The sequence below is a fragment of the Phaethon aethereus genome (genome assembly GCF_964289735.1).
Source record: "Phaethon aethereus genome assembly, chromosome: 1".
In the NCBI taxonomy this organism is placed as follows: Eukaryota; Metazoa; Chordata; class Aves; order Phaethontiformes; family Phaethontidae; genus Phaethon; species Phaethon aethereus.
In genome coordinates this window covers 207,720,105-207,864,283 of record NC_138575.1, presented here as the reverse complement: position 1 = coordinate 207,864,283, position 144,179 = coordinate 207,720,105, and the positions used below count along the sequence as shown (strand labels likewise).

General features: G+C 41.1%; 1 protein-coding gene across 1 annotated transcript; it reads right to left on the bottom strand.

The window, feature by feature from the left end:
• Positions 1-31,854: 31,854 nt before the first annotated feature.
• Positions 31,855-142,507, bottom strand: TRPC6 (transient receptor potential cation channel subfamily C member 6; the record flags this gene model as incomplete). Its single annotated transcript, XM_082014106.1, has 12 exons — positions 142,264-142,507; positions 68,384-69,158; positions 60,417-60,602; positions 58,281-58,445; positions 53,414-53,627; positions 51,359-51,586; positions 47,305-47,569; positions 44,938-45,133; positions 43,083-43,286; positions 34,236-34,319; positions 33,696-33,771; positions 31,855-32,006 (listed from the first exon to the last, which is right to left on the bottom strand). The coding sequence occupies exons 1-12, from the start codon at positions 142,404-142,406 to the stop codon at positions 31,855-31,857; spliced, it is 2,688 nt and encodes an 895-aa protein (XP_081870232.1). The 5' UTR covers positions 142,407-142,507.
• Between the last annotated feature and the right edge of the window lie 1,672 nt (positions 142,508-144,179).

Sequence of the window (144,179 nt, the reverse complement as noted above, 5' to 3'; positions counted from 1 at the left end):
ATACATTTCTTATCAAACCATACTTTGTTAGTTTGTATTCCTCAAAAATTTTGTGATCCAGCCCTGTTCTGGAGGAATCCTGACTGATTTACCCTCACAGGCTAGAAGATCACAAGCTACAGTTTCACAGTGACTTAAATAAAATGTGTTGAAAGAGCAGAATTTCAGCTAGATTTCACTTTGATGAAATCATGTTTTTTTTATTATTCCAGTCAACACTTCAAAAGAAATATTGAAAGGGAAAAGACTGTTGTAATCTCCTCTGCATCAAAATCCGCTCGCTTGGTAATGTTATCTGAAGTCAAGACGATCCAGTGTCACAAAGACAGGCTCTGATCTGGAAAAGTGGAGATCAGATCACAGACTAGAAGGTGATCAAGAGCTAACTGAAGTGAAAACTTTATGGACTGGGCATCAAACAGAAATGCAAGATTAAGGAGGACTGAAGGAGAAATTCTTGAAGGAGCTGTTTTAGGATCTTTTTTATCAATGTCCTGAATGATTTGTCAAAATACAGGAGGGTAAATACATGAATTAGCACCTTAAGGACAGGAATAAAATTTACTAGAAGAAAAATGCAGAGCTGCGCATGAAAAGGTCAAGCACACAAAAATCTGCTGGGAACTGGAACCACATTGTTTGGAAGAGGAGGGACTTCAGAATATTACACAACCACAGTTTACTAATTCATTAATGTGCTTTGATGGCATAGAAAGCAAATGGTATTCTAGAGAATATGACAAAGTAGAAATTTTCAATATCAGTTGAAATGTGTGTGCCAGTGTACAAGGCACTACTGTTATCTGGGATGAAAACTGAATTTTCATCATGACTGGAAAGGATTATGAAGCTGATCTGGGGAATGGAGAGCCTTTTGTAGATCAGAAGCTAGAAAGGATTAATTTTTTTAATACAATTAAACACAGGCCAAGGGAACATATTATTGTTTTCATAAACAGAGTTTTGGGGGAAACCAAGCTAAATGGCAGTGTTGGCACAAGAATGCATAGGTATAAATTCACCAAAGAGAGCTATAGTCTTCAAACTAAAAGAATGCTTCTGATAATAAGACCAGTGAGGACCTGGAATAACCTGCCATTTGGAGTAGTGGAGACAAAAGAATACATACACCTAACCATTTTAATGCTAATTTAACAGATATTATCCTCTATCATCCTCAGTAAGTGAAAGTACCTTATCATCTAGAACGCTATACAGCTGCTTCTTCTCAGGACCAAAGCGAGATTTGTGTTCAGTTTTGGGCCCCTCACTACAAGAAGGATGCTGAGGTGCTGGAGCGTGTCCAGAGAAGGGCAACGAAGCTGGTGAGGAGGCTGGAGCACAAGTCTTATGAGGAGCAGCTGAGGGAACTGGGGTTGTTTAGTCTGGAGAAGTGGAGGCTGAGGGGAGACCTTATCGCTCTCTACAACTACCTGAAAGGGGGTTGTGGTGAGGTGGGTGCTGGTCTCTTCTCCCAACTAACTAGTGACAGAACGAGACAAAATGGCCTCAAGTTGCACCGGAGGAGGTTTAGGTTGGATATTAGGAAAAATTTCTTCACCAAGTGGTCAAGCATTGGAACAGGCTGCCCAGGGAGGTGGTGGAGTCACCATCACTGGAAGTGTTCAAAAATTGTGTAGACATGGCACTCTGGGACATGGTTTAGGGGTGGTGGTGAGTTAACAGTTGGACTTGATGATCTTGAAGGTCTTTTCCAACCTTAATAATTACTGAGTGTTCACAATTTTTTTTTTTTTGGCATTATTCATTATTGTCTTTTTCTGACAAACATTAACATTAGGATTTCCTCTATCCCTTGCACATTTAAAAAATGGACTTAGGTTGTACTCAGCACTGCCAGCACATTTTTCTACCTGATGTCTTTTTCCCCTTCATAATTTCTAATTTAGAATCATCACAACATTTATTGTGTCATTATATTTTATAGACTGGGTTCTCCTTTTACTTTGCACTTGGCTGAAAAAAGAATCCCCAAACCTCTGTTTTGCCAATCCAGTTTAGTTCCTAATAAAATAGACCAGTAAAACTCTAAAAGCGGGGCAAGTTGGGGAACAGAAGGAGGATCAAGCAGCCAGAGACTGGAGCTTCTTTTGCTAACAACCCTCTGCAGGTGGCACATTGTTGACACTATTTGTGGGTGCTGGTTGCTTTTACCATGAGTTTTCTCTGCTTCTGTGCCAGGGAGATGAATTAAGACAACAAACGGTCTCACCTTCAGCTGCCACTTCACAACAAATCGTAATGCCTGCCTGAGCACTCAGAAAATTAACATAATTCATCTTAAGCCAGAGTAACTGTTTCCAAACCGTAATTGGTGTGAAAGTCACTGCTTCTGTCTCAGGCCTGATGGAGACCTTGAGTGAATGCCTGTCTGTAGTTACAGGCTGTGATAACTGCTTAAGTACAAGTATTACCTCTCTCTACAAGCCTTGTCTGTCTTAAAACTGTGTCTGGGAGCCTTAAGAACTAGAAGGCGGCTAACAGGAGCGGAAATATATTTATGCGTGACTACGCAAAAAAACAGACAAGAAACAACACAACTAAATCAGCACTTAAATAAATCTCCACTGGCTAAAATAATTTGCTGGTTACCCCCCCTGCCCCGCTTCCCCAGCTCACAGCTGGCAATGCTCTGATCATATTTACCAGGTCCCTGCTGGTATCGCTTGCCCTTTACAGCAGCGTGCCTGCCTGTCTCCCTTCGCATGCCAACAACCCAAGCTACAAAGACAATTTCGAACCCATGCACAGTGCATGGGCTGAGGCTCCATAGCCTCAGGTTGGGTTCTGAAAAATACCTGTTATGAAGAACTGGAGGGATAGCAGCGATCCCACATATTTAATGTAAGTTGTCCCTGGTGCCACATTCACCCATGCCTTCTTCTCACTCACCCGTGCCTGTTTCACACCCGTAGGAATCTTTGCAAAACAAATTGGCTCAGTCACCCACATAAAGTGCGTATCTCTACTGCCAGCTTCAACATCTCCTTGGGGTTAGCTCTTTTAAAACGTTCAAGTTGTTCAGCCTGAGACCATCCAACTAGTTCAGTCATGCTAAGAAATTATTCTCCAAAACCCAGGAAACCTGAAATGCTGACCATGAAATAGAAGATCCCTTAAGAATTTCTGTTCAAGGAATCAGACATAACAAGAGGCTTTGTCCAGCGTCCAAGTGAAATGACTTGCCCTCACTGAAACAAGTAATGCGGTGTTGCTTACGTGACTGATTTGCCAGCAAAACCGTATTATTGTCTCTGCCTAGTGAGCCGTGTGACATCGATGTGGCGAGTCAAATGTGAGGGACCCCGCAAAAATGTAACTCCTTCTGTTGAATAAGCCGTGAAACTTTCCATTTCTTCATCTGTATCTCTGGCATACACTGCAGCTCTAACTTACAATCAATGACCTGTTTGAAGTGTTAAGCTGTACGTCCAGGTAACTCGCCATAGGGAAGAGATTACGCCACCGAGGCAGCATTCCAAGATGACAGATGATTAGGTTTTACTGTGTGAAATAGATATTGATCAAAGCAATCCCAGCAGCTCCTGGAGGGCAGCAGACTACGCTTCATCAAGGATTGCTCAAACCAGCACTGGCCAGTGTGCACCCTCAGCTGGGAGCACCGGGGTGACTCCCGCACTTTCAGCGGTACGGAAATGGGCAGCTGCACGCCGCGACAAAGCCGGGGTGCCCTGGTAAAATTTCCAGCCAATTCCAGTTTGTCAGAGACGTTATCTTTTTTTCCTTCCAGAGGAAGTGTTATTTGAAGGCTAAGAAAAATGCTAGAAATCATCGCATTCTATCACATTAGGCATAAGGAGAATGTGGAAATCAAACTAAATTCGTGGCTCATTAAATGCCGTTGACCTTAAAATGCACATTCTTCCCTCATTCTGTTTTTGCTGCCTGACTGTGCCTCTGTGCATCAGTCAGCCCGAGGATCTTTCTGAAGCATCCATAAGGCACCCACTTTGTTCACTTGGCAATAATTTCAGAGGTTATTTCCCAAAAATAATTCATAGTAGTCAAATACAATAAGCCAAGGAGCAATGAATGATATTTTTACAAGTTAGTTTTTCATTGTCACTTTGTGTTTCTGTGGCCTGTTATGCATTTTGCAAGGAAGCATTTAACCTTAAAAATGTTTGCCTCCTCCACCCACAGCAGGACAGAATGATAGGGTTTATGAACTCCTAAAAATGCTGCGCTGAAAGCTGCGAGGAACCTAAATTATCCTTATTTACACTCAACCTCATGTTTTTGCAGTAGTGTGATGGAGACCGGTGTTGAACCAAGACATGGTTTATCACAGTTTATCACGTTGAGGTACAGGTCACTTATTCAGCTGTGCTCTTTTTTGCCTTTTCCTGGTTGTTTTCTGCATGGAAATTATAAAACTACCTATGCTTTTTTTTACATCCTTATATTTGATTGTTTCATAAGAATTCAGAACATTTAAGTACTTTAACAATTTGATGAAATCTCAGGTTAAGGTGTGTTTTTGCTTTAGGTGGCTAAAAATGGGTCTTATTCTCTGGCTTCTGATTTGGTCTGTCTGGTTGCTATACCTCATCAGCCGTATGGCATATGTGTGGTGTTTTATGGGGTTTGTTTTTTTTTTTTTTAATTACAGTGTCATACCTGGGCCCAAGCCAGTCAGTTTGCAGAGCAGATTGCTTGTCTGTATTTCATTGAGGCCCTCTGAAGTGCTCCACAAGAGGTGAGGAACAAAACCGGTGCCATACCAACTTCCAGAGTTTTTTTTAGAATTTTTTCATGCTGAACCACTCATATCATTACAAGTCCTATAAAGTTAATTATTCTTGTTTGGGTGCCTGTTGCTCTGATGTCAAGAATCAAGTCACCCTGCCAGATCTTCATTTTGCCTTCATTTTCACATCTGTGAGGCACAAGTTCTGTCACGTTTATCTTTATCTAAAGATATTCTTAGTCTACAGCTCAAATTTTTGAATCCTGTATCGCCATTCTAAGGAAAGGGGATTGAATTTCTGAGCCTAATCCATGCAAAAACCCACTTTTGAGACTTTTTTAATTCATCAGCAAACAACAATTTTTTTCTTAGTGGTGTTTTTAAGCATTTCAAATTCCTAACTGAAGTTTGCAGTCATGACAAATGTAATGCGTCACCATCCACTTTTGAGATTTCAAATACCCTGCTGCTGTTTTTGTCAGTCTAACTTTCTTCTAAGAGCTTCCTAAGTATCTTTTATTGTAGCTGATCTGTATATATTTTTCTCCGATTTCCAGAAACCATGTCAAGCTGACCTAATCAAATATGAAACTGGATTCTTTGCAATAGCTCTATCTGTTCGGAGAGTGTGCTAGAATTTTCAGTAGTTATGGTTTCAACTTCTTTTGCCCTCAAATTAAAGTGCCTTTTAACATGTACACAGTGCCCTGCGCTGTTGGGGTAGATGGCTATATAACATCTGCCTCTCTGTCCACTTTTTTCTCCATTATTACAGTAACCGACCTCTTCACAAGCACCGAAGAATGCATTGTTCCTCAGAACACCCTGTGGCTTTGAAGGAGGAACTTTGTTATGTCTGTGGGGAATGAATGGACAAGACCAATTAAGGGCTAAACCCTAAAGGAGCTTAAGGCTTACAACACCGAGATGAACAGCATCTCGGGGCACTGAACCAGGGGTATTCTTGTCTCCAGGTCAGTCAGCCCGGGAGAGAATTAGGCAATCATGGAACTGATCCTGAGAAACTTCTGAAGCTACCAAAGATTTAATTTCAGAAGGAAGAGGTGGACCTTAAATGTCCCTGCAGGTTCCTGCTCTGGTGAGTGTCTACACTTGGTACAACAAAAATAATACAAATGGTTGGAAGGCACTAATCTCAAATAACTGAAAAGTTAGACTATACCTAAAATATAGGGGGGCGGAGGGCGTGGATTGAAATCACCTGAACTGAAAGCACCCAATCAGACAGAGCAGGGATCTAAACCAAGTTTCCTACGTACCACACACAGGTCTACCCTAGCTACAAGAAGACCTTTGCTCTTCCACAGTGCTTGCCTAGTTGTTCGACTTAGTAGGATTTTCAGTTAAGCATTTCTGAAATCCACAGTAGCTCATTGGCTATAGGATTGTATCAGTGCTTGTAGCACAGTAGCTTACAGTTTTAGATACGTGGGATGCTCAGAGACCTACGGGCTTAGAGGACAGTGCTTTCTCAGACCATCCATGGCACCTACCTGGACTGTGGCCTTTGTTGTATAAAAAGAGATAACACATGCCCCTTGTCAACAGGAACTGAACCGAGCCTTCTTAACGTGACCTGCCTTACCACTGAGCACATTTACCTAATTATCTGGGTAGTGGTCAATGGCTCAGTGTGCAGATAGAGATTGGTGACAAGCGGTGTCCCTCAGGGGTCCGTACTGGGACCAGTACTCTTTAATATCTTCATCAATGACACAGATCTAGTTGAAGATGTCCCTGCTCATTGCAAGGTGTTGGACTAGATGACCTTTAAAGGTCCCTTCCAACCCAAGCTATTCTATGATTCTAAGATCTGTGCCAGTAGAGATCTCCAGAAAAGGAGAATACAGTTTTCCTTGAATTTCTGATGATCTTTCTCGGTGTTAACTGGTGTGAACTGGTGGAGCCATGATTTCCAGTTGGTTGTTTCTTCAGTAAAATCTAGGACAGAAAGCTGAGAATAAGTTAACATATGTACATCTGTATAAGCCACCTTTTTCTACGTGCTCCATAGCCTTCGGCCAAAAATAGTTTCCCCTAATCATGAAAGAAGATGATTTTAGAGATTGTTTATTTTAAATAACCATTCATTTTCACCAATACCTTTGATACTATGAATTTTTTGCAAGTTTTTCACACTGCTTTTCATGGCACGTTTGCTGCTTTTCATTAGTCATAAGATGCTGTCCAAATCAAATTATTTTGTATCTCCTCTATGAAAGGATGACTTCCAAATCTGTTTTTGTTTCAGTAAACACTTCTAAATATATCATCATTGCCATGTCACATGTTTAAGCTACTGCGGCTAGAAAGTGCCCATTTCTTTTCAGTTTTCTCCTCCTGGTTAAAATATCTGTAGACTGCTGTACTGGAGAGAACCTGTTGATGTTAAGAAATCAGATTAAATTATCTGGAGCAGCACTGTGTAGAATCTACCATCCAGCTGGCCAAGAAGGAACAGTTAGAAGGGCTGAGACTGCAGTCAGCAAACGGATTCCCTAATGTCTTGCTAGCCTTCTGCCCTAGAGAAATCTGACGGTATGCTGCAAGATACTGCTAAACCAGTGCTCAGGGACCTTAAGCACCTAGAATGATGGTGGGAGGATCACTTGACTAGTATTTCTCCTTAATTGTTATTTTTTTATATAATCCCCTTCTTTCACAAGTTTCTTTATTATAATTTTCAACCGTTGAAAAACTATTGTTATTTAAAGAAAAAATCCTATGTTACATTTTCTAGTTGCCCTCTTTCTCAAAGGAGTGGATACAGTGGAAGATAGTATGACTGTATTGGGACTCTCAAGTTATTTTGTCCATCATCTATACCAAAGTATCCTTCTTTAGTAAAACAGGGACTGTGTAATTAATTTTTAGAAGTCATTTTTTGTTGATGACTGCATAACAGACCATAAGCTAATACGGCAGCTTACAAACTATCTTTTTCTTCTAGACAGCCAAGTAGTTTCTGTTGACGCTAAGAATATATTGGGGAAACAACCCCAAATCCAAGAGATGAAATTTTATAGCACGTTTGAACTTAGACTTAGGAGAACAGCCATAGAAAAGGATGCTTAATTCTGGAGTAGTGACCAAAGAGTGGAGGAGTAAACCAGTAAATCAAAAATTATAAACTGGGTGTATAGAAGCACTAGCTGGATGTTCACTATTTTCTAACATTTCGCAACGTACAGGTTATCGCTATGCCCACAGCAAGGAATGTTCCCTTTACAATACTACACACTTTACAACAGCCCTTTTTCTGAGATACATTATTGATGAAGCTGGCATAAAAATGCAAACGGGAAATGAGCATGGAGTGAGAGCAGGTTCTTTAGGAAAAAACTCTTACAATATTTGTGAGATCTAGAGAAATATCTACTAACATTGCTGGTTTTATTTGTTTTGGAGTTTTTTCTTTCCTTTAAAACAGAAAAGTGCCCAGGCTGAATGTATAATAAATCTAATGTCAAACTTAATAATTCATGAAGTTTTCATTAATCAGACAGCTACCTAAATTTGCTTCCTTAACATGCTCCACCTATAAGTTGAGGTTGATACATATAATTTCTCGAGGAAAAAAGCTATTCAAAAAGAGACCAAAACATGTGTTTGCGTTTACTCTGTTTACTCTGTCTACTTTGTGTGGCAATGGCCTTTTAAACAAGTCAGAAACAGCACCTGAAATAAACACTGTATATTCATTCCATGCATCCTCTGGAAAGGCATTTTTGCTGTTCAGACCTACAAGGTACATGTTATTGCAAATTAGCATTTCTATAGCAAATCCCAACAAGTCCTATATTCATTTGTTTGCCATGACTATGCCCACCCATGGTAAAGCGCAATGAGGAGCGATGAGATAACATTTCTGAATCAAAGAGAGCATTTAATATGTCTTACGCTCACTCTTATGAGAAAAGGCAGAATCCACCGGATGCGGAGGGATACATACAAATCCTTCAACTTCTTTCCCATCAAAACAGAACAGGTCTAATTTAGCCGCAGAAGCTAATTATGGTTTTCCTACATTGAAATATTCTCCAAGATGAAACATGTCCTGGAAGGATTTTGTCTTGGGAAAGGTACCTTTGTTTCCAAAGAACATAAGTGAAATAGCGTGACTACCAGGACGACAGCCAGGACCAACAAGTTGGTATCCCAGTGAAGACTGACATGACAAACATCTGACACACGGCTAGTAATGGAAGGCCTGTATGCAAAATTTCATGACCCCTCTTCAGTTGGAGGTTGGATAGCAGCTAGAGCTCTCCTATCTTCCGCAGGACATGTTTTTACATTAGCAGTAGCATATCCATCCACATACATGTTATTTCCAACCCCACAGGAATAAACTGTTTTCACTCCACGTCACAGGGAAGTTGTATCCTAAGAGTTCCCAGGAGAAGTTTTCTGAGGTGAGCCATCACGTGGTGAGGACACGTGTGGGGAGGAAGTATTTGCTAAAAGTAATGCAGCCGGTGCAGAAGGGGCATAAAGTTCAAGGAGCAGAGCATCTGAAAATCTGTACGTAACGGCTGGCACAAGTGATGGTGCCTAAATCGCCAGATCCTCTACATACTTACCTTCAGTTCCTTCTGACTTTGACGACAGTAAGTGAAGGATAAGAAAACAGTGATTTTCTGGACGTAGGTGGCAACTGCAGGGCAGGGCCAGGAGGCAGCATGGTGGATGGTTACGGACACAGGCCCCGACACAGAGGACAGGCTGATGCTCCAAGGAAGGTCCTGAAAAATGGAGTGATGGGAACAGCGGGTTCAATGCATGCAGGAGCAGAATAGGAAAGGGGGTGAACATTAAGAGAGGACAAGGAAAAAGAATTACGAATGACTGTTACAGCATTTAGAATATACAATTAAAAGCAGAAGTTTGAAGTCTTACCTTTGTCAGTAGTAACTGCGAGATATCCTGGCAAAAACCCCCTTCCTTAATTTGGCTCAGGTACCTTGTTATTCTCTGTCCTCGACTTAATGAGTTTCCATGTGCATATGTGCATACTGTTAAAACGTCTTGTGATACCAACTAGAAGATGATATATTGCCTGGAATTTGTTTTACTTTTTTACTCAAGGCTAACTTAAAATGCAAGAAACTTCAGGTTTGTCAATCACCTTTTGAGTACTTGATCCTACAGCTTTAAAATTCCTTTAACAGCAAGTTTAATGACTAAATAAGACAGTTGGAGCGGAGTATCCTGTTGTCCTCAGGGCATTTGTCCAGAACCCAAGCAACACCTCCACCCATCTCTCCAGGTGCTCTGGCACAGACACGAGCTGCTAGCAACAGTTCCAGAAACACAGAGGAATCCAGACACTCTCAAGGAAGCTACTAAATAAGCCTTGATCCTCGAGTCTCAGTGCATTTGGGTATGCTATTATTAAAGATCAAGCACAGTAAAACCTAATCATCTGCTGGTTCTAGTCCTGTCAGCAAAACACCATATCCATTCCTTGCAGAATTACACTTTCTTTGACTGCACGTGTCCAACAGTTTTTTTCTAGTCTCTCTGAAGTCGGATAAGGTATGAATGAGTGTAGAAACAGCCAGATAGTTGCGTCAGCTTTCCTCTTCTGAAAATTATACAGCTTTTACCTGAGAATAGACATTTACTCTGTATTCATGACATTTCACTCCCTGATAGTTCTCAGGTATGTTCCTGAGCAGTAAAGCATGGCAGTGTGACTCCCTCGCATTTCCCACACAACTCCAACATTGTACTTTTCCCATTCATTCCGTCCTCTATAGCCTCACCTGGCATCAGCCACAAACATTTTAGCTGACTGGTTTGTTTCTAAGAAAATTAAATTAGCCCCTGAACTCAAAGATCATTATCATGATTCACTGGAGGAAGCACTAATCAAGCCCCTTAAAGAAATAACTTATTAACAGTTAGGATGCGTTACAGCCACAACTTATTACTGGTAATAATTATGGAAAATTTGCTGAACATTTACCAAAGCGTTTGTCCTTTGCAAACAGGGAATCAGCTGAAGTTGAATTGCTTGTAATTCATAAAAATAAGTGGAGAAAAAATGTAGAACATGTAGTACTAACATCTAGCTAGCAGACACCACCACACGAAACCCACACCAAAAGCGACATACAAATCTCGTGAGGAACCCTGCCAAGCCAACCAACTAAAGCAGAAGGCCACAGAGGCCAGAGTCAGGCCTCCACACCGATAATATAGCCAGGTCCCATCACAATAAAAGATGAAAGTCCTAAAAGACTTCTGAGACACTGCTCTACATTACAGCTGGAAAAAGGGAAGTATTAAAGCAGCATAAATCTATTACGGAACATCTCTGCAACCAGGTAACAGAAACAGTGAACTATGAAAACTATTTTTGGCATTTTTTCCCCCCAAAAATATGAGGGAATGTGAGAAGAACACTTCCTTATGTCATTAGAATGATTATAAACATTTCATCAAGAAATCAGTGCATGGCGCTTGGAGAAAGACAGTTCTCACATAGGTCACCTGCTGCTGCCAAATTGGGAATCTTCAAAGATGGGTCAGAGGTGAATAAACACCAGATTTGCTGCAAAGATTTTGCCTCGACAAATGTATCGGTGTGCTATATTTAGCTCTTCTTGAGTAATCTCATGCCTTAAATTACCTTTTTAGTTTCTGTAGCAATAACTTGTACAGTCCGTTCTGCCAGTAAATGGTCTGGATTTGTAGAAGCTAACCAGGCTAGAGCTGTAGCAACTTAATAGGGCTTCTGGCCTCAATTCAGGGTGCACAGAAGGGCAAAGCGATTGAAAAGTATTGGTAGAGACAAGTATCTAGTTACCTTCAAGTCAAGTTGAATGGAGGGCACAGAGAAATAATATAGAACATGATGGAATAATGGCTCTAAATATAACTTCAAGGAGAGGCCAGGCTATACTGCAGAAGGTTATAAAATGTATTTGAAGGAAGAAAGCAGCTCAGAGAGAAGACCACAGAGATGGGGCAATGCACACAATAGGCTCTGCAGCCCACTGCAGAGAGCCAGTCATGCTAGCATGGGGCAGGTCAGTGGTGCCCATCCTGAAAAACATACCTGTTCCCCTGCAGAAAAGCAGTGAGGATCACAGAAGATGAGATGGGAGGATACCACACGCAACGTGACACACAATCCCCATCTTCCTCGTCACCCAAAGGAGAAGGCAAACACAGAAGGTTGTCTCCACTCCACCACTGAAGTCCTGGAGTGGAGACTGGCTTTCCCTCCTTGCCTAGGCAGCAAACACTCCAATCCCAACATGAGGCTGTGTTAGAAACTGCATGAAATGCTGCATTGCTGCTGCCGTCAAGGATGAATTTCACAGGTGAGCTCAGCAGCTGAGAGAAAAAGCAAAGGGCTGATCTGGTGACTTTTAGGCACCTGGTGAGCTCAGGCAGCAGCTGAGCAAGGGTTTATGATAACAGTTGGGGATTTAGGCATTGATACTTCATCTTAATCCTGCTTTAGTACCTAAGCTTCTTAGGACTTTTCTGGTGGGCTAAGAAAGAGACCTGTAGATGAGCAAATCCTTTCAGGAAAGTGGATGGAGCTAGATCAGTTTGACAAATGAGAAAGGCTCAGTTGGCGGGTGATGATAAATGTTGTAAGTTTGCCCCTCCATTTCTCCTGTGCTGCTGGGAAGGTGAATTCAAGCTGCTTTGTGAAGGGCAGCCTTGAAAGAATTCAAAATTTGTGATGTGTTCCCACAACAATGCAGCTAGCAGGAGGCTTCTCATGAGAAACTCTGCGAATTAACAATGCAGGGATTAACAGTGCCTCGAAAGCAGGTCGTGTGGGAAGGGATGGCTGATGAACAGGACCTGGAGAATATAAAATCCGGCCTTTTGGGGTTTTTTCATATGTTGCTATTACAAGTGATCACTAAAACAAATAGAATTGAAACATACGGGGAGGATGAAGGAGGAACCTCTTTCATTTTTATTTATATTTGGCAAGAGTCAGACCTTGCTCCAATCAAGGTGAAATTTGTTACAAAAAAACCCCGTTTCATTTCAGTGGAGCTACTCCATGTGTAGATGACTACATGACAATGAGTAAGGGGTTCACAATCCAGACTGGGACTTTAGTTGGCCCCCTCAGGAGCTGGTGTGCATTTCCAACACAGCAAAAAAAGGCAGGGAGACATAAAGCCAGGTGGAAGTTGTGAAAAGCTCAAGCAGCAGGTGCCAGCATTCAGCACCATGCAAAATCACCACATAAATATGTGCAAACTGCTGCTGTCCCTTTGCCTTCGCACCAGACAGCTCGCCCGTTGCAGGTGCTGGAGCATGGCCAGCAGCAAATCCTCCTCCAGGCGGCCGGAGCAGCGGTGGCTCGCTCCAGCCTCGTGAGGGGAGAGAGGAGCTCCTTGGGCAAGCGTCGTAAAGCCTCTCACAAAACCTGATTTATGCCCAGCAAGCTCTGAGCCTGACTGCATGAGGAACAGCAGGCCCCAGCTGAAGTCAGTGGTGTTATATCAAGGAATAGCTTCGCCTGGACTCAAGAAGGTCCTCAGGCATCGACTCTGCAAAAAAGCAGAACATTCAATTCAAGATGGTCCTTCCCCAGAGTTGGCAGGGACTGCAGAGCCACTGGAAGGCAAGCTAAATGCAAAACCCTGTGGACATATGTGAGAAATTATCTGGGGAAAACCCCATATAGAATGTAACTCAATTAAAATTTGAGCAGAAATCGACATTTATCTGCAGATTCATGCTGGGAAGCAACAGACTAGGTAGGAAATCTGCCAAAAAAAGGGATCCAGGTGTTATGGTAGATCAGGAAAGAGATGAGAGTCACCTGTGACATGCTTTCAAGAAAAATAAGCTGAAAGTGAGCTTGTAGGAGGGAGTCATACTACAGCTCTGTTTTGTGTTGGCAGGGCTTCAGCTGGACAGCCCCATTTAGTATGAGACACAAAAAATTTGAGGAGAAAAAATTTTAAATGTGAAGAGTCTAAAAGCTGTGATTTTTGAGGAGAAGGAGTGAAAGAATTGGTGTTTAGTCTGAAAGAATTGACTGAAATGACAATAGTCTTTAAATACATGGGAGGCTGCGGCAAAGAGGAAGAGAATAATCTGTTCTAACTCTGCACTGGGACGGTATGGCCTGAAAATATAGCAAGAGAACTTCAGATCACAAAAAAAGGAAAAATCTACCTTTAGGGACAGTAGAGTATGTGTATGGGTCATGGTTGCTGTGGAGTCACCAGCATCTGAGGTTTTAAAAGAAGACTGAGACGAGATATCTGTAAAGCTGACCCTATCTCAGCATGAGGGGTGGGCTCCTGTGTCTATGGGCTTTTAACAGACCAGGCTGACTCCTGGCTGCTTTTGCTGACCTGTCAAAGGAGATAATGTTTTAAAATACTTGCAAGCCTTTTTCTGCCAGAATGCACTATTTTAAGGCAAAGCTGATCAGCAACACAGTACATAACAACTGGGTGGGTGTGTGACCCCATGGGAGCAGGGTTTTTAGTAAATTTCAAAGTTTTTTACCAGTCATATTCCCGCTGAACTCTGCAGGAACTTATGGGTGTCCTTACAGATTTCACAGACAAGATAATGCTTATATTTATTTAGAGAAAAGCAGAAACCAGTAAAGATCGTAGAGGAGGTCTGGAACACTGGAAAACAACATTTCGCTTTAAACACTCATATTCACATGTCCTCCTGTAAAGCCCAAAGGAAATATATGAACAGAAAACAAATTACAGACAGAGAAAACAAACCTCCCTCTTTCTGGCTTATGACTTCTTTGACCAGGTCTTGACGGGGCTGCTAGGGCAGCTGCCAGCGGTTCCCTCATCCCAGCCCCAGCAAATAGCTCGGACCATCAAAATGACAAGAACGGAAAAAACACTGAAGAAGCCTTTTTGGCCAGATGGTTGACTTGTTACAGTGCTGCATTTTGTTGTTTATTGTTATTTTTGTGGTTGTTTCTGGTGTTATTCCAACCTTCTAGACTTCCACTTGCGAGAGACGTAAGAAAGCACAAAATAAAAGCGTCACTGGAGAATTTATGAGACGAGATGGGAGTGAGAAACAAACTGCCATTGTCTCTCTCATAATGACAAGAAACAGGCAGTTTAAGTCTTAACTTAACATTAAGTCTCTGCAGTTTTCTGTGTGAAACCCTGCCAGTGCTTCCCAGCGAGGGGGCAAACTCCCACAGCCTGCGGGCTGGCAGATTCTGTTGAGTTGGTCGTGGCATCAAGGTATTCGCAGCTGGTGAGATACACATCAGCACCTACTTCCAGGGGCACAAAGTTTAGCTTCACACTCTCTAGCTTGAAGATTAGCCGGCATGGCCTGTGGTGCCCACCCACAGACACGCTCAGGACACGTGTCCGTGCTGACGTCTGCAGCAAGCCACCTGCCTTGAAATGGGTGTTTCTTTCAGCTGGATGAGCGCAAAACCCTGAACCTGGGCTGCACCAACAAGAGTTTGCAATGTAGACATGGTCTAATGTGAGGCGGGAGGTCTGTGCCAGAGCCGGAATAAAACTCAGCTTTCTTTCCACTGCGCCTTGCTGTGCAATCACAAGAGCATCTCCGCCTTTTTTATTTGTGTCTTTGCTGTCCTATTAAATTATGTGTACTTGAAAGGTATACTGAATGTAATATGTGTTTGCCAGGCAATCTGAAAGACCCTCAGACAGTTTAAGAACTGAAAAGTCTTTCCTGCTTGATCTATTTTCATTGCAAAAGTTAGCAGAACGGCCATTTCATTGAGCCCTCAGCACAGGAAAGACATAGACCTGTTTGAGATGGTCCAGAGGAGGCCACAAAAATGCTCAGAGGGATGGAACACTTCTGCTCTAGGACAGGCTGAGGGAGTTGGGGTTGTTCAGCCTGGAGGAGAGAAGGCTCCAGGGACACCTTCTTGCAGCCTTCCAGTACTTAAAGGGGGCCTACAGGAAAGATGGGGACAGACTTTTTAGCAGGGCCTGTAGTGATAGGACAAGGGGTTAACGGTTTTAAACTAAAAGAGGGCGTATTTTGACTGGATCTAAGGAAGAAATTTTTCACAACGCAGGTGGTGAAATCCTGTCACAGGTTGCCCAGAGAGGTGGTAGATGCCCCATCCCTGGAAACAGTCCAGTCAGGCTGGACGGGGCTCTGAGCAACCTGCTCTAGTTGAAGATGTCCCTGCTCACTGCAGTGGGTTGGACTAGATGACCTTGAAAGGTCCCTTCCAATCAAAACTGTTCTATGATTCTGCTTTTTTCTGTTTTGAAAACAAATTTTTGGAACCATTTGCATAAAAACCACCACAGGTAGTTTAATCCATAAATGCATTTTTTACCTGGTGTTGGGAAGAGTTAATTCCCTGCATGTTTCTTCCATGAGCACTGATAACTTTGAGGGTCTCTTACAGAATTTCTTTAGGCATGGCAAAGTGATGCATTGGCGTCACTGGGAGCTGATTGGGGAAACTCTTACAGACATTATAAGAATTTACAGGTTTTGAGTTTCAGACCAGAAGAAACCTGTTCCCACTTGATTTTTCAGTTGCAGGATGTCTAGCAGTTCCTTTAGTGAGCTCAAAGTGTAACCTGTTTAGTGTCTGCAATAGGGAAGATGTGGCTGTATTTGAAAAGTTAATGAGAGTTTTTCTGACAACTTCCACCACTTCATATCCTGTGGATCTCAGTCAGTTTTAATAACATCTCCAACCAGGAAAAAAGAAAGGATTTGTTCTTTTTTCTAAATTTGGAAATTTATTTTGTGCTTGGAATTTGGCCCTGGATTTGTGATTTACAGTGATGGATTGGAAAAAAAAAAATGTTAGAATTCTGTTTTTTACTTTTACCCTTTATTAATAGTACATGACTGTGGATGAAGTCTGTGCAGCAATGTCAGCTCAGGCTTAGGAGTGCCAGAATCCTGTGAGCCAAATGTCTTGGTGACATTACAGGTCTAGAAGACAGATACATTTTGCCAAACGCTTTACTCACAGGAGACTGAATTCATAGTTCATTTACATCATACTAAAAACAGAAAATGCCTTCTTTTCCTAGGTCTGAATTAACCATGAAGTGGAAATTCTGCTAGTTTGGTATTGACAAACGTTGAGGCACACCCAGTGATTTTTAATCAGACTGTTACACGCTACTACTCTAAGTGCTGTAGACATTTGATTAAGTTAAAAATGTGTTTTATGCGCATGTCTGCAAGCATGTATGTTTATATGAAATTGTACATATTTTAGACCTTGTCTTCATACAGATACAGATGTACATATACATAAATGATATTGTATAGATACATATGTGCAGAGACTATATATAGGATATGTTACATATTTACAATATGTTGTATATTTGTTGCATATGCATGTTTCTAGATATAGAAAAAATGTGAGCACATGAAAAGGTTAAGAAGGAAGTTTGGAAAAAAGTGGATTTTTCCCAATACAGACTTTGATCTAGTGTAGTTATAAATTTACTTATAAGAAAGTAAAGTTTCTGACCTTTCCTATACAGAAGAAATAGGAAGTGGTACTGGTCAAGAGGAGGAAAAAAGAGTTTTCTTCTGACGAAAAAGAGAGGTAAGAAACCTCCACTCTCCCATTTCAGCCTACTTTATCCGTGTTCAGGGTAAAATCACACTGAATGCTTCTGGAGCACTGGCAGGTTGTCACTCCAATCCCTCGCTTGTCATTTTGATGCTTTCTGAGATCAAACTACAAGAACTTGATGTAAAAGTGCCGTAAATCATTGTGTAAGTGAGAAATAAGTGAATGAAAGTAATACTATTTTTTTTTTAAGTAAACCTATTTCAGGTCCAGAGCAAGAAAGTTTGGTGTGGACCTCTAGACAGGGAAATATAGAGTGCGTGGGGGCAGCCCGTGGAAAGGCAACAGGAGCTCTGGGGCAGACAGTGCTGGGTGGGTTCCCACAGGCATAGACTTCTCTGCTGTTTGGAGGTAAGGACACGCAGCCCCCTTCCCAATGCATTCCTAATCCAAAAAGTGCTCTTTTTGATGCTAGAAATCAGGCAGCCATAAAGGCACTAATGACGGTAGAAGCTAGTGGCAGCACCATACCTAGGGCTAAGCTCCAAGTACGCAGAGCTTACTATTTTGTTTAAAAGCAGGATACCTTTTCTCCCCCAGCAACGAAAGCCTTCTAATGCCCCTTATTTTGCTCATCACAAAGCGCTGGCACCAAATACATACAAGTGAGTCCTATCTTTGGGCTAAGAGAGGCTACAGCCCTGCTGTGGATGAGGCAAGTCGGGATATGGTTTAGTGGGCATGGTGGTGTTGGGTTGACGGTTGGACTTGATGATCTTGAAGGTCCTTTCCAATCTTAATGATTCTGTGATTCTGTGTGATTCTCTTTATTGCTGGGGGCATCACTTAGTGTTTTCTTACTGAGCATGGGTGTTGGGCACAACATACAGTGATGATACATTCATGCCTTGATTTACCTGATGTAGATTAAAGAAGTTTTTTTGCCAAAACTCAATCAAGCTGCTGGTTTGGTCATCTTTTCAGTGGGAGGACATATCCTTTATAATGTATTTGCTCCACACAACCTCCTTCCTTTAGGGCTTGGAAAGCAACTGTGTAGTCCTTTCAGAAAACATTATTGCCTACATGTCCTCCACAAAAACCCAGTAAAACCAAGAACATTTCCCAACTGTAAACAGAGAAATGTATCTACTCTGTTCTTCCAAGTCCTCCTTAGATCCTATAGGGTTTCACAAACATTCTTGTCTGCAGCTAGATACGAAATGCCTGGGGAACGATAATTTCACTCTCAGAGTTTGCCAAAAGGCTACCTGCTTGGTTGAAGAATTATCATCAAAACTCTGAAAAGTCCCTGTTCCTTTCTGAGCTGCAGCGTGCAAACTGCAGCACTGGCTTTAGTGAAAAATACTTATGAAAAAAAAAAAGTGTTAAAATGTAATACAGCAATAAATCGCTGTGGTTTTTCCAGGTAACTAGCAGTTTCAGCTTAGCTTCTGGCAGGCATAGAAAATGTGCGGTCAATTTATTCACATCACTCCTCAGCCTGTCAAGGCTCAAGAGGAAGGGAAGGAAGCAAACAGGCACAAGGCCGTATCACCTAATCGCTTTTCTGCCGAACAGAACCCAGCAACTGAAGTAATTCAACCCTCATGACCCTGCCGGGATTGGAATTGTGCCAGCCCCGAAAGAAAAAACTAGACATCAGACCGATAGAGGTAAGTCACAAGGACAGCGAATGTTAAAATGAGATTTCATATTTATAAACGAGGCAGCAGGCAGTCAATTAGCAGATGTGGAATCGCGTGGACAAGAAATATAAAAATACAGCCTGACAGTGCTGCAGTGTTCAGCGTTCACTATCGCAGCATGACCCAAGGAAGCATATCCAGCCCAAAAGGATGCAGCCTGTTCAAGGTGTGCCACCGCTGTGCCTTGCTGAGGTGCTTCAAGATGGTGGGACAGGTGGCTGGAATGTTTTAGTTTTATGGGTAAAAACAAGACAACCTGGGACTCGCCGCCTGCGTGGGGCAGAGGCCAGGGCTGCGTCCCGCCCTGAGCTGGGTTTGTCCGGGGCTGCTGGGCCAAATTCTCTGCTCTATTTTCCAAGCTTGTACATGCCCAAAGAGGCCATTTATTCAGGGGCATCTATCAGAAACCTCTGGTTCCATCTTTTCCGAGTGAGGCAAATGCAGTACAAGCCCCATGCAAAGCCGCAGCGCTGGCTGGCTGTTGGAATTTGGAAATGTTTCCATTATTGAAGAAATAATGAATGAAAATAGAGATCATAGAGTCCTCCCTTCTTTTTACAAAATCTGAATAAATCTAGTACAACTTCAGGAACAAAGGAAAAAATAAGTCAAAATATTTCTCATATTTGTGTATAACCCATTAAAGCTGATCTATGGCAATTAAAATACAAAACCAAACCAACTCATTTGACCTTCTGCTGGAAATCCAGAGTAGATTCTTTGCTTCCCTCTCTCTTGGCTTCTCTCACCCCAAAGGAACTCTGTCAGCTATTCCAAAACAGCTATGCCAAAATCAACACCGAACACAGATGACCAAGGATTTATTGGGAAAAAATTGGGGCAAGACAGGAAACAAGAGAAAAAGAATTTGGAGTCATGTTTCCAAAACCAGGATAATATGAAAACAGCTGAAATAGATTGAGCACGACCCATTTCATGCTTGGAGTGTTAGCCTTAGGAGTGACAGCAGCTGTATTTTAAGACATAAAAGTTTCCATGTTCAGGGATTTAAAACATTTATATTGAGTTGTACTTGAGGTGTGACTTCTTTTATAGAGCTTCATTTTGATGCTGCCATAGAGAATTGATACAATATCTTTCTGAAGAATTGTTAGACAATTTTCTAGGCAACTTTTTAACTCTGCCGTGGGAGGTTAGAATAATAATTTTTTCTGCTACATAAAAATGTTACACTCTGTAGTCTCCAGCCTTCCCAAGTAGGGATGGGCCCATGTTTGTTTGTCTGTATTGGTTTGTCTGCTTGGGGCTTTTGCTTGGCTGCTTGTTCCTTGGTTATTTTCCTTGGTTGGGAAAACAAACAAATACTGGAAAACTTCTGTGTTTAGATGAGAGGGAAGTGATTAATCATAGATCTAGAAACTACGCATAAAAATTAATATATTTCCCAAACTTACTGAGGGAAAAGTGAAATGTTGAAATCTCAGAAGATTTCTTTTATCCCTTCAGTTACTGGAACACAACCAGAGGCTTTATAAATGTGGCTGCTCCAGGATCCCCAATAGTTGCTTTGGATAGATACAGATAAGACTCTCAATCACTGAGGCTTGTAAATGCATATAAGGGTATCCATAATACAATCAGAGTTACAGAATTATGGAATAATTTAGTTTTGAAGGAAGTGCAGTAGATCATCTGGACCAGCCTCCTGGTCAAAGTAGATCCAGCCCTGATAAAGTGGCCCAAGGCTTTATCCAGTCAATTTTTTCAAAATCTCTGAAGACTAAGACTACACAACCTCTATGAGCAGCCTGTGCCAGTGTTTGGGCATGCCTGGTGGGAAAACACATTTCCTAATATCTAACCCAGACTTCCCTTCTTGCAGCTTGTGTCCACGGCCCCTCATTCTCCTCGTGTGATTGAGATGCATAATTGTACCTCTGAAAGGTTTCCCACAGCATTTGCTGTGGCGTTTGAGTGGTTTGACTGAAGTCTTAGTCTCACTTGACAGTCTGCTTTATAGGAAACATGGTATGGGAATGCCCAAGGCACCGTAAAAGTCAAATAAGAAAATTCGGTGTATGTATGTGTGTATATGTATACCGTATACATATATGTAGTATATGTATATCAAAGCATATATGTAACGTGTAAATTTCTATGTACAGAGATGTGTATGTATAAAGCAAAGAGTGTGTGTGTTTGTGTGCGTGTGAGTGTCGGTGTGAGCGCGTTTTCCCGGCACTCGGTGAGATGAGGTGGCAGGGTTTGGGAGGACCATGCACAGTCCGTCCATCACCTGCTCTTTAAGCAAGAACAGGGAATTACTGCCCCGGCGTGGTGGATCGTGCTCTTGCATGCGGCTTCAAAACTGCAGCTCTTGAATTCACTGAACTTTTTCTCACTTTCGTCCTTAAAGCTTTGCCACATTGATACAGAGTCAGAGTTTTGGTTGACTTTGTACTTGCAGTTTGCCTGAACCTCAAATAATTGGTTTGCTTTTTAATTAGGCAGCTCCAACAGTGCCACACTTTGCTTTTTGTTTAAGAAGTCATACACAAAAAAAAATATACTGCAAATGAATATAAACAGTTCAACATAGATTATTTAGAACATTTGTTGGAAATCATATCTATGCTTGTGATTTCCTATGGTTTGATCAGTCAGTCACCTTGTGTCTGAGACCTCATGGTCTAGCACCAACTCTAGCCACACTGCACTTTCCTACTTTTTTTTCTCCTGGGCAGAAGAGTGGTGCCATGGGCTCGTATCACCCAAAGCATGTGCACTGATATGCTCTGTGCATCGTTGCTGCCCTTAGATGGCTGTAATTCTTGCACCTGCATAACTGATAAGGCCTTATTGTACCTGATTTATAGGATTTTAGGCCAATTTATCATCCTGAATGAGCCACATGGAGTCAAATGATGGTTTTGTGGGCCATTGTGGGCATTACAACAGTGACTTCAGGTCAGGCAAACATCATATTCCTACGCCAGGTCCATATGCACTTCAGCCAGAAATACTCTTGAACCTGCGCTGAAGGTACGTGTGGGCTCAGCCTCCATGCCGGCTTTTCCTCAACGCCTTCATCCAAACACTCTGAATGAGAGGCAGGTTTTAGTTTGAATTAGAGCTTGTGTTCATGCTTGGCAGGCAGGTTACATGCGCAGTCTCGGGAAAATAGAGCTCATGAGTGTAGAAACAGAGAGCGAGCCACCAGACCATCAGGGGCTGATGTGTTTTATTTACACCGATGCCCAGCCAGAACATCCATTGCATTCATTGCTGCTGCAGCCTGAAAGCACAGGTAAAATATGAACCAGGCTACAAGGTTTGATTTTTATAGGGATGCAACCTGCTGAAGGGGATTTATCTGTATCACAGTTGCTTAGAGCCACTTGTAGTGCTAAGGATAACTTTTCCCAGTAGCAACTGGGCTTTTAATGGCCTGTTTGTAATACTCAAATCCTTTTACACTGTAAACAAGAAGAAATAAGAATGAGGACAGTGGTTCTCTTTTCCAGAATTGAGTTTGCTCAGACAAGTGTTTTTTTTTGTTGGGGTTTTTTTTTCCCCTTTTTTTATAGCAAGATTTCTGGAAAGCTGCTGTACTTAATGCAATTAGCCATGACCTTGATAAATGTACTACACAAAGATAAGTTGGTTATATTATAATCATTACTGAATCAATACATCTATTTCCTAACTGCACTTGTTAATTCAAACCTCTGGCCACGGTATAATGAGTTTATGTTGGCAGGGCCAAGGCACTGCTGTGGGAAATTATTGTTTTCAAGCTCATTTTTACTTAGGAAAAGAGAAGATGAAGGAAAATGGAAATACAGTTGGGAAATACAATTATTAAGATACTTGCTTTATTGGAAAGAGAATTGTACTTCATGTATTTACATACCCAGTTAAGACATTTACAGGGACGGACTTAGCAGAAGATAGGGTTTAGGGGGACCTATGTAGACAGAGTTAGCACAACAAAAGGGAATGCAATTCTTGTAAACTGGAGAAAATGTGGTATGCTTCTAGGCTACGTCAAATCCTCTTGTTGACTCAGACAGTAATTATATTTATTTTCAATAGCACTACAAAAAAAGTGTTGTTTCATGACTCGGCTAAATTGATGATGAGTTGTCAATGGTTTCTTGCCTGTTGCCCACATGTGGACACCCAGTGCCGTATAGTTTTTGGCAAAGGAGTAATTATCCGTCTAATTCTCCTGAGATGTCTGGTGGACCATACACCTCAGAAGTTGCTAGAAACTGTTGTTCACTCCGACAGTCACTACTACTATTGGAACTATCCTTAGGTTTTGCTTTGCAATTTTTAGGATTGGAAATTTACAATTGTTACCGGACTATGTCATTGGAGATTCCAAGATCATAGAATCATAAAATCATTGGGTTGGAAGGGACCTTTAAAAGTCCTTATTGGGCTCTGGGAGCCTACCCACAGCCCTGCAGGGACTTCATCATAACTCGACCCCCACTGTGATAGTTCCTTCTAGTTCCCTCTTACCCATCAAGTCTCCTGAATTGAGAAACACCTGAGATGATTGCATTAAGGACTAGTTTCTCCAGGTTGTTGCTATTAGACTGAATTTACTTCCGACAAACAGCTACAGGTTTGTATCACACAGAACAGCATGCATATAGATAATTTTTAGTCCCATTATAGAGTTAATTTAAATTGTCTGGGTACACAGGAAGGCAAATTCACTCTTTGCATATTGCCATTGAAGTCACTGGGATGGATTAATTTGACTTAGGGCCTGCAAAGTCTGAAGTAGCAGCTCTGCTACAACATGCCCTTTGGATCCAAACATGATTTACCTGCCAGAAAGTCCAGGCTGGCTTTGCTATAGCCTGTTAAGTAAGATGGATATCTACCACAATCTGTCTTCCTCTGGCATGCATCCTATGGTCTGCGGGTCCACAGAGGGCTTTACCTACCATTGCATAAACTGATGTTATTTATTGTGCTTGTGCATGGAAGAGGCTTCATATGACAAAATGTTGGCTAGCAGTTGCTGACTATGCTGTGACAACACTGTAAAATTTATAGACATTGAAAATGATGACTTGAAATACACTTATTTCAATCAGAGTTGAATTCTTGCCTAAATCAAGTATGTAAACCAATAAACCTAAAAATAAAAGGGCAAGCTTAATAATTTACTTTTCAAAAGAAGTGTTAGGATAAATTTAGCAGAAACAGTTTATTGAAGAGGCATGCATATGTCAACTTTGCAGTAACCAAGACTGCTTCGAAATTTTTCAAGTCTTCTGTTTGATAAAGTAAGGGAAGAGTTGGGATTATTTTTTTCCAGAGCTACTGCAGTACACTGACTGCAGTCCTGTGACTCGGGAACTGTTCTCTGTATAAAATAAGCCAAAAGAAAAACATGTATTTGAAGTAATTGCAAGGAATCCTGACAACAAAAGCATTTGTTAAAAATAATTCTAATTCTTTTAAATCATGGAAAACTGTCTTGTCTCCTATTGAGATCCTGGGGAAACTCATGAGGACCATGACATGTCATCATCACTGTTGGAGCAGGGAGGTGGGGATACCTGACTGGGATCATCAACACACATCCTATCATCAACAGAATCTCCTTCAGATTAAGTTTTGGCTGGTGACTAGAAAATTTACCTGCATGAAATAAAAACATCTTCGTGCTTGCTTACTTATTGAATAATTTGAGGTTGAGAGATCAACTACCAGGTCAATTGCAACTGATGGATTTTATAATATAAAGCCAAGTGTAATGGGGATTGATTTGAAAGAGACACTAATAATACAGGTGTCTGTGTCTTACTAAAGTACGTTGTTTTAAGCTGTGAAACCATCAGCACAGGAGATCACTCAGCATATTTTTAAGTGCAACATGTTGTTAGATCACTACTTCCATGCAGACCTCATTGCTGACCAATAAGGCATTCCCATTTTCTCAAGATACTGAGCTACAAATAGATTGGGCTAAGGCTGTGCCTCCACTGTAAGCCAAGATTTACTGCTGAAACAGCAGCCAGGCAATAGAAGACTGTTGAGTGAAGGCCCTGAAGCAGAAGGTACTGGTGCTCTGTGCTTGCTTTCACACAGACATTCACAGCTAGCGTTTTGTGACAGTGGATGGGACTTATCTGAACGGTGAGGAGAGTTATTTTGAAAGCATGTTTTGCTGGCATATTTTAGATATCTAAATTTTTCTGTGTCTTTTCAGAGACTAGAAGAACAGCCTAGATGGCTCACTGCGTTTTCTACATTGTGGATACCTAAAACAGAAGAGACAAAATCTCCAGACAGAGGGAACATTCATGGGTGGTTACTGGCAAACTTCAGAGAGCAGAAAACCAACAGGCTCTGTGGGAGTGATTTTCTCTTTATTTCCTCCCGCTCTGATACTGAGAAATTTTGCTTGGTCCAGCCAGGCCTTGGCTTTAGCACTCTTGATGGTACTACAGTCAATGGCCTCCTGTAGTGTCAGAGAGAAGTCTCTGCTGAAGGGATGTGGCTGTATCAGGCAGTTTAGTTTCCTCAAATAAAGTGCAAGGCAAAGTGTAAGGTCCGCTTCAGAGGGAAGAAGCTCACAGCATTCTTAAACAATTCTGACAAATCCAAGCACAAGGTCATTTCTAGAAGAAACATTTTCTTTTGAAAAACAGAACCACCATCTCAGGAGAGATCACATGTGCTCTAGCACAGCCACCTAAAGTAGTCTTGAATCCTTTACTACCAACTTGATTTGATAGCAACCCAATACTGTACCTTACGTTCTGTTCACCAGAAAGGCTTATTCATGAAGGGTGTTTCTTTAAACAGTTTACTGTGTCAGTGGATTTTCTCCATTCAAAAGTGAGTACGTTATGAGCCAGCTGCAGAGCCCCGGTTTACCATGAGGAGATGGGGGCTGAGTAATTGGGCTACAGGCAGGACAGGCTCAGCGAGTGTCTGAACTGGTATTTCCAGAACTGCTGTTCTCAAGAACAATCCCATAGCAATGTCTTTTCCCATGATGCCATTAATCTCGTGAAATCCTGTATTTTTCCTCTATTGAAATGCATTACGCCATTGGAGTTCTGGTATAGTTAAAATCTTTTCTGGAAGCAAGGAAATACTCCTTTTAAGAAAGAATTGAAGTTTTCTCTTTGATAAATTCCTCAAACTATTTATTTGAGCATGTTTATATCAGTATCATTCTGCCCTGGCATAAATGAAGAAGCTGAGGAACAGAGAGTTGAACTGGCTTGACAAAGGTCATGGGAAAATAAATTTATTTGTAGAAATCCATTCACTAGCTGAGAGTGAGCAGGTTTTGCCTACAAAAAAAAAGGGGGTTGGACTGGTTGTCATTTTATTTTTGCCCTTTTTGACAGACTGTGCAAACCTACCATAATATACTCCTTGTTTATAAGCACAATGAAATATCAAAGTGATATAGAAGTGTTTATACATAAAAGTGCATTAAAATATTGATAAATATAGTAATAGCAATTTATCTGCTGAACTGTACTTTGCATACTATACGATCTGATCTTTTTCAATTGCTTTGATTTGAGGTCCATCAATTAAAGGAGCAAAGAGCAAACATCAAGGAGCTAAATCACAGAATATTGAAAAGGTTAAAACAAAACCAGATGCTACTAAAATACAGTTGCTTGGACACAGAAAGCATTGAAAGATTGTACCTTGTGATCCCTTCTGCACTGTCACGTTAAGGATGGTGACAAGAACAGAAAGAGTAACAGGAGTCCTGGATTTTGCAACAATGGAAATAGGAGAAAAAATGAAATATTTTCAGACACTCAAGGTCATATTATACACCAGGGATGAGCAGCAGTGTTTCGTAAGGCATTCCCTGGCCTTCTAAGTGCATGGAGTTTAAGGTACACTCCTCAGCCCCACCTAACTTCGCTTTTGATATGAGCTCCTGAAGTCTGAGTATTTTTCCAAACAGAAACTTTTTAATTTATGGCTTTTATTTTCCACAGGCCAAATTAAAATTTAAGCAGGAACATAAGTGCTTAGAAATAAGAAATATTATTCACACCAGGCTTTTTCTAATGAATTTAAAAAAGCATTAATTATTTACATGACTAATGAGCATTTTTCAACATAAGGATGATTTCTATTGTTCTCAGATGAGTACAATGGCACATGATGTGGTCTATAATGTATTAATTATAATGTTCAGCCACAAATTTCAAGCTTGAGGAAAATCTCTAAGGGGCAAATGCAGGATTTCATTGGACTAAACTGCATTTTGGGACACTGCAGTCATGAGAACATGTTCTTAGTAAATTATATGATACAGCTGCTATAGCTAAAGTACTGCCAAGATCAAACTGTATATTGTAAACTTTACTTTAAAGACATAATATTGAAAATATATGCTCACCACAATGTACTGAAACATGGGATATGAACTTATTTTTATCATAAAGCTCCTGGTTCATCAAGAATTTAGTTGCCATGTGCACAGTAAGTTACAGTTTTTCTCACGTCTGGAGTAGATGCAGTTAATGGGTATTTTCATTTATGCCTACCCACAGTTACACTAATGAAGAAGGAAAAAATGTAATATTGCTGCGGAGTAAAGAAGAACCGTCCTCATCCATCATCCCTGGGGGATGGGCTGGATTCTTCTGGAGGCAGGTTAGATCCTGCCCCTCTCAATGACTGGCCTCATCAGCTCAGGCACTTCCAAGCAGGTGAGCATTTGTGATGGTTCATGGCTCTGCAGTGTACTGCAGGGCTCATTTCTGCCAAGCTGGGACTTCTCACACTTCATTATAAACATTGGTAACAGCTACAGTGGCTTCTTTAGAACAACTGGAGACAAATGGTCAATTCTACTATATGACTCACCTGGGATAGTTGTCTACCTTAAGATAGGTCTTTGACCATTTCTATCCACTGAATATAAAGACAGTTTAGATGAGCTCAGATGCAGAAGTCTTCATGGCTGGCATCTAAAATCAGATGAACCTGTAGATCCCACTTCTAAAACCAGTAGGATTCATTGGCTTGGCACTGCTCTAAAACAGGGTGAAATACGGCAGATTTTAACCTGGAGTTTCTGAATCTATACATGAAACCCTGTAGCTCTTATTCAGGTCCTGTTACTGTAAATTTTGAGTACCTTAAGCTTGCATTGCAGTGTTACTCTCCAATATCTGCAGTCCTCCATGATGTATAAGGCTTTATCCCAACAGCTAGGCATGATTTGGTTTCATCCAGAATAGTGAGAGAAACCCTTGGACAAAGCTTTGTTGATTTGGGGATTTTCTTACTGCATTTTCTTCTGTTCAGTAAGCCCTCCTATGTTTTTTAGTGAAATATGTTTGTATAAACAGAGAGGAGGATGTTTAAGAGATGACAGATTATACTCACTGTGTCTCATAATTCATGCTTAAGAAATATTCAGGGGAAAAAAAAATAAAAGCCAATATTTCTTCATAGTAGGTCTGGTTTAGATGTGGAAACTGCTGCTGCAGAAACTGTGAACTGCTGAGCTCAAGAAATTAACAAGATTTAAAGAAACAATTAAGACCATCTTGTTATCCTAATAATGCACAAAAAATTCTGTAAACACTCCTTCTTTGAAGTTATGACAAATTTTTCTTATTAGAAACCAGAAGAACTATGTAGGATACAAATTATCTGTTACCTACTACGGGGTTCTTCTGAAACATCTACCATCAGTCACAGTTAGTCACAGCAGACAAAATACTTGACCTTGAGTCTAACCAACTATGAAAAGATCTTTGTTCTTTTTGTGAAACTTTTTTTGTATTAGAGTTGCTAGCAAATTAAAGTATTTTACCATATTTGTCTTACTGCTGTCTTCCAAGCAAGAGCAGACAAAGGTTCCCCATGACAGACCAACATGTTCATGCAATGCATCACAAAGGTATTTTGAGTCTGGTACATTTAATTTTTTTTATCAGAATAATATATTTGGTATTGTGCTCATTTTAAATACTACATTGCTTGTCACACTACATTTGGCAATAGACCTCTTCAAATATATTTAACAAATTGTTCCATGAGTATTAACTACATATAAAATATCTTCATTGAATTAAAAAAATCCATATGTATTTTCTTCATGAAATACAATATATACATTACGATCTTACAGCTTTCAGGTAAGTCAAAATTTGGGCTTAAACAAATTCACAGTGTCCATTTTACTTCTGTAATAAAAATCTTCACTTTAAAAGTGCCTGGGTCTTAAACAGTGTTTATGTATTTCCTCACATTGGGTTTATGGAGATCGAAGATTTTACCATCATCTAGCACTAGACCGCAGATCCAAATAGTACATTACAATGACCAAAAATAAAGATTTTTGATTACTGAAAGCAAACTTTGACTGTCCTTGTTACCTCAAGTTCTGATCAACAGATTTTCCAAAGAGCTTGTCAAAGGTGGAAGGAATGCTTTGAACTGTATGGTCTCTAACGCGGTCATTCAACAGAGCTGTAGTAAGTGCTCAATGCTTCAGAAAACAAGGCCCCAAATACTCAAGCGGGAACTTAAAATCAGTGGCCAGTCCTGGCCAAGGGAGATGGTCAGGAACCATCCAGGAGCCGAAAGGCAGTCAAGTTAGCATCATGCTGCCTTCCAGCCCGAGACCACCCCAACTGCCTTTGTTTTCTACACAACGGCGGATACAGAAACCGGTGTTTCTGCCGAAGACCAGCCAGTAGGTCACCCCAGAGTCTGCAGTACCCCTGTTGATTACTGCAGGAAATACTGCAGGTTATGAGGTAACGCTTTTTCAGGATCAAAGGCGAGTTATGAAATTGGCTGTTCTGTAGCTCAGAGTTTTTCAGGCCAGCACACTGTGGTTGTTATACAAACTGCTTCACCACTTTTGAAAACCTCACTTTCCTTCACCTCCCTCAGAAGAAGCAGCCGCCTTAGGAGTTTCTAAACCCTGAGTTCATTATGCCTGAGGCCCACAGGACACGGATTGTCCCACATGCTCCATTTGTGGCTAAACTACTGGGCCAAGCAGAAGGCTGAGCCGTTCCCCCAAACCACGACAGACACCCCTGGGGCAGGCCAACCTCCACAGTGGTCTCCATTGCTCTCCAGGCAGGTCACAGCCCCTCGCCTCCACCTGTGTCCACGTGATTTCAAACTCCATTCTAATACATCCTTTCTCCCTGAAAATACACAGTGATTTCACCAACATTTTTTTTAAAAAAGGCCTATCAGTAAGTTCAGCTAGAAACTAATCTAAACCTATTTAAAAAATAACCTCCAGCATAAAAGGGAGAGGCAGAAACATTCTGATACATTCCACAGTAAATAAGTTTCACGAAGCTAATTTAAAAGCAATTACTGACAAGCCATTTTCAGCCTTGTTTCCTAAACGTACAAGGCTTTTACTGGTGTGTTATACACCTTGATGCTCCTGTTACAATTTTTCGCAGCCCTTTCACTAATTTCAAGCAAGCTTAGAGAGGTGCAGAAATCTCCAATGTAATATATGCTTCTAACAGTCACAGAATTGGTAACTGTCAGGAGAGAGAAACCCAAATTACTGTACTGAGGGAAAAATTAGATGGAATTTAGCTTGTATGTATCTGGAGAGACAGAAACCAGTTGACTGTCGTGCATGGACATATTAGCTGGCCAGTCACACAACTATCAGCCAGACATGGCATGGGGCTACCTCTTCTCCAGTTTAACAGAAGGAGACTTAGACGTATTGCAGTGGGCAGGGTAGAAGCATTGGAGGCTTCTGCTGATGACATGGGAGTGAAGATTCTTCATTGAAGGAGTCCTAGGGAATACAGCACAAAAGCTGAGCTTTCTCCAGTGGAAGAAAGGACAAGGGACCCAAATCCATAGAAGATGAGAGTTCACGAACTTTTAGAACAACGTGTTTTGTTGGTTAAAGAGAAATCTGAATAAAATTCAATGATTTAAACAAGTTTAACTGTGGGGAAACATGGTCCCCAATGTATGATGTTCCCAGAATTCAGAGAGGAGGTTTGCACCTAATATTTAAATATCTTCTACTTAAATAAACACATTACCAGCTTTACATTCAACCCCTATCCTGCAGTTTGCAAGTTTTAGATCAAGACATAAAAGCTGTAGAACTTGGAAATTCAGGAACAGATTAGAACTTCAAGGACTAATTATTTTCTATTAAAGAAGGTTTCTCAGGCCTCAGCAATAGCTTTTCAATAAACTTGGTGAAAAATATTTCTTTCTTAATGTGCTAACTCCCATTGGAACATAAATATCTTTCAGGATAATCCAGTGGTGACAGAGATAAGTAGGGAAAAGTATAACACAGTGCTCTGAGTATTCTGATGTCTACCTCTTCAAAGAAACGTTCAAATAAATTACTTTAATATCCTGCATATTTTTAAGAAAGGCAATTAGCTTTTTTTTTTTGCTAGTTGGGAATGCTTGAAAAATTAAATAGCTTTTGATATAAATATGTAAAAGCCTGGCATTTTCCTCTTTTGGTTCACTAAAATATATGTAAGAATGTCTATAAAAGGAAATTTGCAAAAATAACCAGTTAATGTAGGAAAAGTTTAGACTTCTGCTTTTAATCTTTCATGACTGGGCTTATCAAGATTCCACTGGAATTCTAAAAGAGGTAAACTGAATATTACAATGATATCAAATTAACTCTTCTTCAGCAGGTAAAGAATAAATAAGTATCTTTACTCAAGTGGTATCTCCTCCCTACCATAGACAGCAGAGGATTTGCCACTGTAGGTTTTCAATAAAGAATTGGAATGATTTCATTTCTGAATCTGTTGTAGAAATGTGAGCTAGACGTGAAAAAAAACAGAAATATGGCTTTAAGTAAATTGTTAACGTTCTGTTGCATGTCTTAAACATTTAGGTTATCTCTTGCTTTCTTCTTCCTTAGAGTCAATTGACAGTTTTTCTCCAAGTTTCCTTATAAGTTCTGCCAGATCTTCAGAATTTTGAGATTTTTCCTCAAGGAGTTCATACCGGAGACTTGAGATGTCCTGTTTAATTTCCTTCAGTTCACCTGTAACAGACATTAGAAGATCACGCTGTTAAGAAACAAAGGAAAAAACCAGCATATCCAAGTATCCCATGGTTATCATGGTTTTTCTCTGGATTTCTTTGTTGAAGCAGAAAAAGCGGATGTTCTACCGCGCATTGGTGAATGGTGACTTGGGGATAGGGATAGGGATAGGGATAGGGATAGGGATAGGGATAGGGATAGGGATAGGGATAGGGATAGGGATAGGGATAGATAGGGATAGGGATATGAAGATGCAGTTCAGCAATCAAACAAATATGAAGGAAAAAGTTTGAGAGATCACATCAGTTCACAAAACTCAAATGACCCATTAGATGGAAGCTGCTGTTCTGCTGCAAGAGAGACCAAGGAATCATAGAATCATTGTGGTTGGAAAAGACCATTGAGTCCAACTATAAATCTAGCACTCCCAAGTCCACCACTAAACGATGTCCCTAAGCACCACATCTACATGCCTTTTAAATTCCTCCAGGGATGGTGACTCAACCACTTCCCTGGGCACCCTGTTCCAATGCTTGAACAACCCTTTTGGTGAAGAAATTCTTCATAATATCCAATCTAAACCTACCCTGGCACAACTTGAGGCCGTTACCTCTTGTTACAGAATCACAGAATTATTAAGGTTGGAAAAGACCTTTAAGATCATCAAGTCCAACCATCAACCCAACAGCTTGTCCTATCGCTTGTTACTTGGGAGAAGAAACCAACACCCACCTCACTACAACCCCCTTTCAGGTAGTTGTAGAGAGTGATAAGGTCTCCTCTCAGCCTCCTCTTCTCCAGACTGAACAAGTCCAGTTCCCTCAGCCGCTTCTCATAAGACTTGTGCTCCAGACCCCTCACCAGTTTCGTTGCCCTTCTCTGGACACACTCCAGCACCTCAATGTCTTCCCTGTAGTGAGGGGCCCAAAGCTGAACACAGTATTCAAGGTGCGGCCTCGGCAGTGCTGAGTCCAGGGGCACGATCACTTCCCTGCTCCTGCTGGCCACACTATTCCTGATACAGGCCAGGACTCTGTTGGCCTTCTTGGCCACCTGGGCACACTGCTGGCTCATGTTCAGCTGGCTGTCGACCTGCACCCCCAGGTCCTTTTCTGCAGATCGTGCAGATTGTGGGTGCCCAACTCCTCCTGGACAGCAACAAGGCCTGTCACTGTCCAAAAGAGAGTGGTCCTCTCCTTTTCCTGCTGCACTAAGGGTCTTTGCAGCATCAGAGAGGTGCAAACAGAGCAGAACATTTCTGCGAAGTGCATTCACTAGCTGTTTCCAGCTAATAAATCACACAGGCTGAAGCAGGTGTATCCCCATAGATGAATCCCCAGTAAGAACACATTTCCACACAAGGGAGAATTCATACAGGAGTGCCCCAAACCAGCTGCTGCATTAAATGCAGCATCACCATGGGAAACGCATGGGCATTACGAGAAGTAGCAACATTTTTCACAAGAAGTCTTCAGATCAGTGATAGTTTCTGACTGAAGAGCACAGACAGAAAGCCACATTTCTTCCTTAACTTCAGTTTCTTGTTAATTTTACATCTTGCACTTGTAAACATGTCCAGTGGATTAAATATTTTGGAAACATTTTTTTAAGTGGCATATGTTGCCACTTTAATTAATTTGTTTTAATTCTCTGATTAGACATAAACATATAATTCATCAACATACTCACCTTCATTGACCTCATCACTTTCCTTATCTATCTGAGCTTTCAGTACATATCTTTTAATGAGACGTTTCATTATTTTCTGCAAAGAAAGAAAGTTTTCTTAGTTGGACTTTCTAGTATTGCTATGAAATTTCAAAATATGATCTCTATTACCTTCTGTCACCTTCAGACATTTCAGTGTAGGACTTGTTAGGTTAAAGAAATATAATGTAAAAATCTCTGCTTTCATCTACAGTAGATATTTAAACCTTCTGATTCTGCACATATATGACACGAAAGTCAGAAAAGTAAACACATCTTATGAATGTTATCATTCATGAAGCTTAAATTACTACTGGAGTCTATGAGAATGATTAATAAAAAGGAGAAAAAAACTCCCTCAGATTTTACTCCAAATACCTAAATCATTGCATTTCTTCCTGATATATACAAGATCTATTTTTGATTCATGTGGTTTAATATAAATTCAAAACTGTCCTCATGCTGTCAGTCTGTCAGTTCTACTTCTTCTTGATTTTTCCTTAAAAATAAACTGTTTTTTACCTGGTATTGCCTTGGAGGATTGTTTAAACTGTTTAAGTGGATTTCATCTGAGCTTCTTATACTTGATTGCTTCCTTTGACCAAGCTGAAATGGAAACATTATTTATAGTACAAAAATAAATAGAAGAACAATATGGTTAAACTACCTCATGGATATATCATATGACAGAGCGTTAACTGCTAACCTCAATTTGGGGAGTATTAAATTACTGTGGTAGCTGTGCAGAAATTAATGACAAGAGCTGAAACAAACCCTTTCAAAGTGTGATGTAGGAAAGCGAGAACTGGGAGGTTTTCTCCCTTTACTCTTCTGCTCACCTGCTCCTAAAATCCGCTCTGGGGAGACCCCACCTGGCGTCCTGCGTCCAGCTCTGGAGCCCTCAGCACAGGTAAAACATGGATCTGTTGGAGTGGGTCCAGAGGAGGCTACAAAAATGATCAGAGGAATGGAACACCTCTCCTGTGAGAACAGGCTGAGAGAGTTGGGGTTGTTCAGCCTAGAGAAGAGAAGGCTCTGGGGAGACTTAGAGGGGGTTCATAAGAAAGGTGGGGACAGACTTTTTATCAAGCCTGTTGCAATAGGATAAGGGGTAATGGTTTTTAAACTAAAAGAGGGCAGATTCAGACTAGATCTAAGGAAGAAATTTTTCACAATGCAGGTGGTGAACCACTGGCCCAGGTTGCCCAGAGAGGTGGTAGATGCCCCATCCCTGGAAACATTCCAGGTCAGGTTGGACAGGGCTCTGAGCAACCTGCTCTAGTTGAAAATGTCCCCGCTCATTGCAGCAGGGTTGGACTGGATGACCTTGAAAGGTCCCCTCTAACCCAAACTGTTCTATGATTCTATGCCCAAGGGACAAGAGCAGAGCAGCCAACCCCCCTCACTCCTCAGGTGCACATGATGGGGATCCACATCAGGAGGAAGGTAACACTGATGCGGTACAGCTTTGTAGTCAATGGATGAAGGAGGGTTAAGACAGGGTGTGGGAGAAGCCAAGGAAGAAGGAGAAGTGGCAGCATCACCCCTTTCCTTTCTTTCATAGCACTTGCCCATAGCTAATGTGACCTTCACTCCCACAAAATACATGAGGAGTTTGCTCCTCCCCTCACTTGTACTAATGGCTGAATGTAATCAGTCATGCAGTTCATGCCAGGGTCCACAAAATTATCAGCTGACATTTTTGAGTAGCATCTTCTTTACTACACGTGTTGAAAGGAAAGAACATCACTCCCCGATGAAACACCGAGGATGCAATTTGCAGGCTTCATTACCGATTTACGTATTTGAGAAGGGCTAAAGCATCACAAAATGGCGAACTGAGACTCAAGCTGAATGACTATGCTGCAGTAAGAGTGAATAGCGATTGTCAAAATTAAATGGGTGATATTACTTTAGATTGATAATGGAGCCCGTTAAATGAGAGTAGTGCAAGAAATTAAAAAAAAAGTGAAATATAAATCATGATTATCTGGATGAGGAATAAGTGGAACTGTCCCTAAAAAGTCAGTTATCTATAATTATACATGGTCCAATAAAATTTTTACTGTTTTAAAATATGGGGTGATCATTGCAGTGTCTCAGATCATGTTGGGATCGTGTTGTACCTCCAGCAAGGTTCTCTACGTTGGTTATCTCTGTGTCTTAATGCATCGAGCACCTACAGATAAGCAAAGTGGGGCACTTTGAAGCCTGGTAAGTAATATGTGGGATATGCTGGGATATAGATTGATGGGGAGGAAAGCAGGGCAGGGTTAGATGCTTACGAAGCTGTACAGGCATGTCACACATCAAGGGACCCACACCACAATGCCTGATGTTAATGAAGGCTAAAGCCTTCATGTAGCCTTTTCCCCTGCAACTGAAATCATTACAGCCTCTTGAGGTATAATGGGAACTTCGCACGGTTGAACTTTGATAATAAATGGAAGTATGAATATGGAGTATGTGATAAATGTTAACCAGATGTTAACTAGAAAATGATAAAAACATCTCAAGCAGAGAGCTTTACTGGGGCTTTGTTCTAACATACATGTACTAACACAACAGCAAAATAAAAAACATGGGAATTGTAGAGGTATAAAAAGGCTGAATAAGGCACCATGTTCAGTTGCTTAACCAGCAATGAGGACATCAATTAAAATTCTCAATTCTCTCAGCTGCTGCAGAGCTTCCTCCTTAAAATTTTTCTAGTTTTCTAAAATTCCAAACGACTTTATATTCACTTTAACAGTAAAGCAAATATGTCTTCATGAATCTGCAAACAGGGAATAATTTAAATATTTTTAAATTTTGTTTAGCATTTCATAGAATCATATAATGGTTTGTGTCGGAATTAAGTATTATGTAGTCCAACTCCCCTTCCATGGGCACGGACAGCTTTCACTAGATCAGGTTTGTACTTTGATCCTTTTTCCTGAAGAAAAGATTACACTTACTGGCAAAATACATTAATTTGCAATTAGTATAAAGTTTACACTGAATTTGAAGTTTCTTTTTGTCCTTTAGAAAGATTCACAATATACGTACTTTTAAAGATTCACAATACACGTACTTTTAATAACATTATATATCTATACAGATTATGTTTATTTGACTAAGCAAAAATAATGATCAAGATATATAGTAATATATAAATAGATATGTAAATTTTAGCTCTGACATATTAACTTGAATTTGGATGGAAATTGAATTAAAGATGTATAAAAAGGCCAAGTTATTGTTGCTTTTTCTTGCTTGAATAAAGCTACTTTAAAAGTTTTGAACATATATTAGAAAACATAAGTTTATCTAAATGTTTTAACTTAAACTATGTATCTGATTTATAATAAAAAAAGTGGCTAGTGAGTTTACATGACTGTGTAATCATTATATCTTCCAGGATTTTAGAACTAGTAACACTCTCTTGGGCCTCACCTCTACTGTTAGATTAGAGGAGACAAATACTCCTTCTGCTTTTTCAGCTCCTGGTTTCCTAATGCACAATTTTTGGAAGTAATGTAATAGAATAAGAGACGAGTAAGCTTCCTCTGCAGTGGCAGAGGAAAGCTGCCCTGGCCAAAGCTGCTCTAGGGCGTGAGCTTGGGCTTCAGCTCTGTGGCTGGTGTCTCAGCCCTTCTGGATCTCTGACTTTTTCTGCAGCTGTGACACCATTCATGCTCCTGTTTCTTATCAGTTTACATATAACCTACCGATGCATTTAATTTTATTATGCATTTTAAAATATTTATTATGTATTTTATTATGTAATTTACATGTAGTCTTTCACGCTGGTTACCAGTTTCAAATTTACGTTACCTTGGATCACCTGCAAAGTTAATCCAATGCTTAACTAAAATTGGTATTATGTGGTGAAAAGAGTTAAGTGAGACACTGCAAACTTGTAAAGCACTGTAACATCTTTATCTTAACTTGGACCCTTCAGCACTCCACATGTTTTGAACAGAATAATGTACTTTTAATTAGCTACAGACTGCGCCTTGAAAGTTGGCAGGTAAATCAGAAGTGTGAAATTTCATTAAGTCTGCTTATGTGTGACAGTAACAGGACAGAACATCTATTGTACATCGCTGAATGGCCACTTGGTGGCAGAGATTGCCACGATTTCATTTTAACTTCATATTTACACAAAATTTGTAAACTCTCTTTAAGCTTCATGCTTATGGCTTTTTCTTTTCCCAAAAATTACTACTAGAGTAAACTCAGCCTGTCACATTAACGACAGAACTAGAGTTCATGTTTTTAAGTTAATATCTATTGAAAATCCACACATGAGCAACTGATGGGACAAAATAAAAGGAAATGTAAATAAAACAATGATATAAACCCTAATAAAAAATAACTCTCCCCTGGGAGTATTGTGTGAAAGAAGACACGTAGCATACATGGACCACTGGTCTTTGAAAAAAAATCTTTTTTAAACTTGCTTCACATTTAGTTGTTCTCTAGTATTACTTAAATTTCAGTGTAATCAGAATAGTAATGTAATTAGCCGTTTTGTGTAGCACTTTGTTAACATCTGAAATCCCAGTTTTCAGAGGCAGCTGATAGAATGCCAGTAAATTGTACGTGCTTGGACCAGAAGGGACGGTTCCCAGAAAGTGACTCAGTTTGTGCTCCCAGAATCAGAGGTCACTTGTGAAAGATTCAGAAGCACCGTTTTATACTAGGAAAGTAAAAGTGAACATATTTGTTATTGTTTTAGTGGGGGTTTAAAGATATTTCAATAATTAGTTGTTCCTTATTTCTATTCTGAAGGGCCATTTTTTAAGAAAAAAGCTTAAATACATTATCTGCCACTGTCAGTTTTTAGCTCAGGAAGATGAACAAGTTCTGTGACTCTTAAACCACAAACTTTCTCATTCACAATGCAATTTTTCAATTCAGAATAAAACTCAAAGTAGGTTTCTTTAAAACTCTCCTTTTTCTTCATTTATTTCTCCCCCTTTTTGGTTTGAGTTTCTTGTTCACTTGATGTTTAAAACATCAATTCTAGCCTGAAACAGAAGAAATCTGAGTTTTAATCCACAGCCTGAAAGAAAACATCATAGCTTTTATTATTATATGTAGATATGTCTCAAGAAACTAGTTTCTGGTGTGCTACACTTTAAACACAGCTATGTAAATCGCTTGCCGTTCAGCATTGCCGGCATCCAGCTTTGTTTTCTGCCAAGGGTAATCAGGGCAGAGCTGACTCTAGGGACAGAATTTCCTCCCTTCCCATCTTAATTCTTGTCTTTACACTCACCCTGGTACTGCTGCCGTTTTTGCACCGAGAAGGTTCAGGCTCTGCAGGAGAAAGACCCACAGGCTGGGTCTGCATCACTAAACTCAGACGTGTGTTAACATTTCTGGGTATTGTAATGCAATTTCTTCTATCAGTAAACTTTTAGTGCCCTCCCAAGCAGGACTTGCACCAGAGCAACTGGCTCTCTCCCTGGGCACAGTCTGGCAACTGGAATGGTCTGGAGCCAACAGCTTGCAGCAACTCTACTTTGGGAGGAAAACTACTTGAATAGGGGTAAGCCATTCCTGAACTGCCCTCAGTGCCCAGATAAACTCCCTGACACATTTAACTCTTTAGAACAGCCACAGCCACAAAGTCTTGGGTCTGGTCTTGCCAAAGCTTTTCTTATCTTTGCACAGCTCATCGTGTTTATAGCAGCTCTTTGCACAAATAGCCCTTGCTCAGCAGTCACAGCAGCATCAAACCTGCTCAGCACAGGATGAGACCAAAGTCAAAACCTGGAAAACCTGAGAACGCCTTGAGAAGATGCCACAAAACAGCCTCAACAATAACAAATCATCAACAATGGGTCAAAATGTGTCACAAAAACATTTTAGTTACTTTTTAGAAGTGCGAAGGATGGCAGCATCTGATGGATTCAGATAAAGTCAGCTCCACAGTATGTGGCATTCCAAAAGGCAAGTAAAAATGTAATCATCTGGCAATATCAGTCACCTTGCTGGAAAAGCTGAGGAATGAATAGATGCGACTCAGCTGCTTTACATTTTTCAATGTAAAAGCTTTTTTTTTTTAAAATTGATTGGCAGATTTATAGCTCTTTGGCTGGGGAGTAAGCACATTTCATTTAGCATTAGTTATACTACAAGCTGCAGTGAGTGGAAAGCACTAATATTTGAAGACCAAAAATTAATTCAGGGTTAGGAAGAAATCTGATAAATGATGGTTGCATCCTTACATCTCTCTTTCAGAGGGACTGCTGTAACAGACAGAAAGGTTACTCTTTTATCTAGAATTGGTAATTATTACACTTTGCACCTTTCTAGCCATCTGAATTGCTAGGTTTGAATACAATTTTGGAAAGTACTGATAAAAATCCAGCCTCTTTCCTTATGGTGTAAGAATAGGATTTTTAAGAGTACCTGTTTCATGGGAACGTAAATTTCATTTTAAAAAGTCATTAAAAATAAGCTTCTAACTTACTTACGTGCTTTTCAAAGTCACAAATTAAGTGAACTAGGAAAAAAAATCCTTTGATTTGTTGTTTCTCACCATCACTCAATTTGAAGTTTATATGCATTTCCTTAAATTCATGATTTTTCCGTGATGACTATCATAGAAGCTGTAAAATCAGTTTGCATCAAGCAGCTTGATGAAAAGATTTGCAAATGTCAGGAGTCATTAAAAACAGTATCACCTCCGTTAGGTCTTAAATACATTAGGATTAGGTTTCCCAAATAAAACTGAGATCTGTGAAATGCTAGAAAAATTACCAGTAGCACACAAGAGACATCTGAAGTTAATAACAACCTTGACTTTGGTGACAGTGTTTGTAGTATCTGCGTTTTGTTTTTATAAACTATTATGAACTTAACCAGAGACAGAGGCTTGTCAGAGGCACAGTTTTTTCCCTTGTAGCTCCATTTTTTCCTTCCAGGCTTGCAACCAGTTTCTTTTCTCTTTTACTCTTCAACTGGTGACTATGATGGAAAAAGTGCTTGTCACATTGATGACAGCTGACAAATGCACGTAAATTCTTTACTACCCCCAGCCTAAGGTCTAATGACTCTTGACCACAGACTCAAGAACTCCTAACCTTGAAAAGGCCTCTGCGCAGACTATGGCCTATTTTAACAAAGACCCTGGTGCATCAAAATTTCCATAAATGACACATCTGTTTCTGCCACCATGACAAACCCACAATTTCTTTTTTTGTGTGAATGTTACCATATGCTCACCTTTCTGCTCACTACATCTCATCGGTTGTCATGTGATGTTCTTCTTCCCTAACGTGTTACAACAGTGCTAGTCTTCACGCTTCCAGTACCACCTAACACCACGTGCTATGCCACATGTTCTCCTAAAGCAATTAATTTGATGTATACCAAAACACTGCAAGAAAAACAGACTGACTATAAACTCTTTAAATAAGCCCATGAGATACAGCAAGGAATCAACTCAAGGGCTTTACTGTATTTGTCATGTGAATAAAACAGATAACAGAATGCTTTACAATAAAAGCAGGATGCATTCTCAGCAGAAGCAGAGACAGGCTACAAAGGGGGAATTTAGAAACTCTGCCCAGGCATGTGGTGGGAGAAAAGCCAAAGCTCACCTTAAGCTGACATTTGAAAGGGAAGTAAGAAGGGCTTCTACTGCTGCAATAGCAGTGTAAGGCTGAACAAGGAAAATATGGGCCTGTTGTTCAGTGGGGCAGGGGATTTAGTGACAGCGGACGCAGGTAAGGCTGAGGGACTTGATGCCTTCTTTGCCTCAGGCCTCACCAACAGTCTCTCAGGCCTCCGTGTTTAGTGAAGGGATTTGAGAAGAAGGAGAATGACTGGCTGTGGAGAAGGGTCACAGGGGTTACATGAGAGAACTTGACCCAAGCGAGTCCATTGGACCCAATGGGGTGCATCCACAGGCACCGAGAAAACAGGTGAAGTCCTTGCAAATATGCTATCATCTTTGAAAGATCACGGAGATTGGGAGAGGTCCCCAAAGGCTGGAGAAAGACATATGTCAAACCCATCTTCAAAAAAGGCCAAAAATTAAGATCTGGGCAACAACAGGCCACTCAAGCTCACTTTGGTAACTACAAAATAATGGACTGAGTCCTCCTGGAGCACATTTCTGGCCACACGGAAGAGCAGACAGTGACTGGGAACAGTAAGTGTGGGTTTATGAAGAGTAAAACCTGTCTGACCATCCAGATGGCCTTCTGAGATAAAATGACTGGATTTGCAGATGAGGGGAGAGCTGGAGATGTCATCTAGCTTGACTTTAGCAAGGGTTTTAACACTGTATCCTGGATCATTCTTATACCCACATTTAGGATGTTACTGCCTGGATGGGTGGAGAACTAGATGGGCAAAATCCTGTCAGGATGGTTGTGCTCAGAGAGTAGTACAGGGGTCTTGTCCTGGGACTTGCCCTTCTAAACATCTTTTTCAATGACCGGGTGTCAGAACTGTTGGAGCGCACTCCTGTGAAGTTTGCAGACAAAGCAAAATTTGGGGGTGGGGGGGAGCTGATAGGCTTGAGGACGGGGATGCGATCCAGGAGGACAGGAACCCTGTGAATTTCACTAAGGACAAATGGGAAGGAATAACTCTTTCAACAACACAGGCTGGGGACTGCCTGGCTGGGGAGCAGCTCTGCAGAAAAGGACCTGGGGGACTTGAGGGAAAATGAGGAAGATGTTAAAAAACTGCTGCAAGTTCAGCAGGGGGTCATGAGGATTTGGGGCTGGAGCACTTGCCCTGTGAAGAGGCACTGGGGAATCTGGGCTAGTTCAGCCTGAAGCAGAGATGGCTTCAGGCATACCTAACAGGAGCCCCCAGTGCGTACGGGGAGGTCACTGAAGAGAAGGAGCTAGGCTCCTCACAGTACTGCAGGACCGGAGGATGAGAGACAATGGACAAATTCAAACAAGAGGTAGAAGAAGCAACTTTTTCCCCATGAGGGACAGTCAGGCAGTGGCACATGCTGCCAAGAGAGGTTGTGTAGTCTCCATCCTTGGAGCTTTTCAAGACCTGACTGGATGAAGCCCTGAGCAACCTGACCTGACCTCAGAGTTGACTCTGTTGTGAGAAGGAGGTTGGACCAGAGATCTCCTGAAGTCCTTCCCAGCCTGAATTATTCTCTGATTCTGTGACAAGAAGCAGGAAGAACTGTAAATTTACAATGGTATTTTTGGACTTTACTGATTACAGATGTAGACAAATATTTATATTAAAAAAATAAGCACGAATTTCAGCCTGTACGTAGTCATTAACTTCAGTGTAGACTAAGTATGTTGGGAAATTAATCAGAAAAACCTATCAAAAAGAAAAATGAAGTTAAAATTGGTTTTATCTTTTAAAATCAGCAGTCAGTATACATACCTTGTTCATCTCTGCATCTTCCTGAAAGTTTTTCTTTTGGCACATAAATGGTTTAGAGATCCATTTTTTGATTCTGAGTAGGAGATACAGCAAAGATTTTGGGCTTGGCACTAAGTTGAAGGGTACTGGAAGAGTTCTCCCTTCTTCAAAGTAAGAAAACCAAAGTTTAGCCCTTGCAAATTTCCATTCTACATCAGCATCATCCTGTAAAACAGAAACACAGCTGTTAATGCACTGTTAATACTACCTTTACTACTAAAGATGCTCTAGCTAAACTTTATGGGTGTTTTGAATGTAATTGGCTGAAGTTAATCTCAAACAGATCAAGAACTTGTTTATAATCTGTGGAAACCAAATTTCAATGAATGGAACTGTTCTTATTAGTCCATTTAAAATAATGCAACTACAGAAGAACAAAGTGGATTTGATTTAGACATTGGTTACGCCAGAGTGAGTGCTAGTAGTCTGCAATGCAGGATTACAAAGACAGACCTCTTTGGTGCCTGTTGTAAACACACTGATAAGAACGAAAGCTCTGACTTAAAAGCACACAATACAATGCCCAATTTAGAGCTTCATGGCAACACTCAAAATTCTTCTGTTAGGGCTTGACTAAGTAGTCACTTGCAACACTGTCATGCTCAGTAAATAAAATGGAAAACCCCTATGTTCACATAACAATAATATAAATCTCTCAATGAGACTATCAGCTTTGATTTCTTATTTTATTGGTCTCTTCTGTTGCAATTAGTCTATTATCTTTTTTGTGAAAAAGACATAGTATCAGAATTTGAAATGAAAATTTTAGTCTATTACTTTAAACATGAAGTTAAAAAAGATTAGGTGATTCTTACCTAATTCCTTCCACTTGCTGGAATATGAGATTAAATCAGGTATGCTATCACCACCACGGTTTATGTTTATCATTTACGATAGCCAAAACACTCTATTTCTCCCTGCAAAGTTCAAGAGGGTTTTCTGCAGAAAGGACTGATGTCATGTTCAAGGACATGACTCAATATTGCTGTAGCTGTTTTTAGCTGTTTGTACCCAGCCACCATATTTTTTTATAATAGCCTGGTTTTTATTGCTCTGAACCTGATAGTTTGTTCTGTGGCCTCCTGAGTCAGAAGGATCTGAACCTCTCTAGAGAATGTGTATTGCTCTTGCTCAAGCTGGACAACACTAGAGCCCCAAACCACAGATCAGAACCTGGGACCAGAGAGGTGTCAAACAACCCGAGTCTGGTGCTTTGTGGCAAGGGCATTATCTCGGAAAGCTTGGGATGGATCCTGGAGATCTGCTTCCTTTTTTTCTAAACAATTATAATGATTTAGCCCTTTGTTTTCCATAGCATGCAAAAGTACATGTTTATTTTCAGTAGCTCTGCTGATTACTTTGTCAAGTAAAGTGTTGTTCGCTGCAGAGGACTAGAGTAACTGTTTAAATAAAAGAAGAAAACAGCATGTTATAGACTTGCTTGCAAGGTCAAGGCATAGGAACAAGAACATCCTTGCAGCAAGAGGGACACTACTCAAACAATAACTACAAAGGAGGCAAATGAAAGATTCACAAAGTTACACAATGTAGCCCATCTCCTTCAGGAACATAACACCGTTCAACAGCAGTTTCTTAGTCCAGTCTAGTTCTTACTATTGCAAGCACATGCAGCTGGGTAATTTCCAGGTATTTTATAAAAAAAAAGTACAGTGGAATTAATATTTTCTCCTAATTCCAAAAGCCTATGTGTAATTTTTCTTAAATAAGATGTCAACAAGAAAGATTTTCCAGGACATTTAGATAATTAACTATAAGAGTAAATGTGGTGATATTTCACCATAAACAGAATTTTTACCTCAATTTCCTGGAATGAACTGTTGATCATTGCAATAAGCATGTTCAGTAAGACAATGACCATGGTAACATTATAGACTCCATAAAGGACATAACCAATGTTTTCAATAAATTTGTGTTTATAATTGATGACAACTGATTTAACTTCCGAGAGTCCAAATATAGCCCAGAACAATGTCTTGAAACTTTCTTCAACACTAAAAGGAGAAATTGAACATATGCATAAGTTACTGAAGAAAAGCTGTATATTCTTATTGTATAAATTGTCAGTTACCATTTTTATACTGTGCACAAATTTTTCCATTATCATAATGTAGAACCTTACCATAGTGCTATTACAGAGAACAAGTAGACTGTCTAATTTCATAGGTACAGGCTGTTTCACAAGATAAGATTCCTAATATTTAGGACTGACAACAAAACTGTCTGATTCAGTTTAGTAATTATATATACAGCCTCAAAAGAATATTACAATGATTCACTTGTTAACTACTTTAAACTACATGCTACGTGCTTGCCAGTAATGTGAATGTAAAGACCAAAAATAATTAACCTGTAAATACTTTATTTTAATTGCACCATTAGTTCACTTAGTATGAATTATTTCAGCATTAATATGACTACCGTTCTGAAATTGTGAAGACAGGATGTTTGACTCTTAATCAGCTTATATATATACACACAAACATAAGTCCAAAGCTCTGAAGACCTTTTCCTGTCTATCTCCACCTGTTTTAAGACATATTTTCCCTTGCTTTGATGAAGAGATCTCAGTTGCCCATATCCAAAAATGCAGTAGCATTGAAAAGCACATTTTAGATTTTATTGTGTTATTGTTAAGAAAAAAAATTAGAAGCAACTTGTAATCTTCAGTGGTAAATTTACTTCTCCGCTTATAATATTTTACTAGTATTCCATCTGTGAGTTGTAGTTTTAGGTACTTTATCTATAATGTGAACTAATAATAATAAAAAAGCAGTAACAAAATTTTCCCTCTTGGCCAAGTTTGCTCCCTGGCTGAGTATGCTTCATAACAGCTATAGCCTGAATATCATGACAGCCAGAAATTAAGTGGGAAAGGGCTGCAGAGCATGGAAAAGAATGAGCTTCCACTCGAGTGATTTATCTTAACTTCACAGCTACAAATGAGACGCATGACAAATGTATACCAAATAACTCCTGACAGACAGAGTAAATTCAGAATTGCTCTTCTTATGGTGGAAGAAGAAAAAAAGAACAGCTAAAGAAATAAAGAGTTTAAAAAAAAAAGGGAATATATTTTCTCCTCTCAAGATGGAATACGTTATTGCCACTGGAAACTATTGAGAGCCAGAGCTTGAAACAGGGATTAGATTTTTTTTTTTTTTTTTGACTAGTAAGAATATACAGAGTTGTCTGAATTAAGTAACGAGTACTTTATAATGTGTACCATGCGGTAGTGATTAGCCTGCTTCAATTACAGATGACAGCAGCAGCTGATGGACGAACCCGCCGTGCTCCCACGTGCTGCAGGGAGCTGCTACGCTGCGCTCTGAAACGCTGGTGTTGACCACCCTTGCAGGCAGGACGCGGTCCTGCAGGCCCAGGGTCTGCCCCAGCCTGTGCCCCGAAATCCTGGAACAACAGATTGTTGTTGCCCTGCTATTTGCCTTGTTCTCTCTTCGCAGGAACCTGAACTCCACCATCTCATGGCCAGCCAAGGTTGTTCCCAGCTTTCACATAACCAACCAGTTCTTCCTTGTTGTAAAAGTTGGGTGCCACAAAGCTCCTCTCCGCATCAGCTCCTTGATCACCTGTGTCAGGAAACGACTGGCAATGACCTCTAGAAACCTCCTGGATTGCTTGTGCCCTGCTGTGTTGTCCCTCCAGCAGGTTATCAGGGTGGTTAAAAACCCCTATGAGGACCAGGGCCTGCAAGTGTGAGGCTTCCTCCAGTTGTGTGAAGAAGGTTTCATCTTCCTGATCAGGCATTCCATAGCGGACATCCACTACAACATCACCCACGTTGGTCTGCCCTCTAATCCTGACCTATAAAGTCTTGCTGTCTCATCATGTATCCCTAGGCAGAGGTACAGGCACTCCTGCTGCTCTCTCATGTGAAGGGCAACTAATCTCGCATTCCCAGCCTGTCTTTCCCGATTTATTGTGTTTTATTATGTATTGTTGGGATCAAGAGTTCATCCTCTGATTGCAAATATATCCTTTCAGCACCAGAACAAGAGAAAAAATTACTACTTAATCCAAGACAAAGAAATTTTTAAGAGATGTAAACCTTATAAAAAAATTAGTAAACAATACATACAATGCAAGCAACCGACTTTCCGTAAAAATAGCCCACAATCTTTACAGTTTAATCAGTTTTACTTACGTTGTGAATGCTTCATTTTGTTTTGCCCCCAGATAGTAGGAATAGAGATTAAACATGCCTATCATGAAAGCCACAAACACCATGATAAATATCACCATGAACTTGAAGATGTCTTTCACAGTTCTGCCAAGTGATATCTGCAGTGGTCCAAAGCTTTCATTAGCTGGTAAAATATACGCAATCCTGGAGAAACTTAATACTACCGCAATTGCATACAGGCCTTCAGATATGATCTGAGGATCGGACGGATCCCAGTTTATTCTGGCTAGAAATAAAAGATGAGAATTTCTGTCAGTATTTCACAGTCCACCTTAGGCTGTTCACTGAAGTAGTCTCTTTTGGTGAGTAACAATGAACCAGTGTAAACTGGAATTAAGTGCAATGGTGCTATGCAAATTTGGAACAGATAAGATGCAGTCCTCATGGGTTTTTTTCCTTTATTGTACATTGCATCATGACTTTTCAGCAATTTTCACTTGCAGAAAAATTCTAAGATTTTGTGGCCTTAAAGTAAGGAGCAGTTACTTTCCACCCTTTCAAACTTAAAAAATAAATACACAGAAAATCTACTTTCTCACTGACAGCAGTGAATACTTAGTTATTAACTTGGGCTTCCATGTGACAAATACGACTGCTCAAATAGAGCCAGTAGTGGTTGTCCACTACATCACAGTGCTCAGTAAATGTCTTACATGAAGATGCTGCTAGAAATAAAAGTGAAAGAAAGGAATATACTTGGTTAAGACTGAAACACAAGTGGGGTATTATTTTATCTACTATGCTAGGGTTCAGGAAGCATTTTATTTTTTTACTACTGTTTTACCCTCTTCTTTTTACACCTTCATCAGAAGTGTAATTTTTAATTAGAAGAAACCATGAATAGGATTCAGTATGAGATTGAGTCATCTGCTGACAGCTATCCAAATGGGAGGTACAGTCGGTGCAGCCTAGTGAGCGCTTGGGGCTGGATTCAGACACCTGAACAAAGACATCCATTAACCATTTGAGATGCCCAGGGTATCCAAGACATTTGTACAGATCTGTGGGAGGTTGTTTTGGAGTAGCACCTTGGCAATTCAAATGGCACTAGTCACTCATGCTTGGCCAACTGAATTGAGCCAGGTAGCGCTAAAACCGTTTCACAGCTCCAATGACTGTATTGATTAGGTCTCCAATGATTATAAAGGTGGGCTGTAAGATCACTGAAGTACCTTTTTGGGAGTTGAATTAGAGAGATTATTAGAGAATTTAAGTAAAATTCAGCTTACAGGATCAGGTGATGAGAAATGAATAAAGCAAATTAGAAATGTGATTTATTTGAGCTGTTTTGATGAGGGGATCTGGAATCATTAAATGCCATCCACAACTCCAAAAATGTGAGAACAATAATGTTTCTCTACTCTTTCTATTTACTCCACCTTTTTACTCATAGTGAAATGTTAATGGCCCCTTCCTGGCATACAACAAACACCCATTTCCAGAAGCTTTTCACTTCCTAGATGAAGATTAAGGCATCTTCCCCTGAGGTTGGGAGGCTTAAATTCAGTTCACTGTTGTGCTTCAGGCAAAGAGAAGAGATTAGTCTAGGATGGGTTTCCTACATCCCACGAGAGAGAGTGTCTGTTAATACAACTGGCAGGGGTCGCCCAGAGAGGTGGTAGATGCCCCATCCCTGGCAACATTCAAGGTCAGGTTGGACGGGGCTCTGAGCAACCTGGTCTAGTTGAAGATGTCTGTGCTCCTTGTAGGGGGGCTGGGCTAGATGACCTTTAAAAGTCCTTCCAACCCAAAGTATTTTATGACTCTATGAATATATCCATACCCAGTGATGTTGAGCATTATTCAAAACGTCCTTACATGCAGCAGAAAATTGTATTTTTCAAGGAACTTACTGCCCTGCCATTATTCATGTATCATGACACAGTAAAGAATGACTCTGGTTTTAGGCATAACAAGGCTGTTATCACATATTCATTGCCTTGTTAGCTGCTGTGTTTTTCTTGTTGGTATGTGCATATTCTTTTTTTTATTGAGCTCCTCACTGTAAAGCCTACTACACACTACATTCAAATGACAAAATGTCTGTATGGCAAAATACTGTGCATTTTCACATAAGTAGACATACCTATGTTAGCTTTACCCCAGACTTCACGGATAACTAAAATCAAAGATGGCAGATGTTTCAGTATGGGCTAGTAGCCAGATATCTCTCAGGTTTCCATATGAGCTATATTATCGGAGAAAGTTTGAGGTGGGAAGGGACCTCTGGAGGTCATCTGATCCAACACCCCTGCTCAAGGAGGGCCACCTAGAGCTGGTTGCCCAGGACCATGTCCAGATGGTATCTGAATATCTCCAAAAATGGAGACTCCACCACCTTCCTGGGCAACCTGTGCCAAGTGGTCGGTCACCCTAACAGTAAAAAAGTCTTTCCTGATGTTCAGAGGGAAACTCCTGTGTTTCAGGTTGTGCCCATTGTTTCTGGTCCTGTCAACAGGCAACACTGAAAAGAGCCTGGCTCCATCCTTTTTGCACCCTCCCTTCAGGTATTTATATACATTGATGAGATCCCTCCTGAGCCTTCTCTTCTCCAGGCTGAACAGTCCTAGCTCTCTCAGCCTTTCCTCATAGGAGAGATGCTCCAGCCACTTCATCATCTTTGTGGCACTTTGCTGGACTCTATTCAGTATGTCCATGTCTGTCTTGTACTGGGGAGCCCAGAACTGGACACAGTCCTCCAGGTGTGGCCTCACCAGTGCGGAGTAGATGGGAAGGATCACCTCCTTCCACATGCTGGCAATACTTTCCTTAATGCAGTCCAGGATACCATGGGCCTTCTTTACCCCAAGGGCCCATTTTTGGCTCATGTTCAACCTGGTGTCCACCAAGTTATGTCTGCTAGCCTATGATAAAACCTGTGGCATTAAATATTCACCATTAATATTATCCATGTTAGCATTACCACACATAGATGTTCTCCCAGCAGGATTCAGTGTACATGCATACACTAAAAAAATGGCTCAGCTCTGCTTAAGTGCATAACAAAGCCACAACTCATGACTGACGTCAACAGAAACTGCCTTGCTAGATGATACAGTATTATATAGCATAAATGAGTTACAAGACTTGAGCTTGTCACACCCAGAAATTGTGAACATAAACAATAGTCCCTGTCTGCAAATTCTTCAAGTGGGTGTTACTGAAAACTGAATTAATATTTAACTAGCTGCTTTTATAACTTATGTGAAATTTGTAACTTTCCAGTAAAATTTATTACTACAATTTAATGGGTTTCAGAATATATATGTTAATTGCTCTACTTTTTCTACAGTCTGACTAATGAAGAAATGCAGCCTTATCAGAAATAGTATTTGAGGCACAAAATAGAGATAGAAACTGATGTAATTTGGTATGTAGAGAAAAATATCTAATAAAGGGAAGAGAGATGTGGTGGTGTTGAGAGTGAACACAAGGAAACAGATTTTTTTTTTTCTCATTTGGACAAAATAGCTTCTTGTCACTTCTCATATGCACCAAGCAAAATTATTAACATTTTTATCTTTTACTGGTAAAGAGAGTAGATTGAGAAATATTAAAATAATATAACACAGTCTCTGAGCAATGAATTAGGCTGTAGTCAAAAGATATATTGGTTATGTTGGCAAAGCAGGTTTAAGAACTTCCTGGACCTCATTGCTTAGTTCTGTCCCTGCATTACAGCACATCATATTTGCAGTTGTGCCAACACAAGGGATTGCATGATAGCATTGTGTAACTGAACAGATGGAATGACCTGCCTTAAAATAATCTTGAAAAGGGGTGGGGTGACAGTGGGGTTATTTTGATCTTAGATCATTTCAGCGCTTGATGTCTAGAAGAGTCCCCAAAGAGATGTATGAGTATAGCCAATATATGTGGTCATATAGTATGGATGAGAAAAAGGAGTGGAAACTTAAGCAGTACATTGTAGAACTGAAGTATTGAAGACTAACTAACAGAAAATCAATTAATCTTGGCCCAAGAAGTAAGTCTTGAACATGTGCAATCAACTCACCCAAGGTGTAGTATTTTATGTTGGGCTCCAGTGTTGGACTCGCCAGGTCTTTCATATTTGCATCAACGAAGTTCTGGGCTCGGGATGCATGCCAAAATGCCATAAACCTTGCTATGAATGATGCTGCAAAAATTGCTAACATACCAAAATCAAGCATATTCCATAACTCAAAAAGGTATTCCTTTGGACCTTGAGACCAAATTTCTTTACATTCTGACCATATCATGCCTGTATAAGACAGAACAGAGAAGACAGTGTGTTCTTTTATCTTCACGTTTGTTTTATTCAATATTTTATTATGTTGCAGTCAAACTCAAACCCATTTTGTTCAGTGGGAGTTCGAACACAAACTAAAATCCTTGAACCTGCCAATTCAAGTACATTCCAGTACTTCTTTCTCATGTGAGTAATAACAACAATCTTTCATACTGCTTTTTCCTACACAACTACAAAAACTTTCAAAGGGAAGAACGGGATGTGAGTTTTACCATCTGTTACAGACACAGAAAGAAACTGAAAGAGCAGAAATGCTCTAGCATGATCATATAGTGGCCTAATTAATAGCAGAACTCACGTTTTCTTATTTGCAGAGTACGCTGGGTACAGTCTATTTTACTGAAATTGCAAATATATGTAACAAATGAGCATAAAAGTAAGAATCAGACCTAATGCTTCTTCAGCAGAGCAAAGGTATCTGTTTGATTCCCAATTACTCTCCCTTAATAATAAAATATAGGAGTACAGTATTAGTTTATGGCATCCTTTTATTGAGCAAATCCTTTTCCTTTTCAAGATAAAATTTATTTAATCATGAGCTATGTTTCTAGGGTTCTAAAAAGAATTAATAAAATACTGAATTGGAATAAAGTCACTATTTTTTGCACTTCTCAAATTGTCTGAAGGAACTTTCCACCATTTTCAGATAAGGACAATTATAATGTTAATTACAGTAATTAAAATCAATGCTACAACTGTATGCACTGGACCAATTTTTCATACACCATCTTATGCATGACACTGAAATAAATAAAAATAGACTAAATTAGCAAACTAGAACTTCAAACTGGAAAATTATTATTTACTCCTTTATTATCAGATGAAAACACTGATATTTATAGAACATTTGGGAATCTAAGTGTCATATTATTCCCTTAATACACAATTATATTAATTTATATACAGCTATATGATGAAATAAATTAAGATTGTCAATGTCTTTCAAAGCTATAAGAAGTGATATACAAATGGCTCCAATTTCAATCAGAGAAAGCTCATAAAAGCAAAATATTTTAAATGCATAAGCTCTTAAATGGAAATGGATTTTACTTAGTTTGAATTTAACTCTCCCAAATTACTGACTTAACTAACAACTAGAACCCACATCTTTAAAATATCTAGGCACCTAACCCGCATTGGAATAAATGGTATATAATAATGAGACAGCTAAAATATTTCTGAGGGTCTGTGCTCAAGTTCTTATGCTGAATAGTACTGCATCACTGAATTGAACGGGTCAGCTCAGAGTACTGCTCAATAATATTCATTTAATTCCTACATTGGGATGGACAAATCTACCGCTGAATCTTCAGGGGTCTGTATTCTGCTTCCCTTTTGTCAATAATACATTCAGCTATACACTATTAATTCTGCAGGCATGCTTGCAAAATAAGAGAATCTTAGCAGAAAGAGACAATTGGACAAAAAAACACTTGGCCCGTGATGTGGAAATCTTTCCCCGTGAGAGTTGACACAGCCTGCCTCAAAAAAAACCTCAGAAAACTGGTAGACACTTTCCTTTGATATTTATAAAATTGAATTCATTCATATTCAGATGATTTCAACTAAGTCCTGAACCTGAATGTTTGTGATTAACCAGGCGTATGTGAATCCTGCTGACATCCAGTAAGAAACATGAGGCCAATGTGAGAATGCAGCCAGTTGAATGAACTCCCTTTGTTGCAATTTTTACACATAACATTAACAGCAAAGGATTAAATTGTGTCCAGCTTCACTGAAATCAGGGCAAGACAAATTTAAGTGAAAATTAATCTTTACCTATTACCCAAGAAATAATGAGCATCTCCATCCATGAGAAACAGGATGTTTTCATCCTAAATAGCTGTTTTACGTTGCCCGTTGTTTCATTAGGTCGGAGTTTGGTGCCATCAAATCTGTCAGCTGCATTCATGACAAGTAGACCAAGAAAAATGGTGAAAGAGGCTGCATGGGCTACAAACTTCATAAATGGTCCACGCATTATCCTCCCCAGCTGTAACAGAGGTTATAAAACACAAGGATATTGCATTGCTGCCTTCCAACATAAAAATGTATAAAAAGAACAGTAACACAGAGAAAGATGTATTTCAGTAATACAGAGGAACAAATATTTGGAAAAAGTTTGTACACTATGACATAATGCTAACAGTCAATTTTAAAAGTTTCTACTTATTTGCTATTTTCAAAGAGATAATATATCAGTTTGACCATAGGTATTTTTAACTCAGTGTTTTGAAATAAATCTGTAATTATTTTGGGGCATCTACATCTACTATAGGTAACCAAGAGAAAAATTTATTATAGTTGTTGAATTTCTTTTTAATTTACATGCTAGTCATCTTTATGAGGCAACAAAGAAAATGGGATTTTGACACTTACTAATAGCATTAAATTATCACCAGGAGTGAATTATGACTAAAGAATTCAGTTTCCTGTCTGATGTAATACTCAGTTTAGCACAGATATTGTGCAGTTTTCCTAACTTATTTTCTTTTTAAAAACAAGTCATGAGGCCTCAAAACATTATGTTTAGACTTCTGTAGTGTCTTAATTTCCTTCCTGACTCCCTTAACAGACATGTTCTCAACCTTGTCAGGACAAAGCACAACTTCAAAATGATTTAGTGCAACACTTAAAAAAAATAAAAATGCCATAGAAACTCACACAAGGCTGAACTTTTAGCAATTATTTACTTTATTTTTGGGAATGCCTGTATTAATAGTAAAAGTCTTAGCTTGTTCACTTAGTTGACAGTTCCAGAAAAATATTCTCTTATTTTAGATGAAGACAGTATCTATACGTGACAAAAATTCCTTGGAAAGAAGTGAGAGCAAGTGTCACAGATCTCAGCTGAAACATATAACAATCTGTGATCTGGAAAGGGAGAGGAAAGCAGAAAGATAAATTACTGGTATACATATTTTTGCTACACTTGTTTTAAAACCAAAGTCAGAATTTTGCTGTTGTTACAGGCAGCTTTTACAGAAACAAAGAATAAGAGGATGCAGCGGAGGATGTGATGGTAAGGTTTCAAACACAGATTACATTAAGAAAACTAGACAAATGTAAAAAGAAGATACTGTTAAAGGAGCACTGTCAAGGTTAGCACGCACAAAATTTGATCTTCCTTTTCCCTTATATTATTTTGCAAACCCATGCCATTCATTATGTTTCTCACTCAAAAAAACTAATTTACCTTTTATTAAATAAAATATTCCATCAGCCTCATGAGAGGAACTTCAACAACCAATTATTTTGCGTGAACTACAAAGAAAACAGGTAATCATTATGGGGAAAGATTTTATTTCAAGCTAGGAAGGAACAGTCATAAATAACGCACAATAAAGCAGAGCTGGAAAATGATAAAACACCTTGACAGTGTCCTTTTAAATGCATTATTCCTGTGTTTACAAGTGAAGATGGGTTAGGAGACAGGCGCCAGAAAGTGACAAAGCCAGAAAAGAAGAAAAAATACTGAAGGAGGTAATGTTAATACATCCCTTGATCAAAAATTGTAACATTTAAAAGACTGAACTCCTAGCACCCCCTCTCGCACCCCTTCAAAAGAGACAGAAAAGTATTTTTTACATATATATGGTAAAATCTCCCTGGAAGCAGGGCTGACTGTGGTTGAACTGACTACACAAATGCCAGAAGTTATTATGACATTGCCATATAACAGTGATCCAATAAAATCTTGAAATGACACTTTTAAAATTCTGAATGTCTTCATGGAGAAAACATAGGTCAGAAAATACGAATCAGGGAAAGAAAGAGCAACATGTGAAAACAAGGCCATAACCTTTGCAAGTTTGGACTTTTCTGTAAGCTAGAGTCCCTCCTTAATACACTTTCACTGTGCACTTTGACATAATAAATACTCTCCCATTGCACAGACCAAGGACATGATCATCTAAATGGTCTGAATCTCTTTCTGTAATTGAAGTGGTTTTCAATTTAGGTTTTGTTTTGGTTCCTTTTTCTAGTTTCTGATCCTCTGTGCTATAGCCTTTGGTTTGCTACAGTTTTGTAGAGTGTTTTGTATGTTGGTTTGGGTTAGGACAAGATACACAATAGCTATACTGCCGGTACTTCAACACGTATTGGTCTGTATGTAGGGTCACCTGAAATCGCTGGGAGCTGGAGTCAGTGATTCACATTATTCCTCCCTTGTGACTCTGCAGAAACAATCAGTATTGTAACATTATGGAGTATGGCACTCATAAAGAAATTATAAAATAGGACTCCACGTAGCACATCTACCACAAAGAGGAAAAGGCCTGATAACAAAAAAGAGATAATGCATGTACTTTTTTCGGAAGAACAACTTCCTAACTCCTTATATAATGGACGTAACGTTCCATTTCTTTTCCTCTACCACAATGCAAGAGAGGAATGTGTATAACCTTCAGAACACGCTTCTAGAAAGCAGGTAGGGACTTACCAAGTTGCTTCTTTAGAAATGCCAACCCCAGGTGGCTGGGAACAGCAAAAGAAGACTCAATTCAAATTCAGATCCCTCATCTTGGCCAGAGGCTGACTGACTGACTTATGCATTTATAAAGCTGAAAAGCTAAATTCTATTCTTAATTAGAGCTCCACAGCACAGACATTAGAGATTCTTGAAGATAACTGAAAATAGTTTTTACTCTTTCAAAATGTCCTGTAATAAGATAGTATTGTAGAAGTTTTGGGTTAATTATGTCAGTAGTTACACTGAATTACCAATTAGAAATGCAGAGCAAACAGTTCACAAAACTTTGAAGTGCCTCCATGTGGATTGCTGGCTGAAACTCAAATAAGAGGCAATCTTAATTCCTTGTGGGATCTGACACTAGTGAATTCCTGCCAAATCAACAAGACTTTGTCCACATATTTCTACGAAATTTCTTCCAGATCTGAAACACTCAATTCAGTACCTGTGGTCCAAGCTCAAATTAACTTCTTCCTAAAGAGGAAACTGGTCAGCTATAAAGGTAACTGACTGAGATGTTGCAAATGTCATAAAGACATTTTTTACTTTCTTAGAGACATGGCATAAGAATACAAACAAACAGGTCAGAATAACTCCACTGTAAGTTGTTCTTTTCACCATGTATACTGTATTTTCTCTCCCTTCTGTTACTGTGCCCTATAGTGTAAAACCTGGAAAAAGAATGGGTGCTTTATCTCGGTAGGAGAAGAAGAGACTTATAAAATTCCATCAATTCATACACAGAATGGACTCTGTTGATAGAGATCATGTTCTGCATTGGAGCCATCCTAACCGGAAACTAGACAGGAACATTTTTGTCTTCAAAAACCAGAGAATATATTTTGAAGTACGAGTGAAGCACAAGATGAGAAATGGAAACTGGTGAAAAGGGTGGATTAGATTTTACATTTGCAGAACATAATGAAACAAAAAGCATTGAACACATAAATCACAAGATGAGATGATTAAATAGCAACAGAGGAAATGAAACCTTAAAGGATGTTATCCCTTGAACTTTGATTTTAAAAAGCTGCTCTGAAATAGCTTTTTCAGATGTACAAAGGTTTAAAATTACTTTAAGATCCAATAAATCATTGAAAAGGGAAAATGACAAATAGATAAGTCACTGCTATAGTTGAAAACCAGTTACTGAAGTAAGTTGAATCTCAAGGTGTGTTTTAAGACAAAAGTATTCATAAAAATCCTAGTCACTATACAGCAAAAGTGAAAATTATATAACTGATTTTTATTGTCCAGACTGAAAGAAAATGAAAAATATGGCAAAACTAAAAAGGCCCACCTTTCTCCTCTCACAGAACAATAAAAAAACCCCACAAACACAAAGACCTCAGTCCTCTCTTTCAACCTTCATATTCCCCTGGAATCATTGTATGTGCACAGAATTTGACCTGCTAAAATCACAGACGTTATAGTATAACCTGTTGAATAATCCTTATAAGATCCCACTCGTTCCCTCCAACGTACTCTCAAGGGAAACTTTCCATCAGTGTCCGTTTCAAATGGATAGTGACCAGCTAAAACAGAGGTTCAACACAAAGTTCAGAGAGGTCAGAGCTTATAACCCATCTTCAGTGGAAAGCCTTTCCACAGTATACATCATCCGAAACAGATACAGTGGTAACCCCAGATCTAAACAGCGCATTATAAACGGATGCAGGGGAGGCTGCGCGACTGCTTTACAAACCTCATGAAACGTCATGAGTATTAGGACAGTCTTGACAAGCCAACACGGTTCACTTTGATTTCTAGAAAACTGATGATTGTTTTAATTTCTGACATTCACATTTCAGTGACTTCTATCTATTAATTTTTAATCATAAAGAATAAAATTGTCTTTAAGGTAATTGGAATTAACGCACAGCTTGAACTTAGTCTAGCTCTGAATCAATGGGAAATGAGGATCTTCTGCATCTGCCTACTAAACCAACAACCAAATGAATTCAACAGCTTGAATTACTGTTTCTAAACTACAGTTTCTACAAGGCAACTCTTGTTCATTTCATTCTAATTCCACTTTAAAATAATACGTTTCTGAAGTATTATTGAAGCACGTCAGTAATTTATACTTATGCTTCATGTTTGTTGACAGGAATCTAAACACAAATGATAAAGGAGTTAATAACAAGCCATCACAAGATTTCACAGACTGACCTTACTGCAAGGAGCAATCCAGTAAGCCATTGAAAGGAACGGCAGTCCCACCGCAACAGCAAGAACAACCAGAAACTTCACTGCCATGGTCTGCTGACGTAAACCTGACAAATTCTCATACCAGATTGAAAGAAGTTGTTGCTGGCAGTTTGGATGTGCTACGAACTGTAACAAAGGAAAGGAGTATAATAAAATATCGCTATCAGAATATCTTTTACTAAAATAACAGCTTTATGAAGCGCATTAAGAATGTGTGAATAGCAACAACTCAGCTTATATTCAAAGGAGCATTAAAAAAGGGTACAAGGAAAAGTTTTTTGATGAGCAAAATCTCCCAGCATGCAGGAATGTTGCTATTGGCAACAACAAGTCCTTTAATTTATAAAACTATTATTTTATTGACACCATGTTCCACCACAAACTATTAATTTCCAACTAAGGGTAATTAAACATAAACTATATTTGGGCAAACTCCACTTGTTTCTGATGTTTATACTTTTCATGTTACTACTTCAGTAACTCCAAAACTTTAAGTCTTTCTGTTCTGCTAAGGATGCTATATAGTCTTTAGCAATGAAGGAAAGAATATGCCGTATTTTCACATACTAATGTGGAAAATACCATTTTCTTCAGCTGGCATGAGAAAACAGCTGTCACTTCTACAGGAAATCAGCTAAGGACTATTTATAACTTGGTTCTGGAATCTTTTGGACAAACTCTACAAAACTGAGAAGTATGGCCTATAACTCTCTTTTCTGTCAAAACCTCTGGAGAGTAAAAGAAGGTTCTTACAAAGGTAGATATTAATAAATAGTGGATTCTTGTGCACCATACATTTTAAGTCTAGACCCAGAAATGCAATTAAAAATTTAACTGAATCCAGTACTTTTTTTCTAGGATAGTTCTCGATATTTAAAGGATGACTGGCTGAAGGGGCAAGAAACGTCTTTATTCAGGCCAGAGAAAGTGTTGAAGGAAAGTTCATATTCAAGGAAGGATCAAGACTCAATTACTACGAAGGACAAGGTCAATGTGGTATTTTCTCTTCAACTGTTGTTTCAGCTCTCTTTAGTGACTGTAGCTTGCCAAGTGTTTTGCACGTTTGTGCTCATATGCTAGTAGGTGCTCTTCAGTCAAAATACTTTTCTTCTTTTCTTCCCTTCATGAACACATAAATACTCGTCAAATATAAATTTTTTTTGGTTAAAATAAGATAATGTTTATTTTCACGGTGTTGATCTGATCCATTTCATTATGTAGGAGAAGTTTTATCAAAAGTCTTGCTGCTCTGTCAGGAGATAGCTCTACTTTAGGGTAATCTGCTTTCGAAGTATATCCCTGAGCTGTACCTTCTTGAACTTTGGTTGTACAAATTTCATCACACAAATCACTTCTCCCTGGTTCACACGCATGTCACCTAGAAATTTAAAACCTATATAATACAAAAGAAGTTTCCTGGGTAATTCAAAGGTCTTGGTTTCACTGAGCACTTTTCAGATGCAGACCAGTGTACTAAACGGACAGTAGAGATGAAAGTAAGCCAAAGAAGGGACGGTAATTCCTGTATTCAACACTGCCTGGAGCCTGCTGTTCTTCCGAAGTGAGAACCATAGCACTATTACTCCTAGATTGTGTCTCTGATCCTCTATACAGACAAATATACATTTTCTGAGACACACAATTTCACTAAGTTTTCTCAGCTTTCGGAGTAAGACACAACAGACTGACAAAAATGTGTATCAAGTGCACAGGACTGCTGTGCTATCCTCTGTTCTTTATTAAATCTTATACTTCTCCAGGCTGCAGAAGTAGGGCAAATTTCCTCCTGTTTGTTTTTTTTTTAAATAGATTAAAACTAAAACGAAGTAAATATATAAAATTGTGCATATACCTACACATTTTTTTAGAGCCATTTGCTCTCATACTCACTGTGGCCAGTATCCAGCCTCAATACCTGCTGCTTGTTTATACTGCAAGCTATTTGAGGTAGGGATTCTTCTGTTTGTAAAATACACCGTGCAGAAGGGCCCAAATGTTCACTTAAGTGTCAGAGGCTACCAAAACATAAACATTTAATAATAGCACAATTTAATATCACCATCATGACATGTCTGTTTGATCAACATCAGTACTTACTTTTTTAACTTCATACTTAATGGCGAGTTTTAAGCGGCTAAGGCTGGGGCGACCATGTTCTCCATTATTATGGTTCATCTCTACATCCCCATTCAAAATAGCTTCCACTTCTTCCGTATTTCTGCACAAATCAAGGAGTCCAACTACAAAATCCTTGCACTGCATAGACAATTTCTTGTAATCATTCTAGAAAAGAAAAGAAGGAAGAAGACAATTTGCTGTTTGGACCTAACACAAAAGAAATAGTTCTACATCCCAGATGCACATCTGTGAGCATCAATAGTTTGTTTGCATCTTGATATGTTTCTTTCTGGTAGATTAATAGCACTTTGCTATCAGGCATCTACTTCCCCGAATGTTCAGAGAGTAGGATTCATCCCACCTTGGTTACCTTGGACAACTACATTATCAATTTTTACACCTGAGCTACTCTCTAGATTTGCTTTAGAGCCAACTGAAAGTAAAAAAACACTTTCAGAAATATTGTATGACATATTTTAATGACTATTTCAAGTTGAGATGAATAGCACAGGGGAAATTTTTTTATTCACTGATTGTCACAGAAGTCTAGATAACTAGCTCAGATGTAAAAAGTTACACTATAGAGATCTCAATTGGACAAGATGAGTATCCTACAGGGAACACATCTAAACAACTTCCCAACCTTCTTGAGAATTACATAAATATATTGAATTTTCTTAGGCCTTGAATTATTCTTGTAAATCTTATCTTTCTCATTTTCCAACATCTCTTTTAGCTTGCAAAGACAAGATTTGATTGCTGTTTTCCAGCAGTGCTACAGCTAGCATGGTGATACCACACCTCTAACTTCAACTCAATGCTCTCTAGCTCAAATATCTCACGACAGACTTCACCATGTGAGCCAAAATGTTGCTCTACAACTGCAGGCTCAGTTGCTTATTGCTTTACCTACCAAATATTCTTTTCAGTCACTGTTTTCCAAAAGGCACAAGTCAAAACAGAAAAAGACATTTTGATCAGTGCAAACCACAGTTAGTTAACCACTCCTTACTTGCAGCTGTATTTGGGTCATAAAAGATGAATATAGCTAGACATATAGGGAGTTAGATGGATATAGATATAGATGCTAAAGCTAAAAAATGTGTACAGATATATTGCCTGTGCCCTAGATCTTACAAAAGATTTACTCATACATGTGTCAACAACTTCTGATATTTTTGTGATCTCTGCTAATTTTAATGTCTTAAAAAGATGAAATTACTGTAGAATTGTTAAAAAAAAAAAAAAAAGAATGAAAAAACTCCAACCATCCCACACCATACAGGACTGCTCATGTAGTCTCTATTTCATGTTCAAAGTAACTTTCTATGGATACTTTTATTAGAGTGACACATCTCTCCCTCTTCTGGTCTGTTCTTCCTTCTTCCCCCTTCTCCCACCCTTAGTCTCTGTTTAGTCCCTTCTTTTTAATTACTTCTTCTTACTGATTGCCATCTACTGCACATCCTGGAACAGAAACCATTATTTTGAGTATAGAGAATACCCTAATTTATTTGCCGAGGGTGTGCTTCATGCATGTTTGTGCTTTATTACCCACACCACCACAATACCAGTTTATTACTTGGATATATTAAAGGACTGCATCCAAGTTTTACATTTCACTTTGCTCAGATGGATGAAAACATTCATAGACAAATAGTTATAGACACTCTTGTATGCCTACATAAAACTGCTAGTGATTTATTTTTTTAATAATATAATGTAAGCAAGATAGCTCAGATCTGTCATAAAAGAGAAATGAACTTTAATGTAATTTCTCTACAAAGACAACAGAAGCTAAATACTAAAACTAACCATTTCATGACATGCTGTATATTTTATTGTTGTGTTACTTCTTTTCCCTCTCTTCAGACAAGTAACAAGAGAGATTAACCAAAATCCTGACTTCTTGGTATTGCAGAAAGACATTTTTTGAGAGCAATGTATCACCTTCTGTTTGGCTTTCATTTTTGTAGCAGCAGCTAAGATAAGATTCAGTATTCAATCATTTTAACATATAAATGTCCTCTTTGAAATGAAAGGAAAAGTATTTTTTGAGATTCACAGACAAAGGAAAAATATAAAGTCAATCTACACACCCTTGTACGATTAGGTACCATGAACTGTTCCAAGCTGATATATGACCCTTGAACATCAAATTAAAAAAGGAGTATTTTTCAATAATTTTAGGAGCAAAATAATTTGGCCTTCATAAATATTACAAAATAGTGTAATATATTTGTAATATACTGGTATGTGTGTATTTTCTGGTAGTAAATACACATATATACACACACACACACTCTTAATCGGTATTTTCCAGCTCTGATGAATGAGACATGAATGTTCTCACTCCATGAGAACATGGAGTTTCAAAAGAGTATGTGAGGAGACCATAATTCCACACTGGAGACCAACATCTTTGGGTAGTCTCAAAACAAAAATCATGTAAGATAATTTATTCTAATGAAGAACATGATTTTTTCTGAGTGTAGTCCTATTTACCAAAATGAATACTGAATGGGCACTTTTTAAAAATATACATCTAGATACCCCTATTCACACTTTGCAGAATTATCCCTTCTGAATTTAGGTTTGCACACGGTATCACAGTATATATTAGCACCCAGGAAATTAACCCATAAACTCCCTCAGTTTATTTTCTCATTTGCAAATGCAATAAAACAGCTTCCCCTCCTGTGAAATACAGCTGGTCGGCGGTGGTAGCGGAGCTGAAACATCCTGGGCGGTTACAGGTTACAGCGCACGAGCTCTGGGGGACCGAGCGGTGCGCGGCGTCGCCGCCGCAGCCGCGGCCGCGGCGCGGGACGGCTGTAGCAGGGCAGAGTCAGCTGAAGGCAACGCACGACCCTGCTCCAGTTCGCAGCGTGCTGTCTTGAGGCGTATTCGCTCATGAAGAATTCATCCTTTCAGGGAAGGTTCCGGAGGACAGATGGGATGATAAGGTCTTAAGCTGCTACAGGAAGATTTGTCAGGGTCTGGACACAGGGCAGGTAGCTCTACCCAGGAAACTTCGTTTCTAAGAAATGAAGTGTGTTGACTTGCAGAGACTGCATGGGCTGCCTGTTGCCCCGTGTCTCCTTGGTCCACTTAAATGTGTAGTGACAGCAAAAATGATTTAATACGCTGTTCTCGCCACCTCAGCGTCTCTCTGTCACATATGCACAGAAAGCTCCCCCCCGCAGAGTCTCACACGTCTCTGACCGTTAATGTGAGCCAAAGGAACGTGGTAGTTTGTTTGGCTTAACTCGTTTCTGAAAATGGCCAAGGCACACAGGTAATTCCATGAGCTCTCCTTTACTGCAAACTGTAAACTTAATCAATTAAAAAAGCAGTCCTGGGAAACTTGAGAAGGCAGTTAGCAATTAAATTACAGTTGGAGGTTCTAAAAAGAATCAATCCTTAATTCTGCAATAAAGCATACGTGTGCTTTATTTTACGCATGTGACAATGTTGGTTCAGGACCCCTCAGCAGTTTAGAAAAAAACCATTTTTGCCGAATTTTGCCACCCCAAGGATGAGGGGGCGGCACTGGCTGCTCCCAGCATGCAAAAGGAAGGTGATGCTTTGCGCCGAGTGCTGCGGCGGATGAGGAACCGGCCGAACAAGACGCTGGTGGCAGAGGAATGCCAGGAGGGGTGGGGTGACAGCGGCTGCTGCTGAAAAGGGTCACCTGCCCTTGTGGAAGGAGCAGCCAGAGACTGTCTCGGTGTCCTGGGTAAGGGAGCAAGCACGCCACGGCCACCCTGAAAACCTCAGTCACGGGGTCCCGCTGTCCCCCAGACCGTGCCCGGGATGAAAATGCTCTCAGGGCACAGGCTGACACTGAACTCCACAGACGAGATGGAGCAGTGCTCCAGGCCACGTCCTGGCCCTGCGCAGCGAATGCAGAGGCCAAGAGCAGAAAGGCAGGTACTGCTAAACGAGGATTTAGGATTCCACAGTGCCTTGTGAATGTAAGTGGGACCTAAATGTTGGATTTAGGCTTCTTACTATGTAGATAAACACATTATTCCCCTTACAAAGGCGGCCCTTACTCCTTCAGCGCCTCAGTTCTTCTCTAAAAAGTGATGTTACCTTTTCTTTAAGAGAGCTGACAATACCCGTAATGAAGACTGGGACCTGATTTCTGTAATGGGGGTTGTATAAATGAAAACAAACAGAATATCAGACTTTGAGATGATAAATTGAATTTTGCTTCTCATCAGAAAAGCAAACTCAGATGACCTTATTAGTGGTATTAATTTACAGCAAACAGTAACGCATCTACATTTAATTTAAAAATACATTTTCCACTCCATACCATTAAACAATAAGCAGTCTGTTGCCATTATAGCTGCAGTGGACTTTGTACTAAATGCAAATCTTGGCCATTTTGAAAAGCTCTGGGTCACAGCTGTGGCTCAAAACTCCAGGCCACATCTCTGCAGAACATATCATCTACATCCTTAGAGACATAGTGGAGATATTAGCTCCAGGGCGGGCAAATAAATTAGATGACAGAAAATACGAGCACAATCCCCCAAAATAAAAATATTCCATATAGTATCAAACCTTGTAAAGCTGCACACTTACATGTTATAAAAAGCTAAATTAAATGGTGCTCAGAAAATCCTGAAGATCTCAGAATTACTCAGGAAGCCTGAATCAGCTGTTTGCTTGGTACAGAAATATTCCTACACTGTGCTTGACACATCTGTCCAGTTAGTCTTCCTTCAGAAGTCATCTACTTTTTTCTGGTTTTACTCCTAATAGAGAATGATCCTCCAAAGAACTTGTAAAAACAATACCTGCAACCAAATGCAACAGGCATGGAATGCTAGATGACGTCACTACAGAGGTTTGAGGCAAAGGAATTAGTATATTCCAGCAAATCGTGATTTCCACTGATTATGGCATTTCCTATTTTGTGTGAAACACAGTTTCATGGTCAGTGTTACCTCTAACATTAACTGATGGTGTAAGACAGGAGAGAGAAGTAATTTATGATATAGTCACGAAGCAACCAGCGGCACAGCTCACCAGCAACCTTTTCCACTGGCTCTGAGGAAGACCTGGGAATTGTCTGTGCCTGGTTGCTGTAGGCACCCACTAGGAAGCTCCCTTGACAACAATACCTCATCAGCATGACAAAATAGGTGACTTTTAAAACAGCGTATTACCAGAAAGTTCAATTTTCATTTAGGCAAGGTCTGAAATATTTTAAATGGCTCAGGCAATCCTCAGGTGGAGCTAAAGATTTGCCATGTTCAGCTAATCTATGCACTAAAAATATACTTGTTTTTATTACACTAACATGTATGAAATATTTTTACAAAAACCACAATTTTACACAGGGACTACACTATCCAGATAAGTGTAGCAAACTCTGAAATAAAGAAAGGGTAACAATTTTTAGAAAAATTGCTGCAAGCAGGGCTATGAGCTTGCAGAAGCACAAACAAGCCCAGACTCGGTAAAGATGACACCCTCCATTTCCAGCAGCTTGTACACCCAACCTTTGTACTGCCTGCACTGAACCTAAGCCAGGTATCTCTCAGACAAGCCCCCAGCCTGTCTAGATATTGTGAATGTTGTCACTTATCAAAAGCGTAAATGTTAACTCTCATCAATGCATGCATAAATGTACGCCGTGGTCTTTTGCATTTATCCAGAACCACCAGGTGATTTTAGTACCCACAAAAATGTTCCCGAAAGACCTTATGTTGCCAGCTGCCTGCTCCTGGTGAAACCTTAAGTTAAGGGAGAGTTAAATTTCCGTGTTGGCTCATGGTCCTGCTCCTCACTGTTCCCACTCACCTTCACTCTACTCTAAAGAGTATTTGCATCTCCAGCAGAGCTTGGCTGATTAACACGTGGCAATATGGAGCTGCTCTGTCTCTTGCCTAGCCTCCTGCTGATGCCTCCAGCATCAAAATCTGTGTTGCAGTTCTTTATATAACACTACCCTAGAAGTCGAGCTCTAATTTTAGAGATGGCAACCAAGGCAAAAGAGGAACTAAAAACCAAAAGTCACTCAAGGCTGAGCCAGGTCACTCCGAGGAAGGGCCTCCTCATGGCACTTCAGGGCAGGCTGCAGAAGCAGGCTTTCTGAACCAGCTCCCCTTTTCTCACCCATGTGCTCCAGTCCCTGCCCTGGTGGCACCAGGGACAAATAACTGTGCTCCCAGTTCACCTCGCCAGTTGTGTACTGCAGCATACATTTGAAGGACACTTCTTGCTGACAGTTCCAGATGATGTTTTGATTTATCTTTATAATAATCTTAGCTTGTGCCGCTCCAACTGTGGTAAACGGAGCTATACAGTCCCTACAAATTAGACGTGCTCTTTATCTCAACATAGCTGTGAACTCAACAGGCTGCATTTATGGGATATGAAAAATGTTTTTCTGTTCTGTTCTAAATTTACTCCCCTTTAAGTTAATCAAGTCCTTTTGTTCACATCTTCAGCAGCTGCTAAAGAGAAAGGGATGAGAGCACGCGGTTTAAATACTCTTCTCTGAACTGTACATGAAAGCACTGGATGAAATCTCAGTCCACTGAGGTTCTAAAGATTTCTGCCAGGGACTTCACAGGGCAGACTGCATCCTATGCTTTAGCCTGAAATGGTCTTCCCAGAATTTGGTCTTTTTGACATAAAATTATAATTCTCCTTTGCTCCTATTCTATCTGTTTAGCTGCTGTTTTTAAGCATCCTTTGCACATTCCCCCTCTAACAAACATTTCAGCTTCTTACAACAGGTTGGGGCCACAAGGGTACACCTACGAGAACGAGTCAGGAGTAATTAATTCAGAATTGCAGCATCTCGGCTCAGGTTGACTGAGCAGAGATGGGTTCACGGCCTTGAGAACTGTGCCACTGCTAAGAACATTAACATTAAATATTGATCACGGCAACTTCAAACTCTTCCTAACACAATGTTGGACACAAGTGTCTGACTGCTATGGAGGGGGTTCGATCTCCTGCTAGTGAAGTCTAGATATCTTGCTCTGTCACAGCAGTATCATATACTAGCATCTGCTTTCAACAGGGTCCCATAAGGTAAACCCAGTCCAAGTGATTTTAGCTAACCTAAGTCATAATTAACACCGCCTATGTTTGCACAAGGCCTGACTTTGCATCTACGGAGAGCAAAAAGTTTACATTCTTACTGTCTTAACACAAATAAACTGTGGTAAATATTTTTGTAAGTTGTGCACTGCTGCATCTACATAACAAAAAAAAATCCCAAAGAACATTCACGTTTCAAGGATCTAAGAGGCCTCGAATCCCTGGGTCTCAACTATTTTATTTTTTTCTCAAAATCATGCATTTTTGTAACATTAAAAATTCTATATAACACTGAAAAAGTCTTTAACTTCAGAGTTCACATATAAGTAAGTACAAATAAGTTAAAAAGAGGAAGAGGTTAGCAGAAACACCAGAGAAAAGTAACACTTTAAAAAAGGGATAAGGACATTATTTAGAGTTCTTTTAGTAAATAACTGTAAAACATTGTGAGGAGTGAGAAAGCTTCCAGTCCGATTATGAGAAAATAATGAGAATGTATGAGGGTTTAGTAGAACCATGCAGTTCGGCTTGCATAAGTGATGAAACTGTCTCACTTCAGTCTCCTTTCTCCCCTGTCTTAAACCAGTTTCACCCATGGGTTTGAAGGGACTCCCTTGCTATCCTGCCTGATAGGAAGTGGAAAACGAGTTCACTGGCACCTTTTACATAAGCAGCATGAACTACAATCAGCACAGAGCAATAAGACATTCCCAAAGATTTAAATCTCGCATTCATTAAACGATTATACATTTTCACATATTGTCTTGCTGATTTGTGAAGATGATGCTGACTCTTACTGTCCAAGGAATGGGAGAAAGACCTTTGATCGAACTTTGCAATTCTGTGTCTGTCTGAATTGGTATCTCTCTACTCACCTTAAACTCTTTTTCAATGTTGGCAAGCACGGCCAGCTCATTGCTGAGCTCTAGGGCAGTCATTACAGGGTCTTCACTGGACAAAGACAGATAAGCAGGGCTTGCCAGACCTTTGTAGGCATTGATTCGGGATCTAGAATGGCTGAAAGAGTCATGCTTTTGTTTCTGGCTGCACTCACTGCACTTGCAGAAATAGTCATGTGGCCTATCAATACGAGCTCCTTTTCTCAGCAGAGTGTGGACGATCTCATACTCGTGGCAGTGAGCGGCCAGAATGATCGGTGTAACATCGTGGGAAAACCGTGTGCCATCTTCATCGTACGCATAGAAGTCATCGTGCTGGAGCTCAGACTGACTAGGACTCAATGCAAGCCTCTTGCCTTCGGCAAATGCAGGATGATTTAGGATGGCTTCCACTATCCGAACATAACCTTTGCTAATAGCCAAAAGCAAGGCATCCCCAACCCGAGAGAGGTTCTCCTTCTTCAGTAGCAGTTCTGTGATCTCCAGGTGCTCGTTGGCAACCGCCAGCTGCAAGGCGTTCTGCCCCATATAGTCCACACAGTTCACATTGAGTGAGGGACATTCTTCCAGCATTTTGCGAATCACTGGAATATTTCCATATTCGGCTGCATCCAAAAAGCGCTCCTCCTCAAGAGAAAGGCTTGTTGAGTGGTCATTAAACATATATGCTGGCCCTCGACTGGCCTGCCTCCTCCCCTTCTCCCGGAGAATGGTCTGTCGCCGTAGCGCTAGTCTATTCTCATTGCCTCGGCTGTATGGAAATAGAGAAATTATTAGTTCTGTTGTATGCAAGGACATATCAATTTTAAATAATAATTAATTAAAATATTTTAGTCATTTATCTGCTGCATCTTTTTAGCTCAGCAGAGAGACCAGAAACCCCGACTTCGACGCACTTTGTAACCACTGTTGCTACACAGCCCTGGAATCGGTAGCTGGCTACATTTTATTTCAACAGGAAGAAAAAGCCCTCGTCAATCATCGTTTAGACTACACTTTTTTCCCTATTTCATCCTCCATAGCTTTTGCATAATTTTCAGTGAAGCCGGACTGTGCTTCATGTTACGTAAGTAGAATAACAGTTTTAAAGGTAAGGTTCTTTTTCAGGTTTACACAGAAACCTCCCTCTGTTTCTCCATCACTCTTCTGTCCAAACTTATCATCATTTGGTATCCCACACATCCCTTTGATATGTATGGTCACTAAATGAAAAAAGTGCTTCCTACTTTAATCTAGAAAAGAAGAAAGCATTGTAACATTTTTACATGCTAAGATCTCATTTTCTGGTTACAAGAATATTTCCAACAGAAAACATTCTGCTAAGCTTGAGAATTGCTTCAAGATCAAAACAATATTTTCTCTGGATGAATGTACTACTTTCTGACATGCATGCTAGATCTAGCAGATATGCTGAAGGACTTCACTGGAACAATTTGGTATCAAAAAAACCCAACATCAGATCTCAATTTCATTGTTTAAATACATATTTTAAGACAAAGATGACCTGGAGAATAATGATGACATGCAGTGATTGCCTCAGTCCAGAGACAGTTGGTATCAACAGGACAAGGCAGTGCGAATAGCCCACACCTGCTCAGCTGGTAGGAAGAGTCCCAGTGACACCACATGAACCTAGGTGCCCTCAGGTGGCCCTTCTGAAAGTCACCATCTCCTCAGGATGCCACTCACCCGCAGCTCTTTACTTTGGTGCTAAGCCACAGCTCAGAGTGAAGACCAGTCGCAGTGTGGAAGGGGCCAGCACTTCTGGGATGAGGGATGAGGGACTGCACAGGACAGCAGGGCACAAGAACAGGGAAATTCTCTAAATTTCCTTCTGCCTCAGAAAAGGAGGCAGGCTGACTTCACTTGCTTTTATTATTCTTACCCCCATCACTACTTCGGCAACTATCTAACTTACATTTTGGATCTGGTTTCTCTTCACCCTGCTGACGTTTTTCTGACATCTATAATGGAATGCTCAGTCATAAACTGAATCTGTACAAGATAAAAGCGTATCGACTACACTGTATGACATCTGTTACTCCCCATCTCCACCATCCTTTTCATTATTACAGTTCATAACCTTGATATCCCATTTATTCTTCCACTCAGTGGCTTGCCAACAAATCCTGCCAATTCTTCATGATAGCTCTGAAATGTTGTCCACTCTACTACTTCTACGACTGAAATCCTCATGCATTCCTCACCTCTTATATTAATTATCAATTACTTAATAATTATTTAATTATTAAACCATAACGTGAACCAAATCAAAGCTAAGTTCACTGAGGAATGCTACAAAATAAGCTACATTCTCTTTAATAAGAAGAAAATCTAATTCATGACTCTACTATTTCAGTCAACTAAGATCCCAATCCTCAATAGAAATTCAATTGCAAATCATTTTCTCTCCAGAATTACTCTGCTAAACTACATAATATTCACTACAACTTCATCTTTTTTATTTTTGAATGGTAGCTTAATGATTCTTTACATACATATGCTCAAAACCACATCACTATTTTCAGTATTTCCCACAAAATAATAAACATGAGCAGTATTTTATTCATTAAATACTTACGAACAAATACGAATGTAAATATTTAAAAGATAGTAAAAAAATCAGTCCATTGTGACTCAAAATATCTTCACAAAAAGTAATAATACAAGATATTATTTCTTCTAGATTGTTTGTATTTAACTTCAGCATAAATTTCCTTTCTGCCTCTTCCCTTCTCTGTTCCAGAGATATAGTCCTCTGCAACACTGGAAATGCTTCAAATTGCCAAAGTCTTAAACCTAAAAGGACAATTTTTTTGCAAGATAATCACAGGTATGGAATGTAGAATGTATCAAAACTGACAACTATAACATTGTTCAATATGCAGACAGCACTAATACTGTGCTACAATGCCAAGTTTACAGCCCTAGTTTGGAATACGTCGTTTCACGATATGGAATAAAGTCAGATCCCATTCTCTTCTGCTCCTCAAGATCTCTATGAAGGCTGTCTCAGTTACTGTGGGTTCAAAGCATATGAGAGAGCATGGATATATGCTTGTATGTATGTCTTATAGGTGAACATGCTATGTGTCTGGTTGAAATTTTTCCATGTATATTTCCAGATATTTTAAAAGAAAAAAAATATTTGTATTTGTTGAAAAGACAGCCTTTGGATGGGTTTCATAGAAAACATGAAAACTGAAAGAATCAAAACGTTACTAGCATTGGCAACAATATCGGTGCCAAAAATGAAAATTCACTACACAGAAGCCAGTCTTTTGATATACCTACAAGTGTCTTACTGGAAATGCGTGTGCTAAATTGGAACAGGGATGGAATGGCAGAAAGGAGAGATCACAGCAGAGACAGCAGATGCCAGGCTACCCAGTTTTGAAACGTATACCTTAAAGGACTGTAACGTCGTTCTGAAAGGTTTCTTCAAACATGGAATATGAGAGTGTAGTGGTAGGCTGAAAATAAGCTGGGAGACAGGAAAGACAAGGAAGTTAAAGACAAGATGGAGGGGATGAGAAAGAAAGAAATGTAAGGCAAAATTTTAAAACCTGATGGGTTTTAAGATTTATGCACTGAATGACTCCTAAGAGATGACCATAGCAAGACCATAGGGAGACAAGTTCGCTAACTTCCATAACAGTTAGATCTCCAAAAATAAAGGACTTATATACCCAATGAAGTTAATCCTACAGTCAAGGGTTTTAATTGGACTATATGTTTTCTGAGTTTTATAGCTTCCTGGAAAAAAGAGGCTCAGTGTAGTCATAAAGATTTGAGAAAAAATGTCTAGTTGATTCCGATCAACTGATCAGAACCAATTTTCATTCACCATTGACCTTGCATATCCAAATTTTGCAATCCTTGGAAAAAAATACATTTTTATAGTGAAATAAACTACAGCTAAAGTAAAAACAAACAATACATACTATAGTTACACGTCTTGTACATGTATGCTTCTACCAAATTTAATTAAACATGGTTTGGCTTTAGAGCTTAACTGATAAAAATTAAAGTTTCTCTAATGTAAAAGAACAAATTTGCAAAAAATTGATACAAAAACATTGACCATACTGCTTTTAAGACTTTCTATGTATGTGATGTCATGGGAGCTCACTGAATTGTGAATTGCTGCTCTTTCTTAGATATTTAGAAAGACATGTATATCTGGGTTGGACAGTTGTCAGTAAGCGATATAATTTTTTTTTTAAATTACTCTTTTATTCTCCTGCACTTTTAATCAACAATCATATTGTTTCTTTGATGTATACTGCTTTGCACTTTTTCTATTCTATAGTTCAGTGTATAAATGCAAGAACCTAGTAAAATCATCATAGAAGGCAGCCCTAAACAAGCAGAAAGAATAAAGCATGGTTTGTTCAAAAACAGCATTTGCAGATGAAATATAGATAAGAAAGGTGATACCTAAAGTGATTACTTTAAAAAAGAATACTTTTGAGGGTTTTTCTTTTCAGTTTAGGTAAAATATAGCAACCTTACAAGATTCAACACATGTATACGGGAAAACTAGGATAAATATAAAATAAAGAGCACATGGCCTTTTTTCTGAGCTACACTTCCACAGTTAATAGGATTTGTATTTATTACTAATAAAAAAGCTTGCTTTCAAAATGAATTTACACATAGAACTACATATTGCCCTGCTGGTATTTAAATATTTTGTATTGTTTGAAAGAAGAGAAAATATTTCTCTACTAACAATTTGGAAAAACTACTTATTACAAAATATTAAATTATTAAACTAATTATTATATGTAACAGTTACATGTCGATATAACTGTGCTTGCATCACTTAAGATTGCTTTGATATTACATAGTCAACCTCTTATTTGACTTGTATTTGACTTGTGCTTCATTTTTAAACTTCTTTCACAGCAGAAGTTATAATGCTGTTTGGATTCCACAGGGCTAAGCAAGTTTGGGTAGCAAAAGGTGAAAACATCCACCTCGATCTGAGAAGCCAGTGTGTGTTTTAGCTCTTCACTGGAATAAACTGTTACAATCAGATTTTTTCAGAGTATCAGTTGCTCAGTTTCTTTAATTTTTTTTAACACAAGCATATGTCAGTATATCAGCTCCTATAGGTGTCCTTATCTGTACCTCTACTAACTCTCATCATGGCTACTAGAATTTCCCTCTTCACGGCCTCTTCAGACTTTAAGATGCGATGACCATCTTCCAACAAAAATCACTGCAGTATCTCTCACCTTAGAAATTCGCAGAGCATCCATGCTCTCCCTCTACCTTATTTCACCCCAATTCATTCTAAAGACCCAAATCACCATGTTTTAAGAAGTATTTGTTGTTTTGCTCCAACTGGTATCATGGGTCTATCCCCCTCAATCCTTACTCCATCAGTTCCTCTCCTCTCTTCCATATGTGCTGCGACTGTGTAGGCGAAAGCTCCTCCCACTCATATCTGCTATCGAAAAAGCCATGCTGCATCTCCTACATAGCAGGGGAAGTGTTCACAAAGACTAAGTTCAGTTTAATGAGTTTAATCTCTCCAATACCAACAGTCAGTAAAGGCAAACAGACACCATGAGACCAGGATTCAGAGCAGGAAGTCCATCTCTTTGTAGATTATGTACCACATATAGGATGATTAGCAACATTAACATAACATTAGCTGTTATGATTATGTTAGCCTAAAATAAATAGCCTAAATTCCCCACATCTGTTCAACTCATAATAACACATCTCTACTGCTTATCCTTATCCTTCTGATTCTCACTTTTGGCAGAAACATTGAGACAATACATATGAATGCAAAGATGGATTTAGAAAAGCTAAAGATCAGCTGGAGTTAAAAGTAGCAAAGGATGTGAAGACCAGCAAAAAATGTCTTCTGAATGTACACTAGAAGCAAAAGGAAGGCTAAGGAAATTCATGTGGACCCACTGTTCAACAGACTGGTGGACCTGGTGACCAAGGACGCAGGTGAGACTGAGGTACTCAATGCTTCCTTTATCATATGCCTGTATAAGAAAAAAACCAATGTATGTAGTATATAACACAAAAAGATATACAATTTGTAAGACATATATTTTATAAAATTATATATTGATACATTTTAAATGCAACATGTATAAAATTAAATAATAAACACTTAGTCCAATCAGAGCTAGGATGTGAGCTCAGACAGAGACATGGTCTGAACCTTTATGCGATGCCATGCTACAGGATATCTGGCCACAATCGTAAAGGATAACAAAAAAAGCTTCTATAAATATATTAACAACAAAAAGAAAGGCAAGGAGAACCTCCATCCCTTACTGGATATGGTGGGGAACATTGTCACCAAGGACGAGGACAAGGCTGAGATACTTAATGTCTTCTTTGCCTCAGTCTTTAATAGCCAGTCCAGGTATCCACAGGGTATTCAGCCCCCTGAGCTGGAAAACGGGGATGGAGAGCACAATAATCCCCCCATAATCCAGGAGGAAGCAGTTAAGGACCTGTTAAGGCACCTGGACACCCACAAGTCTATGGGGCCTGATGGGATCCACCCAAGAGTACTGAGGGAGCTGGCAGAGGAGCTTGCCAAGCCCCTCTCCATCATTTATCAGCAGTCCTGGTTAACAGGGGAGGTCCCAGGAGACTGGAGGCTTGCCAGTGTGACGCCTGTCTACAAAAAAGGCCGGAAGGAGGATCCTGGGAACTACCGGCCTGTCAGCCTGACCTCTGTACCGGGGAAGATTATGGAGCGGTTGGTATTGAGAGTGCTCACAGGGCACCTGCAGGACAACCAAGGGCTCAGGCCCAGCCAGCATGGGTTCGTGAAACGCAGGTCCTGCTTGACCAACCTGATCTCCTTCTACGACCAGGTGACCCGCCTAGTGGATGAGGGAAAGGCTGTGAACGTTGTCTACCTGGACTTTAGTAAAGCCTTTGACAGCGTCTCCCACAGCATTCTCCTGGAGAAACTGGCGGCTCGTGGCTTAGACAGGTTTACTCTTTGCTGGGTAAAGAACTGGCTGGATGGCTGAGCCCAGAGAGTTGTGGTGAATGGCGTTAAATCCGGCTGGTGGCTGGTCACAAGTGGTGTTCCCCAGGGCTCGGTGCTGGGGCTGGTCTTGTTCAATATCTTCATCGATAACGTGGATGAGGAGATCGAGTGCTCCCTCAGTAAGTTTGCAGATGACACCAAGTTGGGTGGAAGTGTTGATCTGCTGGAGGGGAGGAGGGCTCTGCAGAGGGTCTGGACAGGCTGGATCGATGGGCAGAGGCCAACTGTATGAGGTTTAATAAGGCCAAGTGCCGGGTCCTGCACTTCGGCCACAACAAGCCCATGCAACGCTACAGGCTTGGTGAAGAGTGGCTGGAGAGCTGCCTGGCGGAAAGTGACCTGGGGGTGCTTGTTGACAGCCAGCTGATCATCAGCTGGCAGTGTGCCCCGGTGGCCAAGAAGGCCAACAGAGTCCTGGCTTGTGTCAGAAATAGTGTGGCCAGCAGGAGTAGGGAAGTGATTGTGCCCCTGCACTGGTGAGGCCGCAGCTTGAATACTGTGTTCAGTTTTGGGCCCCTCACTACAAGAAGGATGCTGAGGTTCTCGAGCGTGTCCAAAGAAGGGCAACGAAGCTGGTGAGGGGTCTGGAGAACAAGTCTTATGAAGAGTGGCTGAGGGAACTGGGGTTGTTTAGTCTGGAGAAAAGGAGGCTGAGGGGAGACTTTATCGCTCTCTACAACTACCTGAAAGGGGGTTGTGGTGAGGTGGATGTTGGTCTCTTCTCCCAAGTAACTAGCGCCAGAACAAGAAGAAATGGCCTCAAGTTGCACCGGAGGAGGTTTAGACTGGATATTAGGAAAAATTTCTTCAGCGAGAGTGTGGTCAAGCATTGGAACAGGCTGCCCAGGGAGGTGGTGGAGTCACCATCTCTGGAAGTGTTCAAAAAATGTGTGGATGTGGCACTTCAGGACATGGTTTAGGGGACATGGTGGCGCTGGATTAATGGTTGGACTTGATGATCTTGAAGGTCCTTTCCAACCTTAGTGATTCTGTGATTCTTTGACAGAATGTAATAGGCTGTAGAAAGGAAGATTAAATTAAAATTCTAAATGTAAAGACAGTGAATGTCTGGAAACAAATATCTGCAAAAAAAATGGGTTTCCCATCAACAGGGGTCTTGGAAGAACAGCTGAGAGAAACAAGTGGGAGGAATGTGTATGGGACAGCTGACTTTGCTTGGGGGAGAGGAACTGGCTAAGTTGTCCATGTCTCTCCTAACCCTACTGTCTACAGTTTGATGCTGCAATTATTAACAGGGACATATCTGTCTCATGAGAGAAGACAAACCCTTCAGACCATGTTATTCAGTACTCATGCTTCTTCTGCAGTTCTCTATTATCAGTCGGTCACTAAAGCCAATGACACTTCCACATTCTTTACTACTACAAAGCACATGTATGCAGCTCTCACAAGATATGTCTCTCTCTCAGGAAACTAGTAAACTACAGACCAGGACAACTCCCTGGCTTAAATTTGACTGTCGAAGTTAGAGCCTGTACAATCTGAAGGTATGCACAGTGTTGAGTGTTGATAAAGGCCCATTTTGCAGGCCTGGACACTGAGTCAGGGCACTGGTTGTTACTGTCTGCAGGTCTGAGCTCAGCTCAGTGTGGATGGCGGAGCTTGTGGGGCCACCACCCATACACCGTCAGAGAGACCTTTTACAGGGAGCAAAATGGCTTCTTTTGCTGGTGTTTTCTAACTGGAATGATTTTTTAATCATTCCTTGATCTATTTAATGATAATGGGAAAAGCCTCTTAATAACATCTACGGTTCCCCCATAACCCTTAGAAGCTGGTGCTAAAGTGTAAGTGGGCTAGAGCTGAAGCACTCTCTAAATAACAAGCCAAAACCAGCTGTGGACATTTACAATAAAATTTCCAAATAATCAATGACAATGACTGCATTAGAAGTGAGAAAAGCCCATAATGATCATCCCTTAAGTATTTCCGTTTGCAGCACTTGAAATGTACAAATAAAGGGTATTTCTACTCATGTGTTGGGGCTTTTTTTATATCAGAAGATGTACATCCAAGTATGAAATACGGCATCTTAAAGACTGTTATGTGAAGTATGGTTGAAATTGATGTGTCTTCTAGGACCACCCTGGAGGCACTTCTGTGCCCTGGACTGTCATAGCTTTTTGTTTACATACTGCCGAGAAGTGTTTTCTCCAAGCTGATTGATTATGTTGTGCAAATTCTTTTGTACAGAAACAGTTAAAAACAATTTCATTTTAGAGAGTATTAACTCGTCCACAGCTTGGTGAAAAGTTCACATCTGTTGATGTGAACCTGGAAGGGTAGTGGTCTAACAAACATTTTCTTCAGGAAACAGCTAAAGATTTTTTTCTCTCCCCTGGAAAGTAGTCCAGTGGCTATTTAATGGTTGATGGAGAGAAAGCCCACAATACAGGGCAAACAAACACTTCCCAGGCTCCTCATTTCATTTGTCATTCCCCCTAATTTTTACCCTGCTCTTTCATTCCAGCAATAAAACCAGTGGCTTATTATCGATGAAGCAGCTGCCCACCACTGAAACAGGAGTAACAAATAAATAGAAGAGTTTAGGAAAATGATTAGGTCTGGAGAAAAATGGTCCAAGGAGGAAAGGAAACCTGAAAAACTGTAACTGAGTCTGCTTAAAGGAGATTTATCAGAAACAACAAATAAAAGATTTGAGCATTCTGATTGCTTGAAGCTTTTAAACAGGGAAATGGGATTTAAATTCCTTCCTAAGAATAAAAATGGACAGAAGACAGTGCTTTACCAGGCCAGAACTTTTTATACACGGGCAAAGAAAACAGAACAGATTAAACAGCATAGGATGGTAAAGCAGAACAGATGACACTAAGAAATGGGTTGAGACTGCTTAGTATGAAGTATCAAAAGACAGCTTTTAATTTTTATCATCCTTTTCTTTAGGGATTAGTGTATTTTTAAGATTTAGAAGACTACTATGGAACTGGGTTTTGTAGGTCTGAAGATCCTGTTGCATTTGAGCACATGCATAATCTCATGCTGGCTGCTGAAAACTTTTGACAATAAGCCTTAAATATAAGCTTTGAAGTCTAATTTTAGGGTCATTACTGAAAAACTTAATTGCTATCTTGCAGTACTTGATCTTGCTCAGAATGGTCTCTAGGTATGTCTGCAAATCTAGTTTCTTTATATCTAATACATACCTGGTGAAACATTTCCCTCAACTGTAAAAAAATGCTGAATGCATTCACCCTTTAAAGCATCCTTTAATTTAAGTATAATTGCCTAGTTTCACAGATTATTTGACCAATGTGCTACTCTGAGGTTGTTTAAAGCCAGGAAGCATTTTTCTTCCAGACTGTTTCTTGCAAAAGCTGGCAAAGAATACCCGTGTGTGCCCACCAGAGGGAACTCCTTACTAAGCTTGGCACTTGATAACACGAGTATTCCCCTCTACACCCAACTTCTCAATAAAAAACTTATAGCTCCACGTTCCTTACACGTCTTCCAGGAAGTACCTTCTGGTGCCTACTGCATGATCTTGCTACATCCTCTACCCCTCAGGAGTCAGACCATTCAAAGTTTATTGGTTTCAGCAACAGTAAAACAAAAATCAAAAAGTCTTAATAATTCAAATTAAAGCTAGCGTGTTAGCTACAAGAATGGAAAAAAAGAAAAGTTAGAAGCAAATGAAATACAAAGCATGACTTCAGCATAAATTTAACAGCTGGCTACTTTGCTAATTGATTTATGCTTCGTTTATGGAATACCTAAAGTACATCAGAGCCTTCATTGCCATGTGTTTATAGACACATCCCACTTCCAGCATATTCCAAGGGATATGCTAAATTCTGTATCTATTCCTGAAGTCTTATGCATAGCCATTTTGAGATGAAGTAAATAATTCTGTGATTGCAAAGGTATCTATATGCCTTTGGAGTTGGGGCTTAAACAATTTGTATAGGTCTATCTGAGCTTGCATGTTTTGCAAAATCAAATGTCCTGTGCCTTGTTCAGTTACCGAGCAGTGTCTAACTTTGTCACTGCAGTTGATGGTTCTTTTGAGGTTCCTTCTGTCAGTGCTGGAAACTATTTCCCCTTTCAGAAATCCAGTCTTCCGGTCAAGTACTTGCTGGCCAGTTCAAGCCACATCTTTTACAGAGCTATTAATGCCACACAGTATATGTGTTATGCAAGCAGTCTGCTGTGCTCACAGTCTCTGGTGAGTTACCGGCTTTCATTACTCACCTCATTATGAGATGACTATCAGTAGTTCTTGCTATCATGAAGACTGCTGTAGATAACAACTGCCAGGTGACTGGCTGCCTCAAGCAAGCTTCTCCTTTCCGCTAATTATCACTGGGGTTTCTGTGTTAATAAGCTACTGCAGTTAGCAACCTAAAAATTCAAGGTCTGACTTTACCTGAGATGGCAATTTAGGATCTATTTGCATACCTACGTATGAGCCCACTGAAAAGGTCTACCTAGCTCATATAGACTCACCGCTGAAATCTCCATAACTCTCCTAATGTCACTTCTATTGCTATTCTTTCGTTACTACCATCATAAGACTACTCTCAATGAATTGTAGACTAAATCACTAAAGCTAACAGGTCATGTTTTTTAAAATGAAGCTGAAACATTTTCCAGTCAGAACGATCACAATCAATATAATGGCTGTAACACAAACACAGCTGGCTGCCTATGACAAGCATGCCTCTGTAAACAGAACATTATTACGTTTGTAATTAAGTAGCAGATGTCAACAAGATAGCCCTTGTTATTTTCTCAGAGTTCCTTACGAACAAAGTGACAAGAAGTTCAAATAAAAGGAAAACCCTCTTCTCATATAGATCTCTGGAATGTTATGCTACAGTGTATTATGTGCTTTAGTGCTGTGTTCCACTGGTTATAAATAAAAGCACTTAAAATAGAGCGTGGATACTTGTACCAGTGCTAAAACTGGATACAAACAAAGCAAACTTCTATTATATACAAGCAACTTGATCTCGGTACTCCCCTGTTCAAGACTCTAAGATTCTTAACAAGAACTGTCTTTCAAACTATAAATTACAGGCAATGTTTAGTGTTTCATCTCTCCAAATCAAATCTGGTGACACAAGATGTTGATCCCATACAGATGGAGGGACAAATAACAATTTTTATTTTTAGCTTCAAAAAGATTAAAATTGGTTTCTATTCAACTAAACAGATTAATTCCTATACTGTCATAATTTATATGGTACGGCAATTTTGCTAACTCTTTAGTAAATTAGATCAGGATGTTTTTTCATGTGCATTCTTGCAGAAACACTCCCAACCCTCTGCTCTGCTTTGGCTGCTCATTGCTACTCCCCCACCATGCCATTTGTTATTCTGACATAGGTACTGGGGCCTCTCCAGGTTGACAGCAATCAAGAAGCTTACCTAAATGAAAATTAACATTTATGAAAAAACAAATAAATAAAAAATTTATTACTCTAAGCTGAGCTCCGTAACAGGTACAAACACCTGTGCTGGCCCATGGCAGGAGGTAATGTGAGGACAGGAATGAGTGGTGGGGAGTGAGAAGAGAGGGAGACTCCATTCTTGTGGTGACAGTGGTTGTTGAGGTCACCCCAAACTGTATGGAAATCTATAGCTTTCTTAACTATTTCTATAATCTGTAGATTTCTTAACTATTGTTCGCTACTTAACAAACATTTACCCTAATACTAGTCTGTGCCACAAAGACTGCTGTCTACCATGTTGCTTAGTACAACTTCATTCTTTCCTCGTGCTCTCCCCTCTGTCCATTGCACCCCCCTGTTTTGCTTCATATTGTATTTATATTGTGAACTCTATTAGTCAGAAAAATGGGCTATAATGTAAAACATACTTTTCTTAATCAACATTTTGTACTTACTCAAGTGAATAGATAGATGATCTATCTATGATGATGATGAAGTGAATAGATCTAGAGACAGGTGAAAGGCAGGATAGCAAAGTAATCTCATCTGGACTCTCTCTATCAAGCTCTGTGTGGTGGTTACCCACGTCACAACTACATAAACAGAACCTGGGCATATTATTCATATTTAAATCGGTAATAGCGGTCCTTCAGCTGATCTGCATTAAACTTGAAAGCACGTCTCCAGTTTTAGTGACTACCAAACAGAAAACACTTTGAAACCTATGGGTCCAGAAGAGCCAGGACATTTTCTGAGCATTAAATGCTTTACTATCTGCTCACTGACTATAGCTCACAAATGCAGATGCTTGTGGTCCCCTTATCTGATTCCCTGCCCCCAGGACAGCTCATGAACAGCTCTCTTGCTCAAATCATAAGGCAACTACAGAACTTCTGCTACTGGGAATCCAAGATAATGGTCAGGAGCCTAGAAAGCAAAGCCCCATTTCCACACATGCATACACACACACCCCTTCCCTCTAGAAAGCACATGCCAATGAACTGACAGAACAACATGTTTAAAACTATCTGGCAACTCAACATTGCACTTCAATAGTGTGTATTTTCCTTCTGTCATGTCTTCTTTGATTTTGACCACACATAGTCATGTTTTTAAATAGCACTTGGAGGGAGAGCTGATGACTTATACTGCCTGTTCTCCCTTTTTTTTTCCCAAGAACAAGTAAAAGCAGAGCTTGTAACTCTTCCCTACAAAAGAAATGGAAGAAAACGGAGCAGTAAGTAAATTAGCAGAGAGCTGGTCCAAACCAAGCAAAAGGAGGTGCTCCTTTATACTGTGCAGTTAGTATGTGGAACCTGCCACACAATGCTACAGGTGCTAAAAGTTAACAATAGGTTCAAGGGGCAACTAGACAGATTCAGCAAACAGAAATCCACTGCTGGTATTAAACCGAAAGTTTCTGAAGTCTCCAAGCAGTAAACTGCAGGAAGCTAGGGAAGTATGGCTTCTTGTCTTCACTAGTCTGATAGTCTTTTTTAGACATTGCGTTTGGCCTCTGCTGGAAACAGGATAGTGTGAGGTATGTAATTTACCCCTCGCATGTATTTTTATATATAAAATCAGGTACATACCTAATCATAATTGTATACAGGTGCCTGACACAAAGGTTTACTTGAACCACAGGCAGAACTGAGGAGAGGTACTAGTTTGCCATTTGAATCCTTTACACTGGGCAGAAAGAGTCAGTAAAGGTACTCCTGTATCTGCAGCTGTTTGCATAGCCCATAGCAGATTCCAACAGCCTCTGTTATAATCTGTTCTGATCCCCACGGCAGTAAAGAGCACATCGCAGTAGCATGTTCTCTAGGGTTTTGAGGCTCTTCAGCTAACCCTGAGAAATGAACAGCTTTCCTTTGGGCGCTTCATAAACAAGAAAGGCACAGAAGCCTCTTCAAAGGACTGTTTCTTTTTTCATTGTCTGACCAGGACTTAGAACAGCTTTGGATTTAGGCCAATGATTTTCATATTTGTAAGTATCACACAGATGTGATGTGCATGCTGTAGCAATGTAGCTTAATAAAAATTCATTTCTGTATTGAGCATTTTGTTACATAAATTTGAGTATGGATAAAGATTATTAAATTAGACAACAGGAAAGTACATCTATAAACTAGAGGCAAAATTACACTTGCATTGCTCTTCTGAGTAAAGCCACAATCTATCACAGAGACACGGAATTTGATTTAGTATAATGGTAATTTACAGTTAATGGAATCATGTTTATAAAATCACTTCACACCTAAGAGAAAGTTACACTAAAGAGATTAGTGCAAGTAAGTGTAAGGATTAGAAACTGGCCTGAGTTACAATTTTTCTTCAGAATTTGAAGAACTCAATTGTTCAGACAGCTGTTCTTGATTTAGGTTCCTTTCTAATAAATATCAATGTCTGAAATTAAACAGCAGCTGTAAAAGACACTAACATCTGCGTACAATGTATCAGAATGACAGGGAGATCAACCATTAATGATTAGCTGTGTTGCAGCCCATTCTTCATTAGCAAATTCCAGAGCTGAAATGTCAAAGTTCAGTGGCACGAGCTCTTGATGCTGCAGCAGGAGCCTATAAACTCTGCATCAACACTGATTTACCGACGGTCATCTAGCACCCTCTACAACCAAACCTTCTTGCCTTTGCAAAGCCTTATACAACTATGGCTCAGAGCTAGAGAAGAACACTGATGTAATGCTCATGATTCTGATGATGAACTCCTACCTAAAAGAGTGATTAACTGTAAAAAATAGAACTGAGGAAAATTTTCCCGTGTTCTCCAGCCCCAGTTTCAAATTTGAGTCCTTTAAAGTATATGACAGCACAGCTCAGAACCTTTTTCTACAAGTAGTTACCCTCATCTGAATAGTACACACAATAATGTATGAAACATACTTTGCATAGCATATCTTGACCTTTAGAGAGGAAAAAAACCAGAAGATGCAACTGCACGTCGTTTCAGTGAGGTACATTTAATCCCGTTTAATAGCACTTTACTACTTGTAAGGCTTAATGCTGCTGGGACCCAGCGATCTTGAAATAAAGGCAGGAAACCTCAGGTATCTAATTTGGAATAATTGGGAAGTTCATACTTCATGGAGCTACGGTTTAAGGGTGTCTGCAGTCAGGGAAGCGACACCATCAGTAGTCACCAGCTCATATCCCCAAAGCAAAGAGTGAGGGCTGAAGAGGTCGGACTCTCAAGTACACCTACGCATTTATGAGCTCCAGCAAAACCCCAGCTGTGGAACCACAGGGGCTGTGACTCCAGATGACCACAGCTGAACACTGTAGGTAGGTGTAGCATGTAAAAAGACTGCCTAAATCTGTGAAATGATGGGTAAACCTAACTTAGCAGCCTTTAGTAGCCACATCTCATGGGGTATTCTGTGTTGCTTGCTAGTATAGGCAGATCCGTGGGATACTGCACAGAGGGACAAGAAAAAGTCCTTACTGAATATCGTTGACCAAAAAAAAATGGAAAGAAGAAAGAAAACTCCAGCAATGTTGGGGAAGGATATATTTAAGTTACGCCTCAGACGTCCTATTATGGTCCTGAAGCATTAGCCTTCCGATAGCAGTAGAGCTGCGCGTTTAAAGATTAATTTCACTTCAGCTTGTAAAAATGCCACATTTGGGAAGATACTTTACAGCAGAGAAACTTCATACTCTTGCTAGTATTGCTCTGCTTCATTTTTTTTAATTGTACCTTTCTACCTTTTACCACAGCCCTTGTTCATTCCACTGTTTGTTCTTTTTTTCATAAACCGAACTCTGCTTACTGGCATATGTGATAATTAACCTCATTTGTGAAATGCTTCTCCCCAAGCACCTTCTTAGCTCCTTCATTTCTTATTAAACCAATACTCATTAAAGATAACATTGTCACCTATTCTATCCATATTCAAAACCTGCTAGCAGATATTAATAAATTGCCTGAAAATCATAATATAAAATAAAAATTAAATCCTAGAACAAAAATTGAAAAACAATGCACCATTCTTCCCAGTCCTTTGGGTTCTCTGTTTTTATGTGTAAAATGAAAGCTATTTAAGGCAGAGTTTGGATGCACTTTAAATGGTTTGAGATTAAAAGATAGCTGTTAATAACTACCAACCAAATCAGAACATGCAGAAAAGGCACCTTACTTTGAAATTCCCCAGGGAATACACACAGGGGAAAACTTGCACAAAATTTGCATAGGGATACACTGGATTATAACAGACAGAAGACTATCTGTCCAGGTAATTGGCACTCAAAATCCCTTGCCTTGTAGTTGTAAGAAATAGATGTAAAGGTTTTACCCCTAAAATCAATCAATAATCCAAAACAGAGTATATTTTCAGCAAGAAAAGACCATCTACCATTTCCACTTCTGATTCTTTGAACTATGGAGGCTACATTTACTTTCCCACAGCACATAGTATGATTTTTTCAGGATGCAGAACAGTGTTTGTCTCTCGTCTCTGTGCTATTACCACTCTTCAACTGCCTTTCACCTCTGAGACAAGGAGAAGCCCAGCACTGTAATAAAATCTCCCATCTGACATGAATAAGCTGCTGGATTACTCCATTCTTAGCTCCTCTCCATTATGAAAAGATCCATCTATGGCTGTTCTTTGGTTCCTGGGAAGTAGCCAATATCCCATTTCATCTTTCACTCAACATCACTTTAACACAGCTCATAATCTCCAGTGAGGAATCTTGTCAAGTGATTTTAGAAAATATAAATACGCTATTTCCAAGGAATATCACTTATCTGATGCAACATTTTTATGGTACTTAAAAGGGACTTCAGAAAATTAACCAAGCATACTCTCTCGTTTGTAAACTCTGCTGGCTATTGATAGATAAATCATCTATTTTCAGGGATTCTCTGATGCTTCAAACCATAGAAACTTCAGAGTGTTCATGTAACAAACACTTTATCAAATTAAAATATTATAGTTATATATACTATGTAGTGTACATAGTTGCTTTTCCACAAACCATTCTTTCCCTTTAACAATCCAACAGAATGAAAGATGGCCATTGCAGTACAAGAACTGGAAATAACACAGGAGGAACACAAGCTTTATGTCTAGATGGACTTACCATACAGAGCTTGGATTCACTTTTCATTTCCAAGAACACCAAATTTCCATTCACACATTTTATAGCAAGCAGTGCTAAACCTGTACAAACAGCAAGTCATCTTCTAGTGCTACCGTCTGTTTTTTAAGTAATAATATGGGTATTATACTGAGCCCAGACAATCCTTACTTTCTCTGCAGAGTAAAAATGGGGAGGGAAGAACCATAATCATTATTCTTCATTAGATTTACTAACCACCTCAAGCAATTAGTTCTGAAGACTGTTTAATTAAGCTTATGAAAAATACATCCACTCCCTGTTCCTTTTAAAGCAGTCAATTGTCTTGCCTTTTTTTTTTTGACTGAGCTTTTACAGATTACTGGTGATGCAGAGGAATCAGAACATGGCAGGTCTCTAGTTGAATCTTCTTGATGCAAATTCTCGATTTTACCTACCATTACCATGAACATACTTCATGACCATGCAACTGTAATTGGTAGGGAGATGAAGCAGAGATCCGGAGACTGAAAAGAATCAGTTCGACATTGCCTGGGCAAGTAAAAGGCACTCTAAAGTTCTTCAGACTGTGTAAGGTTAAGCTGTATTTGAGAACAACTAAACCATTGCTGCGTATCTCCAGCTCTGTTCTGCTTAGGAGGAGAGTCCTCTCTGTATTACACTAAAAATCTGTCTCACAATACAAACAATAAATCTACCTAAAATCCATGTGAGCCTTGATCTTCCGGGAATAAATAAAAAGGTGAGCTTATGCTTTGGCCAGTTTTGGTGAAAAAAAAATCCACAGTTTAAAAAACAAAACAAAACAGACTGGGATGAAGTAAGGTAATTATGTCCACACAAGCTGTCATCGTACAGGGTTTTAAATATTTAGAAACCTCTGTTGAGGAGAAGAGCACCCCAGGCCTAGGCCATTCCACTCAGAAGACTTTGCTGGAGCAGAAACCAGTGGAGTGGTCACTCCATCTCCTTGCTGAGCCTGAGCTTTAATTTTCACTAGTTCGTTGGTACATTGGTTTCTATATGCAGAAAAATCAGTGGATGCAAGATAGTCTGATATGTAAATAAAGTAGAGTATTAACTAGGAGAGAATGAGAAGCAAAATCCTGTCATTTTACTCTAGGAGTTTGTGCAATGCTTCAATTCTACACTGATAAAGAATATTAAGCAAACATACTGGGCAATTTTAGAAGGTATCTAATCAACCTATTCAACTGCCCAGCTTATTCAACATTAGTCAAGCTGTTGAATAGTTCAGGCTCACCCTGAGTTGCTTTTTCTAGCAGTAAGCAGAGAAAGCGAACCATCCCAAAGTCTAAACTTTAGTTTATTAGGCCAAAAATCAAAACCTCCTCACATATCACCTGCACACTGCCCAAACAAAACCTTTCTATAGAGATGTCTGACACCTTCATATACAAGACAAGCAACAGAAAATGATCTCTACTCAGAAAACCACTACTTAATTCTAAAGGGAAAAAATGTATCAAATTATCTCATTTGTGGAAGAAAAAAAGTAATTCAGATCACCTAAAGCTTTGCTGAATTTAGGTGAAAGAAGCTCATGTTTGGTGTAACTGTTACCCTCTCCCTACCTTGCTACAAATCTTATTGCAGCTTGAATCTAGAGTGGTGTCTTTGGAAACACATCCAGAACTACATTTCCTTATCCACGTTTCATGTATATTGTATAAATTTTCCCACTTCCTTCTTTTTATGTGACCTAAATAAAGAACCCCTGTAAGCAAAGAATGCGCTTTTTCTTTTTTCTAAAAATACTTTGCATTTTACCTATAAATAAGTAATAGTGATATGAAGCATCTGGGACAAGTTCACTGTAGAAAAACTAGTTCAGCTATCCAAAAAAGTGAATAGATTCATTTAATGCTACCTTTAGTTTCAGAATGGATTAATTTCTTACTGAAGCACTTTTTGTGTCCCCTTAAAGCTGTGCAACCCCTGGCAATAACAGAAGTAAAGTTAGAAATAAGGTGGATGAAGTCAGCTCTCTCTTTTTGAAGTCTGCATGCTTTTGGATATTGTGTTTTCTATTTTTCAAAACATAAGACGATAATGGAAAATACTACTGGGGAAAAAGGACAGGCATTATGAGAGAGTCTGAGAAGAATCATGCAGAAGAGAATAGACTTCTATTACCCATTACGAGAAAATTTATACAAGCAGTTAAAGAATTAAAAGCAGATTAAAAATAACTTCAAGACTGAATAAAAGGAAAAGACTAAATAAAGTAGAAACAGCAGAAACAATAGACACAAAGAGAGGACTATTCAATGTTCCTTATAAGGACTCATTCAATTTTACCTTTCTCCTGATTAATGTATTTTGTATGGAGAACAGCACAGTGCCCCAGAATTATGCGCAAATATAAAATGTAGGGACCTTGTTGTCAGGTCTCCATATACAAGTGGTACTATTTCTTCCTATTCTCTATTCATCTGTTTCTGCCTTGGTTTCTAACCATGAGACTCACAAACCTTCTAAAAATCAGGCCAGAGATTTTAACTGAATTTGTTCTATTTCTTTTCTGTTTATTCCATTCTATAGACAGGTCAGTAATAGCAAAAGTATGCTTGTATGCTGTGTCAGCCTGAACTTTTCCAAGCAAATTAATGTATTTCCACTGTGATAGCAGGGAGAAAATAAGTTTAATATGTTACATTCCCTTTGTCTGCATCATCAACTGCAACAGTCTATTTATCATGGTCTAAATCTTCAGTGTTCCTTCACATAACTTTTCATGTATACTGTACCTCTGCTGAAATTGTTGCTTACTGTAATCGCTAGAGCCATCACGACAGCTTTACAACAGCAACAATGAACTTGTTGAAAGGATGCTAAACTTACTGCAAACTGATTAGAGAAGAAAAACAATCCCAAGACAGAGACCACATATCTCCTTTCACTTCTGCTGCCTCTCGGGCAGAATTTTTCAAGTTTTTGTCTCATTAAATCAACAAAAAAAGAGAAGCAAACATTAAAATAAGGCAGGGAAGGGAAAAATATTTTTAAATGAGTTAAAATAAGAAATAAATAATCAAACTAAATAGTATCAAACAGTATCACTGAAACAACTTCAACAATATCAGTCTTCATTGGAGATTTTTTCTTACAGGAAAAAACCTGAATGAAGTCCGAGAGTTTTCTGAGTAGGACTTGCTGGACTGGCCCATAAAAAATCGGTTAAATGACCTAAAAGGGTTGTGTTATCATTCCACAGCTGTATCAGAAAGCACTGCTGACAAGAAGGAAAGTAATGTAAGAAATTTTACTTATAAACATACTTCTCATGCTGGCACCTGGATTACTAAAGGCACTTAAAAAATGACAAGATGGCAGCCAGATGATCCAAAGGGGAAAAATGTTCTTTAAATAGGGGAGAGCATGAGAAAATTTAAGAATAAGTTTACAAGCAGGACCTCAGGTCAGGAAATAACTCAAGAATACAAACTCCGTTTCCTGAAGCAGTATCTGATCTTGGATGTTTCTCTGCAAAATGAAAATCTATGGCTGTCAGAGACAGTCTGAATTTGGATCATACACACTCCAGGAGACTACGCTGTCAGGCCCCTTCTGACTGCATGTCCCCCTTCTTGTTCTGCATCATTAAATCAATATTTTTCCATAGTGAAAGAATAAAAAAAAGAAATAAATACACACTGGTCTTCTCTGTTCAAACTCTATGTTTCTTGTTTGACTTGAAGAATTCTTGTGCCCTACAAAACATTTCACTGGATTTCAATGTCAGTGAAAGTACCTTGTCCAAACTCGTCACATCTGGATATTCAGAGAGCAGGGAATCCTCACACTATAGGACCAAAGAGCTACAGAGATACAAAGAAAAATAAAATCTTTTGTATTGCCCATTCCCAGAAATACAGAGACTAGCAAGGTGGTCTAAATGTGCTCCTCCAGAGCAGTGTAAGACTTACACATCAACATCAACAGATGTGCAAGACCCCACCTGCAGTCCTCCATCCAGCTCTGGAGCCCTCAGCTCAGGAAAGACATGAACCTGTTAGAGTGGGTCCAGAGGAGGCCACAGAAATGATCAGAGGGATGGAACACCTCTCCTGTGAGGACAGGCTTAGAGAGTTGGGGTTGTTGAGCCTGGAGAAGAGAAGGCTCTGGGGAGACCTTCTTGCAGCCTTCCAATACTTAAAGGGGGTTCATAAGAAAGATGGGGACAGACTTTTAGCAGGGCCTGTTGTGACAGCACAAGGGATAATGGTTTTAAACTAAAAGAGAGTAGATTTGGCCTAGATAGAAGGAAGAAATTTTGAAAATGAAGGCGATGAAACCCTGGCACAGGTTGCCCAGAGAGGTAGTGGATGACCCATCCCTGGAAACACACAAGGTCAGGTTGGATGGGCTGTGAGCAACTTGATCTAGTTGAAGATGTCCCTGCTCATTGCAGGAGGGGTTGGACTAAATGACCTTAATGGGCCCTTCCAACCCAAATTATTCTGTGATTCTATGATCTTCGAAACGCCACTCCCCAACAGCCATTCTGCACAAGCTTGTATGTAGGAATCATAGAATCATTTAGGTTGGAAAAGACCTTTAAGATCATCAAGTCCAACCATTAACCTAGCACTGACAAGTCCACTGCTAAACCATGTCCTTAAGCATCATACCTACATGTCTTTTAAATACCTCCAGGGATGGTGACTCAACCACTTCCCTGGGCAGCCTGTTCCAGTGCTTGACAACCCTTTCGGTGAAGAAACTTTTCTTAATAGTCAATCTAAACCTTCCCTGGCGCAACTTGAGGCCATTTCCTCTCATCCTATCACTAGTTAGTTGGAAGAAGAGACCAACACCCACGTCGCCACAGCCCCCTTTCAGGTAGTTGTAGAGAGCGATAAGGTCTCCCCTCAGCCTCCTCTTCTCCAGACTGAACAACCCCAGTTCCCTCAGCTGCTCCTCATAAGACTTGTGCTCCAGACCCCTCACCAGCTTTGTTGCCCTTCTTTAGACACACTCGAGCAACTCAGCATCCTTCTTGTAGTGAGGGGCCCAAAACTGAACACAGTAGTCAAGCTGCGGCCTCACCAGTGCCGAGTACAGGGGCACGATCACTTCCCTACTCCTGCTGGCCACACTATTGCTGACACAGGCCAGGACCCTGTTGGTCTTCTTGGCCACCTGGGCACACTTCTGGCTCATATTCAGACAGCTGTCAACCAGCACCTCCAGGTCCTTTTCTACTGGGCAGCTTTCCAGCCACTCCTCCCCAAGCCTGTAGAGTTGCATGGGGTTGTGGTGATCCAAGTGCAGGACCCAGCACTTAGCCTCATTGAACCTCATACAGTTGGCCTCGGCACATCAATCCAGCCTGTCCAGATCTCTCTGTAGAGCATTCCATTCATGTAGAGTAGTCCATTAATCCTTGTAGATAAATGGACTGCAAGAATAGGAATGAATATGCAGCTCCTTGTTGAAGCTTCAGTTCCTCTTTGGCATAACAGGATTACACTGGCTCTGCTCACAGCCATATTGCTACCATTCAGGGTCTCTGCATGCAGCACAAAAAGGTCAATACAATAGCAGGTGATGAAACATTTTGGTTATTATTTTCACATGAAATCATGGGCAACATCAATGACATATAAAGAAACAGTCTGAACATGTTGTCTTCTTAGATTGCCAAAATTCACATTACCTTGTGCCCAAGAAAGGCTTCTTACACCTGTTATCACTTCCACAAAAATACTGAAAAACTGCAAGCTGACCTCCCCACTGAATTAGTCTTTTCGGGGAAAAAATAAGAAAGTACGTAAACTGCAAGAAAGAAACTTGCAGATGTCACTACCTGGAACTCGGAACCGACGTGGACATCCATAATCCATTTAGTTTTATATCTGTTAGCTGATGCTGTTTCTCTCAAAAAAGTAACAATTTAAACTGATCCTGCTTCTCTCAAAACAGCAGCAACTCAAATCCAAAACCCACAGACAACAAAGAAAAAAATTCCCATTGATGTTAAGTCATTTAGGATAGGACCAAAGGAAGTTAACAGATGAAGCAGCTTATTTTGTACGGGAATTTTTTTTTTTGTCCTGAAGTTCATTAGTGAGGAAATGAAAGGTTTCGGTGAATGCAGGCATGAAGCAAAACCTGAATATTAACTTGGGATTCTCTGCAGGCCCATCAGTGCAAAGTTTAAAAAAGTTTTAAGTGCTTTGTTCAGCATCAAAAGGACGTATTTTAATCCTGATTTTCAAGGTCACAAGCTAGTTGCCAAATTGCCATTTTTGTGCCTTAAAAGGAAACATAAGCCTTGTCTTAGCATCTCATACTTGGTGTCAGCGGCCCTGAGATGTAACAATCAATTTCTGTCTGCTTTCGCTTCTGGAAACACTATCATTGTGTCACCAGATCCCTGAGCAACACTGTGCTTTTCTTCAGGCTTTACAAAAGCAAAACTATTACAGACTGAGTAACAAATATCATAAAACAGATGTGGAGTAAAATGTAGCCTCTTACATCTATGTGGCAGTACGCATTGCTATGTCTACGGTGATTTTTTGTTGAACACTGTCAGAAGCTCAATAATGTTCCCAAATCGCCTGTTTTGCTAGGATTAAAGCAGCACGTCCTAAATGCTGTCCTTGGTAAACAACTAATAAAAGTTTTGTGAAACATCACTTTTTGTGTTCTATTTCCTGAGCTTCTGAAATTGCTTTCGCGATGGGCAGCCACAGCTCTTTGCATGAGGCACCCGTATCTGGTTGTGACTATGAACACTGAATCCCCTTTTGTCACTATCCCAGAATAATAACTCACACCCATTTCACGTACGCTGAATTCAGTGACATGACAAAAGTTATTTGAAAATACTACGCATAACTAAATAAATTTCACTCATTTTATGAGAAAGGTTTTGCCCTTATGATTATTTATTGATGTAGCACCTAAAGCCTCCAATTCTTATTTCGCTGGCTGCTCCACAACCACCCAGGAAGCCTCAGAAGAACTTGGAGAGGAATCTTATCTATATCTTTACAATCACCACCTCTCCAATACAGACCTTGTATGATCCCTAATTACCTTAACCTCTCTCGAAGTTTAATTTTAAGACATTTTACAGAACGTTCTCCCATTATAATCTTTTATTATCTCAATTTCCAGAGTAAGCAGGTCAATTTGTGGCTCAGCTTATAAAGGGACAAATTCAATGACCACTCCTGCTGGGCCCTGGTGGGATGACCTGCCTCGCCAAGACCTCCTGCAGTGGCCACTTACCCGGGCCCTGCGATGCCCCAGGGTGAGTCAGAGCAGGGGAGACATAATGCTCTCTATGGACCTGAAACTTCCTTTAATTACATACTTCTACTTTTATTATCTTGGAGGTGTCCTTAGTATCGTTTAGCTTCAGAGAGTAAAAACTGGCTATGTAGGTGCATTCACCTGTGAGCACATGCCAATGCAACACAGGACAACCCCACAAGTATCTCTCTGCTTAAACTTCTACATATCTCGTCCATCTGCTCTTTGGAGGACATTACAGGGTCCTTGCTAAAACTACCATATGCACACACTTTAGGCCACAGGAAATGTCTGTTCACCAGTGGATTCCATTTCACTCCTTTAACACCTATATTTGAAACTTTTCACTTTTAGATAAGGGAAATGAGCAAGGAAGGGATGCGCATGCATTTGTATGTTAACAAGGTGTGGAGGAATCAGGATGTGAAAACTGGTGTCTAGGGAACAAGCTCTGTAATTGTTCCCAACGCTGAAGTCCAGACACTAGGTAATGACTTGGGAGAAATAGCTAAATATATCATCAAATTCAAATCATAGACTTAGTGAAGCTTAGTATGATTAAGTCTATAACACTCTAAATTGTATTTCTAAATTAATGCTTTATTTTTTAATTACAACTCAAAGAACAAATTCCTTACCACCTCTTTTGATTTTATTTGTTAAATGTTCTTAATAGATCTTACCAAACTAATCTTTAATCACTTTGCTCTGAATGGCTGCAGAATTTTTGAAGGACTGTTTGGATGCCAGCAACTCTGCCTAGAGAAGGACCACATTAGCCTACGGTCCTTTCAACCATCTGAGCAGAATGTCCCAGGCATTTCCAGATACTCCCTAAAAGGACTCAGGACTATGACTCATTCATGTTTCTACTACTAATGAGATCTGGAGGGAGCTCTTTTGTCAAGCATGCTCTCTCCTGTTATGCAGAGTCTACGTTACTACACCAAATTTTTCTGACTTAAGCTGCATAAGAAATCCACTAGGCAAGAAACATGCTGTATGTCAGTATGGCTTAGTTTTCTTAAAAAAATTTAAACATTAGTCATTCAGCACAGTAGAAAATAATCTGACCATTTTAAATGGAGTATACTCATGTTGACACGAGAACTGACTTAGAAAATAAGATAATGTCTAATCATACCCATTATGTGTGACACAATCAGAAGGGATTGATTTGACTAAATATAGATGTACATAATGCAGACATCTGCAACTGAGCTAGGCACCCCAAACCACCACAGTTGATGGACAGAAATAAGCCCTTCCACAGCATGATTCACCGCCCCAAGTAAATGTCTATATTGAATTGCACATTAGAAGTGCCTATTTATCTCCATTGATTATAAAATGAGCCAAGGATGCCTAGTCGAGATGTAGATAACTTTAGTGAAGTATATGTAGGTATCTCAGAAGATTAAGACTTTTTAATGTTCTGACTCAGGTCTACACTAATTGGCCCAAGAAAGGTATCACCTCTATACACAAACCTTACCTTGTCAATGTCCTTAAATCATTCTGACTATAACAACATTGCCTCTGGAACCTGAAGGATAGTAGTTTTTCAAACTGTGCCTCTCTCTCTAAAGTAGAATACATAGAATTACGCTTGAAGTTGTAGCAGAAATTAGATTTAAAGCATGGGTCCCAAAGGTTTACATAAGAACCAATGCCCTCTTAAAAACACAGTTTTCTGATATTCAATCTAAGCTTTTTCAAAAGCTCAAATAATGCTGTGAAAATTCCCCAGGCAGTTGCATTTGTACCATGTCAGCGTAAGCTAGATAAAGCCAAACATCTCTTTGGATCTGATCCAACTGCAACTGACTTGTGTGGGAACTGGTCTGGACCTTTAATGGTTAAAAAGGGTCTTAAATGTCCTGAGATGAGATGAACTGCTATCCCTGTTACAATAAGACACCATCTTACTTCAGTTAGAACATCAATGTGTCAAGAAAAAAAAACAGGGATAAAGCTCTTACTCCATCAGAGACAAAAGTTCAGAAGTTTTGCTGCTCGCTTTAATACGGCTGGGATTTCACTGTATGACTTGGCAATGATCAAAATTACAACTCGCAAAAGACAAATGTATTTTGCTTTGCTGCACTACGTAAAACATAAGAATCTGTGTAAATTTAGAAAAATTTTGCATATCGCATTTTTGGTAGAGATGTGCACTTGACTTTAACCCTATAATTAAGACATAAATGTTCACATATAAGTGGAGTTTTAACAGTTTTACTGATGTGTAACAACTTACTGGCATATGTTTTACTAGATTTCTACAGGATACAAAGACAACAGATAGCAGCACTGCAATAAGGTATGAGACCAAGGCAATGAGAAAGTTAAGAATCTTTTCCTCCTCCCGTAAATTCACACCTGATAAGTGAAGGCAGGTTTCTTGAACCTTCCCCAAAACCATTCCCTGAGGATTACACAGCACCAGTGAGATTCTGTGGTGACAGGATACAAGGATTTATACTTCTGTATAACCAATTCAAATCCACTCAATGCTTCAAAAAAATGTGGGAAAGATCCTTGCCTAGCTAAAAATGTCATACTTCATGGAACTTGAAGAATTTAATTTCAAAAACATTAGTAGCCTCTTGGTCTGTATTCATAAGAAATTTCTTGGCATTCTCATTTTAATTCCACAGGTATTATTAGCATATATGCATTTAATGTTTTTGGCTGTCTACAAAACCAGGTATTTTGTATGCATAGTACAGATGACCTACTGTTCCCACAGGGAACCTCTGCATGGGTATGTATACACAGTCCTTCAAACGTGGATGTCAGCTTGGCCTGAACTTGCTCTTAGTTCATAAATGCCATTGCTACGGTGCAGCATTCGGGTTACAAGCTCAGCTGGAAGGCAGATGGCTCAGACTGCACTTCTGGGTTAGCTGTGGTTACTCAGCTTTGCGGTTGGTGGAGGTTCACATCAGGCCAGCTTAGAAAGTCAGCAGAGCGAACGCTTGCCTGCAGGCAAAGATTACACAGATACCAGTGTCACTTTTGAAGTCCATTAACGTGTCTGCCCAGGAACTTCAATGTGGCTGCTTCTGCTACATGAGGAAAAAGATGAATCTCCAGTGATTAAAGGTGGATGATCTATTCTTCTTCTACCATTACCTTAATTTAATTAAGGCACTGAACTGTCACTTATCAATAACATTGATTACAATCTTTTGCCCCCACCAAAACATTCATTTCCTTACAGTTTTGTTTTGATTTCATATTTAAGAACATTTTCAAAGCCTTTGTTTCTTCCTACTCTATTCTCCCACTCAGCCAGTGCTTAGCTTCATGAACAGGTGAAAGATTGTAAATTACCTACATAGGAGGATTCAAAAGACCCAAAGGATCTTAATATGGCCATTAGTTAGGATGAAATTGCTGTGCTGTCCTTTTTGGGTGGCTTTTCCTCACTTTGTGTTTTATTTTCTAGAAAATATCTTAACATATCATCTAACAATTGTACTCTTAGAGATATAATTGTTAGTTGAAGTTTCAATTTCTTTCAACTATTTTAATTTTCCATTCTTTAAACTTCCTCCTGCTTACGGGATCTACAAGTTTCACATATACATTACTGCAGACCCCTCCCCTTCTTTATTAGGTTACAAACTATCTTTTAATTGTAAAATAATAGTTACATTTTTACATTGCAAACAGCATGTCCAGCAAAAACAGATGGCTAATTTTTTCTAATAGGTGTAAATCTGGATTGATTTAAAAGGAATTAAAGAAAACTGGAAAACAAGGCTGTTTCTACTTTTAGTAGAAAGGACTTTTTTTGGTTTAGGAACATTATACATTTGTAATGGCTGTGAGACCTCAGCCTTTTTTGTCTCAGTCTCAAATCCGTCAATAACAGAACAGCATTCTTTCCTCCTCTTTGTTTCATTCCATCGCTTGTCTTCGGAAATGGGGGGCGGGGGGTGCAGGGAGGAAATCTTGTCATTCAGCTAGCCATGTTTCCTGGGATATGCAAGGTTTACTATTTGTTTTGGAAACACAGGAGCTTTATTAGGGTTATTCTTGGGCATCTGCTCTGTCCACATTTTTCTTTCAGGACCCAATGTGCCTTTTTCAACTTCTTGTGAGTACCCAAGAGTTTCAAAAAACACCTGCAAATGGAATCAGTAGGTACTGGGAATCAAAATAAAATTTTGTCTCAATCATAAACCTGTTGATCACAAAGGTACTGTGTTTTCTTATGTGTCTGGACAGAATCTGACACAAAGGGTTCCTGCTCAGTGACTAGAGTCCCTAGGCTATGTCTGTACTAATAAATGAGTAAGTGCCAGGGAATGTTCCTGGGCAGCAGAACTCCACCGTCTGTACAGCTAAGTTGTTAGCGTGGTGCCTGGTATGTTTTTGGACTTAGCCAGCTAGCACTCCCAAATATTCCCACGCACTGCTCAGGAGTTAACCCAGGCCATAGAAAATTTCCATTAGGTAGTCCGAATGCTGCCACCCTGTTTTGGTAACTAACAGAGTTTAATAAACCGTCACAGGCTGCTCAGCACCAGCTCACATCAGTGGCCCCAGCACACTTCATTTTTCAGTGCAGGTACAGCCTTAGAGCTCTTCCCCATTCCCAGATGTTCTGATGTGGAGTTACAATATCAGTGGGATGAACAAGACCCGAAACCTGATAATTTTCTTCAGATTTCATGTCCATGTAAAAGAAAGTAAAGGAGAGCCTGCTGGCTGGAAGGCAACCACAGCATGCTCCAGACAGGTCCTCAGTCCGGACAGGGACAGGACCAGTACGACAGAGCATGCAGCCCAAAGCACCTGTCAGTCTGTTTCTCTATAGCCTATAACATGTCCCATTCTGAGCAGAAAACAATTATTTCAGATCCTGTTTCCTGCACTGAAAGGGAGGAGTCTATGTCTTCTTGGGAAATTACTTGTATTGCAGGCCCTTGAAGACTATCATTCTCTTCAGCACCCAGCATGCTAGAGGCAGCTCGTTAGTCTTCCCTGTGATCTGACAACTCGCTGCACCTGGAATGTTGGATCAAGAAGTGTAAGTGAACAGAACAGCATCGCAACCTGAAAGCAGAGACATGAATGAGCTTCATCCTCTCTGTCTAGCATCCCATTCTGAAAGGTGCTTGAGAAGAATACGTACCTTTGCACTGGAGGCACATCAGGCTCTTTACTTCTTTTATAGAGTGCTGTTTACCTGCTCTACAGCTTTTACTAGCTATTAAAAGTAGTGTCTTATTTTCGTCTTCCTGTTTCCTTCAGAAAAGGCTGCAATTTAAATTCTGTGGTTTTCTTCCTCTCTTTTATGCCTCTATTACTGGTCTGAATTTTTATAGTGACTTTGGAAGTCAGGGATTTGGGATGCTGGTGACTTCCACTGCTGCAGTTCTTTTCTGGTTATAGCATTAGCCATCAGCCATCTGCTTTTCAGGTTTTTAATCTGGGTAACTTTTGTGTTTCATTTGGCTTAATTTGGTGGTTTTGAGGGGCTTTTCAAGACCCACCATTATTCATCTACCAAGTTTTTCTACCCTCCAGGATGAATGAAGCTTTAGACTGGTGAGCCTTGTTTCTGCTACTATTTGCAGACTTCAGCTATGACCTGTCTTGACATCCCCTTTCAGAATATTTCCTGGTTTACCTGCTTTTAACAAGGGGAATATCCATACCAAACACAAAATAAAGAGAATAATCCATCTTTAACAAGCAAAAAGTCCCATAAGAAACTTTTGCACAGCACAGAGAAACAGTTTGTGAATGTCACACACATCTTGACCTGTGGAAGATACTTTTTTCAGTCACAATCTGGCTGTGAGTTAGATCTTCAGGAAATCTCGTTCCATGATTCTTTGCACAGAAGCCATTTTCATCTTCTGCAAGCCAGTATTTCTACGTAGTTAATACAGCTAATCTCCCATTGGCAGCATATCGGTGCTCTGAGATTACAAAGACAATAAAAAAGCTGTGACAACATGCTCCGTGGAAGCGTGTTGCAGAGAAATATTCCTTGCACTGCACAAAGCCCGCCTAGATACCATGCTGGCTCAATAACTGAAGTTATTGAGTCCATAGGACACTTGCAGTGTTCCAGCACTCTGAGTTACATGAGAAATGACTGATCCCAGCAATGGAGCAAACATGGGACAGTACGTATGTATCATGCAGTATCCAGCTACCATGTTTCTCCGGCAGTGCTGACTGGTGCCAAGACAGTGATTCTGCAGAAGCCAGCTTTGATCTGTCCTGGCTTATGAGCTCCCGTTCAGTACAAGCCATGGCAGAGTAGGATACCTCCATCCAGGCTGAGGTGCCCATCACTGCAGAACTACATCAATACACAGATTTAAACCTCAGCACTACAAATGCAAAAACTTCCTCACTGCCTTCAATAAACTTAAAGAGAGGGTACCATATAAAGGGGTACTGTTTAAGAAGAACCATATAGAGGAGTTAATGGAAGAAAAACATCCCCTGTACCTAGAACACTGTGAATAACTTTTCAATGAAATACTATCATACAGCAAATTCATAAGCGTTCCTCAGGCCAATTTCTCTTTTTTGTTACCATGATATATTTTGATTTTATTAGAAGGATTGAAGAACTCACACTTCTATCATACAACTATAAATACATTCCCTTTCAGTGAATTGTCAGACATGATTTTTTTCAATGCTCATAGCATGGCTATAATATTCAGCCCAATTAAACTGCCATAGGAGATGTATTTATTAAGACTAAGTCAAAACTCAGCACTGAGTAAACTCCAGAGAGTTATGGCTCCCTCACAACCTGCATATGAGAGCTTCTTTCCTATGAAACCAAATGGAGACAGGAGGAGTGTGGGGAAGGTGGAGGGGGAGGAAGGACACTGTGATCCTGGAAGCTTCCAGGGCATGTTTTAGATGCAGGGCTTTGGAAGTATGCACTGACCAGTTTAGACAGCGTAAAAGAGCATCAGCTACTTCTTCAGACTTTCCTTCTAGAATCACATGGAGCAAACTTAAGTTCAATGGAAAACTTTTGAGGAAGGAAAACCAGTATAGAGAGAGAGGTGTTGAGGGATCAGACTGACCACTTGTCTCTTACCAGCAACAAACTCTCTGTTTACAACTTGCCCAGATCAGGACTGGCTGAGTGCTTGGGGGAACACACAGACACACAAAAACCACAACAACTACATTTCTCTACCATTTGTTCTGTATCTTTCCCCTTTTTAGAGCTAAATAAAGTCTGTTTTTGCAGAACAAAGAAATGTGTTCTTTTCATTGGCATTAGCTGGTACAGTGTATTTCACAATTTTTGTCAGCTGTTTGCATCGCAGGGTTGTGAGACTAATCCTCAGCGACATCTACACTAGTAAAAATGCCCATGAATGTTTCAGGTCACTAATGCCAGTTGTCATCTAGTAGCCCACAACTATGACCACTTCTCTCAGTTCCAGTAAAGTCTCTCACTGTTGAAAGCAGAGTGGGTGCATGAAAACCAACAACTGGGAACAGTTCCAGCAACACTCTTAATTCCCAAACTGTGAAGGGAATTGTTTGGGAGACTATAGATGGCTTAGGCAAAAAGCACGCCAGGGAACTTTCCAACTTGTTACTCAGAAACAAAGAATTGGCTAAAGATACGAAAGTCAACAACAGCTTCGTCTGCAGGGACTATGAGGATGTGCAGTCCAAAACCCTGAAAGAAGGCAGCAAGACAAACAGCAGAATTAGAGCCTTGGACTTCAGGAGAGCAAACACGAGCTTGTTCACAGACCTGCTTTGCAGCGTCCTGTAGGATGGCAAATTAGTCAAGGAGAACTTGCTGATCTTCAGGACACCCTCCTCAAAAGTATGAAAACGGTCCTTTATGATGTACCAAAAGTCAAACACACATGGTAGAAGGCCAGCATGAATAAACAACAAAGTCCTGACTGACCACAGGTGCAAAAAGGAAGCATAGGGATAGTGGAAGAAGGAGCAAGCTATCTGAGTGCAATACAAAGATATGCCCAGACACACAGGGATGGAGTTAGGTAAGTTCAGGCAAAGTTAAAATTAGCAAAGGATGTGAAAAGCAACTAGAAAGGCTTTTACAGATACAATGGTGAAAAGGGAAGACTAAAGAGAATGTGGGTCTGTTACTCAACAGGGCAGTAAACCCAGGAGGCATGAATAAGTCTGAGGTACTCCATTTTTATTTTGCCTCGGTCTTTACCAGCAAGGTTTGTCATCAAGCCCCTCAGATCCCTGAGCCAACTCTTAGAGTCTGGGAGAGTGAAGCTTTTTCTAGATTACAAGAAGATTAAGTTGGGCCAGTTGGATATATGTAAGTCCAAGGGACCGCATCAGACACATCCAAAGTTGCTGAGGGAGCTCGCCAATACAATTGCAAGGTTGCCCTCTACTATCTTTGATAGGTTTTGGCAATCAGGAAAAGTTCCTGATTCTTGATGACTAGAAAAGCACAAATGCCACATTCATTTTCAATGCAGAGCTGTAGGCAAATCAGCCCAATCTCAGTTCTTCAGGAAGGCTATGTGGCAAATTCTCATGTAAGACATTTCCCATACATGAAGGATAACAAGGTGACTGGGAATAGCCAGCATCAATTTAACAAAGGGTAAATTATACCTGACCACTTCGATTGCTTTCTGTGTTAAGACGATGTGTTAAGAAGGGGACCTAAGAGATGAGGGGAAATGGAAGCAAGTCCCTGCTTGGAGAGGCAGGCGAATTCCCTCCCGGCCTCCCTCATTGCCCCAGCTGCCCTTACACAACAGGTATGGGGCTCTGGAACGTGAGGGACAGGAACATGAGGACTCTGATGAAGGTCCATCCAAGGGGGTGCCTAGGGTGAGTCAGCCAGCCCCATGCATCAAGACATCCTCTGTTAAGAAAAAAAGGAGGGTAATTGTCATAGACGACTCCCTTCTGAGGGGTACAGAGGGCCCAATATGTCGACCAGACCCAACTCACAGGGAAGTCTGCTGCCTCCCTGGAGCCTGGGTGAGAGACGTCGCCAGGAAACTCCCTGGTCTGGTTCGGCCCACTGATTACTACCCACTGTTGGTCCTACAGGTTGGCAATGATGAGGTTGCACTAAGAAGCCCAAAGGCAGTCAAAAAGGACTTGAGAGCACTGGGGCGACTGGTTGATGGAGTGGGAGCACAGGTAGTGTTTTCATCAATCCCTTCAGTTGACAGGGAAGAACGCTAAAAGAAATAGGAAAGCACACCTGATCAACACATGGCTCAGGGGCTGGTGCCATTGTCAGAATTTTGGGGTTTTTGACCACAGGGAGGTTTACACGGCACTGGGCCGCCTCGCAGCAGATGGAGTGCAACTATCTCCAAGGGGCAAAAGGATTCTTGCTTATGAGCTGGCAGGCCTCATCGAGAGGGCTTTAAACTAGATTTGAAGGGGGAAGGGGATAAAACCAGGCTCACTAGAGTTGAGCCTAGGGGTGGCGTGCCAGAGTTGAAATCGATAGCCCAGCTCAAGTGCATCTACATCAATGCACGCAGCATGGGCACCAAACAGGAGGAGCTGGAAGCCATTGTGCAGCGGGACAGCTATGACGTATTTGCCATCACAGAAACATGGTGGGATGCTTCTCATAACTGGAGTTCTGCAATGGATGGCTATAAGCTCTTCCAAAGGGAAAGGCAAGGAAGGAGAGGTGGTGGGGTGGCTCTGTATGTTAGGGAGTGTTTTGAATATATAGAAATCAATGATTGTGAAGACCATGTAGAGTGCTTGTGGGTAAGGATGAGGGGGAAAGCCAATGAAGCAGGTATCTTGCTGGGAGTCTGTTACAGACCACCCAACCAGGATGAAGAGACAGATGAGACATTCTATAAGCGACTGGCAGAAGTCTCGCATTCACTGGCCCTTGTTCTTGTGGGGGACTTCAACCTATCAGACATCTGCTGGAAGTATAACACGGCAGAGAGGAAACAATCTGGGAGGTTCCTGGAGTGTGTGGAGGATAACTTCCTGACAGAGCTGGTGAGTGAGCCCACAAAGGGAGATGCCTTGCTTGACCTGCTTTCTACAAACAGAGAAGGACTGCTGAGAGATGTGGTGGTCAGAGGCCGTCTCGGGCTTAGCAACCATGACATGATAGAATTCTCAGTTGTGAGTGAAGTAAGGAGAGGGGTCAGCAAAACTGCTACCATGGACTTCCGGAGGGCAGACTTTGGCCTGTTCAGGTCACTGGCTGAGAGAGTCCCTTGGGAGACAGTCCTGAAGGACAAAGGGGTCCAGGTAGGCTGGACAGTCTTCAAGAAGGAAATCTTAAAGGCGCAGGAGCAGGCGGTCCCCATGTGCCGTAAGAAGAGCTAAGCGACCAGCCTGGCAGAACAGGGAGATTTTGCTGGGACTCAGGGAAAAGAGGAGAGTTTATCACCTCTGGAAGAAGGGGCAAGCAACTCACGACGAGTACAAGGATCTCGTTAGGTCAAGCAGGGACAAAATTAGAAAGGCAAAAACCCAGCTAGAGCTCAGTCTGGCCACAGTTGTAAAGGCTAATAAAAAATGCTTCTATAAATATATTAACAACAAAAAGAGAGGCAAGGAGAACCTCCATCCCTTACTGGATATGGCGGGGAACATTGTCTCCAAGGACGAGGACAAGGCTGAGATACTTAATGTCTTCTTTGCCTCAGTCTTTAATAGCCAGTCCAGGTATCCACAGGGTATTCAGCCCCCTGAGCTGGAAGACAGGGATGGAGAGCACAATAACCCACCCATAATACAGGAGGGAGCAGTTAAGGACCTGTTAAGGCACCTGGACACCCACAAGTCTATGGGGCCTCATGGGATCCACCCAAGAGTACTGAGAGAGCTGGTGGAGGAGCTTTCCAAGCCCCTCTCCATCATTTATCAGCAGTCCTGGTTAACAGGGGAGGTCCCAGGAGACTGGAGGCTTGCCAGTGTGACGCCTGTCTACAAAAAAGGCCAGAAGGAGGATCCTGGGAACTACAGGCTTATCAGCCTGACCTCTGTACCGGGGAAGATTATGGAGAGGTTCATCTTGAGAGTGCTCACAGGGCATGTGCAGGACAACCAAGGGATCAGGCCCAGCCAGCATGGGTTCGTGAAAGGCAGGTCCTGCTTGACCAACCTGATCTCCTTCTATGACCAGGTGACCCACCTAGTGGATGAGGGAAAGGCTGTGGATGTTGTCTACCTGGACTTTAGTAAAGCCTTTGACAGCGTCTCCCACAGCATTCTCCTGGAGAAACTGGCGGCTCGTGGCTTAGACAGGTTTACTCTTTGCTGGGTGAGGAACTGGCTGGATGGCCAAGCCCAGAGAGTTGTGGTGAATGGAGTTAAATCTGGCTGGTGGCCAGTCACAAGCAGTGTTCCCCAGGGCTCGGTGCTGGGGCTGGTCTTGTTCAATATCTTTATCGATAACGTGGATGAGGAGATCGAGTGCTCCCTCAGTAAGTTTGCAGATGACACCAAACTGGGTGGAAGTGTTGATCTGCTGGAGGGTAGGAGGACTCTGCAGAGGGATCTGGACAGGCTGGATCGATGTGGGCAGAGGTCAACTGTATGAGGTTTAATAAGGCCAAGTGCTGGGTCCTGCAGTTTGGCCACAACAACCCCATGCAACTCTACAGGCTTGGTGAAGAGTGGCTGGAGAGCTGCCCAGCAGAAAGGGCCCTGGAGGTGCTCGGTGACAGCCGGCTGAACATGAGCCGGCAGTGTGCCCAGGTGGCCAAGAAGGCCAACAGCGTCCTGGCCTGTATCAGAAATAGTGGGGCCAGCAGGAGTAGGGAAGTGATCTTGCCCCTGTATTCGGCACTGGTGAGGCCGCACCTTGAATCCTGTGTTCAGTTTTGGGCCCCTCACTACAAGAAGGATGTTGAGGTGCTGGAGCGTGTCCAGAGAAGGGCAACGAAGCTGGTGAGGGGTCTGGAGCACAAGTCTTATGGGGAGCGGCTGAGGGAACTGGGGTTGTTTAGTCTGGAGAAGAGGAGGCTGAGGGGAGACCTTATCGCTCTCTACAACTATCTGAAAGGGGGTTGTGGTGAGGTGGGTGTTGGTCTCTTCTCCCAAGTAACTAGTGATAGGACAAGAGGAAATGGCCTCAAGTTGCGCCAGGGGAGGTTTAGATTGGATATTAGGAAAAATTTCTTCAGCGAGAGTGTGGTCAAGCATTGGAACAGGCTGCCCAGGGAGGTGGTGGAGTCGCCATCTCTGGAAGTGTTCAAAAAACGTGTGGATGTGGCGCTTCAGGACACAGTTTAGGGGACACAGTAGCACTGGATTAATGGTTGGACTTGATGATCTTGAAGGTCTTTCCAACCTTAGTGATTCTGTGATGATGGGCTCACTGCACTGAGGGAGAGCAATGGCTGCCACTTACCTTGATTTTAGCAAGGGCTTCAACATGATCCCACAGTGGGATAGACAAATTGGCAAAGACATGGTTTGGAGAGGGACATGGTAACGTGAGCAGAAAATTGCCAGGAGGTTTGGGCTCAAAGGGTGGTGATAAGCACTACAAAGTCCAACTGCAGCTGGTTACCACTGCATCCCTCCGGGAATGATACTGGTGCCAATAGCGTTTAACGTATGACATGGATGATGAGACAGAGCACACCTCTAACAAGATGGTGGGAGTGTGTGATACACTGGAGGGCAGGGCTGCTGTTCAGAGGACAGACTAGAGAAACGGGCCAAATAGAACATCATAAACTTCAACAACGGCAATTGTGAAGTCTTACGTCTGGAATGGATTAACCCAATGCAACAAGCTGGAGGACAACTGCATAGAAAGCAGCTTACCAGGAAAGATCTGAAGGTCCTTAAGGTGAAGAGGACTCAGCAATCTACCCTTCCAGCAAAGGCAGTGTCCTGGTTTCAGCTGCGATAGAATTAATTTTCTTCCTAGTAGCTGGTATAGTGCTGTGTTTTGAATTTGGGATGAAAATAATGTTGATAAAATGCTGATGTTTTCAGTTGTTGCTGAGCAGTCAAGGACTGTCCAGCTTTTCGTGCTGGCCTGCCAGCAAGAAGGCTGGGGGTGCACAGGAACCTGAGAGGGGACACAGCCAGGACAGCTGACCCAAACTGGCCAAAGAGATATTCCATACCATATGACGTCATGCTCAGTATATAAACTGCAAGGTTGGCTGGGGGAGGGATGCTGCTCAGGAAGGGGCTGGGCATCAGTCAGCGGGTGGTGAGCAATTGCATTGTGCATCACTTGTTTTGTATATCCTTTTATCATTTTTTTCCTTCCTCTCAAAGATTTGGTTTTAGTCCTCATTATCCTACTCTGGTTTTGATTGTCAATAAATTAAATTCATTTCCCCAAGATGAGTCTGTTTTGCCCGTGACGTGAATGATCTCTTCCAGTTCTTACCTTGACCCACAAGCTTCTCATTATATTTTCTCTCCCATGTCCAGCTGAGTAGGGGAGTGATAAAGCGGCTTTGGTGGGCACCTGTCATCTAGACAAGGTCAACTCACCACAGGCAATCAACCATGTACAACACTGTATCACCAGGAGTGCTACCAGCAGGTCAAGAGAAGCGATCCATCCCCTTTACTGGATGCTGGTGATACTCTGTTGGGCACACCTGGAGTCTTGTGTCCAGTTCTAAATGCACCAGGACCAAAAAAAGATGTGGACATACTGGGGCAAGTCCAGTTCAAGGGTGCTGGAGCACAAGAAATGAAAGCAGAGATTGAGGAAACTGCACTTAGTTTGCAGAAGAGAAAGTCGAGGTGAAGATCTTACTGCTTTCTGCAAAGACCTGCTGGAAGGATATAAAGATAACTGAGACAGACTCATCTCAGAAGTGTACAGTGAAAGGACAAGATGCAATAGACAGAAGTTGCAACACAGGAAACTCAGATTCAGTATAAAGAAAGAATTCTTCCCTGTGGCACAGATGAGCCAGAGAGTTTGTGAAATTTGCACTGCTGAAGACTGAAACTGTTCAAACTCAGCTGAACAATGCCATGAGCAACGGGATCTAGTTGGACCTTCTCTGAGTAAGGGTTTGGTCTAAATGACCTACACAGGTCTCTTTCAGCCCACACTGTTCTATAATTTGGTGACTGTATGAACAATTTAACGGCATAGACGACTGCATTCCAGTACCCAGGAATGTTTTCAGAAGTGGTTTCATTTACATAAAAGTAGCCTTCCTTTCCACCTAGAAAACAAATCCATAAGTATATTTTGGAAGCACAGAAACATAAGAAATAGGAACTATTTCTGAGATGCAACTTCTTTTGCAAATGATTGAATAGGGACCCAATCATCACAGGCAAACATGTGGTAATAAATTATTAGAAGTCAAGAAAAGAGCTCTTGAGAAAAGACTGAGGAACTGGATCGTTTATTCTCAATCTGGGAAGACTTCCACTACACAAAAAAGTTTTCACATAGGTAATGCTTCAAAGAGGAAAGGAATAACTATTCCCTTGGACTAGGCAAGGAGTTACATCAAGAAAAACTGTAAAAGTTAAACATTTGCAAATCAGAACTCAACACTCTATTGCCTTCCCCTAAACCAATTTTTTTCAAAAATTACAACAATCTTTTCCAACTTAACAAGTAATTTCCTATATGACATTATATCAAATGCTTTACTGAGTTACAGCAAATTAACTCTATTGTCCTTCCTATTCATATACAATTAGTCTTGTACTAGCCTGCAATGAATTTTATTTCATTTTGTCTAATTATTCTTTTCTTCAATTTTTCTTCTGAAACTTTGTGTACTGTTCTTAAAACAGTGTTAGAATATCTACCATTCACCAGTCATGAAATCTCACCCCTATTTGATAGATCTATTAAAAACTGAAATGGCAAAGAAAGATTGCCTTCAGAAACCGAAAGCTGCTGTTAGCCTTGGAAAAAATGATTGTAACATTTTCCCTATTCCTTTTAAAACATGTTTTGAATCAACTCTACCAATATGAAATTTCATTTTAAGGGTCAGTCTTATAATTCTTCTTCTGAGCTTCTATCTGACTGAAATGAAACTTATTTTTTATTGATCATATTTCATAAATTCATTTCAATCATCTATCCAGTTTTTTGTTTACAAAATATTTGAAGAGCAGCAGGAAATTAATTTTATGTATTCCAAATCAAATTGCCTGAGTCAGGAAAATTATAACCTTGTCAATAAATGGAAAAGGAAATGGTTATAATACAGGAAGGAAGTATAATGGCAAAACAAAAATAGTGGATTGCAGCAGCATATGTTTCCAGAAACAGTAAATAAGATCTTGGAAAAATCTCTAAAAGAAAGAGGAGTCCACAAGAATTAGGAGATGATTTAAAAAAAAAAAAAATATATATATAATGGGGAGAAATATAAGTTTTTCTATTGTGTAACATACAACACAAACACAGAAACAGAACATAGAAGTAGAAAGCATGGGGAAAAAATGAAATTCAAACAGCTTGAAGGTGCCTGAAGAGTAGTCAGAGATTATTCCAAACACACATTAACAGGAAGCAAGGAACCAAGACAAGTCCACCAAGTCAGGTCTGCTACTCTACCACAAGGGAGAGCTACAGTGGATGAGTAAGTTAATGTTCTGCTGGCATCAGTCTTCGCTGACCTTTAATTTAGAAAAGATAATAAAGGGATCCTATCACAATTAATAGCATTGAAAACCAGAAAAGACTAATTTAGTCAGTAAAGATTCACAGTCAAAATGCAAAGATATAGGCAAAAAAAAAAAGGCTATCAAGGGTTTATTTTGGAACAGACATTGCTCTATATGTCTCATTATAACTGACACAATGGAGTGAAAAATGGCAGAGATGAACCTCTCATAGGTCTTGTTCTACTTGTTGAACATACTCAAGATGTTCAGACTTGTTTCAAGACGAAAGAGCTTCTAATTTTAATGGGCTCCCTAGTTGGGTGCTCTACATGACCCTTTGACATAGCTCACCTATTTTGCACTATTTTAGACATCTTAGAGTTTTACATTCAGGTTGACGTAAACTGTGTGCTAAAAATTACTATTCCTCTCTACTGCTTATGAGGGGACCACAGGGTAACTCCAGCGGTCTAATTAATTATATCAATGGTCAAGTATATTATGTACAACACACTGCAAGCTGTTTTTTTTTTTTTTTTTTTAAGGAAAGTCGTGACAAAAGTGATGTCCAGGGATGATTAAAGCTCAAATAAGAGAACTGCTCCTTGAAGACACCCATGATTGGTTTTATAACAATTTAGCACTGCTAGTTACTACTGTATTACCAATTAGACCACTATAACTCTCTGATATTTTCAGTCTGAATGTGTGTCACTCTTCTAAGAATTTTTTTGGGACTCCTCAATGTAGCACCTCAGCATCTTTGAATAGTTCACCAAATGATATAATGAACATTGCCAGATACACTTTGCCTTCTTTCACCTTTGTTCATAGTCAAGTTATTTGACAACTGTTGCAGATCTGTAAAGTTTCACACACTGAGCATGATGTCACGCCTTGACTCCACTCTCAGGCTTCTCCCAGGAACTGGCCAATGAGGCCACTGACCTCAGTAGTCTGTGGGGTCTCTGCTTCTTCCAAACCTGCGGTCCCTGAAATGTCAGTTGTATTTCTGATGCTTTCCAAGAAGCTCAATTAGAAATATTGTACCTGACTTCTTAACTGAGGAATGAACAAACCTCTTCCCCAAGTATTACATTGAGTAGAGCTATATGTTGAGTCTGGGTCTTCCCAATGTAAGTACAAAGATCAGAATCAGCCTTGTGAATGAGAAGTAGGACCTATTTAATTTAAAGTTGCCCCAGTTTCTGTGCAATGTGCAGTAAACATTGTAAACTTTAAACAAATGCCATATAGGGAAAGATACTTCTACACAGCATATAATTAACTGCTGCATTTCTAATTATTGTGTTGAGTGAGATGATGCCTTCAGGCCCTAAACAGGAATTTTGGTCATACTGAAATGCACACTGTCGTGGTTTAGCCCCAGCCGGCAACTAAGCACCACGCAGCCGCTCGCTCACTCTCCCTCCCACAGTGGGACGGGGGAGAGAATTAGGAAAAACCTCGTGGGTTGAGATAAACACGGTTTAATAGGACAGAAAGAAAGAAGGGAACAATAATGATAATACCAACAAAGGAATGTATAAGAACAAGTGAGGCCCAATACAGAAATTGCTCACCACCCCGTGATCGACAGCCCGTCCCCGAGCAGCGATTTCCGCCCCCCCGGCCAACTCCAGTTTATGTACTGGGCATGACGTCGTATGGTAGGGAATATCTCTTTGGCCAGTCTGGGTCAGCTGTCCCGGCTGTGTCCCCTCCCAGCTCCCCGTGCACCCCCAGCCTGCTCGCTGGCAGGCCAGCACAAGAAGCTGGACTGTCCTTGACGGCTCAGCAACAACCCAAAACATCAGCACATTATCAACAGTTTCTCATCCCAAATCCAAAACACAGTCTCACACTAGCTTCTGTGAGGAAAACCAGCTCTATCCTGGCTGAAACCAGGACAGTATCCACCCCTTATTCCATACCATTTACGTCATGCCCAGGTCCTATACTTTTCAATACATTCCAATTATTCATTATTACTCTTCCTGTCCTTTAATATATACACACAGATATCACTCTCTTAGTCCATGGGCCATCACTTAAAATGTCTATGGAGTTCAGTCAGTCCATGACTCTGGGCTTCATCCATCATAGCAGTCTCTCAGGGCAGGGGAGATGGTATGTGGTGTTGGATTGTCATCTGGCACGGTCCATGTCCATGATCTGCAGGTCGAAGATGTCGATCTCGAGGGATTTGTTGGGCGCAAGCTGCTGAAGCCAGTTCTGGTTTCATCACTGCTGCACGTTGCTTGGTTTCAGTGAAGCTCATTCTTCATCAGTCTGGGTGATTCTTACTATAATACCATTGATATGGTAGATAGCAGCCATAGTAGTAATGTCATTCTGAACAATTAACATAATACAATTCAAATCATTGACTGTTTTCACCCAAAATCAAGTCTCCTTGAGGTACACATCGGACTTCCCCATCCTTCCGCATTACCCACCAAGTGCACCCAGGTCCCTGGGCAAAGGCAATCCCACGAATGGGTTTGCCTTTTCCTAATGCAGGAGTAACCCAGACTGTCTTCCCCAGCATGTTTCTCACGTGCACCACAGGGACTTTATCCCCTTCTACAGTACGTAGAAGTTTTGATTGGGCAGGGCCGGCTCTATTAGTAGATCCCCTAGTGTTGACTAACCAGGTGGCTTTGGCTAAATGTTTATCCCAATTTTTGAATGTCCCATCACCCATTGCTCTCAGTGTAGTCTTTAACAGTCCGTTGTATCGTTCAATTTTTCCGGAAGCTGGTGCATGATAGGGGATATGATACACCCACTCAATGCCGTGCTCTTTGGCCCAGGTGTCTATGAGGTTGTTTCGGAAATGAGTCCCATTGTCTGACTCAATTCTTTCGGGGGTGCCATGTCGCCATAAGACTTGCTTTTCAAGGCCCAGGATAGTGTTCCGGGCGGTGGCTTGGGGCACAGGGTATGTTTCCAGCCATCCGGTGGTTGCTTCCACCATGGTAAGCACATAGCGCTTGCCTTGGCGAGTTTGTGGAAGTGTGATATAGTCAATCTGCCAGGCCTCCCCATATTTATATTTCAACCATCGTCCTTCATACCAGAGAGGCTTTAACCGCTTGGCTTGTTTGATCGCAGCACACGTTTCACATTCATGGATAACCTGTGCAATAGCATCCATGGTCAGGTCCACCCCTCGATCCCGAGCCCATCTATATGTTGCATCTCTTCCCTGATGGCCTGAGGTGTCATGGGCCCACCGAGCTATAAATAATTCACCCTTATGTTGCCAGTCCAGATCCACCTGAGCCACTTCAATCTTAGCAGCCTGATCCACCTGATGGTTGTTTTGATGTTCTTCGGTGGCCCGACTCTTGGGTACGTGAGCATCTACGTGACGTACTTTTATGACGAGATTCTCTAGTCGGGCAGCAATATCTTGCCACAATTCAGCAGCCCAGATGGGCTTGCCTCTGCGTTGCCAGTTGCTCTGCTTCCATTGCTGCAGCCACCCCCATAGAGCATTTGCTACCATCCATGAGTCAGTATAAAGATAGAGTACTGGCCATTTTTCTCGTTCAGCAATATCTAAAGCCAACTGGATGGCTTTCACCTCTGCAAACTGACTTGATTCACCTTGTCCTTCAGCCACTTCTGCAACTCGTCGTATAGGACTCCATACAGCAGCTTTCCACCTTCGATGTTTGCCTACAATACGACAGGACCCATCAGTAAACAGGGCATATTGCCTTTCGTTCTCTGGCAGTTCATTATATGGTGGAGCCTCTTCAGCACGCGCCACCTCCTCTTCCGGTGATATTCCAAAATCTTTGCCTTCTGGCCAGTCCATGATCACTTCCAAGATTCCCGGGCGATTAAGATTTCCTATTCGAGCCCGCTGTGTAATAAGCGCGACCCACTTACTCCACGTAGCATCAGTCGCATGATGCGTAGAGGGGACCCTCCCTTTGAACATCCAGCCCAGCACCGGCAGTCGGGGTGCCAGGAGGAGCTGTGCTTCAGTACCAACCACTTCTGAGGCAGCTCGAACTCCTTCATATGCCGCCAATATCTCCTTTTCAGTTGGAGTATAGCGGGACTCAGATCCCCTATATCCTCGACTCCAAAACCCTAGAGGTCGACCTCGGGTCTCTCCTGGTGCCTTCTGCCAGAGACTCCAGGTAGGGCCATTCTCCCCGGCTGCCGTGTAGAGCACATTTTTAACATCTTGTCCTGCCCGTACTGGCCCGAGGGCTACGGCATGAACTATCTCCTGTTTGATTTGTTCGAAGGCTTGTCGTTGCTCAGGGCCCCATTTAAAATCGTTCTTCTTCCGGGTCACTTGATAAAGAGGGCTTACAATCAGACTGTAATTTGGAATATGCATTCTCCAGAAACCCACAACACCCAGAAATGCTTGTGTTTCTTTTTTGCTAGTTGGTGAAGACATAGCTGTTATTTTGTTGATCACATCCGTTGGGATCTGTCGACGTCCATCTTGCCATTTTATTCCTAAAAACTGGATCTCTTGTGCAGGTCCCTTGACTTTACTTTGCTTTATAGCAAAACCAGCTTTCAGAAGGACTTGAATTATTTTCTTCCCTTTCTCGAAAACTTCTTCTGCTGTGTTGCCCCATACGATGATGTCATCAATGTATTGCAGATGCTCTGGAGCTTCACCCTGTTCCAGTGCAGTTTGTATCAGCCCATGGCAAATGGTAGGGCTGTGTTTCCACCCCTGGGGAAGTCGATTCCAGGTGTATTGGACACCTCTCCAAGTGAAAGCAAACTGTGGCCTGCACTCTGCTGCCAAAGGGATCGAGAAAAACGCGTTAGCAATATCAATGGTGGCATACCACTTGGCTGCCTTTGACTCCAGTTCATATTGAAGTTCTAGCATGTCCGGCACGGCAGCGCTCAGTGGCGGCGTGACTTCATTCAGGCCACGATAGTCTACTGTCAGTCTCCACTCTCCATTAGACTTTTGCACTGGCCATATGGGGCTGTTGAAGGGTGAGTGAGTCTTGCTGATCACTCCTTGGCTCTCCAGCCGACGAATCAGCTCATGGATGGGGATCAGGGAGTCTCTGTTGGTGCGATATTGCCGCCGGTGCACTGTTGTGGTAGCGATCGGCACCTGTTGTTCTTTGACCCTGAGCAACCCCACCACAGAAGGGTCCTCTGAGAGACCAGGCAAGGTGGACAGCTGTTTAATTTCTTCCGTCTCCAAGGCAGCTATACCAAAAGCCCACCGGTACCCTTTTGGGTCCTTGAAATACCCTCTGCTGAGGTAGTCTATGCCCAGGATGCACGGAGCCTCCGGGCCAGTCACAATGGGGTGCTTCTGCCACTCATTCCCAGTTAGGCTCACTTCAGCCTCCAGTACAGTCAGCTGTTGGGATCCCCCTGTCACTCCAGAAATACAGATGGGTTCTGCCCCTATATGGCTTGATGGCATCAGGGTACATTGTGCACCGGTGTCCACTAAAGCCTTATATTCCTGTGGGTCTGATGTGCCAGGCCATCTAATCCACACAGTCCAATAAACTCGGTTGTCCCTCTCCTCCGCCTGGCTGGAGGCAGGGCCCCTCTAATCCTGCTCATAGTACTCGTTACCCACTTCTTGTAAATAGGAATCAGAAGTCCCTTCAAGAGGATCAGAGGTGAGATCAGCTCTTCTATTCTTTCTGGGAAGCTGCCCACTGGAAAGTGGAGCGACGATTTTCCTCGAGGAACCTGAACCCCCTTTTGTAATTGTTTTTCCTTGCAGCTCGCGTACTCGTGCCTCTAGGGTCGAGGTAGGTTTTCCATCCCACCTCCTCATGTCCTCTCCGTAGTCACGCAATTGAAACCACAGGGTGGCTCGTGGTGTGTATCCTCTATATCTTCTCTCTTGAACAGAAGAGCGCTTACTCCTAATGGCTGAGACACTGGTCCGTATGGGTGGAGGGTAGGGCATATCCTCTTTGAATTGCCGGAACTCTCGGGACAGTTTCTCTATAGCAGAGACGCAGGCCCGTAGGGAGGAAGAGAGACTTTCTTCGTATTGCCGGAGTTGGCCAGCCAATTCATCCACCGTTGGTCTCTCTCCGTCCTTCCAGGCCATTACTGCTAATGAGTTGGCATATGATGATGGTGCACTCCGTACAAACTTCCGCCACATAGGTTGCGTGCAATTGACTTCATCTGGATCTTTGGATGATTGTCCATTGTCCAAGTCACCATAAATCACTTCCAGCACCGCTAGCTCCCTCAGGTACTGGATACCTTTCTCCATGGTAGTCCACTTGCCTGGGTGACATAGAACATCTTCCTTGAAGGGATACCTTTCCTTCACACCCGACAGGAGTCGTCTCCAGAGGCTGAGGACTTGTGCACCTTTTCCAATTGCTTTGTCAATGCCCCCTTCCCTAGAAAGGGATCCCAGCTGCTTGGCTTCCCTACCCTCTAATTCCAGGCTACTGGCCCCATTATCCCAGCATCGGAGCAGCCAGGTGACAATGTGCTCACCTGGACGACGGCTGAAATCCTTTCGCATATCTCGCAATTCACTCAGGGATAGAGATCGGGTAGTTACCGTCTCTTTTATAAGTTCTTCCTCTTCCTCCTCTTCAAGCGATGACTCGCTCTCTTCCCTCTTCCGTGCTTGTGATGGCCCTGCTTCAGAGCACTCTGCCTCCTCACTCTCTTCCTCTGGCTCCTTCTTAGCAGGATCTTCCTCCTCCCTTACTAAACGAGCTGACTTCCGCTTCCAAGATTTCTTCTTTTGTACAGGGGCAACTGATACCGGGATGGGCTGGTTCTCTGGTTCAGCTGCAACAGTCTGAGTAGCTACAGTGCCCGCCGTGGGGGTTGGAGTAGTGGCAGTGCCCGCCGTGGGGGTTGGAGTAGTGACAGTGCCTGCTACAGACGTTGGAGTAGTCACAGTGCCTGCCACATTGCCATCAGACCCAGAGAGCCCCTCTCCCCTTTGCATAGTGTTAAATAGGGTTCGGTAGGCATGGGCCAGGCCCCAGCACATTGCAATGATTTGTGTCTCCTTGGAGCTGCCAGGCTGACAGCATACTTCTTCCAGATATTCGGCTAGCTCAGTCGGTAGAGCATGGGACTCTTAATCCCAGGGTCGTGGGTTCGTGCCCCACGTTGGGCGCCAAAAAGGACTGTCGTGGTTTAGCCCCAGCCGGCAACTAAGCACCACGCAGCCGCTCGCTCACTCTCCCTCCCACAGTGGGACGGGGGAGAGAATTAGGAAAAACCTCGTGGGTTGAGATAAACACGGTTTAATAGGACAGAAAGAAAGAAGGGAACAATAATGATAATACCAACAAAGGAATGTATAAGAACAAGTGAGGCCCAATACAGAAATTGCTCACCACCCCGTGATCGACAGCCCGTCCCCGAGCAGCGATTTCCACCCCCCCGGCCAACTCCAGTTTATGTACTGGGCATGACGTCGGATGGTAGGGAATATCTCTTTGGCCAGTCTGGGTCAGCTGTCCCGGCTGTGTCCCCTCCCAGCTCCCCGTGCACCCCCAGCCTGCTCGCTGGCAGGCCAGCACAAGAAGCTGGACTGTCCTTGACGGCTCAGCAACAACCCAAAACATCAGCACATTATCAACAGTTCCTCATCTCAAATCCAAAACACAGTCTCACACTAGCTTCTGTGAGGAAAACCAGCTCTATCCTGGCTGAAACCAGGACACACACACATTTTAGAATAAAAAAAACATAGATAATACCTGCCTCACTAAATTTGGCCTAGGATAAGGATGTCGAGAGTATCCATTTGCCCTGAGTTGAAAAACTTCACCTATTGTAAAAAAACAAATAATGACTACTAGCTGGTTCAGAAACCCCCAAAATCAAATTTAGATCAACTTACAGTACAGAAATCCTTAATGAAAGCTTGTAAGTGTACATCTTGAGATGTAACTTCAAAATGGAAAATGTTTCAGTGTTCACACTTGAAGGTCATCATTAACTCTCCTTTACAGTTATTACTTGTAACTGAAAAAATTCAGCTGAGTACTGAATTGCTGACACATCAGTAGATATAATTTTCAGATTCAGTATAAATTTTGACAGAATGCACACAAAAAAATACTGCCATGATCACACACAGTAACATTATCAAACCTTGAAGTTCACTTTAGCAAATTCATCTGTAACTCTCAAAATTTGAAATCTTATAAACCCAATGATGTCAGATACAAATTCAAAGGCATTTATTTTAACAGTAGTTACAAATGCCAATACAATATTTGCCTTGTTCTAAAAGTGATGTTACAACATGAACATCCATAATCAGACTAATCTTTGTAATTTTAAAACAGATGTACTACTTGGGGGGCTTTACATGTGTGCAAAAATGGCTTTTTTAAATTCATAATAATTTGGTTTTCAAATAAAATGTTTTTTAATGTTGTCCATCCGTATAAAATTTGTTCAAACACTGCTCCCTTCCCCCAACCAATGTCACAATTAAGCGTGATCTCCAGATGGTGTAAGCTGTTAGAAAACCACTGATCTTTCCCCAATTATGTTGGCATGCATAAAGCCCCCTTATCACCATAGTATTTATCTGTCTCTCAATTGTATTTATGACATTGCCTGTACCACTATCCTAAGGAATTGTTTCTGTAAATCGATAGGAACTGTAAAGATAACCATAAAGATGTCTAAATTGTCATTAGAGAAAGTGGATCACAGTAAGGTTATTTTTTTTCAGTTTTGCAAATTACAAATCATCCAGTCATACTTAATTCCTAAAAATGCAAATTGTTAAGGTTCTCAAATCAAAACAAGATACCCCCCCACAACGTACACATACACACAAGGCAGTTTAATCAGCAAGGATGAAAGTCATCCAGGTAATTAGAATTTCAGCCTACACAATGACAAGACAACTGGTAAATATCTGGAGTAGTGCAGAAAATATCTCACATGTTTTATAACCACAAAAGAAAGTCTTATTTAAGTACAGCAATACTTGGTCAAACCCATCTCACCCACAATAAATAAACTGAAGAGATGCTACATGGCTAAATTAAGCTGAATCTTACTTCTGTGTAACACAAAACACAAATTTCAGGGCTACTTCAGGAGAGCTATAAAACTATAGCACTTGTGTTTCCATCTTCACTGTCTGTCTGCTGTGAGAACTGCTAAAGTTCTAGCAGTAGATTCTTCAGCACCTTGACTACAGCCAAGATACATTCTATAGCTTTAAACACTTCCTCAGATATATTTAGGTTTGGGTTTTAGTGCTTAAGTACCTTCGTTTGCTCTTCTAAATTAAATGAGTGGCCGATTCTGTCCTGTAGTCAGCAGTCCTGTTTTCAAATTCTTGCTCTTTGACTAGGCGTGAAACATTGTGATTCTCTCCATCGACTCTGCTGTCAGTTAACACCACTGCTCAGTGCCGACATGTTTAAATGGTCTCAGGTAGCAAAAAGAAAGCATCTGTGTTAAATTAATTCTCATTCTAATATCTTACAGCTAATAGAACCTCTTAGCTGATAAAGACCTACCGCTCATCTGTGCCAAATAATTTTTCAATCTCTATGAAAATATGAAAACTCATAAGTGTTTTTATACCCTTTTAAATTTGCAAAACTGACAAGTGCTTTAAAGCCTTATAACATGCTTTATAAAATCCACATACAGAAACAGGTTAGTTCAATATATGTATAATACCTCTTTGACTACCCATCCTTCTAACATATCATATGAGCACTGTTCGCTGATGTTAAATACCAGAACTTAAATTTTTGTGTCTTGCAAAATTTATAACTCATATTATTATGAACTCGATTAATTGGCTGATTAATATTCAAATAAATACTACAGAAAACTGAATTTATTGCTCCCCAGTGTAAAAAAACATAAAATAAATATCAGCACAAGTTGAATGATTTAAAAGCACAGAATGCCAGAATCCTGTTCAGGAATGTGATGTAAAGTACACACTAGGAAAATATATTAAAATAACTGTTTTAATTTAAAACTAGCTTTTTCTTTAAGCTCTGTACAATGAAAATACCACACATGTGAAACTAGAAATAAATATTTTTGTAGGAGCATAAAAGTAATAAAATATCTGAATGGGCTCTTTCCATTTCCTCTTCTGCAGCTAAAGTCTAAGTTCATAAAAGAAGCTCTGCGGCTTTCACTTAAGAATACACTTTAGTTCCATTCAAACCTCTAAGATTTAATCACAAGCCAAGTGCCTCCTGAATTGGAGGAGTCTTAAATGTGTGTTCAACCTTACGGGTAGGCTTAGATAATTTACATTTTCATATTATTTCCACTGCTCCCTACACCTTTTGTGTACAGATAAATTCAAAGCAAAAGAAGGTTCCAGAGCTGTGATTTAAGCACATATTATCACATTTGTCAAAACAAACCAATAGCTGTCGCGTACCTTATAGTCCTCTCATTTTTAACTTCTAACAACAGTTCTTCATGCTTTGCTGGTCAGAAATTAATCACTATTCTGTTTGAAGGGAGCACCCATTCCCAGAGAGAGCCTCCGAAGAGGCAGCAGCTTCTGCAAGACTGCCTGCCCCCTTCCCAGGCCGGGGGTTTTGCCTCCCCAGACACAAAAATCTCTCTAGCTGGCATCTGTGATTAAGCAGAACAAAGAAACTGGGCAAACCAGATAGACAACCGTGGCCCCTCCACTTTCACACTGGCATTATAAAGCTGCTGTCACTTTTGTCAGGATGGATTTTATGGCATTCTGCTGGATTGCATCTTCAGTACTGCAGTACCACAGTTACCATGTTTCTCTTATAGAAGTTCACAAGCTGCATCTCTCATGCTTCAGTTGCCAACCGCTTCAACATATGTTTATTTTCCAGTTTTTAAACAGTATTTAACTGCTTTATTAATGTCATGACCTACCAGCAGGAGGTGAGCTCTACAGAGCAGTATCTTTTCCTAGCCGTAATATCCTGGAGAGTTGTACAGATAACATTGTGTTTGGCAACAGAAACAGAGTATAAAAATATTAGCCAGTATACACTGAAACAGAGGAAGTAAAACTGATTTCAGGCTTGCAAACAAGACCCATCTGTGACAACACTGGTGAGGACTCTTAGCTTCTCCCTTCCCAACTTTATGCCTGGTCAACATGAAAACCCAAGAGTCTTCTTCCCAGACAATAGATTTCAGCTCAAACAGCAAATGTTGTGTCTTTAGCTCTGTAGGGCCTTGTTTGAAAATGCCAGATTCTGGCTCAACTGCTTTGCTTACGTGTGCAATCACCTGCCATGTGCTAGAGCACGGCACTTAGACAGATTACTGCAATAAGGAGGGGGTGCTCCTGCACTGAGAAGCCTTTCCACTTCAGAGCTTCTGTAGGCTTGTATTTAAAAGGTGCAATGTTAGGACACCTCGACTATCCCAAAGCTCATGCTCAAACTGTCCAAGCCTTTAAACGATGTGAACTGGCATGTGCTGGCTAACATCATGTTTCAAAAACTAACCCAGACAAAAAAGTTCTCTATGTACAAGATGCAAAATAACCCTTGCTTTGCATCCCACAAGGCTGGCTAGCTTGGCCACCCCTTCTATGTACCTGTGGGACAGAGACATGATCCCATCTTCTCCCTGCCCCTCTCTGCATCTTTCGGTAACCCCACCGAAGTGCATCCTGGCAGCAGTGCCCTACATTTCCTTAGCTCAGAAGCTGCAGCTTCCCTCGGGGGTGCTCTGTGACGGGGAGAGAGAAGAAAGAACTGACTGCTTCCACACCATTCATGCCCATGTAAGGTCCAGCTGCCATCTACTCACAGAACTCTTCAGCAGATGAGGCGGAACGTGATGCTATGCTGACGAGATAACACAAGCCTCTGCCAGTGCTGCCAAGAGCTCTGCTGAGCTCTTAGTGCCTTGATTATTTAATAACAAGGTGTAAATTCCTTTAATTCCATTTAACGCCATCTATTTTCAAAAAGGGGAAAAAAGGGAACATGTGTGAGTGGATGCCTATATTTATAAAAGGAGGGAAAACAAACCTATATCACACAGTACAGTTTAGTGAGCTCACACCAGTCATTGAATGTATCTAAATCCAACTGTAATACAGCAATCCAAGAAATGCATGGGGAGATGCAAGCACAGGGTGAAACACTGGCACAGAATTCAGACAGAACTCAGAAGGTTGCCCTTTCTTCTTTTTCCCTGTTCTAGTGGTATGAATTACTTCTGGCATGAGTCAGACCCATTTTTCACCATTACCTTTAGCACAGTTTATTACACAGAGTTGTAGGTCCAGGCAATAGGGTATGGTATCAGCAAAAATGTCAGAGAAACAAAAAAAAAAATCATCTCCAACTGAAGAGCTGGAGAGGATTATGAAAAGGATTATAAAAGTAATGTAAAATGCCTTAACAAGATGGCATTTCAGCTAGCTGCCTCCAGTGCCACTTGGTGAGAGAAATGCTGCCAAAGGTAAAAAGTCTAAATAAGACATTCCATTATGTTTTTGTAAACCTTTATTAAGTTTAGCTATTCACACCTTTTTCTTGTTTGTCCTAAAATCAGACTACTGGGCATCTTTTAAGAAAAACATTCATAAAAATTAAGATCCTTGGTCGAAAAGTTCTTATCCTCTATAGCACGGAGCTGACAATAAAAAACCATCAAGTTACAAAGTATGAATTCTAGACAGGAAACAGTGTGGCAACCAAAATCACCCCAATATTTCTACCTGCAAAGCAGGTAAAGATAGAATAGAGTGGAAGAAAATAAAAATTGATTAACTGAATGAGGGGAAATATACCTGCATGATTTACCTGTAAAACCTATAGTGTACAATACAAACCAGCGAGCCTGTAGCAGGGACATGGCAGATCAGCATGCCCTCCAGTCAGCACTGAACTAACACTCCAAGACAGGAATAAATTGTGCTTTAATCATATTTGTCAGATTCTGGATTGTAACCAAAAACTGAGTAATTCTTTTACCCTCAGGAGATCCATTCAGTCGCTATGTATTTCTTGAAAATCTGCCTACTAACATCAATTGTAGCTGAAATCAATCTAATCCACTCATCACTACCATTGACGATAAGTGTGTCTGATCTTGTCAGAGAACTGCAGATATGAAATATAACAATCCTAAGACCTTATCAAATAGCATAAATTTCTAAGTATGGTCCCTAAATTCAGAGTTCTTCATGCTGAAATATTATTCAGATCCTATTATTTTTTAAAATACAGTAACTTTCCAGATATCCTCCCTTGTACTTCTCATTGATCTTGACCTGTCATGGGTGAGGGCTCTGAACTGAAGAAAATTGCCAATAAAATAAGGATCAGAGAAAAATATGGACTTCAATACCATGCATCCTCCATGCTAAATGTCTCACATGATTGAAGGAGAACTAGACTAATATGGTAAGTTATGAACGGATGCAACTGTGGATAAAAAGGAATGGATACGAAAGGAACTGATATGTAATGAAAGACATGTAAACAACTGATTAGGGAAATGACAACTGACAATGTTAGGACTACTTAGAGTAAGGAAAAAAGCACTAAAGGTCTTTTAAGTGTCTGAAAACTAAACAGCAACAGGAGAACCTGTTGGAATAAGTGACTAGGGTTTGGTGACAGAGAACTCCCTACTGCAGAAGCAGCATGTACACGTTCTGCTCATCACCCAAGGAAGAAGGACAATTAGTCATCCACGCTTGGCAAAAAAACAGAAGAATATATAACTGTGCTAATGACAGCAATTAGCCTAGAGAGAATTGTGTCTCCCATAAAACAGATACGCAATAATACATCAGACAGAATTCCAAAAAGGTGGCACGTATGATTATTCTAGGAGTCACATTTCACTGATTGAGGACCTTAACATGTTTATCCATTTCTCCATTCATTATATTCTGTAACACAATGAAATGTGTCCATCAGCTAATACAAATGCTGGTCTAACCAAGTATTTCTACACAATGAAAACTTCCCAGAAAAGCTTCATTTATAAGTCAATGAATGAAGAAACATGGACGCTAACGAGCAACTCTCTTTTTTAACAAGTTCAAGGAAAACAATAAATCTAAATCAGTTTTTCCTTCCTGGATAAAACAAAGACTTCCACAATAATTCTAGTTCCAATACAGGAGACTTTCCCCTCTCCTGCTTGTGGGAAAAGAATTAAATGCACCTATCTATACTCTTCCTCCATCTATGTTAGGAAAGAGACATTTTCATTATGTAAATGTTATGTATAGCTAATTAAAGACAGACATTGCCCTATACATCAAGAAACAGATAGACTGTGAAGAGCTGTCTCTGAAGAACAGCCACGAGCAGGTCAAAAGCTTATGGATAAGCATCAGAGACCAAGGCAACAAAGGGAACCTTGTGGTTGGTGTCTGCTGCAGGCCACCTGACCCAGGGGAGTCTATTGACGAAGCCTTCTCACACCAGCTACAAGAGGCTGGCAGGCTCTCGTACTGCTGGGGGATTTCAACCACCCCAACATCTGCTGGAAAAGTAGCACAGTGAGCTGTAGGCAATCCAGGAGACTCCTGGAGTGCTGGAGGATAACTTCCTATGCCAGGTAATAGACACCCCTACCAGAGGGGATGCCATACTGAACCTTTTAGTCACCAACACAAGTGAGCTAATTGGTGACATCAAGATTGGAGGCAGCCTGGGCTGCAGGGATCATGCACAGGTGGAGTTCTCAGTCCTGAGAGATATGGGGCAGGCAAAGAGTAAAGTCAGGACCCTGAATTTTAGGAAAGCAATCTTCCAGATCTTCAGGGCGTTAGTCAGTAGGACCCCTTGGGAAACTGCCCTCAGGGACAAGGGAGCAGAACAGAGCTGGCAGGTCTTTAAGGACACCTTCCACAGAGCACAAGAGCTTTCGATCCCCAAGTGTAAGAAATCAGGAAAGGAAGACAAGAGACCAGCATGGCTGAGTTGAGACTGGCTGGGCAAACTAAAGGGCAAGAAGGAAATGCACAGGCAGTGGAAGCAGGGACAGGTATCCTGGGATGAATACAGGGACGCTGCCTGGTTGTGTTGGGATGCGGTCAGGAAGGCCGAGGCATGGCTGGAGGTGAACTTGGCAAGGGATGCAAAAAATAAGAAGGGCTTCTATAGGTATGGCAGCCAGAAGACAAAGGTCAAAGAAAGCGTACCCCCCTTAATGAGCAAGACTGGGAAACTGGTAACAATGGGTGAGGGGAAGACTGTGGTACTCAACAACTTCTTTGCCTCAGTCTTCACTGGCACACACCTCTTGAGGGAACGGACTGCAAGACAGGGACTGGAGGAGCAGAATCCCTCCCACTGCATGAGAAGATCAGGTCTGAGACCACCTGAGGAACCTGAACATGCACAAGTCTATGGGACCTGATAAGATGCATCCCAGAGACCTGAAGGAATGGGCTGATGTAGTTGCCAAGACACTCTCCATGACATTTGAAAAGTCCTGGCAGTCAGGTGAAGTCCCTGGTGACTGGAAAAAGGGTCATATTGCACCCATTTTTAAAAAAGGTAGCAAGGAGGACCCTGGGAACTACCGACCTATCAGTCTCACCTCTGTGCCTGGGAAGATCATGGAGCAGGTCCCTCTAGAAGCTATGCTAAGGCACATAGAGGACAGGGAGGTGATTGAAGACAGCCAGCATGGCTTCACCAAGGGCAAGTCCTACCTGACAAACCTAGTGGCCTTCTAGGATGGAGTGACCACATCAGTGGACAAAGGAAGAGCTATGGATGTTGTCTATCTAGACTTCTATAAGGCCTTTGACATGGTCCCCCACAACATCCTCTCTAAATTGGACAGACAGGGATTTGATGGGTGGACTGTGGGATAGATGAGGAATTGGTTGAATGGTGGCATCCAGAGAGTAGCAGTTAATGGATCGATGTCCAGATGGAGATCAGTGATAAGCGGTGTCCCGCAGGGGTCTATACTGGGACCAGTACTCTTCAGTGTCTTCATCAATGACATAGAGAGTGGGATTGAGTGCTCCCTCAGCAAGTTTCCAGATGACACCAAGCTGAGTGGTGCAGTTGACATCCCCGAGGGACGGGATGCCATCGAGAGGGCTCTGGACAAGCTTGAGGAATGGGCCTCTGTGAACCTCATGAGGTTCAACAAGGCCAAGGGCAGGGTCCTGCACATGGGTCGGGACAAGCCTCACTTATCAGTACAGGCTGCGGGATGAAGCGATTGAGAGCAGCCCTGTCGAGAAAGACTTGGGGGTACTGGTGGATGAAAAGTTGGACATGAGCCAGTAATGTGCGCTCGCAGCCCACAAGGCCAACCGTCTTCTGGGCTACATCAAAAGCAGAACAGCCAGCAGGTCGAGGGAGATGATTCTGTCCGTCTACTCCACTCTGGGGAGACCTGACCTGGAATCCTGTGTCCAGCTCTGGAGTCCTCAGCACAGGAAAGACATGGACCTCTTGGAGCAGGTCCAGAGGAGGGCCGCAGAAATGATCAGAGGGATGGAACACCTCTCCTCTGAAGACAGGCTGAGAGAGTTGGGGTTGTTCAGCCTGGAAAAAGAGAAGGCCCCGGGAAGACCTTCTTGCAGCCTTCCAGTGCTTAAAGGGGGCTTAGAAGAAAGATGGGGACAGACTTCTTATCAGGGCCTGTAGCGATAGGACAAGGGGTAATGGTTTTAAACTAAAAGAGGGCAGATTCAGACTAGATAGAAGGAAGAAATTTTTGACAACGAGGGTGGTAAAACCCTGGCACAGGTTGCCCAGAGCGGTGGTAGATGCCCCATCCCTGGAAACATTCCAGGTCAGGTTGGATGGGGCTCTGAGCAACTTGATCTAGTTGAAGATGTCGCTGCTCACTGCAGTGGGTTGGACTAGATGACCTTTAAAGGTCCCTTCCAACCCAAACTATTCTATGATTCTTTGATAAATGGAAGAAGCAGCAAGGCAATATGATAAAATTTACATTAAAAGTGCCTAAAATACAAAGTGGTATTCCACAGAAAGAACAGCTGAGTGGTTTTACTTTTTCTTCTGGGTAAGACCAGATAGAAAGCATGAAACATAATTCCATTAAAACAAAGAGTAAGCAGAGTTATTTCTGTAGATGTTACCCACTCTCTGCTGCAATGTAGGCTGAAAAAATATACATTCTGCATCCAAAAAAAAAGGAAATTCCACTAAAAATCAGCACAATATAACTTCAGGGTAAAGAAGAGTCACTGCAGAAGTGCTTAGCATTTCAATGTGTGCTTAGACAAACGGAAAAACAATGTAAAAAAAGTAATTACTTTGCTGTAATTCTAAAAACTGTAAATTACTGTTATTAAAAAGTCATTACTTTGTAAGAATAAAGAAACAATGATGATATTTATTGTTCCCTGCTATGCACAAATAAAGTACTTGCTACCTTGACCTCAGGGACACTTTCAGTGAAAAGAGAATTGGTGGCAAGTCACACACAAAATTCCAGCAGGAAAAGATCATTTGCCTTTCTCAGATCTGAGATGTAATAACGATTCCATTACATGGCACAATGTAAAACAGAGATCTGATTTGATAGATCAAAGACATAAAATGAGACCTTTAACAGTTACTGATACTTCATAACTGCAGAATATTTTCCTCTGACATTGATAAAATTTAAAAAACCTTCTGCCTCCTGCACCCCTCAAAAGAGAGTAAAAAGCCCTGGCATTCACTGAACACCGTGTTGCCTTTGATCCCACAGAACAGAAGAAATCCCTGAGCTAGTATATTTGACAGTATCATTAGTTGTTGTAGCTGTCCACTTAGGTGACAATAATAATAGAACAACATAGGGACGCTTTTACAACCACTTGACAAAGACTGTTATTAGATCTAAATGAAAATTAAGAGGTTCACTTTCAGAGTGGAAAAATAAAGTTTCATAATACAGTGAGTAGACCTTGAGACTTTTGTCTTCAAGAAGAAACCCAAGGAACAGATAGAATAGTTTCAGCTTGCTGACATTTTTCTGGGACGTAGCAACTGTGGATTGAGATTTCTCTTCTGCCCAAGATGAAACAGGTCTTGCCACTCGGTCTTTGACACCCCACAAATGTACCTTACTGCTAAATAATTCACTACGGTGAAATAAAGAAATGAGAAATCTTCCTAAGGGGTATTTATTCAAACTGACACATAAACACAGATTGTGGAGCACTGACATCGTGGTGCAATAGTAAATACTAACCACAACCAGTTCTTTCTTAGTTCTTCTTATTATCAAACTATACTGGTTTTGCAACATACTCTATAGAAGAACTATAATTTAATTAAAACTTTTAGTTACATAAACTTCATCCTTTATCAGTTAACACTAACATCCAGAGAATTTGGTGAATCAAAACAGAATAACAATATTAAGGCACTTCTTTTGTGTGAAATTGCATGTACGCTAGCAGAGTTAAGACCCATACGGAATCAGTTCTTTGGAATGGAAGGAAACTCTTCTGCTGGAGAAATAAACTAAATCAGGAAAAATGAGAATCAAAGCAGCTTTTTCATTTATCCAGTGGCGCATACAAGTCCGGAAAAGCAAAAACTTTTAACAGGAATTCTTCTTGCTTGTCTAACTTCACGTACCAGATTTTAACCAAATACATTAAAATGAAGGGGAGAAGGGGAGGTTGTGTTACTTAGGTCCAAACCTTAAAATTGTGGAGAGAAAGAAGGCATTTGTAGGGTTGCTTTGTAACTCGTCTGAAATGTACCACTTTGCATCAGCTCCACAGAACAATTAACTGCATTTTCCTAATGAAGGGAGTTGGAGTCGTAGTTTTGGTCACAACTGCCCACCTGGTCTGGTCTCCCAAGAATGCCATCGGCCAAACACAAACACGCTGATACACTCTGAATGCTGCTGCCTGCCAATGGAGGCACGTCACGTATGCATTATTATGGGAAAGTTCAGCAGAGAGCTGAAACTGTCCTCTATAAAGTCAGCCAGGGAAGGGAAACAAAAGCAACTAATGTTGAACTGACTCACGTGTGATTTAGGGTGGCTTCAACAAGCCAAAGTTAAACATTTTATTTCAGACATATTGAAACACTTTGGATCAAAAAGTAAATGGTGAATTTTGCGGAGAACAATGTTGTCAGGACTCATTTGTCAAAAAAAAATGTAAATTGTAACTTTTTTAACCATGAAAACAGATTTGAAAACAGTAACATTTCACGTGAAGAGAAATTCCAAACTTACTCAGCTTTCACTTTTACACAGGACTTGGGAAAATGGGAACACACCATTCATATATATGCTCTATTGGAAAAATTAGACTGTTCTGTTTTGCCAAGTCTATAAGGTAACACCTCTGAACAAGGGCTGGTAAGAGAAAAAAGAAGCACTTGCAAAGTTCTACTTACCATTTTTGTTTATGTAGAAGTTTTTTCCCCATGATCCTCTTGTAAGTGTTATACTACGCACTTTCTGGAGCAGCGGTAAGTGTAGAAGAGTGAGGAACAGAGAGTCATGCTCTCATGCAGAAATAATCTCTGGGATATAAAGCTAGTCTAGTCAACACACCATTTCTCCAGACACTGCATATGAAAAGTGTCATGAAAATAGTTTCACAGTCCCTCTCCGCCACTCTGTCATGTCCAGTTCCAGGCATGAGAATGTACAGCAGCTTCAGCTGGCTTTGCTGTTTTCTGGAATTGAGCTTGAATTTTTAGGAAGATATTGATTGATGAATGGAGACAGGTGGCAAAAAAGTCACTCTTCTTTTGTACATCCCTAACTTTCTACATTCTTTTGAAACATTCCTTCCAGTTACATCATTTTTACCACCTTGCCTTTTTTTTTTGTAAGGTATTTAGCAGTCATAACTTGGTATTTACTGCCTCATACATTCTCAGAATGGATACTTTCAGGTACGCATAGCAGCAATAGATGATTTCTTGTTCTCTTCCACCTTGTGTCTCAGTCTTGAGCCCAGGGGTTACTAAGCAGAGTAAGAGGTAAGGTGACCCTACTCTTCAGCCAAGACTATAAAGAGATTCCCAGGTTGTGCCAAATGGGGTCATGCTAACTTATTCAGAACTTCAATGGGATCTCTAATTTTCAGTTTCCCATAGGATAGTAAGTGATGGAAAAACAGCTTGCTACATCGATGCTAACAGTTCAGAAGTTTAAAAGCCCACACCTCACAACTGAAAGTCTCAAATCATTCTTAAGGACGAAGTCTGGTCAATTATTCTGCCAAACTATATCATCCCATTATTGCAAATACTGCAGTGGGTATCACTGAACACATTCAACTAATGACCTGTTGCCTAAGTTCAGGACAAACACTTTTGGTAAAAGATAAAGCTGTTAGGATCTATATATCATGTTCTTCTTCCTGCCTCTGTTCCCTAATGCAGTGCAGATAATTAACATGCAAAAAATCCCTCCTAATCATGTCAAAATTTTGTCTCAAAAAATTAAATCAATCTAAATTTTGTGTAGTTCAATAGCCAAAGGTCAGAAAAAACACCCATATTTATCCATGTCAAAATTTAGCCTTAGTTAAAGAATTATATGCTGGTTTTCACCATATATCACATATTTCTCACTTCTATATTCTGTTCCTGAAATACATCATCTTTTCCTCCATATTTAAGCTATCAATTACTGATATATACTACAACACAAACAGTGGAACACAGGGCAAAATATACATTCAGGGATATTGAAGACTGAGGATAATATTCTCCACAGCCGTATGACCACAAATCCCCCTAAAGTTAGTGGTAGCGCATCTGCGTGTTGTGGGATATAAATTTGCTATTCATCAGTACAATATTTTAGTCACCAGTGTGATTCACCCAGTTCCGAAACAGATCTGATGAACCAGCCCCTGAAGGGGCCTGTCCCTTTCACACACGACAGAAGGAGCCCAGACCACGAGGTCCGGCTGGATGCTTCATTTCAGACAAACCCTTCGGTCTCGCCTACATTTGTTGCCATTCCTACCACCCCAGCAGCAGCCTTCCACTAAGTCTGAAGATCACCACAAAGATGAAAGCAGGTACCAGCAGGATTTCCACCTTCCAACCTCAAATCCCATGTCTAAATCAAAAGCCAAAGAAGATGGTAAAGTTCCTGATATTTTTGCTAAAGGATATACGATTTGAAACCAAACCATGGATGGATGTGGAGTTTCTGTCAATCCTACTATGCTTGACCCACAATATGCAACCCCTAGGACCTGGCCTAGAAGTTCAAGACTCATGAAACCAGGAACTCATGAACTCGAGAACGTGAAGCAACCAGTAGTTGTTCATACATCATCAACACTAGGAGTCCTCCTGGATATGATATCTGGACATGCACCAGCCCTCCCACCCATTACTTGGATTTTAATGAAAAGGAAATCCAGATAGGAACTGCACCACATCCCCCCCAGTGAGTCCCCCTACTTCCCCTCCCCCTCGCTATGTACCCCCAAGCCTTTCCTGGCCCAGATGTCAAGATTTGCATGTTGGGAGTAAGTCAGTCGTGTCACAGCCAGAGGTCAGAAAAGGCACACAGACACCCAGCAGTGCTGCTACCCTTGTACCAGCACCTTCCTCATTGATTCACGGAGACATGTCACAAATCCTGCACAAACTGGAGCTGGTTAATCCACAAAGGATGTTCTTTCCTCCCAAGGTGCTGTCAATGCTCTCACTGATAACTAGGGAAATTTCTGCTGTTTGTCAGATTTGATGTAAAAATCCATAACGTAGAAACCTCAGGTCACTGAAGATCCTCAGACATCTCTGTAAGACTAGCAGCATTAGCCTGGCTGTCTCTGTAAATCCCTGCCCAGAATCTTTTTTAAGTTTCCCTTCCTGTTATGTATTAACGCTGTTGCTGATTTTAGGCTGGAAGTGGCTGTGGGGTAAGAAATCCCAGTATATATTTTATATATCAACTTGTTAGGTAAGATCATTATTATTTCATCATACAAAGCAGTGCTAAAATTTCACTATCACATCAGTTGCTGTTTACCTACCTCACATCAGATGTTGCTAAATGATTAAATAGCTCTCTGACTTAATCCTCTAAAATTCTTTTCTGAAGAAAAGTGGAGAACGTTAATTTCTACCGCTTTGTACCGTAGACAGTGTTCATTCCGCAGACCTTCTGGAGATACTGCTATTGCTGACTTTTTTGTCAGCAGTGCTCTACAAAATGTTTTAAACAGAATAGACCATTAACTTCAGAAACTTCTACTCTAATTTTTGCTTGTTTTATTTGTTGCTTAGATGTCAGTTCAAGACATGGCTATTCCTCCTCCACAGTATCTGCCATGTTGCTGCAACTCCTTAGCCTTTCCTGGCCAGCAAGAAGCTGTCACAGACTCTCACCCTCACCAGCCTGCATGGGACTCAGAACAGTAACATGGACTGCAGCCCAAACTTTCCAGGGATGTTGATGTTGGGTGGTTTTAGTTTTTAAGATCCTGAAGTGAGAACGCTAATGCGAGGCCATACAAAATATCTAGTATCCTTGGAAAATTCCACCCTGTCCTGGTTTCAGCCAGGGTAGAGTTAATTTTCTTCATAGAAGCTAGCATGAGGCTATGTTTTGGATTTGGGATGAGAAAATGTTGATAAGGTGCTGATGTTTTGAGTTGTTGCTAAGTAGTCAAGGACAGTCCAGCTTCTCGTGCTGGGCTGCAGTGAGCAGGCTGGGGGTGCACGGGAAGCTGGAAGGGGACACAGCTGGGACAGCTGACCCAGGCTGGCCAAGGAGATATTCCATACCACACAATGTCATGCTCAGTATATAAAGCTGGGACGAAGAAGAAGGAGGCGGTGGAGGAACGTTCGGAGTGATGGTGTCTGTCTTCCCAAGAAACCATTACGCGTGATGGAGCCCTGTTGCCCTGGAGATGGCTGAACCCCTGCCTGCCCATGGGGAGTGGTGAATGAATTCCTTGTCTTGCTTTGCTTGTGTGCGCGGCTTTTGCTTTACTTATTAAACTGTCTTTATCTCAACCCATGAGTTTCCTCACTTTTACTCTTCCAATTCTCTCCCCCGTCCCACCATGGGGGAGTGAGTGAGAGGCTGCGTGGGGCTTAGTTGCTGGCTGGGGCTAAACCACGACACAACCCATCGCCACTACCTGAAAATGATGCTGTATCAACTAACTTTTGTTAGCACTAGCACACTTTGATCCAGCTTCTGTTAACGGCCCTTGCATTTTTCAGTTCAGATTTCTACACCTACAGAGAGAGATGAAAACAAAATAGTACATTTTAAGGGGAGACTCACTTGATAAAGCTATGAAAGCAGCAGCCTTCAAAAACTATCTTGAGAAGTTAATAGGAAACTTGTTCTTAAAGGGGGGAAAAGAAGAGCTACAGAGAGGAAGCATCATTGTTGCCATCCTGCAGCCTGTTCTTTGCATCTAATTTGTCAGATAATTTAGTGAGAGCACTTAAATGTCTCTACAGAAATTTTAGAAGTTCTACTGCAAACATCCTCAAGTATCCCACTGCACCAGCGTTAATTTAATTTCACCTCCCTGGTACAGTAGAGCATGTTGATCCTACACAGAGCCTGAATCTTCTGAGCAACCAAGCTAGTCCATGTGCTCCTACCATGACAGAGGAAAGCAAAAGCCAGGCAGTGGACATGGTACAGGCAGATCCATGAGCATATGGATTTGACCTTCATTTCAGACCTAAGAGAAGCTCAAGATTTCCCATAACATGGGATTTCCATTTGACTAAGTGCCACGAGTATTATATACATTTATATTAACTTCTAAAAAGACTCCTCTCCCATGTGTGCCCAAAATAAAACTTCCATAACCTTTAAATTACCATTTCAAAGTCTTTCTCTACTTAATATATTTGGGTCATAGTAGGTTTACTGGAGTTAACTATAAATTAATAAATCCAGCAAGAAAAAAGAAGAAATACATCTTCAACTCATGAATAATCCAACAAACTTAGCAAGTGCAGATAATAAACTAGAAATTTCTAGTACATGTGATATTTGATTAATAAATTTTAAAAAAACACTTGAAAATTGAAAGCAATTTTAAATTAGCTTAAGGAAATAATGCATAAAAACAAAGATTAGCAGAGTGGAACTAAACTAATATAGAAAAACAATTATTGCACTCCAAAACAGAAGGGAAAATTGCTTTATCATCTTCGATCATGAAAAAGAGTTGGTTAGGAGCAGTTCTTAAAGACCCTCACTGTGTTTTCTGAAAGGATTACCCTCCACTCCCCCCAAAAAAGAAAATCATTAGTATGGTTCTGATCCCACATAAATCACTAAACATGGTTAGAAACTCACAGAATGTGACTGCAAACATTGGCACATACTGCAAATGCTTAGGAAAAAAAAAAAACCCTACAATCCACTATTTTAACTAATATCTGGATCTTTCACAGCACTAAGCTCCCTGTGGATTTGTGGGTTTGCAAGTCAACACACAGCTCTCTCACGCTCAGCTGTTTCACGTGGGATGGATGCAGGAGCCCACTGCTAAGTGATCAGACGTAGTAGACATCATCCCCTTGAGAAGCCCCCACTCATGAACATGCTACACGTGACTCAGCATGCGCATGGGCCCATGGGGAAGGGAGGGCACCTTCCCACATCATGATTAGCAGAGAAATGGTAATCATGACATTCGCGGCACGAGTCCCAACAGCACAGACCTTCCGAGCGATGCCAGTTTCCAAAGCATCCTCCCACAAGTTGCACCTCAGTTAAAAGTAATTCCTGGATTCACACCAGTGGTACCGCTGTTACCTTCTCCTGCGATGTGCCAGGTGCTGTAGAGGTGTTCAATTGATGCAATCCGTGATTTAAAACACTGCTGTTGTAAGAACCGCTCACCCTGCTGCCAAGCACCCAGTGGCTGGAAGGCTGACAGCTGGACTGTGTGCAACATGTCTGTTTGGAAGGCACTTCAAGAGCCTTACAAAAAGTGCCAAGTATTGGATTATTATCACTTGGCAGGCCTAAGACGTGTAGACAGAGTAGGGCTAACAAAGTTTAGCAGTCTGACCTGGCTACCTGTTCTAAAAAAGGGGAGGAAAATCACATGTAAAACAGCTGGAACATGTACACCACAGCCAAAAATCTTACCGAAGAGAAAGAAAACATAAATCGCTCCTCAAAGATGAGGGAATCTTCACTTTTGAAGCACTTCTAACCAACCAGTCATTCCTAAATTCAGTCCATGTACACGACAGGAGAAACCCAGACTGGGCCAGGAGGAAAATCAGCACAACCAAATGTCCCTTTGAACTAAGACCAGCACTGACAGAAGGAGATGGGCGGCAACAGACCAGCACTGTAGTCCACCCTGCCAGTCAGCTGGGCACCTACCTATTTGCTAGTTAAGCTGATCAGGACACGTAAAAATAACATTTCAGGAGGAAGCAGGGTGCCTGTGACTGCCAAGTCTTTTCAACACCTCCTCGGTCTCAGGCCACTTGCTGTCCAGCTCTGAGTTAGGCACTGCCTGCTTGCACGTGGTGGGTCCCTACATGTCATGGTGAGATCAAGGTCCTCTGTTTTCAAAGTAGCAATTCAACTGGCTCCACAGTAGTTTGCCCTTATTAGCAGCAATTACCCAGCACCTAATTAGAAATATATGATCTCTCCTGTGCAGCGCAGGGATTACAACCTGCCACGTGCACAATTACTAGCATACCACAACCGAGCCAAGCCTAAGTCTGTTGGAACAGCTATGTGTGCACATGGCCAGGAGGGACTGCTGCTGCTGGTCATTTACAGCTGAGGTCAATTAGTAACACGAACCTGATAAACACCTGGCTACCCAGCAAAACTCCCACTACCTTCAATAGACCAGGACTTAACTCAAAAGAATATAAGGTGCCATTTGTAAGAGATGTGCTGTTTCATTCAAGATTTGGTAACAGAGCAGCAAAGTTTCATGGAAATTCTCCACTCTGAATATTCTGTAAAATTGCTAGTACTGCAGCACCAGACCTTGTGATCTCTACAGTGTTTTCCAGGGTACTTTTAAATCCAATTTGCATCAACCGTGATCTTTTGGTTCATGATCCTTCTTTCTACCAGCATGGGAAGCCCTCAAAGATACTACATAATTTTTCAAAACCCTCAGTTCTTTAATCTCATCACTAAGGTAAATACTGACATCAAACCCAGTATTTAACCAATCTCTAAGGGCAAAAAAGAACTCCAGTCATGATCTTCTGAGCTGGCAGTGGGCTGGGTTTCATTTTTAATTAATGATGCATAGGGGAGAACAATAACAGTGGTATGACTAAGGGTGCTACTGAAGGAATGTTTGAGTGAAGAGGCAGGCGTCACATCTACTTCTTGGTGATTCACAATTACTATTATTATTACTATTTATCATTTTGATTTCATCACTACTATTCCACATTAAAAGAAAGTGGCCGATTCACAACAAAGGTTTCACCCAGCAAATCCACATCCACCACACTACCATTTTCTTCAAATTAGTAACTTTTTTAAGCAAAAGGAAACTGCATTCAATTCTTGCAGAAAACCAGCTATCCACACTTCCCTCATAGCTTTGAGAACACACCTAAAATGACAATTCTTGTTATGCAGTTCCTCTTCTACTCCACTTACTTGGGGTTCTTGTACCCAACCTCGCAATTCATTCCTAGTGCAAAGCTTGCTTTTTTAATTAAATAATATTGACAAACATTAGGTTTGGGGGGGACAATATTAGGTTAGGGGGGACAATAGAGCTGTGCTGTCAATTGTATTAATGGTATGGAAAAGTGTCGTTGTATAGAAATGGACACAGAAAATACACCCAGACTTTAATTAGTCTTCATCACATTATATTCCATAACTTTTATTTTGCTAAAAATAGTATATTGATTATGCATTTAAGCTGTCACTGCTAAACAAATAATAACTATTCTACTGCAAGATAAAAACGTTAATCCATTCCAGAGAAAACGGCATGTAATTTAATTATCACTAAGCTTTTTGTCCACATTTAATTATCAAAACTTACATTTAAATACTGCTTATCAACACAAATCCTTTAAGCACCCTGTTGAGTAGGCTCTGTGTGCGAGTGTCTACACTCCCAAGTATGTGCGCAAACACGTGTGTAAGATTCATTTTATGCCATTGCCTTGCACTGTATCACAGTCTGAGGTATGAAACCAAGTTATAAAGAATTTGATGAATATAGTTTAACTGCCAAGATTTTCTTTTGCTTATGTTTGCAGAGCTGGAAAGTCTAAACACAGCATGATGAGGTAGACCCATCATGCCAAGTCACCTTTATTTGGGGATACTGATAGTTGGCAGGAATTCTTCAAGTGCCAGTTGTTATAACCTTCAGCTTCTGTGGTGGCAAATGCTGCTGGAAGGGTTTTTGAGAAAGAACACACTTGTTACTAACATTTACAGTGAAAAGTATGCCATATATTTCCCACACATTTCTTAATCACTATTTCACCTTCCTCACGCAAATTTAACAAATGACATATTTACATGGAAAGCTTCCAGTTTTATAAAATTAGGTCCCACAGAGAGGTGATTTTTATTTGTTCGGTAACTACGTAAGAGTGATCCACAAATACACCATTTTCTTACGAATGGGTATAAATAAACCTACAGAAATACTGCAGTGGGTCAAGCAAAATCAATTATGAAGCATTAGCATAGGAAACCCTTCAGGTAATGTAGCTGACCAAAGCAAGTTCCCTGTTAAATTAGAGAGTGAATACGAATGTGGCTAACAACTAAACCCAGCAAATCCCACAGGTCTTCACCAAAAACAAACACAGGTGGTTCAGTTCGCCTTTGAGAGGTAATTTTCACACTGTGTACCAGTTTGTGCACAAGCTTACTGTTTTTTCAAACAGCTTCAAAGCATAAAACTCCATCTACGGAATACTGAGTCTGCTCCAAGGAAGTGCCAGAATGGAGCACACTGAAGACCACCAAACCGGCACCCATCCCTGGCCAGCACCGTGCGCTTTACGCACTGCGCTGCATGGGCAAGCTGGCGCAGTACTCACTAGCAACAGACCTCAGCTCTCCAAGGTGAAACAAATACTGTCGGCCTGCTTTGCCACTCTTTTTAAAAAGAAACCTTTATTGAATGTCTTACCCCCAAAAAACATGGTTATGGTTTCTTTTTTCCTTATTTCTGATGAGGCAGGAAACATCAGACCACACAAATGATTTTTTTTTTTTACTAATTAACCTGTCAGGCTGAATATCCAAATAAATATATTTCCTTTCGATTTAAAACAAAATATTGATTTGTTATTCTTCATTCAGATAAAAAAGAAAATGTATTTAGGGGAAAAAAAAAGTAGAACTCAACATTAAGCATATCTTTAGATCCAAGTGAAGCATTCTGTTCTGTGGGAAATGCAGAAGGAACTAAAAACTGGATGTTCTGGGGCTTGGTAATAATGGTGATGTTCTTTTACCCAAGACTTCGGGAATTAAATTCAGTCACCCAGAGTATGAGAGATCCAGACACAATTTCTTTTTTCCTGTGCACAGTAGGAAGTATATTCATTAGTCCTAATTCATAGGAAAGTGTTCCATCCACTAGGCTATAAAAGGAAATGACCCCCCCTCCATACTAACTCTTCTACCTTTTTGCTATCAACAAAACTATTGCAATGCGTTTTCAGAGGACATAGCATCTCAGCAAAGACAGTAGCAATCTGAAACACAGCTGCCACATTGCACAGTACTCCCTGAAGAGATTATGTCTAATGAAGAGTCTGGAAGGTAATTTTACAGGTCATTTCAAGCAAGATAGTTGAGGCTGGAGATAAAAATGTTATGCCAATAGCAGAAACTGTTATATTGCAGGCAGGAAAGAAATTATTAAACATATTGTTTAACAAAGAAAAGGTTTTAACGTATGTATTGGGTTTGATAGTGCTGAGAAACACTTGATCTGAAAACCACAAAAGCTCATGAATAATCTGCGCCTCAAGGCAGTTATGCACATCAGAACCCTTTATTCCCCTGTTTTCATCTGATAATTTGTGTGCCTCATGTACTTTACGACTGACATTTTAACACATAATTATCCTTCCTCACGTGTATCAGAAAATACATTTATTTTTCACAATGTAAAATATTTCAAAGTATAAATAAGTAATATAACCAGATGTCTGACTGAATTAGTGTATTCTTACTAGCTTAGGACGCTAACAATCTGTTCTTCAACAACATTTTTTCATCAAGGAAGTTTACATACAAGTACTAGCACTGTCAAATCCCACTGCACATCAGCACTCAGATTTGGGGTTAGACCTTAAAATGCACTTTCTATCCTGGTTTTAAACCACAAAACCAGGCTCTTTGGCAATGAAATACTTGCACAAGAGGGGGAAAAAAACCCCATGTATCGAGATTTTTGTATTTCAGGAGGCAATCTTCTGACATGTATGACACAATGTATTATTTTTTGATATATCTGGGGCAAGACTTCACGGCTAGATGGAAGAGGACTACTAGAGAGTGTTTACTTGCATATTTCTAATATACAGTGATTAAATTCTTAAAAAGTAGCCTCATTTTTTGGAAACCATTTAATTACAAATTCTGCAGATAGCCTGAAGTGTGTTTTTCCTACCAAAGGTTCTGAATTCTAAAGAAAAGCAAGACTTTTCAGCACGAAATCCAATTAGAATTGCATTTTGCACCATACCACAAATAAAGGTAAGAGCTTTCTGTCCACTTACTGCCAAAAGACTGCGTGACCCTGTTTGGGATGGCTGCTGAGCCCAGGGTACATTGCCAAAGTTGTCTTTGCAATAAAGGCAGGAGCCACCTCAGACATAGTAGAGCTGTTCTTCAGAAAGTGTGGTACTGAATTCATACTCACCCGGTATGATGCATGTTGTTAAGCACGAGTACTGAAACTCAAAGAAAGCCTCAAATATGTAAGTCTGTCAAGTCTCTTGCTACTCACAGAGTCAGTTAACATTGACAGGTCAGTATGTCAAATGTTTTTCCGATTTACAGGTAATTTAATATTTAAGCACTCTGTACTGTCTCAGCCTAAACATAATAGAATAACCCAATCAGCGCTGCTGAATTCACTGACGCAACATCAAGCCACCTGGGTTGAGCGCTTAACAATTATTCTGACTTTTAACATGACCACGCTATTTTACAATAAATTAATCATCTGGGGAAAAAAAAAGGCAAACTCGATGTCTTTTATTAAACAGTCAATTATTTGCTGTTATAAAGGGACTGTGTATAGCAAGGCTCACAAGTAACACCATTGAACTAAAGCAGTAGTTTGATGGCTGCGGGCTTTAGCTGCAAATATAAGAACTAGTTCTCTTAAATCTTCCAATGAGAAGTGGTGAATGGATTCCTTGTTTTGCTTTGCTTGCGTGTGTGGCTTTTGCTTTACTTATTAAACTGTCTTTATCTCAAATCATGAATTTCCTCACTTTCACTCTTCCGATCCTCTCCCCTGTCCCACCATGGGGGAGTGAGCAAGCGGCTGCATGGTGCTTAGTTGCCAGCTGGGGCTAAACCATGAGATTTTAGAATCCAGCCACTATACCACTACAGGCAGTCACAAAACAACACATGCAAAACATGTTCTACCCACAACACGTGCAGTAACGTCAGCATTAGCACTAAATCACCACTTGAGGAAAATTATTCCTTGGTATCAGACTACTTTTCAAGTGACAGTCACATGCTATATTACACCAGTGAGCACGTTACTCTCTCAGTAGTGTTTAAAAGGCAGTATACTTCGGCTTTTTTTGGACATCAGTTGTACTCTGCATTACTGTTCTGCATCAATCACCATCACACAAGATCTTCCTGGGGCATTTTTGCACATGCAAATGATGCCTATCATTTTCCAGTTAGTTTGAAAAAAATACCATTTGCAATTGGATATACCAAGAAATTCTCTAAGTGAAATGTAAATAGCTTTAGTCAAAACATTAATACACCAGTTGATGTAAGGGTTATTTTCTTGTGTTTGCATTGAAGCGCAGATGTACCATGCGATCCCAAGAGTCACATAGCTCTATCTCAATGGACAGACCCACAGACCCCATGGTTTATACTCATAACTCAGTGGGCACCAAAGATTCATACAAGGACTTGCACTGAAAAATATGACACCTGACAGCATGACCAGCTCCCTGAGCTGCCACATTTCTGGAGAAGTAGCTAAAGAATAAACACTGACAAACCACGTATGGACAGACAAATAAGGCACACACATTGAGTCCAGTAAGATCCACAGCACATGAAATACTGATTTTACATAATTTACCTGTCAGGGTAATACATGCCCTTCATTGGCAGTATCCTCAGGAACTCCAGAAATCTTATGACTCTACAGATACAAGGTAAGAGTCATACAATACTCTCTACCATAACAACATCAGGAAATACTGGTCATTTGAGGATTTTCAACTAAAGTAAAGTATCCTTACTTCATGTAGATGACAAAGATTAGAAACAGTATATCCTATACACTGGGCCATCTGATTATGTTTTTGGCCCCTTCAAGGCCACTCGTAAAACTAATGACTTCTGGCTGAAAAGACAGATCTGCAAAATGTACATAAAACATGACATAGGTGGAATTTAGGCAGGACAATTCAAAACCTGTTCTTTGTAATCACCATACCCTGGAGGAGCCTATACTCACTGCATTCATCCCTGCCAGCCAAAGAAGTCCTTGAAGTGGCTGCTTGTTAGGCATTGTCTACAGGTGCCTGTGAAGTGGTTCCTTCCCACACCCAGAGAAGCCCCAAATGAGATTCCCCATGCCTAACACACATCTGAAAAACAAGCACTGCCCACTAAAGCACCCTTTGTAGTAGCAATTATATAAATTTGAGAAGGGGCACATTCCTCATATACCCACCACACATACCAGGTAGCTTCCGTCTATTCTCTCAAAGACTGACAGAAACACTTCCCATCAGGGAGGGACTCCAGGGTCCTGGACCTATAGAATCAGTCATCTAAGGCCTTGATGTGATGTAATGGGAGATAAATTCCTGCATTTAGTGCTACCCCAGTTCTACAAAGCAACTTGACTAGGATGTAGGCTTTCCTTACCACCACTGTGAGATGGGAGAGGCGATGTCTCTTGTGCTGGACCAAGAGTCACCAGCACAGGCTTTTACTACTGACGTGAAAATATCAGCACTCCACGAACCTTGCAGGGTTTAAGAGATGCTTTGAATCGCTTATGCAAGATGTATCCCCTCATGGCTGCACGACGATTCTTAATGAGTACACAGCAAAGGAACTTCAGAATTTCCCCATTAGTTCACAGCTGAAGTCCACTAGTCAGAACTAATCTCTGAACTAGCAATCATGAGGTTTTTCTATGGAAAGCATTAATTAGACAGATGCATTCATGTATTTTGAGACTGAGTCCAATGTGCAATAAGGTGAGCTGTTATAGCTACACGAGTGTACTGCATTAGCACTCTACAAAGCCACTTAGGAATAACAATGCAGCAGTGAATTCTGAAAACGCTGGTTATTCTTAACTGAGTTTATAAAGAATCAAACACTGTGAGTGTTGCCAGTTTCCTTAGCCTTATTCCTTCCCTGTATCCAGGTAGTTGGCTGGTAAGTCCCTCACAGATAAAACAGCAAAAACTACAAGAGGTTGATAACTGGATAAAAATGCAATTTGTCCAAAAGAAAGTAGACATCTGGTAATCACCTGAGATTTTAGGACTCATCTTGCATTGCTTAATACCCATTTTCTCCCTCTGCGGGATGGCTTCTCCTCAGAAGCATTAACAAGTGGTAATTACATAAGTCACGCTGACAACACATAACCAGAGGGACACTGTCAACATTCAATTTTGACCTGAATGTTAAAAATTGCGGTTCCTGGAACCTTTATAATTTATCTTTCATTTGCTTTTTATTGCGTATGTTCTTACACTCTACTTTACATAAATATTTGGCAAAACCTAGAGAATGAAGTTGCACGAGGCTACGCGACTTTGACAAAATGCAGTAACGAAAGGATTACGGTTTTATGAACACGCCTGTAACGCGCACTCTTCTCCGTGGGACCAACCGATCGCAGGAGTTACAATTTCTGTAACTATACGAAACCCACCAGACCTCGCCAGGTCTAAGGAAAACCGACGCCTCCCGCACGCGCTCCGCCGCGAGGCGCGGCTGCCACCGCCTCCCTCGGCCCGGGGCCGGCGGCGCGGCCGGCGCCTCGGCAGGAGGCCTCCGCCTGCGGGCCACGGGGTGCTAGCGCGGCTCCCGCGAGCACCGCCACCCGCTCCCCTGCCGGGGAGGGCGAGGAAAGACGAGCGAGTCCTCACCAGCGGGTCCCGCCGCCGCCTTTCCCCGTCCGGCGGGAGTCAGCGCAGAGCCCGGCGCCCCGCACCGCGCAGGGCAGGAGAGAGGAAGGGACCGCCGCGACCGGCCGGCGGGACTCACACGGGGTAGAAGGCGTAGGGCGGCAGGGCGCTCTCCTCGCACGGCTCCGTGTCGAGCAGCAGGTAGTCCTGGCTGTCGTTCCGCCGGGCGCCGGCCGCCGGAGAGCTGCTCTTCCGCGGGGCGTAGGTCTGCGCCTGGCTCATGTTGTCCCGCGGCTGAGGCGCCCGGAGGCGCAGCGGCTGCCTCAGGGCGCCGCGGAAACAGCGCGGAACCGGCCGGAGCGGGGCACTGCGGCTCTGCCTCCGCACGGCGCCGCGGCCCCCGGCGGAGGGAGGGCAGCGCGGTGGAGCGGGTCCCTCCGCGCGCCCCTCCGCGCGCCGCCGAGGGGTTACTGTGTCAACCGGTGCCGCCGCGCCGGAGCCGCCGCCCGCCGCGCCGGAGGCGAGGCGCAGATCGGCGCAGCTCGGCACGGGGGCAGGAAAGTTTGCGGCGCGTCAGCGAGCGCGGCCGTCCCGCGCGGCGGGAGGGGGCGGGGGGTGGGAGGGCGCCGGGCGCCGCTCGCCTCCCCTGAGCGGCTGCCGCGCGCCCGCCGCGCCGCCCTCGCCGTCCCGCCGCCTCCTCCCCCGGCTCCCGCTCCCGCCCGGTCCCGCCGGCTCCGAGCCGACCCTGCGCCGCTCCGGCTCCCGCCGCCGGGCCCGCAGCGCCCCGCCACAGCGGGGCTGCCGTCCGCGGCCGCCGCGGTGACCCGCCCGCCGCGGTGACAGCGTCTCACCTGCGCTTGCACGGTGCGGCCTCCTGCGCAGAGGTGTGCGTACCCGAGCGCCCGGGAACGAGGGGCGACGTTCTGCAAGACGGCCTCGGCGGGGACGGCGCTCGCCTTCGACCGCTTCGCACGAAACATGGCCCGCGGGGGTCTGAAAAACCACGCAAAGCTCCCCGCGGGGAGCGGGCGGGAGCGCGGGTGCGCGGCTGGCCCTGCGCTCCCGCCCTGAGGAAGCGGGAGCAGGTCGTCCTGCGTTATTTGGGCTTGGAAATACAAGTGTGTGCTTGTGCCCCTTCGCAAGCCGTGCTCACCTGCTTCACAGCAGAGCTTGTTTTTATCGCCTCTAATAATTTCAGATAAAAGCAGGGACAAAATACCACCTTTCCTAGCAAAAAAAAACCCCAATGGTTTTGCAGTAATAACACATGAGCAAAACTCAGTCCACTTGTATTTCTCAGTTCTGCTTCACTGGTAGCACTTTGATGATATTCTCATTTTAGCCATGTAGACTGTACTAGCTTAAATATACTAAAATAGTTACAAACTTGTCTAGGAAAAAAATGCAAGACTGAAGAAATAACGTATAGGCATCTTTCGCGTTAAACATAATAGACTTACTATTTCATAAGGGAATCTTTATAACTAAATGTTGCAAATGTACAGCTAGAAGGAGCGCATCCAGATAAAATCTCTCCCTCATCCCCAGCCCTGTTCACATATTTAAAGTACTGCCAGGGTTTGCATCTGAGCAGGGCACAGCCCTTTACTCTTCAGGCACGCACACCTTCCCCCGATGTGGCGATACGCCGAGAAGCGAACTGGGCAAACCCCAGCACAGGCAGGCTGGCGTTGCCCTGCGTGCCGTGAAAAGCCTTTGCCAGGCCACGGGTTTAGTGACTGCCTGAGCCACTGAGACTCGTTCCACCTACAGAACTGCAGGAGAGGGAGGTATGTAAAGAGATCCACAGCTCACTGAAGTTACGACAGTATATACATGGTGTTTAGCTGAGGTTCAGGAATACCTGCAAAGGTAATTCCACAGTCGCTCCAAGTTTCCAAAATTTCTTTTGTCCTCATAGTTACAGTTCTTAAAATTCGACTCTAATGGGTTTTAGGTATCTTCCTTTCTTTGCAAAGCATTTTTTTCTGTTAAAGAATATTTGATTTTAAATAGAAAGTTTAGTAGCAACATTACCATGTGTATTTTATAGTT